This window comes from Pelodiscus sinensis, chromosome 14 (genome assembly GCF_049634645.1).
Source record: "Pelodiscus sinensis isolate JC-2024 chromosome 14, ASM4963464v1, whole genome shotgun sequence".
Taxonomy (NCBI): domain Eukaryota; kingdom Metazoa; phylum Chordata; order Testudines; family Trionychidae; genus Pelodiscus; species Pelodiscus sinensis.
Genome location: NC_134724.1, coordinates 16535086 through 16674115, shown reverse-complemented (window position 1 = coordinate 16674115; position 139030 = coordinate 16535086). Strand labels below are relative to the sequence as shown.

Genomic DNA, 139030 nt, shown 5'->3' with positions numbered 1-139030 from the left:
CAGCAGTCTCTGCAAACCACATTTTCATCTTCAAACCTGGCCTTTCTAACTGGCTGACAAGGTTTGGCTTTTACTGACATTCTTTCTCCGCAGACCCAGAGAGGAAATAATTTGCAGTCATGTCTATGCTGTGGGGGAGTCAGCAATGTCGGTTTAACTCCTTTGGATGGTTTTCAGTGTTCCCACAATTCCATGCTACCTTGTATCAGCTGGCAGCAGAAGTTCCAAGATATCAGGCAAGATGCTGTCCTTGTTGCCTTTCCATCCTGGTCATGGCCAGGGAACATTAGAAATTGCCCAGGAAAGTAGCTTCACCTTATGAAAGATTCAGTCCAGTTCATAAAAAGTTCATAAAAAGTTCTCCATATTGAAGGATTCAGACCATTTGTTCACAAGAACCTCAGAGATTCTCAGGTCCTCTCATTATTAAATGAAATGCCCACAGACCTATAAACTTCATTCCTTTCCACTTCCTCTACCAGTGATTGGAACTGAGTACTATAGTTATTGAAGCTCTGCCTTTTAAACTAAGATTGCAGTATTTTAAACTTTCTGATAATGGTACTAAAATGCTTTTTTAATTAATAGAGGTCGTAATAGCTATGCAAGCATATGGAGCCCGCTTTGACAGGAGAAATTGCTTCTGCAGAAACATAGCAATGAACTTGTGTGCAAATCACAATATTGATAGGAATTATGTACTGCATCTGGAATCAATCTGTAGGTTTGACCTTTAACTGAAAATGAATTTTAATAGGCAATTGACTTAAATAATTGGTATGCTTCCAAATCAATACTAGAACACAATGGCTAAGTGGTTAAAATAATTGAGGTGGGTTTTGTGTTAGACTTTAAAATTCAGGTCATAGCTAGAGTGTATATAGAGATGAGTTCTGTTCCAAATCTGTATTATCACTAAAGCACCACATTTGTATACATAGCTTTGGCAAAACTGTGTTTTGTTTGTGTTTTAATCTCCGGGAGCACTCTTAGCAGTGCATTATAAAGTGAATAATGACTTTGGTTTCATTTTTTAAAGGGCCCCAATTCTCAGTTTCTCTGTTCATGGGCTTGGGATAGAGACGATAGCCCCTTCTGCACTCCCCATGAGCTGGGGCATCCAGGTTCCATTCTGCCTCATTTCCCTGTGTGGGTCTTAGGAAGCTGAGAATAATTGTAGCAGAGTGCACTCTGGCCACATCTGCAGCCTGCCCTGGGGTTCATTTAGGGCCCCCGTCCTTCAAACACTTCAGCCATTTCTATGCTACAAAGTTATGTCACTCTAACTTGTCAGCATATACAATCATTATTAAATTGCTTGTGCATGCTCACACCCTGGGCTCCTTGTGTCGGGAGCATGCAGGCTGAGCAGGAGTGCTTGTTTCGATTGTATTGTCAACGTGAAGCATTGGGGGATGGCTCCTGAACACCAGTATGTTGACTTAAACAATGGAGTGTCTTCACTGACACTACATTGACCTAATGACCCGGACCGTGACTTCATGCCGCTCAGGGAAATGGTGTTGCTAAATCAGTGTAGAGAGAGACTTACTTTAGTGGGAGCCAAATTCCACAGTGAGGTTGATGGTACCTCACAGGATCAAGCCTGATGAAGACAGTTTGATACAACATTGGGTTTGTTTTTAATCATTTCTTATATGTGCTCCCACTCCAACTTGCTCCCCAATGCCCATTTCTCTTCTCCCCTGAGTAGCCATCTGTGCCTCACCTGTTGGGTTCCCATTGCGGGCAGGGCCCTTCAGGAGAAACAAGGACCTGAGGCTTTAGCTCCTGATTCTTACAGGGTGCGGGGCTTCCCATGAGAAGGGTGAGGGGGACATCTCTATTTCTGGCTCCAATCAGATGCTTCAGTTTTCAGTGGCTGGCACTGGCTTCCAGGAGAACAGCTGTTTGAGGTGCTTAGATGTAGGTCACTAGGGCAACTACTCTTGCTTCATTTGTGTTCAGAACAGCTGCTGCACATTGAAACTGAATCTCTAATTGTAGTAGAAGCTGGGTGGCAGGGAGGGGGGGAGATGGACGTGCACTTAGAAATAGCAAACAAGAAAGCTCCAATACTTACTTAACAGCTAACTGCTGGGATCCTTCTGGCATGAATCTGGATTAGGGGACAGATCACTAGTTGATGCAAATAGGTGCAGCTCCAAAGCTTCCATTAGAGCTCTGCCAGTTTTCAGCAGGTCAAGATCTGGCCTGCATGTGTGAGAAGCCTTCTGAGGAAGAAAGGCAGGTGCCTACAGTGCAGCACTGTCTGTACTGCCCTGAGAGCTGTGTATGCAGAGTACATTATTCTGTAGCTTTCTTTTCAGTCGCTTCTTAACCAGGGGGAGAGGAGTCCCAGGTGCTAATACTTAAATGGGTCATGCAGTGGCTTCAGGAGAAGCAGCATATTAAAGGGAACCTGGCCTCTTTGGGGAAGCGGATAGAAACATAGGCGACTGGTGACTGTGGAGGGAGGGGGTGCAGGGAGGGCCACTTAGTGGAACAGAGAGGGGGCATGAGGAGATGCCCTATTTAGTAATTAAGATTTTGGTGTAAGCATGGAGAGGGCGGTGCACCTCCTGAGTACTCCCACGAGTCACCTACAGACAGACACCACATTGCTTTCAAACGGCACTTTCAGCTGGTAGCTGCTCCGTTTCGCCTTTTACATAAAGCATCAGAAGTCAGTTTACAGGTTTCACCCATTTGCCACCAGTTTGCAAAGGGAGTAAACACCACAGTTGTCAAGGTTGTGGCAGAACTGCCTCTCTGTCTCCTTCATCGCCTCCTTGAGGGCATCCCCTCAGATGTCTAGTGGTAGGAACACTCCCTCCAGATCAGAGGTGGAGGCTTCATTTTCCTTCTGGGACTCACGGTGATCCACTTAGTAAGTCTGGGTTTACATAAGCCATTCCTGTCCAGCGATCTCCCACAGACAAGGACAGGGCTTACCAGTAAGCAGCCAGCCTTCCTATAGAAAGGTTTGTTTTCTCTAGTGCTTTTGTTCTAAAACATAGCTTGAAAAAAATACACAACTCTCGTGTTTGCCTGTCTACCATGGGGGAAACCCTGGTCGGTTGCCAAGACATTCAGACCTTTTCAGCAGATTCAAAGTCTCATGTCGCTCTTGGATCCAGCCAGAGGGTTCACCCCTGCTCTATAGTAAGCTGCCCACTCCATGGAATTCTCACTCTTTTGTCTTCATCTCAGCCTGATCACATTCAACAGACTGTTTACCTGATTTGTGGCAATTACTCCCTAGTGCTATGAGTTCATTCATGCCTTCCCTCAGTCTCCGGGTTACTTCTCTAGTTTTAAGAAAAGTTAACCCCTGCATGCCCTATGGACAACAATACCAGGTGGGGGGAAAGTGAATCACACACTTGTTTATAAAATATCAGGAGCTTTTCATTTCTCCACAATAACTCTTCTGGTATATGTATCAGAGAGGTAGCCATGTTAGTTTGCAGCCACAAAAACCAATGAGGAGCCCTGTGGCACCTTAAAGACTAACAGATTTATTTGGGCATAAACTTTAATGGATGAAAAGCCTACTTATGCCCAAATAAATCTATTTGGCCTTGTCTATACTTACGGGAAAATCAATGCTCCAGAGTCAATCTTCCAGGGTTTGATTTAGCAGGTCTAGTAAGGACCCACTAAATTGAACACTGAGGGCACCTCTGTTGACCCTGGTACTCCACAGGGTTGCAAGGAGTAAGGGAAGTCAACAGGAGAAAAGGGTCTCCATAGAAATTTGACTTAAGGGATGACGACTCCAGCTACACTATTCTCATAACTGGAGTTGCGTAGCTTAAATCAAATTTCTCCCATAGTGTAGACCTGACCTTAGTCTTTAAGGTGCCACAGGATGCCTTGTTGTTTCTTCAGGGATATATCTGTCATTTCAACTTTCAGTGTGTAGGAATGCATAAAGAAGCAGCCATCCCAAAAGTACTGCGTGCTCTGCTATCCACTAAGACTATACTAAATGTCCCAGCAACCCTTACAGAAACTAAGTCTTCAAATAAGCCACACTGCCAGATACTTCAGTTTTCAGTGTCCTCCCAGCCATGTCCCAATGCAAGGAGCTGCAAAGGAAGGTGTCAACCATCCTAGGGTTTTAACATTCCTCATGGAGGTGGGAGAGAAATCTAGTCCCCTCTACACAGCAGGAATGGTGTAAAGCTGGAATGCAGCCCAGAATGAGGTTTGAGTCTCCTAGTGATGGCCAGATTATTCTTGTTCTAATTTTGCTTCATTATATGAGCCTGGAATAGCTTTCCTGTGTACAGTCTTTTTTTTAATAGTGGATTATCATGGGATGGGCTGATGGCACTGGAAAGAGGGATTTGAAGGAGGGTCTAAGTCCAGCCTCTCTGATCATTCAGATTTTGATCTCTCAGCTGAGATTGTTGAGGGTGTTAGTTACTGGCAACTGTATTAGTGACTTTTGTAATATAGGTGCCTCACAATTGGGAGCAGAACTGAGTGCTCCACTTGCTTTAGCTAGGCCCAGGGGTGGAAATAGCTGTCATGGCACAGGTTAGTTAAATATCCAAGCAGGAGACTGGGATGTTGCAAAGCTCAGCTAGCTCTGTGTGAGGGAGTGGTGTTTGGGGGCAGTATTGTCTAGTGGTTAGGTGGTGAGTTGTGTACTGTGCAAGGGCTCTGATGCTACTTTGCTATGTGATGTTTGGTACATTACTTCACCCTTCCCAGCTTCATTTCCCTCCTCTTTAAAAGAGAAATAATAATGCACCTGTACTTCCAGGGATGTTGCTGAGGATTAATTTCTATGCACCACTTTGAGATCCATGGGCAGAAAGTGGAAAGCCTTTTGATGTGATAGCAGCCACTAGCAAAATGGAGGCTACTTGAAACAATTTATAAACTAAGATCTGGTCGTTAGAGAAAGAGAAGAGATTCAGCTGAGATGACCCCAATTCAGGGTCTGCTGCAATCCCAGACAGAGCATGGTGGTAATCTTGATCTTAGCAGAAGAATGACTGAAAGCAATTTATGGGGTTATCAAATGATGTATTGTATGCACCATGGGTCCAGGTTTGCAGTCATTTAGCCTACTATTGATTGAGGACTAGGGCGTATTCTACTACCTTTTTAAAATTTCAGTCTGCACAGGCTGCAACTTTGGGTCAGAGGCAGGGTTTAATGAACCAAACAATGCAGATCAACCAGAGGAGCCTCCCAACAGGAGTCAAAATTGCCTGCATTTGAAATAGCTTGCAAAAGATTTTTAAGGGGAGAACACAGAACAAAATGAATCAGTGATCAAAGTCAAGGATCAAGTTTTACCGTAAGTATAAATGGTTCTGTGACAGTTGTAATTGTGCATCACTCAAATGCTTTGGGGAAGGTAGCAAATAATATATGCAGTCTGTTTCTTTGTGTTATTGTGCTAACTTGGAAATGTAGGGCTGGAAAGAACCTCAAGAGGTTATCTGCTCCATCCCCCTGTGCTGAGGCAGGATTAACTTCTAGCCAATCAAGATTGTTATAGATGGCACAATAAAGCCAATGTATACATGGACATTAACAAAGGCTTTTAATCGCGTCATTGCAGCAATGGAGTGAGCTGGTAGAGTTCCAGATCATTAAAACTGTACGTTATCTCTGCATCCACCCTACTGAAAGGGATTGGTTGTAAGCGACGGGCAGAGCTATTGCATGTGCAAATGCACAGAGATTGTTCAGAGACAGTAATGGTCATGCTGAAACAAAAGACAGGACTATGCAGCACTTTAAAGACTAACAAGATGGCCAGACCCACTTCCTCAGATCAAATTGTGGAAGAAAATTGGCACAACCATATATACCAAAGGGATACAATCAAAAACAGTGAACATATATAAAACTGACAAATCAGATTTTAGAACAGAGCGGGGATGAAGGAGGGGGTGAGGGGTAGTGTCTATGAGATAATGATATTAGGGGTGATAATTGAGGAAGCTATCTTTGTAATGGGTAAGGTAGTTAGCATCTTTGTTAAGGGCCCATTCGTAAAGTGTAAAATTTAAGCATGAATGACAGTTCTGAGGCTTCCCTTTGTAGTTTGGTGTTAAAGTCTCTTTGAAGTAAGATACATGTAGTGAGGTCGTTGAGACAATGCCCAGTCTGGTTGAAATGACAAGGAACTTTTTTTTCTTTGTGAAACTGTCTGATGTCTGATTACTAACACAGCTACATCTCTATCAGTAATGGTCATGGCATTTAATCATGGAGTGAGAGATTTAGGTTTGATATTTGAAAAGTTTTCCTAACTATAAAGACAGTCCAGTGCTTAACTAAGCTTCCAAGGGACATTACGGAATCCCTGTCACTGGAAGTTTAAGAACATATTAGACCAAGGCTACTCCACATGTGGCCCATAGTTCCTATGCAGCCCACAACACGTTTGTTTGTGGCCCACAGGTGGGAGCCAAACCAAAAAAGTAGTCAATATGATGGTCTTCTGTTGATATGTGGGTTAGTAGTTAAATTTCTGGACTGTCACTGCGCATTAAAAGTGCTGTCATGTGGGTGGAAATCAGGTAAATATTGCATTTTACTAATATCAGCAGAACTGACTCAAATGGGGCCTGCGTGTTGTGTAGTCTTGCCTTAATCTTTGTATTTATGCCCATCAGTGTGAGAGAAGCTATTTGCATATATTTGCATGTATATGCAACCACACTTAAAGTGTGGCCCTCGGCATGTGCTGTGAGTATCATTGTGGCCCCCGGGGTTTCCAAAGTTGAGTAGCCCCGTGTTAGACAAACACATGATCCTACCCTGGCTTCGGAGGAGCTGGACTAGGTGGTCTCTCAAAGTCCCTTCCAGCGCTGTGATTCTGTGGGGGTATGATTTATATTGACTGTCTTAGGGAGCAGGGATTCTGTCCTCCCATCGATCCCTCTTAAGGGGAGGGGAAGGAGGAATAGCACAGCAGATCATCTCTTGCACTAACTTCCTTGTATGTACGGAGTGGCACTGTCCAACATGGCTCCAGGAGAGGTGCACGCACAGGGAAGGGGGTAAAAATGAATTTAATACACCTTGTGTCACCTCTGTTTCCAGGCTGGCGAGCAGCCAGAATGATTCCTGTGCATACGTTGGGCAGCCCAGGGCACTGTATTAAGTTACAGCAACTTCCCGAGGGCTGCCTCCAGGTGGCTGCCCAAGCCAGAGATTCCCCAAAGTCTCTCTAGCACTTTACCCTAAAGCCCTGTTCCCTTGCACCCTCTACAATGGGGCTTGTAAGGGGCCTGTGTAAGGCAGCCTATGCCTGTCCTGTGCCATGCATCCCCAGGGGAGACTGCCCAGCTAACAAGCTTTGATAGCCCCTCTGTGGCTTAGGACAGTGGTCACCAACCAGTAGATCTTGGAGCCTCTGACAGGTGATCCTGACTGGTTTGACCAAGAGGCTATAAAATGCCAGCACTTCAGCTGCCCGTTCCCTCCCTCCCGGTCCCCCCCCTCACCCCCCCCCCCCCCCCGCTGTTGTGCATCTCCTGCTCTTTGCCTTGAAGCTGCCTCCCCCACCCCCCACCCCGCCCACCGTGAGCCTTCTGCTTGCTGTGCAGGGCAGGGGAGGGAGAAGAGGGGCACTGATGTCAGGGTGCCCCTCTCCCACCCTGTACTCTGTCTCCACAGAATGGAAGGGGGCACAACAGGGCTTGGGATGGAGGGAGTTTGCTTGCTGCTTTAGGGAGTGGGCTAGGGCCAGGGCAGGGGTGAGCCTGCCTTAACCCCACGGCACCACCAACCAAGAGCCACCTGAGGTAAGCAGTGTCCAGCTGGAGCCAGCTCTGATCCCCTGCCCCAGTCATGATCCCCCTCCTGTACCCAAAGCCCTGGCCCTAGCCATGAGTTCTGTGGACCCAAACTCCCTTAGGGTATGTCTACACTACCCTCCTAGTTCGAACTAGCGGGGTAATGTAGGCATACCACACTTGCAAATGAAGCCCGGGATTTGAATTTCCCGGGCTTCATTTGCATAAGCCGTGCGCCGCCATTTTTAAATCCCGGCTAGTTCGAACCCCGTGCCGCGCGGCTACACGCGGCACGGAGTAGCTAGTTCAGATTAGGCTTCCTAATCCAAACTAGCTGTACTCCTCATTCCACGAGGAGTACAGCTAGTTCGGATTAGAAGCCTAATCCGAACTAGCTACTCCGTGCCGCGTGTAGCCGCGCGGCACGGGGTTCGAACTAGCCGGGATTTAAAAATGGCGGCGCATGGCTTATGCAAATGAAGCCCGGGAAATTCAAATCCTGGGCTTCATTTGCAAGTGCGGTATGCCTACATTACCCTCCTAGTTCGAATTAGGAGGGTAGTGTAGACATACCCTTACAGAGTCTGAACCCCATCCTGCACCCCAACTCCTGCCCCAGGCTTAGCTCAGAGCCCCTCTTACACTCTGAATCCCTTAGCCCGAGACCACATCTTATGCCCCAACCCTCTGCCCCTGCCTGGTGAAAAGGAGGGAGAATAGGGGAGGGAGGGAGGACAAGAACATAAGAACGGCCGTACTGGGTCAGACCAAAGGTCCTTCTAGCCCAGTATCCTGTCTACCGACAGTGGCCAGCACCAAATGCCCCAGAGAGGGTGGACCGAAGACAATGATCAAGTGATTTGTCTCCTGCCATCTCTCTCCAGCCTCTGAAAAACAGAGGCCAAGGACGCCATTTTATCCCCTGGCTAATAGCCTTTTATGGACCTAACCTCCATGAATTTATCCAGCTTCTCTTTAAACTCTATTATAGTCCTAGCCTTCACAGCCTCCTCTGGCAAGGAGTTCCACAGGTTGACCACACGCTGTGTGAAGAAGAACTTTCTTTTATTCGTTTTAAACCTGCTACCCATTAATTTCATTTGGTGACAGAGTGAACAGAGGCAGGGCCTCAGAGAAGAGGCATGAAAGAGGCGGGGCAAGGGTGTTTGGGTTTCAGATAGATCCTGGATTGCTTTTAAGTTCAGAAAATGATCTTGTGCTTAAAAAGGGGGGAGACCCCTGGCCTAGGAGGAGGGAGAGTCCTTCCTAGTGGGTCAATTATTAATCTGCAGTGTTACTCCACTGGCATTTCTGATCAGGTTGGAGGTCTCATGTCTGTCTACAAGCTATAGAAGTTCATGCACTAGGGAAGACATCTCTGTGAGCTGATAGTCAGCACTTCCATCCTCATGCTGTGGGAATAGGGAGAGAAAGAGCCCAGCAGCTACTTTTCTTGAAAAGTGGTCCCCCACTTACACCCTCATACCCCTTCATGAGCACAATGGAATGATGTATTATACATGTTCTGCATGAGTCCCAGAATCTCCTCTTCAGAGATACTGCTGTGCTGTACCACAGGTACTTAGACAGGGAGGGGACTACAGCTTGCTGGGTAATGCAGCACTGGGAGGCTGGTTTGTGAAGGCTGTATTCACAGAGAAGCTCTCAGACACCATTCTTTGCTTGCTCTGGCTTTCTTCAGTCCCAGCCGTAGGTGGTGTTAGGATCAGCCCAGTTTGCAGACTCTCCCATACCAATGGAAAGACAGCATTACGTTGTCCCCTAGGCTCACGTGAGTTAGCAACGGTCACTGCTGTGGCGGAGCTCTTTAGTGTGCATGCCCTTTGTAGAGTTGGTAGGGCAGGTGGGAACCTGACAGCTGCAGACACTATGGACCGAGCCCTTTCTATGTGCAAGTCTGTCGTCAGATTCCTGTTAAATGTCTACTCAGGGGGAGAAGTCTGTGCACAGTGACTTGGGACTCAGTCACTCTCAAAACTCCCAGCATGCAGGGGAGGTATGAATTGAGGCCTACTGAAAGGAGCCACCTTTCCAGCCACAGTGAGCCAGCCAGACTGGGGCGGTGTGACTGATCCAAGACCCTGCAGCTCACAAGAGTGAATGACCAAAGTCAGGGCTCAGAGAATGGTGGGGGGTTTTGGCAGCACAGTGCGGTGTGGTCTCTGGGGAGGAAAGCTAATACAGAGTTTCTTGTTTCCTTACGCGACTTGGTTTATTCTTGGGAAGTATAAAGCCGATAGCTTGGACCATTCGATAAGGTGCGCACTGCTCTCCTTTCATAATCTCTACAATAACCCTTCTTGCAAAGTAGGTTGCTTGAGAAGCAGCATGGCACATGAGGCCACCTAGAGCCAAGAACATGAGCAATATTGCACTGACGTGAAAGCCACACTGAATGGCAGCAGCATCCTGAGCTCACCTCCGCAATGTGCTTGTATTGATTGTACAGGTCATTGGCACAAGCAAAAGAAGATTGAGTAGCTTACACCAAGATTCACATATTGGATAAAAATAGATCAGCCCAATCTATTACGACTTTCAAAACCTGGTACCTGTCGTGCGGCTTCATAGTGCATAGGCAGGTGCAGAGGAGGAATCTGAGCAGTTGCGCTAATTAGTGTCTCAAAGCACTTTTCTGTTTGAAATATTTTCTCTAAGTGCATGCTCATTTCAGTCATTCTCTATTGCACCTGTGTGGCTCTTCATAGACCTGAGCAGATCCTATGAAAGAGAAAGATGCAACTGTGTATACTGGTATAATGGGTTGGAGACTTGAAGCTCAGGTCTGTTGACACTCCTGAAGACACCCAAAGGATAAAGCTTTTGGATAATCTGCTTTGTGTGGGATAATATTGATCCACTGAATGGGTCCTCTTGAAGTCCATGTGCTGCTCAGCATGAGCAAGGGTACTCAGACTTGGTCTACAGTGAGTCAGTGTGAAGGGGACAAGTGTTCTTTATGGTCAAAAGGGCCCACTGTACCTGTCTGCCCAGGGAAGATGACACGCAAGACACAGTCTTGCAGAAGGTACAAACCAAACTCCCCCTGGTAACTCCAGAAGGAAGCAGCCTCACCAGTAGCGTGACCCACATCTTCTAATGAAGGGCCTTGGCTTTGCTCTGCAGCCTATTAGCATGCTTGTGTTTACAGGGCTCATCTAGAAATCCCCATGTGGTAGAGATGCTGGGGAGCCCATCTCTATTATCTGATTCCCTACCCCTACTGCTAGTCAGTTATAAAAAAACAAACCAAAAAAACAAGCCACCCGGGTCCTCCTCATTGCTTTGTTTAGCTCAAGATGTCAAAGGCCTGAAAAGCTATTGGCAGTTTTAATTAAAAAACTAGCTCTGAGGGACAGCGAACCATAATAGTGCAATGATCATTCCAGATTATCTTGTAATAACCTGTTTCCCATTAACGATAGCAGCAATATTGTTTAGGACACTAACACAAATCAGCCCAGCTTAGCTTGGACAGGGAGGGCTCTTTGGCCAAGAGGAGGATTCATATGATCATGGGAAAAGTCTTGAACAAAGGCACTTACTTCTGATCAGAGGGTAAACAGCTACCCCACCAGACCCCTCTGGTAGAGGTTCCGTAGGGGGGGACAATCATTCATAACAGCTTTATCTACTAGCCATGGGTCCAAAGCAGGCCCTCCATCCCTCAGCATGGCCTCCCAGCTGACCAGTTATTGCCGTGTCGGGCTAGATTGCCTTACTAAGTGTGAGCATTCAGTCTGCATGGTCCAGTCAGACTGGGCAGCTAAAGATTGTCTATCAGAGCCAGTTGTGACATAGACCTGTCTGTCTGTCTCACACCTTGCAGATGAGTTTGCAGGAGGAGTTGCCTGTGCAGCCAGCCATAATTATGGCAAAATCTTCTAATTTCAGGCCCCACACTCCACTCAGAGTCTGCAGCAAATACTTGGCTCTTCAAGTTTTAACTCTGTCAGCGTGTCCCCTGTGGGGGGGTTGGGGGCACAGTCACTCTGCTTACTCTGATCTGCTTAGGCATTGGAAGTAATTTGACTGTGCTACTAAACAAAGAAACACTTTATTGGCCATCCATTATGTCCTACCTTTTCTAATGAACTCTGTGGCGTTATATGAAGCAATATCTGCCATTATGGCTAAGCTGCTTACCGCACTGACAGACCGCAATGGCTGAAGAATCTTTCAGCAGCTTTATTAGTGACACAACCATCCATAACAGCTGCAAGGGCAGTGCTTTTTTTCAATAAACTTTTATTTTAGCGTACAAGCCCACACTATGGCTGGAGATAACTGAAAGCAGCCCAAGGGGGTTGAATGAGACAATTATCCCTGGTGCCACTACCGTGAAGTCAGTGCAGTTACAAGAATGGTTTCAGCTTAGTATCTTATCTTTGCTCATTTTAACTTGGCCCATCTTTAGTATTCCCTGACACAGTAGGATCTAAATGCCAGTGCTTTCAAAGCTATTTTTGTATTGAGGTTGTGAGAACAAATCAGAATTGCTTTAAATGCACCATAACACACTCTATGTTGTACCTTTGTCAACGAAACACATTCTAAATGTATCTAAATATCCCTAATTTTCTAAATTTTAGTTGCCAAATCTTGGAGGGAGGGGTTAAGTAATTGCCTAAAATAACTGTCTTAAAGAGGACTACTGTTTGCTGTGTAAGAAATGGGACATTTTGAAAAGCCTCTGGCTGAGCTGAGCCATTGTGTATATAGAAGGTCTCTAGTGTGGGAAAAGGCATTCTTCACTTACATTGATTTCAATGGAGCTTTGCCAACATACCAGCTTTGCCCATTAACCAGCTGAGAAGCTGACCCAGAAGATGTACTAATACACACAAACTTCCCTCCAACTGAAGACTTTGGCCAAACTTTTAATGCAGGTGCTGAAAAAATATGTTCACAAACTTTGTAAGCTCACATACTGAAATTTGCAAAGCCACATCTTTGTAGAGGAAGAACATAACTGCATGTAGAGACCTGAAAATTCCTGGATATCCGCTTTATAAACGGTCGGTATCTGTATCCACAGATGTGAATGCAGATACAAATTTTGTACCTAGAAACCCTGAAAATGTGCAGCTATCCACAGGTATTTGTATCCACAGATCATTTTTGCAGACACAGATGCAGATGCCAATTTTATATCTGCACAGGGCTCTAATTGCATGTGCCAATGCCCATGTGTATATGGATATCTGAATGATAGTATTGGACTGCAGGCACATTTTTAGAAGCTGCTTTGAAAAGGTGGCTCCATCTCTCACAATAGGCTGCTGCATTGTTGTCAGTGACCGTGTTTTTTCCCTTTTGTAATGACATAGGAAAGGCCACTCTGTGTTCCCAAGCAGGACTTTGGAACAACCTAAGCCTAAACAGTCCTTAAAGAATCATCTCAGGGCAAATTTAGAGCATTCTGGGCCTAGACTAGGCAGCTGATCCAGCACTCTGATCACTGTAATTTCAATTAGTGATCTGCACACCTGAAAATGAACAGTACCACATTGGAAGACTGATTAAAGCTTGCAATTCTCTCCCCATTAACTCAGAAGATAAAGAGGCATAAGAAGGAAGTGCGAAAGGGGAAAGAGAGAAAGTGAAAAAGCCATAGGTTGGTAGAGTCAAGGTCACAGGAAGTCTCTTACCTGCTGTGCTTAGGCGCTTTAGAGCCCCAACATACTGTTAAAGCTGGTACATGATTAGTAAAGGAATGAACTATGCATATCAATCACTGGGTGTTCTACATGAAGAAAGGCTCTGGGGGTTCGTCTACACTAACCTCCTAGTTCGAACTAGGGAGGCTAATGAGGGTGACTGAAATTGCAAATGAAGTGCGAGATTTAAATATCCCGTGCTTCATTAGCATGTTCCCGGCCGGTCGCCATTTTGGAAATTGACTAGCCCGGAAGAACTGCCCATGTCTATACGCGGCAGAGAAGAGCGATTATAAAATCTCAGTGAGGTTTAACTGGTAATTCAAAGTAAGGGGTTTATTTCGGAATCGCCCTTCTCTGCCACGTGTAGACACGGGCAGTTCTTCCGGGCTAGTCAATTTCCAAAATGGCGACCGGCCGGGAACATGCTAATGAAGCACGGGATATTTAAATCCCGCACTTCATTTGCAATTTCAGTTGCCCTCATTAGCCTCCCTAGTTCGAACTAGGGGGCTAGTGTAGACGTACCCTTGTATCGTTCCTCTGGAAAGAGGCAGGAGTGGAATATGCCCTTGCCACGATGCATTAGAGTGTTGTTTCCAGGCATGTCGCTGTCAAAGATTCATGTACTCAAAGCATTAAAGTCAAGATTTTAGATATCCAGTTTGTAACACCTTGAGGGTTTCTGATTTTAAGAAATTGGGAAGGAAACTCAGCGCTTCCTGCCATCTCAGTCCCTTTCAAGGTGTCTCAGGTTGGTCACAAAAAATCAATAGCTTCTGAAAACCATGACCTCCCCTCAATAAAACCCCTATTTCAAGGGGGGCATTTTAAAAATCTTGCTGAACAGTTTCAGGGAAACTTTCCAGTTTTTAATGAAAGTTCCAAAACTTTGGTCAGGGTATGGGGGAATGTCTTCTCCTAAACTTTCTCCCATTGGAAAAGATGGGGAAGGAAAAATGTGGAGAGGCTTTTTGATAAACTAGGAAGTTAGAAGGAAATTTTAAAAAACTTTCCAAAACGTTATTGAAGAATACTAAGCAATTCCCGTATCCACGTGTATAACTATAGGCTCCTGTTAACTTGAAACTCCAGATATTGCTAGAAACTCTTGTGTGTTAATAAATAAGATGACTTGCTGGAACAATTATTTTAAAGCAGGTGGATGACATAAAAGACACATGCCTGGCTGAGTAATGCTTTGGAAACTTATTCAAGAACCATTCATTCTTAGGCTATGTCTAGACTGCAGGCTTCTTTCGAAAGAGGCTCTTTCGAAAGCTTCTTTCGAAAGAGCCTCTTTCGAAAGCATCTTTCGAAAGAGCCTCTTTCGAAAGATCGCGTCTAGTCTGCAGACGGATCTTTCGAAAGAGAAATCCGCTTTTTCAAAAGAGAGCACCCAGCGAGTCTGGATGCTCTCTTTCGAAGACGGCCTCTTTACATTGAAGAACGCCTTCTTTCGAAAGAGGAACTTTCGAAAGAAGGCGTTCTTCCTCGTAAATTGAGGTTTACCACCATCGAAAGAAAAGCCGCGTTCTTTCGAAATAATTTCGAAAAAACGCGGCTTGAGTCTGGACGCAGGGGAAGTTTTTTCGGGAAAAGGTTACTTTTCCCGAAAAAACCCCTGAGTCTGGACACGGCCTTAGGGAAACAACTGTCTATAGTAAGGATGTTAAGAGGTGGGTAATTGGGTAATCATGTAGTCGATACAATTTGTATTAACTACAAGATGAGTCAATAAGCGAAGGTGCTCAGAAGGAGCCACCTCTGCTGCAGCTCTGCAGTTTAAATGTAGTAAGAGCTGGGCATGCAGGGATAGCTCCTGAACATTGCTTGCTCAATCCTGGCTCACACCAGGTCCAGCAGCCCCTGTTTGTCCAGCAGCTGCTGGAGGAACTGTCAAGGCTCTTCCCCACTCTGGCATTTCAAGGGCAGAAGTTAGGGGTTCACTTTACAAATACCTTGCCTTCAGTGTTCGCAACCAGAAGATCGGGATCTACCGGTAGATATTGGAATCTCTGACAGGTGATCCGGACAGGTTTGGCCAGGAAGCTATCAAGTGCTAGCACTTCAGTTGCCCCTCCCCCCACTGTCCTGCTGCCCCTCCTCCCCCTCCCGGGGAGCCTCCTGCTTGCTGTGCAGGGTGTGGGAGGGAGAAGAGGCAGAGCACCAATGTCAGGGTGTCCCTCCTCCCCCTTTACTCCTGTACCCTGTCTCCACACAGAGAGAAGGGGATGGAGGGAGCTTGGCAATGCAAATCTCTGTCACTCTCACACACTGTGTGTGTCTGTCATTCTCACAAACACTCACTGAGCTTCACTCTCATCTCCCGACCCAACACATAAGTGGGCGGTTGTTGTTACTACTTTTAGTGCTTGCAAAGTGGGTTATTTTTGGTTTTCGATTGGTCTGTGCATTTCATAACTTTCATTTCTCTCTTTATGCAACATTTAATTCTTTGAGTAGTGAGTTCTAAAATGCCTAACCTGTTGTGGCTGGAGTAATTAGCCCTGTGGTATTTGCTGCTCTTAGAACTGTCTGGCATGTCCCTGCAGCCCCTGAGAGAGGCAGAGCAGGGGGTCTCCACATGCTGTCCTTGCCTGCAGACACCACTCCTTCAGCTCTCATTGATCAATAACTGTGGCAAGTAGAAGCTGTGGGCTTAGTGCCTGTAGATGAGGGGCAGCACATGGAGCCGTGGAGCCATTGCTGTACATGCCAGCTGCTTTCAGGAGTGGTGCAGGGCCACGGCAGGAGTATCTTGCCTTAACCCCACTGCTCCACCATCCGGAAGCCATCTCAGTTAAATGGTGCCCAGACAGAGCTTGCTTCCTGAACACCTGTGCCAGCCCTGAACCCCCTCCTGCACCCAATCTCCTGCCCCAGACATGAGTTCCCCTGCACCCAAACTCCTTCCTAGAGCTTGCACCTTGAACCTCCTGCTGGACCCCAATTCCCCGCCCTGGGCTAAGCCCGGTGCTTCTCCCACACTCTGAACTCTTTGACCCAAGACAAGAGCCTGCAACCCAACCCCCCATCCGAGGCTGGTGAAAGTGAGTGAGGATGAGGGAGGAAGGGGGAGGAAGTGAACAGAGTGAGGCCACAGAGAAAGAGTGGCGCAGGAGTGGGGCCTCAGAAGGGGCAGGAAGGAAGTGGTGCAAGGGTATTTGGGTTAGAGGTAGATCTTACTTTGCACTTAAATTGAAAAAAGTGATCTTGTGATTAAAAAGGTTGGAGACCACTGCTCTATAGGGTTCTGCTTAAAAGCTCCCCAAGGTCACAGATTCCCTGGCCTTGGGAAGTAGCTGCCATCACCAAGTAAAAAAACCAAACAAACCCTTTCTTCTTGAACCCAGGAAGAAAGCATGTGGGACTTCTTCTAAGGGTGTACACCAAGCTCTTTGACCACAAGAGGGCTTGAAAAAAACCCAAACTAATCTCTAATAGCTGACCTGTCAGTTTTAAGCGTGCGTGCATACATGGACCTCCTATTACCTTTCAGGACACAAGAATCAAATCATAGCCTTAAAAAGGTGATTTTATTAACAAAACAAAAAGATATAATATACTTGGTAAAGCATATCGGTTGCTAGGTGTTTAAAAACAACTGAGAAAAGAACAAATTAAAACACAGATAATTTCATCCCTTGGATTCAGCTTAAAGTTACAGTGTATGGGGGAGCACACAGACTTAACAGAAAAGTTTAACACAACAACTAAACAGAGAAAATAAACTGATAGTGTCTAAATAGACATTCCCTATCTAGTCATATATCCATGCTCCAAGGTCCAGTCCATTTCCATGCCTAATATTCTTTGTGGCGTGGTAGTCCTGCCTGGTTCAATTCATTTTGTTACCCCAGCTCCTGGCTTAAACTCACACAAAAAAAGAAAAGCAAGGAGGGTTCCTTTCAATTCAAATCTCAACACCTTCTCCCATTGGCTCTCCTGGCTCCCTGCCAACACTTCCTAGCTACCTGAGTTTAACCCTTTAATCACTGAATGCTTGGCTGCCCAGAAAAGGACAGCACTCCTATCCATCACAGGAACATGACTTGTTGGAAGAGTCAACATCGCTTTTGTAAACGGAAAATCATGCCTTACCAATCTATTAAAATTCTTTGAGGGATTCAACAGGAGTATACAGAAAGGGGACCCAGTGGACAGAGTGTACTTGAACTAATAGTAAGCCTTTGACAAGGTTGCTCACCAAAGGCTCTGAAACAAAGTAAGCAATTATTGGATAAGTGGGAAAGTCCTCTCAGTAACTGTGTAAAACACAGGCAATAGGAATAAATGGTCACTTTCTCAGTAGACAAAGGTAAATAGTAGTGACCTGCAGAGAGCCATACTGGCATCACTGCTGTTCAACAGAGTCATAAATGACTTGTAAACAGTGAGGTGGCAAAGTTTGCAGCTGATACAAAATTACTTGAGCTACAAAAGTCCAAAGCAGACTGCAAAGAGTTAAAGGGATTTCTGAAAACTGGGAGACTGGGCAATGAACGGGTAGATGAAATTTAATGTTGATAAATTCAAAGTAATGTATATTTGGAAAACATCCCAACTATAAATACAAAATGATGGGATCCAAATTCGCCATTACCACTCAAGAAAGAAATCTTGGAGTCAGTGTAGGGATGGTTCTCTGAAAACATCCATTCAATATTCAGTGACAGTCAGAAAATCTAACAGAATGATAGGACCCATTAGGAAAATGATAGATAATAAGACTGTAAATATAATCATGCCACAATATAAATCCATGGTATGCCTACACCTTGAATATCACATGTAGTGATAGCTCATCTAAAAAATAAGGTGTATTAGAACTAGGAAAGTTACAAAGAGACACCAAAAATGATTAATGGTATGGAACAGCTTCTGTATGAGGAGAGATTAAAAAGACTAGAACTGGTCAGCTTGGAAAAGAGATGATGGGGAGGCGGTGTGTAATGGGGCAGCACTTACCTCTCCTGAGTGCCCCCCTCTGACCAAGTGCATGTGCTTGCTTTCATTCAGTTCCAAAAGCCTCTTAAGCAACTCAGCCCTCCAGCCAAGTCTCACACTGCCAGCGTGTGAAGTACGAAAACCCTTTCAGTGTATACATCTATAGTATCCCTCGGTCTGTTCCACACACTGGGAGAGAGTGGTGCCAGACAGTGTCCTTATTCCTACATTAGGGCTTTATCTCAAAGACCCAGATTTTCTGGGACAGTTGGATTTCAAATATTCTGTCCCGTTGTCCCTATAAACCATCGAAATGTCCTGGAAATTCCAATATTTCTACAAATATTTTGGTGGGAGTCGGGGGAGAGAAAGCCTCAAGGCTCCCCACTAGATCTGGCTGTGGGGAAGAAGTACAGCTAGAAGCAGCTATGTACTCTGCTACTCCCCCTCCCATGGCTGGGGGAGCAGCAGCACAGAGACATGCTTCCTGGATGCTTTTCCCACTGCTCCAGAATCCGACCAACAGGAAGAGCAGGAGGCAGTGCCTAAGGCATGGTGTTGGGGGCCACATGAAAGCAAGTAAGTGGCCCAACTTCCCCTCATGCCCAGACCCCGCACCCTCAGCCCTCTCATTCACAGTTCTGCCAAAACCCAAGATCCCCAGCCTGCTCACTGACTGCCCTGTGATTTAATTTTCATAGTTTTGTAAGACTTGTCATATAAATAAATTCATACATTTGAAAAAAAAATCCTTTGTCAGATCATGTGTCCCGATTTTTGGTTTGGAAAATATGGTCACCGTAATTATAATCCATTTTCACTACAATCACCACAAAGAGCTATCCATGGTGCTGCCACTCTCCCAATCACACAATCTTCATCCTTGGAGGTCGCCAGAGGAATTGAAATGCCTCTGGTCCTTCAGCTTCCTTTATAAGGCCTTCATGGCCCCTGATTGGCCACTTCTCTTGCAGCTACTCTAGCCTCCTTAGAGAATGTCTCTATTGTCTTTTTCTGGGGCGGGATGTTGCAAGGCCACAAGGCTCCAGCAGAGGGCTTTGGGGCCTGGTCCACCCTGCCATGGAGGGATATGATAGAGGTCTGTAAAATCATGACTGGTGTGGAGATAGTGACTGAGGAAGTGTTATCTACCCCTTTACATAACAGAAGAACCAGGGGTCACCCAATAAAATTAACAGTCAGAAGGTTTAAACAAACAAAAGGAAGTACTTCGCACAATGTACAAACAACTGATGGAACTTGTTTCCAGGGGATGTTGTGAAGGTCTGAATAATAACTGGATTTAAAAAACTTAGATAAGTTCATGAAGGTGGTTCATGAAGGTGAGGTTTATCAATGGCTAGCAGCCAAGATGATCAGCGATGCAACCCCATGATCTTGGTGTCTGTAAGCCTCTGACTTCCAGATGCTCAGACTGGATGACAGAGGAATAACTTGGGGTATGTCTACACTACCACCCTAGTTCGAACTAGGGTGGTAATGTAGGCAACCGGAGTTGCAAATGAAGCCCAGGATTTGAATTTCCCGGGCTTCATTTGCATCTTGCTGGGTGCCGCCATATTTAAATGTCCGCTAGTTCGGACTCCGTGCCCACGGCTACACGCGGCACGAACTAGGTAGTTTGGAATAGGAAGCCTATTCCGAACTATCTGTACTCCTCGTTCCATGAGGAGTACAGATAGTTCAGAGTAGGCTTCCTATTCCGAACTACCTAGTTCATGCTGCATGTAGCCGCGGGCACGGAGTCCGAACTAGCGGACATTTAAAAATGGCGGCGCCTGGCAACATGCAAATGAAGCCCAGGAAATTCAAATCCCGGGCTTCATTTGCAACTCCGGTTGCCTACATTACCACCCTAGTTCGAACTAGGGTGGTAGTGTAGACATACCCTTGATGATTACTCTGGTCTCTTCATTGTCTTTGAAGCACTTGGTACTGGCCACTCTCTGAAGACAAGATACTGGGAGAGATGGACCATTGGTCTGACCCAGTGTGAATGTTCTACATTCTGTGACTTGGGTTAGACAGGAGATCAAAGTAGATGATCATAGTAGTCCCTTCTGGTCTTGGAATCCATGAATATTTCCAGTGGAGAAATACTGTCAGGAATTTCAGGGGCACCATGAGAGGGCCATAGGTGTGGAGGCCACTAGTTGAATTGTTCTGACCTCCTGCTGGCCCCCAGGATCAGAGGAGTGCCATCTCCTCCAGCTGTCTGTCTTAGTTCTCCCTTCTCATCTGTGTTTGCAATACTTGCCACAGAGGTCATTGGGAACCCACTTTTTCCTTGACTGGTAAATACTTAGATGGACCTGCCCCTTCTTGTTCAGATGTGAACATATAATCCAAACTGGATCGATTTCAGACTCTCCCGTAGCTGCAGCAAAGCTGAGTGAGCAAACTGGCAAGATGTGTGTTTGTGTGCTACACCTTCTGAGAGGCCAATTTAGTGATATTAAAGCAGAAAACCATCTCCCATAAAAACAGTCACTCTGTGGAATAAATGATTGTAACAATCTGCTCTCTCCAAATTGTTGCTGCTTGAGCTCCCCCATGTGGACTTCTGTGCCATTGTTAGTTTGCTTGCATTATCTTTTGAGTTCATTACATCTCCTTTTCTTTAGAAGACCATAGATATCTAAAAAGTCTCAGAGGGGTAGCCATGTTAGTCTGTAACTTTAATAACAACAAGTAGTCCTATGGCACTTTAGGCTATGTCTACACTATCAAGTTATTTCAAAATAAGTTATTTCAAAATAACTACTCCCAAAATAGCTATTTCAAAATAAACTTATTTCCCTTCAAAAGCAGGAGTTATTATTTCAAAATAACAAGCCCGTTATTTTGAAATAACAGACTTGGTAGTGTGGATGCTTGACTTGTTAACTCCCCTTCTTTCAAAGTATTTTGAAATAGAGCCCCAGTGTAGACATGCCTTTTAGAGATTAATAAAAATATATAGTATCATATTTTGTGGGTAAAACCCACTTAATGAAATGAATTGGAGTGGAAATAATAGAAACCAAGATATATATAACAACAGAAGAAGTACTTGTCAATTGTAGGACCTGTATTAATTAGGCTAATTAAGTGGGCTGGATGTGTCCCATTAATAGCTTTTGATGTGAAAATGTGGATGCTAAAAGCAGGAGAAATTGGCTTTGTAATGTGTAACCAGTTAATGTTTTTATTCAAGTCCAGGGTGACAGTGTCACATTTGTAGATAAATTCCGGTTCTGCAGTCGCTCTCTGTAATTGGGTGGTGAAATTCCTTTGTAGAAGAATGTCTACTTTTAAATCCAGCTAAGATTCTCACTCAGCTAAACCTAAAAAGTTTTACTTCACTGAGGATAGATTTCAGCCTCTCCAAAAGAGCAATCAAACCCCTGTGGAGTTATATCTCTACTTTATATTAATATTTACAAGGCTTTTCATTAGCTCCCAATAGGGGCAGCAGGATCATGTCCTCAGTTCTCCTTGGCTCAGGAGTGCCCCTCAGTAGTAAAAGAATAGCTGCCTGGGAATCTCTCCAAAAGTACAATGTACCTTTTAAATAGCTGATCATTCCAATCATTCTATAGACCTCAATGGGGAGAGGGAACAAATATCCTGCATTAAAGTCATGACTAAAAGTTGACAGTTCATCAGCATCCTGCATCTGGTTATTCCTTTCCATTCCGCATGGGCTACGTCTAGACTGGCATGATTTTCCGTTAAAAGCATTTTTGGAAAAGAGCATCTAGATTGGCACGGACGCTTTTCCGCAAAAGCACTTTTTGCGGAAAAGCGTCCGTGGCCAATCTAGACGTGGTTTTGCGCAAAAAAAGCCCCGATCGCCATTTTCGCAATCGGGGCTTTTTTGCACAAAACAAATCTCAGCTGTCTACACTGGCCCTTTTGCGCAAAAGCTTTGCACAAAAGGGACTTTTGCCCAAACGGGAGCAGCATAGTATTTCCGCAAAAAGCACTGATTTCTTACAGTAGGAAGTCAGTGCTTTTGCAGAAATTCAAGTGGCCAGTGTAGACAGCTGGCAAGTTTTTCTGGAAAAGCGGCTGATTTTCCGGAAAAACTGGCCAGTCTAGACACAGCCATGGTGTCTCCCTGACCCTAGTTATCATCGTCAGACACATTAATGGGGCTTTATTCATTACAGTTGTGTGTGTTAATAAGCATTTCTGGGAGTAAATACATTCACACTAACTGACTATCCATTGACAAGGTGAATATCATGCCCTCTCTTAAGGGGTTATTGTGGGAGAGCCACAGTTGTTCTTTTGGGGACAGCATCAGGATGCATGAGTTCCCCAGTAGTGTGTATGTGGCAGGAGGGCTGATCTGGTGCTGTTACAGAGACCGCATATTTCTGCAGCACAGGAAGCAAGATGGGGGATGAGGAATCTTGCACAAAGGAAACAATGCTCAGCTGTACAATTAGGCTCTTTATTTCTAACCCCCCTCCTCACTCTACTTTAGTGAAGGATTAAAAAAATAAAGAATTAGAGTGAACTTAAGTTTGATTTGTAAAAAGAGGCCGACTAGGAGGCAGAAGTCTGGCCTTGAAAATGAATTCTCAGGCAAAAGGGGAATGCAGTAGGGAGGATGTCCAGTTTAAAGAATAATAAAATAAGGGGAAGCTTCTAAGAAGGTCCCTGAGTGAGAGGGGTGACTGCAGATGGTTTTCAGTAAGAATTTCTCTTAAAAGGAGCCAGCATAGACCTTCCTACCCCACATACCTGTATTATCTCCATTTTATTTTACCTAAGGTGTAATGAAAAATCTGGTCAGCAGGAAAGAGGGAAAGAGAGGAGGTGGAAATACTATGGGGGGAAAGGAGGTTTTAAATCTTATTTGGATCAAATTTTAAAAGGAGAGTTGTCTCAAATCATTTGTTTGCTAGAGTGGTAACTGGCTATGACACTTGCTTGTGGCAGAGTATAAACGTTATGAATTTGAAGGTGGTTTGTCAGACCCTATACTGTCATTGTTGGAGTATGCCAGGATGAGACTGGCCTTCCTAGGTCTGACCTCTCTGTAAATATACAGATCACATGCTTATGAGTACTTGGTTACTGTATTGAGTGTAGTAAATGTCGTGTAGCAGGTCCTTTTGACCACGGCCTTGCGCGTATTGCCCATACTACCACACTAAAGCCCCTCACAAGAAAAACACAGGCCACTGAGGTGGATCCAGAGACAGACCTTGAAGTCCCTCGGGTGCTCAGCACAGTTCTCAGTAAACGGAACTTAACGAGGCAAGCACCCGGGCCAGGGGCCTTCAAGCCTCAGTAAACGGAACTTAACTTGGCAAGCACCTGGGCCAAAAAGATAAGAGTAGGGACACAAGCTGTTCCATACACTAAGTTAACGAGCACTAAAAAAACAGGACAAGATAGGAATAAGAGAAATGAGCTGTTATATACATCAGTTCACAAGCACCTGGAGCAGGAAAACAAAAAACATAGCTAGTTTTCACATGTGCCAGTCATGTCTGCATCAGGCACTAACCACAATGCCCTGAGGCAGACGTCATGTCACAAGGAAGGAACCCTAATATGGTACCGGATGTCAAAATTATAGTATAAAGCACCCTGAGCCCTAAGCTCGGGGAGGTTCCGTATCAAAATAGAAGGCACGTATCGTCCAGCCTAGCTAAGGGGTTGATCACCCAAGGCTGCCTCCCACCCACCGAATCATGAAAGGGTGTACAAATCCGGAGCATGCTATGCATTGTTTTTTGTCTGTGTATCGTAATTGTCACTGGGTTTGTAAGTATTGCTTAATATATTATTTATCAGCTTAGCAATAGTTAGTTGTATTGTATTAACCATATAGTATAATCAGGGCTCGACAAACTGTGTAATCTACTCACCCGTGGCGAGTAGATTACAACCTGGAAGAGCCGGGTTCGGGCAATCTGTGCATGCGCAGATCGCTGGACAGCGTGGCTGGCGAGCAGGGCTCGCCGCGGTTCGGCGAGCCCTGAGTATAATGGTACAAAACCTAGGTCTAAATAAGAACTAGGAGAAGAATTGAGGGATTGTTAAGTGAATAGGCAAACTAATAACTAACTCTACCGGCTGTTCCAAGATAACCATAGTGGGATTGGCTGTAGGAGGAGTTTTTATTATTGTTGTATTGACTTTTGTATTGACTTTCTTTAATGTATGTTTTATTTGCATGCTATGTTGTCTTAAACAAATCAAAGACAGTAATTTAATATAATCAGAGTGTAGTCAATAATAAAGTTTGAAATTGGTTAAGTACATTTAAGTCTCGGGCTTTCCTCCTTCGCGGCCCCAGTCCCTTGCCACAAAACACCACCCCTAGAGAATCTTTCGAGCCTCTGGTTCATCAGTAAATTGCTTATTGTTTAGAGTTGGTAGCCATGTTTAGAGCCATTTGGAATACCAAGGAATGCAGACCCAGGCTATAGATCAGCTCAGAGCAAAAAAACATTCTCTGAGCTCCCTCTGCTGCTCATCTAACAAACATTGGGCCTGATGCTGCTCTTAACATCTGCTTCTAAGCAACCCACAGGGTAGGTGAGTGTGGTTCTAACTTTCCCTGACCCATGCAGCCTCCAGAAATACTTTGGCCGCCTCTAACATAAGAGTGGCCATACTGGGTCAGACCAAAGGTCCATCTAGTCCAGTATCCTGTCTGCCGACAGTGGCCAGCACCAGGTGCCCCAGAGGGGGTGGACCGAAGACAATGATCAAACAATTTGTCTACTGCCATCCATCTCCAGCCTTTGACAAACAGAGGCCAAGGACACCATTCCTTACCCTCTGGCTAATAGCCTTTTATGGACTTAACCTCCATGAATTTATCTAGCTCTTTTTTAAACACTGTTATAGGCCTAGCCTTCACAGCCTCCTTTGGCAAGGAGTTCCACAGGTTGACTGCAAGCAGGTTGACTCTGGAGTTCATAGTGACCCAATTTTCTTACTGATTCTCCAATGAACAGATGTTGGCTCCAGGCAGAATTGGTAATCAAATGGGAATAAATCTGAAGCACATCCAGGGTTGCCTCGCTCTGGGTATCTAGCAAGACCCAAGGTAGAAGTTACTTGCTCAAGATTATAACAGCAGAAGAATTTTTTGAGGACAATGTCCAACCCCATGTGTCCTACCAGTAACTAGCACCTCCATGGACTGCTAGGAACAGATTCTAGATTTTCTGGCCAAAAATACTTATTTCTCCATCATCTCATGGCACTCGAGTCCAGTGTCTTACTCCTACACCCATTCGGTCTTAGGAATGTCACAAAGGCAGCTCTGTGGGCAGCAGGCACCCTCTTTCCCTTATGTGACAAGTGACAGAGTCCCAGCATAATGACTTTGCTTTATATGGTGCCTAAGTTAGATGGCAGGGTTAGTGTGCCTGCAAACAGGCAAGGCTAGAAATCAACCCAGCCCCCAGCACTGTTCTGCTCCTCCCTCCCATGTCTCTCTGGCCTTCCCCCTCTCTTCTGTCCTGTACTTCCTCATTCCTTCCCTATGGCAGGGACCCACATGCCACAGTGCGAAGAATCTAGATAAATGTGTAGATCTCATTGGGCTAAATGACTGAAAGCAACATTTTCCTTATGTGAGGTTGGGTAAAGAACTGATGTTGGCCAGAAGCAGCTAGAGGCATAGCTAGTGCCAGCATTGGCCTCTAACACTGGGTTGGCTCAACCTTGTTCAATAAAGCTTGTGAGTCAGGGGAACCTCTGGATTTCCTGTTGCTCCTAAAGGCCACCAACAGCATGTGGGACAATGGTGCCTTTGTCCTTCTGCATGCACTGTCCTATTCTCTCCCATCCCAAGCACCAGGCAGCTTCAGATGCCAGGGGATGAGGTAGAAGAGCAATCCCACTTCAGTGCCAAGCCTCTGAAACACCATAGACATACAGTGTGCAAAGGCCTTTATTGAAAGGGAGGGATGTGGAGCTACCTGCATTCATGAAGCTTTTGCTTAGGCTTGGATTTCCACATCCACATGGGACTCAAAGGCTCACCACACATTCTCTAGCTCAATGGGGCTGCTGGGTTCATCTCTGGCATAAGCAGACACGGCTATTGGAATGCTCCCAACATGGTGCAAGTACAACTGGAAGAGGAGCTGATCCCTGCTAGCATGGGCTGATCAGAGGGCTTGGGTAAGATGTGGGGGTGGAGGAAGGATCAGTATGATGAGCTGCCTCGAGGGAGAGATTAGTCAAGATCAGTGAGTTAAAATAAATAGCCTGCTGTTAAAATGCCAATGCTGAGCCAGGTCTGCGGGCCTAGTGCCAGCCCAAGGCTGCAATGTTGATCTTGACTGTAACTCTTCCTGCCCCCATCACTTCTTCCGGCTTTCCCGCTGCAGGGCAACTGCATGCTTCCGCAGCTGGCTCCAGCACTCAGGTATCTGCTGGCTGACTCTTGGCAGGCGCTGCAGCCTAACAAGGAGAAAGCAGGGGCACAGACCTTGTTTTATTCCCCATCCCAGAGCCCTCTGGGCTTTATCAAACCAGTTAAAGAGAAATCCGTGTGAATTAACCACTTTCCTCCAATGCAGATGGAGATACAGAGCAGCCGGACACTCTTCAGATGGGCTGCTCTGGGCTGGAATGCTGGCAGCAAGCAGCCACCTCATGTGTGTTCTTATCTTTTAGCCTTTGGGAGCACAAGCTAGTGTGCTGCATTGGTACTTGCTGTGAACTAAGCTAAGGTCTGCTGCAAACTTGTCCTTCTGTGGGTTGGTGATTTAAGCTCTGATTATTGGGTAATGGGGGTCTCCAATAGTGTTCATGCTAAGATTTTCCAACCGTGAGTGGAATTAGTTTTGGCTTGTGCCCTAGTATCGGTCATGTGCGCTGGTTGGGATGTGTGCCACTGTGGCATCCAATTTATTATCCTGTCCTCTGGAGCAGAAACCTGCCCCCCTCCCCTGCCATGCAGCATTTCCCATTCCTGGCACTAGCCACCAGAATAGACCCTGGGCCCCACTGCCTCAGTGGCTCCCTCACCACTTTGTCTCAGCCAGCCCCCTCTGCCAGAGCAGCTGCCTACCATGTGAGTCCTGCTGTGTGGCTCTCCAGAGGAGGTGGGCAAGGGAAGAATGTGTTGTGTGCAGGTGCACACCTTAGCAGAGACTATGGTCTCCAAGTTTAACAGTAGAAAGCAGACAGGAGAAGCTCTTCTCAGGGCAGAGCTATAGGGAGGGGAGGCACTACTGAGTTGGATGAAAGGCTTTCTGTGCCCTGAGCTAGCCCTCCACTCCATGGCCTCGGGCCTAGAAAAGCACTAGGTAACAGAATCCTGCTAGGCCACTTCATAAGAACGGCCATACTGGATCAGATCAAAGATCCATCTAGTGTTTTCCAATAGTGGCCAATGCCAGATGCCCCAGAAGGAATGAACAGAACAGATAATCATCAAGTGGTCCTTCCCCTATTGCCCATTTCCAATAAACAATTTTGATAAGCAGAGGCTAGGCATAGGCTTTTAAAAGTAACAGTGCATCCAGTAAGTGATGTAACACTGCCATCTAGTGACAATATGAGATAGCAAGGCCTCTGCCTAGTCAATGGTATATTTGCATCAAAGATGCAATACAAGAGTTCCCATTCAAGCAGAGAAACCTGCTGTGCCTCTTAAGTAAGGGAGGAATCTGTCCTGCAATTGTGTTCACAAGGAAACAGAACCATCTGGAGAGATCCCAGAGGCAGAGCTGGATGCTTGAGGAGGAGTGTCTGTCTGCTCTTTTGCATGGACACAGCTACCCTGTATAGCCCAGAGTGTACTCCGTTCTAACCCAAGGAATATAGGAACGAATCAAACCAGTGACCTGGAGTGACGATCCTGCCTCCGGCCGTTTTGGAATTTCACAGGTGCCCTAGGGTGGGACCTGCCCTACCAGGAGTTTGAGCAAAGTCTCAGCTTCCAACATTCCGGACTTCCTGATGGGAAAAACTTACCTTTCATGGAGGAAAATGTCACATCTCTCCTCCCAGGGCAGGTACTGCAGGGAGTCAGGAGGAGGCTCCGGTACTGCTGGGAAAACCTCCAGGGATTGGTAAGAATTAAAATAAAAAAGGAAGATGGAGCTTTGATTGTATTTGGTCTGTGGCGGGAGACCCGCCTGCTGCTGCTCATCTCCTGTGGACCGGAAGAGAAGACATGGCTGTCTCAGTGGGATATGCATTCTGCAGAGCCGTCACTGGAGGCCAAGAGCAACCCAAAGCCACCATGGAGCTGGCTGCACCAACCAGTGTGCACTGTTCCCCAGACTGCTCTGATTTCAACCTACTCAGTGGGAGAGAAGAAAATGGCCTCATTCAGAGCAGGGATCACTACCACTGACCAAACAGTCCTGAGCCACCAGCTGACCACACAGTTCTGGAACTGGTGTGCTAAAAATAAAAACATAAAAATGGCCGCACTGGATCAGACCAAAGGTCCACCTAGCTCAGTATCCTGTCTGCTGACTGCGGCCAATGCCAGATGCCCCAGAGGGAATGCACAGAACAGGTAATAGTCAAGTGATACATTCCCTGGTGCCCTGACAAACAGAGGCTAGGGACACCATTCCTACCCATCCTGGTTAGTAGCCATTGATAGATCTCTCCCCCATGAATTTATCTAGCTCTTTTTGAACCTGTTAAAAACCAGGCCTTCACAACATCCTCTGGCAAGGAGTTCCACAGGTTGACTGCGTGTTGTGTGAAGAAATACTTCCTTTGGTTTGTTTTTAAACCTGCTACTTATTAAAAAGCCTGTTTGAGGCTCCCAGTAGGCCTCAAGAAGCCACCAAGAAGCACAGACTTAACACAGCTGGCGCTGCCACCCCTGGGTGGGCTCAAACCACCTTTTAGCTAACAGCTGAACACACTGACCCACTGCACCACAGAGACGTTCCAGCATGGATATCCTTACGTTGGGGCTTAAACAGCACATGCTGGGGCTGGCAAAAAGCTAGCTGAGCATGTGGAGTTTGGTCCTCCTCCCTCTTCTTCCCAGTTGCTTCATCACCCTGGAGCAGCTACTAATATAGCAATGCTTTCCCAGTGTCACTTGCAGCAGTGGGCTACCTGGACAATTATCAGAAGGGATGTTCTAGAATCACAAATGGGAAGGAGGAGGGGCAGGCCATTGCTAATAGGAAGAGAGGTACAACCAACTGATGGAAAGTAGGACTGGAGATGTGTAGAAAACATTCTCTCACCTAACATGTTGCCCACCCTTTAGAAAGCTGAGGACCCCTGCAGCAGCTGACAGAGAATGATACAAGCACTCAAAGATGACCAGAAATTCAACCCTCAGGTTGCTGTTTAATCCTAGCAGCTGCTATCTCCGGAAGACCAGTTGCAGGGAAAGGAGAGGCAGCCAGTCTACTCAACCTGATACCCTGGTCTAATCCAGCCTGGGCAGTGACTGAAGCATGGGACTGCAATCCCCATGGCTCCAGCAATGATGTTTAAAGATTTCAGTCCCTGCTGCCCCATGCAAGTCCTGTTGCTTCACACTAGCAGGAGGCACTGGAAGGCCAGCGCACGGCCTGTGAGCAGCTTTCAGAGGGGCCAGCATACTGATGGATACCAGTGCATCAATGCTGTACAGTGCTAATCTGCCTGGTGTACAGGGCAGTTTGTACAGATCTTGAAGCCATCAGGGGAGACCCCATCCCCATTTCATATTGTGAGTTGATTCTTCCACCTCCTAGGACTTGCTAGCTTGAAACCCTTGGCAGGAGCTAGAGCTCTGTGACCCTCCTTCCCCTCCCACCTGTGACAGGAGCAGGTTGTTCCCTCCACCTGCTCCCATCTGTATCAGACTCCCTACCTCGGAGGAGCAAGCATTGGCTATTGGTATCCAGGGTAAAGACTGGCTGCCAGGGGGATGCCACTGTGTGAGAAGGTGGGGTGATGAACTGGCAAACAGTCTGTGGCGTGGCCGTGTCTGTGAGGCACACTGTGCCGTCCCAGGAGAACACCAGCACCTGAAATAACAACAGGGCACAGAAGCTGCAAGGAGAGCACTTGCAAGGCTTACGTCCTGGCTCTGAGTGCCCTTCCCATGTCCCTTGGCTGAGACCCTGACAGCCTCAGTCCTTCTGCCCTAACAGGATGCAGAAACCCTGCAGCCCAGAAATGAGATGCATGGGCCAGAGCTGCCCAGAGAGCCCAAGGCAGCAGTAGCAGCTGTGCAAAGGGTCGGGAATGAGGTGCAACAGCAGAGCAGAGCTTGCTCGGTGCTTGCTGTGCTAGGGCTGGCTCCAGCCAGATTCTTTTAAGCGTTTATTTTCCACCAGGCCCTTGTGCCTGTTTTGAAATGGATGTCCATCTCCACTAGTCATGAGGCTCCACATTCCACCCGTAGCTTATAACTGGGTTGGGCTGGACTCTCCATGCCTTAAAGGACTGGGATTTCCTGGGGATGCTTCCCCTCAGCCCTCACCCAGTCCTCCGTGACAGAGACAAGCTGCTAAAGCTCTTCCCCCCAAGGCCCTACACTCTGGCATGCTCTTCAGAGGACACAGTGCCCAGAAAGGATGACTTGCAACACTCACTGCACCCGGTAAGGCTGGAATTGGTGCTACAGCACTGATGGTCTGATCTGGGTCTTCAGGCCTGTAAAATAAACCCATCCTTAGGATGCTGCTTGGGTGCAGACACAGCACTTTGTGGAACCATGACAGCAAGAGCTGCAGTGCATGATGTAGGGGTTGGTATGGAATTTAGGCCAAATGCTACCCTACTGAGATCAGCAAACTGGGACTGGCCCTTCCCCCAAAGCTCTGATTGGCTAGAGCACAAGCAAACAGGAATTGGGCAGGCGCAGGTCAGGGAATTCCACCCCAACCTCTGTTCCACGCTTTTCCTGGGAAGATGACAGAGAAGGCAACAGCAAGACCTCCAGGTGGCTACAACAGGGACAGTGCTGGCTGAGCCATGGCTCCAGGCAGGGCTGGAGGGACAAGCCAAGGGCAGCCTGAGCCTGTGGTCTCATGAGCCCATATCACCATGTGTATCAGCCAGAGCCTAGAGGGAGGAGATGCCCTAATCCATGCCTGTAGGACTGATCATAGCATTGTGATTGTATAATTACTGCTAAACAAAAGGAGTTGCTGTAAACCTGAGTGTTTGCTACTGACAATGGGGCAGGAGAGTTTGCTGGGTGGATCCCTGCCTTCCCCAAGGCAGTGGTGGGGTCTCCCAAGAAGAGGGGAGGTCTTTGCAAATCCCTTCTAGAGGAGGGGGACCCCCACTATGCTACTGAGACAACTGGCCTGTCACCAACCTCTGTGGGACCTAGCAGACCCCACCTCACCTGTCTGCCAGGAGCACAATCCTGGACTCTCTCAGCTTCGACACTGTAACCAGGTGGAGAGACCCATCTGTACACAGAACAAGAAGCTGCACTTTGGGGCTAGGCAGCTGGTCGCTTGGAGCTGTAGGTGTCTGCAGGAAGTGGATAGCACGGCTGAGACATCCCTCTGGAAGGGCAGTCACACTTAGTGGGAACCCTGGGAAAGGCACAAGCACTCAACAGTTAGAAACAAAGCAGCGAAGAGTTCCAGGAGTCAGCACTGAATCTGGCCCCGGTGAGCTGTGTGGAGCTCCACCCCGCGTCTCCATGATGAAGTACTGAAGAGCTTGTAAGTACCATAGCGAGCTAGTGACTTGCATAGGATGGGTGTGGAGCACAACACCATCTTACCAGCATGGCCAGGAACTGGGCCATCTGTTTTGGGCTCATTTTTCCCACTGTCCTCCTGGCTATAGCACAGCGTGGCTCGGCTGCCACCAGTATTCCCGGTAAGCTCTGCACTTGGGCAGCCACCCAGGAGAGATTCAAATGCTGCCCAGATGATTGGCAGAGTACCCACAGTTGGCAGCAGGCGTTTCTACTGGAGGTGAACGTCCACACGTATTGGCGCACATAACAAAATGTATCCTGCACATGGATGGATAAAACTAGAGGGGACATTGGTTGACACCACCTCAGCTTTGGCTTGCGGGACCCAACCTTTACATTGCCTTGTGGTGGTATCACAGTGTGATGACGCTGCACTCTCAGGATATGGAGTTGGGTGGGACTGGTGCTGCTGCAGTGTAGTCACAGTTTCTACCCAAGTGCAGAGTAGGGCAGGCTCTTGGACTTTGCGACAGTCGTTGCAGTACAGCCCAGTGATGCTACGGACCTGTCAGCGTGAATCCTGTCACAATGTGGTGACATGTCAGGCCCAAAGACAGTGTAAGGCTATGTCCTCAAAATGGGGAATGTCCCACAAAGAGTCAGGCAGGGCACTCATAGCCTAGCTGCCACAAACATGACTAGGGCAGGGCAGCCCCAAATGCATTTTGGTGTCACTCTCTTGCAGGATGGGATAGTTCTGTCAGAACTGGAGCTGGCCCCTGAAAACCCAGGCCATGTGGCATGAGAGACTCTGCGACTCAGCTAAAGCCACCGGGGATGTTTGGCCAGGTGTTCCCAGGGAGCAAATGAGCCTGCAGGTTTTTTGGAAAATGTTCTTGAAAGCCCCTCTATGATCCCCAGCGTGCACATCAAGACCCCCAGGCACTAGGGAGATTCCCCTGCCAGCCTCCCTCAGAGACTCCCTCAGTTCCAGCAGTGGAAGAGCACTCACCTTGACATTTGTCCCACACAGTTATCGTCCCATCTTCACATGCCAGAGTCAGGTAAGAGGAGCAGGAACTGACAGCTGAGCAAATGATTGGAGCAGCACATGGCCAGACAATGTCAGGTTTTAGCTCCGCATCTGCGGGGAGAAGCATGGCCTCTGAACAGCTGAGTCTCTTCTTCAGGGAGATGGGGATTCTCCCTCCCCACCACACACACATGAATCCCCAGGATGTGTTAACCTTCTGGGGATGAGTACACTGGGTGAAGGTCAGGAGTCACCCAAAAGAGTGGCCTCACTTGGGACGCTGTCCATCTGGGAACCTGCACCATGCAGCTGCCACCCTTGTGTAGTGGAGACACACGAGCCATAGAGCCAGCTCCTCTCCTCTCCCATAACTCACTTCCCCTAGCTAAGGAGCGCTGGCTCAGCCCCCTCTCTGGGCACTGGCCAACTGGGAGAGAAATGAAGTACCTCCTGCCCCCAGCCATAGGGATAAGGATGCTGCCTTTACAGGGTTCCCGTCCCAGCTTGTCTGGGAGAGCAACTCCCTTCATGGTGTCATTAGACTTTTTGTCCTTAAGCCCCCTGCTAGTACCTGGCTATGGTGGAAGTGTCCTCGGGTTAGACACCAGCTGTGCTCTAGGCTGAGTGCTTGCTGCTCATTGTTGTGAATTACTGAATCACAAACGTCAGTCTGTGGGAGACTGAGCTCAATGGGGAAAAACACACAGGCTACGTCTACACTGCTGGGGGGGGGTTCGGCAGAAGATATGTAAATCGTGCTCTCATATGCATATCTCCCGCAAAAAGGACCTGCAGAAGATATGCAAATGAGAGCATAATTTGCATATCTTCTGCCAGAAAGCCTCCCCAGCTGTGTAGACATAGCCACAGTGTCCTGCCACGGTGAGAGGTATGGAAAGGTAGGCCCATGCCCTCTGAGAACCGTCAGCTCACCAGTGGGGACCCTACTCAGAGAGAGAGAGATCCTAGGGTGACCCTACTGGGAAAAGTCAGATGATCCCCAGCGGCTGCTGAGTTAAATGGAAAAGGTCAGTGCAGAGTTAAAGGGGAAAGCCACTTTCTTTTGAAATACACAGCAGCAGTTTGAAAATAACCATACTCCCCCCCACCAGCTCCATTTCTCTTCTTACCTGTTTTCTCCTTTGGTGGCCGAGTGAGTAAATACAGGCAGAGATTGTGGCTTCCCTTCCAATGCACGCTGATGCCAATGGGTACGTCTGGAAAAGGGAGCAGGAAGAGGGGAGTAAACAGCTCAGAAACCTCGGGTGCTTTCTCTAAAGACAACCCCAGGAATTGAGGGCATCTGAGCTACACAGAGATGTCTCCTGTGCCAGCTGTATCGTTAGCCTAGCAGAAATTTGTCTGGGTTCTGCATCCCTTGGCATTGCTCATTCAGGGTGAGAAACCAAACAAAAATTCTTCTTCGAGGTGATATTTTCCCCCGCCTGGCTGTGTCACACCCTCCTCCACCAGTTTCTCCCCCACACCTGGCAGTCCCCATTACAACAGATGGTCTAGACAGGAGGAAGCCCAATCCACTCAAACCCTCTGAGGACACAGAAGTGATTGGAGAGAGAGAGAGACGCTGTGTTCCTGCCTTCAACAGCCATCCCCCCAGTGCCAGCATATACTGAAAGCAGAAGGCACCTTGCCTATAACAATTTCCTTGGGGCCTCCACCATACTGATTCGAGTGATGAGACACTGGTGCAAAAATGACAGGCTAATGTCCTGGTGCCTGGTACTTGCCTGCCTGAGGACAGGACCTGCTGGTTAAAATGCTGGTGATACCAATTAGTTCAGCCAAAGCAAGGCTGTTTCTTTCACTGTACCCCTGAATTCTACCGCAGCCAAGCTGACACGGTGACTCAGCCAGTCAGGAGCACAGGGCATGCTCAAACGTGTCCAAAGTGGGAACCACATCTTAACAGAGAGATTGACTCAGAGAGACTTCCCCTCCCGTTCCCTATGGCCTAGCCCTGCCTCTCTGATACTTGCAAACCCAGAGCATCCCTCTGACAAAGAACCATTAGGAAAGCATTTGTGTATTTGGGGTTTCTTTAGTGCAATAAGAATCATCTCTTGTAAAGAAAAGTGAATCATGAACCACCAGAAGGCAGAATGCAATGGCATCTGTTGTTCCTAGCCTACGGAAGTGCCCACTTTTGGAGAGAGATTAGAGAGAAATCATGTTGGCTCAGGCCCACTATGGAAGTTCCATGCTTTGATTAGGATCACAGGAAAGTAGCCAAAGATGCATCTAGTCCTGCATCCTACCTCCCAGGGTGACCAATGTCAGATGCTACAGAAGAGACTATACATCTTCTCTTTTGTAGTAACATACCACGGAGCAAGTTCTTATGAAACTAGCTGGCATTTCACATATGCCTAGTGCATGAGGATTGATCGCCCTTATCACTTTCACGGCTTATGTATTTGTAGATGCTATTCTTTCTCATAGCAATGACTGGTCTAGGTTGAAACTCAATATCCTGAAGCAGTGAGTTTCACAGGTTAATTATGTATTCTGTTTATATTACCTGGCTGTGCTTTGATTTCAGGTCCCAGCTGCAGTATCCGGTCGGGCAGCAGAAAATGAAACACGGCATGGCTGAGAAAGGAAGGGACAATAAATACATGCTATGGAAATATCTTGATAAACTCAATAAACAATTCAACACAATTAGGAGTGGCTGTGGCCAGCCCCTCATAGCTTGGGACCAGGGAGCCAGCCTCTTGGGCCACCATTCAGAGTAGCAGTTAAGAAGTGCCCCGAGACAGTGGTGTGTGATGACAACTCTGAATCTCTGGACTGAAATGCCAGCATGCAAGAGATAGAGACACACTTGCATGAGTCTCCCTCTCACCTGGGTTTCTCCTCCTTGCTGTCAGGCTCACTTTCCTTCTCCAGGTGCATTTGGAAGGTGCTACGAAAAATTGCATCCTGCTGTTCCCATTGGTAGTCTTTGATCATGTGATTCTGTCCCAAGCCAATCACACTGCCATCATCAATCTTCATCAAGGCTTCTAAAGGGCTTTTGAATGTGCTTCCTGCTCCAATTGCGAACACCAAGGGGAAGAGAGAGAGCCGCAGAAGGAGCAGAATGCATTGAGATCTAGGAAAGCTCTTGGGGAAGGGATAATCATTTCCCTTTCATTTGCGCTTACGCCATCAGGGAGGTGAGGTACTTGAGTCCATTCTCCTCCTTTGGGTGAATCCACCTCTCCTAGGCCTTTGAGCCCAGCCCCTCTACAAAAGCAATGGTGACTGCTTTCTGCCTCAACTATCTTTGAGGCATAGGGCCTTGCCCCAGGTTGCCTCTCTCTCTGCTCCTCTCTCTGTATAGCTCAGGCAACCAGACTGGGCCTGGCACTGCTTTTGGTAAAAATAAAGCTGGAGGGAGAGGAAAATCTGCTTAGACCAAGCAGTGACGGGAGAAGAGATTCAAAGCTCCATGAGGTAAGAATTATAGATGCATGAGTGTGTGCCATAGCCACTAGCTCAGAGCTTTGGCTACAAGTGGAGCTTTTGGGCACCAGTGTAATATACATACATAATCATTAATAGAGGTGATGCATCAATAATGCAACTGGGGTGCCAACAGCTGAGTAAGCAGCGAATCCCACTCCAGGATCAGAGATGAGCCACAGGGGAAAGGGAAGGGTGGTGGTTTTACTGTGATTGTTGATTTTTATGTTGCTACCCAGCCACTCGGGCAGAGAGAAACACAAACACACAGAGAGGCCCAGCTGTTAGTACTTAATCAGACTTGACTAAATTCCCACTTCACCACCAAAAAGGGGGGGAGGGAGGTTGAAACAAGGCGCCTGACCTGTCAGAGGTTTGGGCGACTTGATCTTCAGCAGCAGCACTGGGAGACTCAACTTACTTTCAACTCTATTTGTAGACATGGGTGATTCCTGCAAGGAAGAGACAGCCACTCTGAGCACTGGCACTTTCAGGAGCTGCTCTGTGGCCTGTGCTGTCCCTTGCCACCACCACCAAAGTTGTCATAGCTGAACCCCTGCAGAATTGCTCGCCTGGGAATCAAACCTTCCCGCCAGAAAGGGTTTGTAGCATTCACTTCCCAAGCCTGCCACTCCAACTGTCACCGTGTCCACTACACAGGCCACGTCCTGCCAGCCTGAAGGAGCACACACAGTCCCATGGGATCCTGCTTGCATGAGTGCTAGACTTGGCTAGGTACCTGCACAGGGATTGTTGAGACTGAGGACTTAGCTGTATGCAAGGGGAAAGGAAGTTCTTAACACAAGTACTTGGAGCAGTAGAGAGGAATTTTAGTTGTTCCCTTGGGTCAGAGCCATTGGGGATGGGGAGCTGGTCTATCACTGTTGAAGAGCAGCGCCTGTTAAAAGGCAAAAGCAACCCCTGCTGATCTGGGGTTTGGAGGGGACTAGCCCAGGTGAACACTGGAATGGATCCACTGGATGCTTGGAACAAAGAGTGTGGCCCAGATTCCTCATGCTCCTCCCTAAGAGCTGGGATGCAGGGGGTTCCAGGTGCAGCCACCAATTTAACATCTATAATCTGCCCGGAGATCATGGTAAGTTCTCACTCAGGTCTTCATTACCATTTCTGCAGAGCCCTCGCCCGAGAGTTCCAAACTTTTCTGCCAAGGAAATGCGAGGACTGTGGTTAATTCACACAAGCTGGCCATGGTAATTCAGAGCATCCCCTTCTCCACCTGAACAAGTAATGCTCTGGCACACAGCCAGGTCTTCTCTTTGGCATGGGACTGAAAAATGAAGCCAAATTAAAGAGGCCCAGACTGGAGGATCAGCTTCTGTGGCTCACACTTGGAGATCCCACACCCAATTCTCAGTTACACTATGGCCCTTTTTGGCCATTCTGCCAGCCTGAAGGGCATTGAAGGGGGATAGAAATGGCTCCTGAGAAACTACTCTGCACTGGACACTTCCCCACGTGGGGGCAACACTGAATTCTGGCCTCTTAGCCAGAGGAACCTTCTTGTAAATTATCTTGCAGGTGACAACAGTGACCCAACAATACAAGGGGCTTGTGAAACGTGGGCTGGGTGACGATGCCTCAGCTCTTTTCCCCATCAACGTGCTGACAATCCTCAGCCTGTTCGACACTGAGGTTGGGAGAACAGCGGCGGGGCTGGGAGAACAAGGCTTCTGGAAAGAGATCTAGGTGAAAGGCCAAGACAGAAGATATCACAGTGGGAAAGAAAAACATTTTGTACCATCGATGTCTGGCTGAACCGCCTCTCCCTCAAAGATGATGCAGCTGCAACTGCCTGGGCATGGTCTGTCTCCTTCAGCCAGGAATCCTTAGGCAATCGGTAGATCTCCAGCCAAGCCTCTGTGCTGCCTGCATTGGGAAATTGCATTGAGCAACTGGAAAGGAGGAGAAAAGGTCTCTCGGGCAAGAGGACTCTGCTGTTATGTATCCTCAAGAATGGGATTAGGGTTCCCTTTCAAATGTAGGATTCCCCAGCTCAGATCCCCACAAAACCCCATGTGGTGGGTGCTGATCAAGGGACTGGAGCTATACCCACTGGTGGTCTCCTAATGGCTGCCTATAGGGTGTCACATGTCCTGTCTTTCTAGCCCTCAAGTTTCCACCCAAGCCTGCTTGTGAGGCACAGAGACCCTGTTGGAGCAGAAGGGGGCATTCACATGAGCTCATGTGGTCCTCACAGCTCTGAGGCTAGGAGATCCCCATACTTTGTTGAGGATTGTTTGCAGCAACAGGTTTGAGGAGAGCATCTCTCTGCAGTTCTCCAGCCTGTCAGGAGAGAGCTTTTCTGCATGCAGGCCTATACGCCCTCAGTGTAAATGTGGGGTCTGGGGACAAGGTTGGTGATTAGAGAAGGAGGAGGGAGTCTGCTTTGCTTTTGATGGCCTGTCTGGCAGCCCAGAGATATCACTGACCAGCCCCAGAGCGAACTGCTTTCCAGGATTAGCTGGCCACTTGGGCTGGGTCCCTGCCAGGCCTTTGGCAGATGAAAGAGAGGAGCAGCGTCCGCTCTCCTCTGCTGGAAGGACACATGAGGGCACTGGGGAACCCCAGAGGATGCTCCCTAGGCTGGTGAGTTGCACCCATTGAAACAGGACAGCCAACATCTGACACCACAAATTCTTCGGACTTGCCTTGCAGCAGGACGCCTGCATAATGGCTCCCGTGGGAGAGCTCTGCCACCACACAGGTGTTTCGCTTGCTGATCTCTTCCTGTCAAAGAAAGGCATGCTGGCATCAGAACAGGCCAGGGCTGCTGAGCAGGGATAGGGCCTCTAATGCACCTGGGGAATTTGACAGGTGCCAGGAGAATGGGTCCATGATGAATGTTCCATGTACAGAGGGTTGGTGTGGGAGCAGGAGGGGGAGGAGATGTACTTGTTCTTGAGGGTTTACTCCTGCACCCCCTAGTGCTCCCAGATTCTCAGGTAGGGCTCATGACCAGAGGTGCCTTTTCCTATGTGCATTGGGCTAAACAGATGTGTCCATTTCCTTCAGCTCCACATCTCAGCAGAGTCATGCCCCCAGTGGCTTAGCACAGCGAGCTTTGCATTGGGCTACCATTGAAAGCCACCCTGGAGCACCAGTAGGTGCAGAATGTAGCTTCTGCAGAGACAGGGAGAGGAGCATGGATGGCAGGTATCCAGGCATGGCCCTGCTCACACTTCACCCCCAGGATCCCACTTCAGCTGTGCCACCCAGCTTCCCAGAGGTGGGGGGGATACTACAGTGGCACGACACATTCTCCCTCCCAGCACTCTGGTATTGGGTAGAGCTGGGGGGCAGAGGGCTGTGGGCACAAGCCAGCTTGGAGCAGGGGCTGGTGGCCATGGGATGGGGCCTCTTGGTTCTGAGGTGTGTGAAAGGGGCAGGGTGTTGGGTAGAAGAGGCAGGGATGGGAGCTAGCTTTCCCCAGCCAGTAATTCACATGCCGCTCAGAGAGGAATGTGGAAGAAAGGTAAGACGGTTGCAGTGACATGAGCAGAGCAAAGGTAATAAAGGCAGAGAGTGCTGAGAGCCTAGACTGAAAGGGGTTAGTTTGGGCAAGGCCTATGGTTTGGGTCCTCAGTGGGGACCCTTCAGCCCCGAGAGGCTCCTCCCTGAGGCTGAGCAAAGGCCCATGGTTCCTTTGGCCATAGGCACCAATGTGTCTATGATTTCTGTAAGGCTGTGTGGGCACTGGTGGGGCCTGTTGGGGTGTTTGCGGAGAGCAGACCTGTAAGGTCCATGGGCCTGGTCCCCAGCCAGAGGGATGCTCTGAAGTCAGAGATGGCAGCAATAGAATGTCCTGCTGCCCTGTGGGGTTTGTCACAAAAAAGATGTGCAGTGTACGGCATGGAAGGGCACCAGCTCCATGAGGACAAGAACCTGTCATGTCACCAGAGTCTTGACATGCAGCTACCCCCTGCAAACAGCTAGGGAGGGCTGAGGAGCATCACTGGCTTTGAACTTGCTAAAGGGGATGTGAAAACAAGTACAAATTATTCCCCAGCCTAGTGTCTCCCCCCCCCCCCCCCAGCTCAGAGTCACACCTCCCCTGTGCCTGAGTCCCAGCACTCCTGTCTCTGTGCCTGAGTCGCTCTGATCCAGCCTGCCAGAGCCAGACTGCACATTACTGGAAGACAGGCTGCTTTAGTGCTGAGCTACTTTGATCCTGAATACTGATGCACCCCTGGAAGGTTGACATCTCAGAGAAGATTCTGGGTATACCCCGGGGTCTGTCGCAGGAAATGGGTTCATGCGCCATTGACCCAGTTAAAAGGATCTGATCTCCAGGCCAGCTGCTGCCCAAAGCAGTGTGTTTCCTAAGTGCTGTTAGTAATCATGATTATTTATTACACAAAGGCTTTTGCCTCAGTGCCCATAGCACAAGTAGAGGACTTACGGCTTCATTCAGGACTTTAATGAGCAGCAGGCTGTCCTTATGAAAATAAAAGAGCCGAGCAAGGCCTGGAGGAGAAAAACAGAGGCAAGACGTGAGTGGGAAGACAGTGAGGGGTGCAGCTTAGCTCCTTGGGAGGCTGCAGTAACAGCACTAAGTGCCTTCTCAAAAAACAGGACTATGTAGCACTTTAAAGACTAACAAGATGTTTCAGCTACACCAGACTAACACGGCTACATTTCTATCACTATTCTAAGTGCCTTCTGTGGTTCTCAGAAGATTCGGCCATGCCTTGCAGTGCTGATGGCCCCAGAGGATATGTCTATGCTGCAATGAGAGTGCATTCCCCCTTCCCCGAGCAGACATACACTAGCTCCACTCAAGCTCACACGCTAAAAATAGTGGTGTGGATGTTATGGTGTTGAGGGCAACTCAGGCTAGCTTCCTAGTCCATCCTCACCTGACACCCTAGCTCTGAGCTCAGGTGGCTAGTCTGAGCTGCTGCTCTCATTGCCCCATCCATGCTGCTATTTTTATAGTGCTAGCTTGACCCTCCCCCACACACCATCACCCCCTGTACTAGCACAAGGTCTGTCTGCTTAATTGGAGGCTCACTGATAGCAGCCCTCCCCCACAAGAGAATGAAGAGGGGGAGGTGGGTGAAAGCCGCAGTCATTTTCATGCACCTCTCAGCTACTGGAGTCAGTGCAGCAATGCTTAGAATTTGGAAAGCATCTCTGCATCTGTCTTACTAGGGGTGTCACAGCAGCACCTAAGACATGGGTTTCAGGGGTCCTCCTCCACCACGCACTCCCTCGGGTGGTCCCAAGTCCAGCATGGAGACAGCCTGTGCTCCACGAGGATTTGCTCAGCTCCAGCTTTCTTCACTTCAAGGGAAAGAGTACTAAAGCCCACTTCATTAGTGTTGGCCTCAACCAGAATCCAATAGACCCTTCTGGGACTGCTGCATGCACTAATATCATGGTGGGACCACTGGACTCTCCTTGTCCTAACCTCTACACTGCAGCATGCGGACCATCCCTGAAGTGGAAGGGCTGGATAAAAGCCTTTCCTTGAAGCCCAGCAACATTATTCTTTGTCTGGCCCAGGATATTGCTACAGAATGTGAGAGAACTGAGTGTGCTACTTTCCCCATGTGACCAACCTCTGCTATACCCCAGAGAGGGAAAACAAACTCCGGTCCCCCTCTAGGGCATTGGCCATGGGGTATCCCCACTCTGAAGTCTGTTGACTAGCCCCATTGTTTGCAGGATACTCTCAGAAATGTTTTAGTCTTGTTTATTTCCTTTCTGCTTTTTAAGTCTTTTGTACTGAATAGATGCCACTTTCCCCCTTGCCTCATGGTACACAAGCGTGTTTTCAAAGTCCTCCTCAGGTGAGACCTGATGAAGATTATGGGGCACCTACCCATCTCATCCACAGTAATGAGAAGGTGTGTCTCATTGCCAAGGTTGGAGGCACGGATGGCACAAATCTCTAGTTTGGCTGATTCCCAAACACAGACCTGCTTACAGGTGGGCATGTTGAAGACTGCAAGCCCAGTGGAGAGCCCAACAAAGACATGCTGTCCAGAGGCTGCAAGGCAGTTGGCTCTTCCCATCACCTGCAGAGATGAAAAACAAAGCAGAAGAGAAAATGACTCTGGCCTGCCATCCCCTGATAAGGGGATTGTGATCAGTCTCATCAACCTCTCCAGATTAAGCAGGGACAAGGGTCAGTCTGGGGCAGAGAAGCAGAGGGCAAGCCTCTCATGATTTAATACCACCTCTCCTCTTACAGGAAGGGGTGATGGACTCTAAAAGGGCCATGTCAAGTACGTCTCAGATGAGCAAGCTTAGAGCTGCAGCTTTGTTCAATGAAAATGAAAGTGAGGGAAATGCTAATGGAGTCTCAGAAATGTGACCGGGCAGAGGGGTGACAATGAAAGAAAAAAGCAAAGGGAACTAAACTGACACTGTCTGGATGAAGTGTTGCCATCACAGGTGATAACAGTGAAGGGTCTCAGTACCTGGAATTCAGCTGTGGGGAGGTACGATGTGGGCTGGACCTTCAGTGTCTGTGCCTCTTGGAGTGCCTCCCTCTTCTCAATGATTTCCCAGGCCTGCTCAAACACTAGGGTCACCAGTTTATTGATCATCCGGAATGGCTGAGGTAATGAATCAAAGGTTTGATCAGGATCCTGCAGGAAAAAATTTTCCTCCTCATCCTTCTTAATCCAGTCCTTTTCAGAGGGTGGAGGGATCTCCAGGGGATTTTTCCGGATATATCCTGACATCTTTCTGCCTTCCTCGGTGTGATTATAACACAGGTGCTCAACACTAAATGAAGAGACCAGGAAATCCTACCGTAAATGAAATCACAGTAGATGAAGAAACCCAGGAAATCCTACAATAAACAGATCTTAGAGATAATAGGAGGAAACAGAACGTAATACTTAGGAACTAGCTATAACAAAAAAGGAAGCTTCCTATTTGTATATGGAGAAATGATTATATCTATTTTGTAGGGCTCACTTCTGCTTTTCCCATTGTCTCACTATGGTCTCCACTAAAGCTAAGTACTGTGCCATGTGAGTACCATCTATGTCGGGGTAAGCAAAAGGGCCTCTGCGGGCCAGATTCGGACTGCCAAGCGGGTGGATCCAGCCCGCGGAGGTCCTGTTGATCCCCTGCCCCTGGGCCAATTAGGACCTGGGGGCAGGGGAGCACCCAAAGCCTTCTCTGCTCTGCCCCCATGCTGCTTGCAGGGCAGGGGCAGAGCGGAGAAGGCTTTGCGCGCTCCCCCGCTCCCAGGCCTTAATTGGCCTGGGGGTGGGGGAGCACGTGAAGCCTCCTCCGGCCCTGTCAGGAGCACATGGTGCATTGAAGCGCCGTACACTGCTCGCAGGGTGGGGGGAGCGCGGACAAGGCTTTCTGCGCTTCCCCGTCCCCAGGCCAATCAGGGCGTGGGAGCTGCGTGAAGCTTCCTTCACCCTGCCCCGGCCCTGCGAGGAGCCCACAGTGCTTCAAAGCGCCACATGCTCCTGGCAGGGAGGGAGGAGACTTTGCGTGCTCTCCTGCCCCCAGGCCCTGATTGGCCTGGGGGTGGGGGAGCGTGCCAAGCCTCTTCCAGGGCATGGGTGCCTAGTGGAAAGGGAGGGCAAAGAGGCTTCCCCCACCCCTAGACCAATCATGGTCTGGGGGTGGTGTAGCCCTGCCCTTCGTGTTTAGGCCCTGCCCCTTCATGTTTAGGCCCTGCCCCTTCTGGGGTGGCCCAGGGCTACTTCCAAAATTTTTGAAGTGGCCCCCCCAGACAAAAATTATTGCCTACCTCTGATCTATGTGGATATATGCAGGTTAAAGTACACAGATGATTAGATATTTAAAATATACAGATAGTTATACAGGTTTTAGGTGTAGTGTTACAGATAGATTAGGATACAGGTAGACAGCTTTTTGCCTGTCTCCCCGCTTATGGAGCCTGGAGAAAGTCAGAGATATGATTTGTTTACATTTTTCAAGCTGCTTAGAACTTTATTTTTTCTAAACTATGTTTCTTCGCATTAGTTAAAGGCCTATGTCATTGTGAACTAAGCTTTTTGTAAGTTAGAAGATCTTAAATTAACTGACAGAGCTTGTAATTTCGTAGATGTTTGTGCAGTCCCTAGAACAAAAAGATTCCTTACCTGATAGGTGGCTTTGGGGCTTTACCACAATGATCAGAGCATATAAATATCATCTAAAACTACTTTAAAAACAAAACATTTCCTATTGACACAAATCAGAAAGAGTCAAATGGAACTGTTCCAAAAATCCCCTTTGAACTGAAAACAAAAACATTTTTCCAGCACAAAAGAGTCATTTTCCTGCAGAGTTACAGCGAGCTGTATACAGATGTTGCAAATTGAAAGGTTTCCTAGCACAGTACTGTGGGATCATAATACATGGACTTTAATCAAATCCTAACACCTTGGGCATACTCACGTTTTCTTTGATGGCCTTGTCTTTACTGCCAAAAGCAGGTGTTTTTCCTTCAGTGTAACCAATGCACATAAACTCAAGATAAAAACGTAGTAAAGACAAGATACTTTAGTTTTAGTACAAGGCAAAATAGATTAAATATAGTGTTGTCCTCAGTGAGTTTACCTCACAGTAAAATTGAAGTGCCTGATCTTCACTATATTTTATCTCAGAACGGCTCTGGGGTTAAAAAAAAAGCCCTTTTTTAACAGTGAAGACAAGGCCCAAGAGTTGTTTGTTTTTAATAAATGAGCACAGACCCAGCTGAGCCAGCAAGGGTGTGTCTAGACTACAGGGTTTTGTCAACAAAAGTGGACTTTTGTCGACAAAACTATACCTGCGTCTACACTGCTGCTGAGTTCTGTCGACATAACGTTTGCAGCTTTGTTGACGGCTGTAAACCTCATTCTACGAGGAATAACGCCTTTTGTCAACAGAGTTCTGTCGACAGAAGGCATTATTGAATGTACACTGTCCTTTTCGTCTACACTGTCATGTCGACAAAGCGGCTTGCTTTGTCGACAGAACTGGATGTAGTCTAGATGCTCTTTGTCGACAGAAGCTTTGTTGACAGTATCTGTCGACAGAACTTCTGTTGACAAAAGCCTGTAGTCTAGACATACCCCAAGGTTGCTGCTACCTTAGGGTACGTCTAGACTACCACGTTTTGTCGACGGAAGTTTTGTCGACAGATACTGTCGACAAAACTTCCGTCGACAAAGAGCGTCCAGACACATTGAGTTCTGTCGACAAAGCAAGTTGCTTTGTCGACAGAACTCCGTAGTCTGGACGCAACGTTACAGGCAATAACACCTTCTGTCGACAGAGTTCTGTCGACAGAAGGCGTTATGCCTCGTAAAATGAGGTTTACCAGCGTCGACAAAACTGCTGAGATCTGTCGACGTTATGTCGACAGAACTCAGCGGTAGTGTAGACGCTAGTATAGTTTTGTCGACAAAAGTCCACTTTTGTCGACAAAACTAGGTAGTCTAGACACACCCTTAGCCAAACACCCACAGGCTGAGAGCTCAAATTATACAAGCTCTTCCCCTAGTCTCTGCCTCAGGCAATGATGACCCTGGAGAAGCTCTGAAATGTCACCCATTAAGCAAGTGTTGTGTAGGGTTCTTTTGCCCAGCCACTCATATAGAGAAAGTGGGGTGAGCCATCGGCGCTTGTGGGCTGGAAGCTGCAGGATTGCCTGGACACCCTGAACAAAACAACCACAACTGCTTGTGTTCGAATCGGGATCCATGCTCCGATCTTCAGGGGACCGAGCGCAGGGGAGATGGATACATGAGGGGCAGGCTTTGATGTGATCCTGAAGGCCAGGTGATTATGGGGTATCTTGCTGCAAGGTCGGCCTCCAAACCTGACTCGCAGGTGGGAGACCCGGTCACTGCATTTCCACGGGGTCTCCTGGAATTAGTTATGTCCATCCTGCGCTGAGGGGATCCCCATTCCCGGGGGGTTGCCGAGGGGATCCCCATTCCCGGCGGCGGGCGCTGAGGGGATTCCCATTTCCGGCGGGTGGAGTTGCCATGGGGACCCCCATTCCCGGCGGGGGGTGCTGAGGGGACCCCCATTTCCGGGTGGTTGTCGAGGGGTCCCCGTTCCCTGTCGAGGGAGGCGGATTATAAAGGACCCCCCGACCCCTCCCCCGCGATTAGCCTCTTCCCTCGCTCACCTGTATCGAAGGTTGATGGGTTGCTATGGTAACTGCTGCGCTAGGTCCAGTCTGAGCTCGGTCCGGGTGGAGACAAGGCCGGAGGTGGAGGGTTCCGGGCCCGGCAGCCCGGGGCGGAGCTTGTCCGTGTGCCCGGGCGGGGTAAAGAAGTGGCCCCGGCGTCCAGAGTCCAGGCACTGCAGGAAGCTGAGGGGCTCCCCCGGCAGCATGGAGGCGTTTATGAACTTCACCAACCAGACCCGGGGCCGGGACCGGCTCTTCCGGTGAGTGGGCTCGGGGGCTCGGGCTGAGCTCTGCCCGACTCGCTTGCCTGCAGCCGGCGCCGGGCGGGAGGTTTACCCGAGCCTCCCTTGGCTCGGTGCTGGTGGGAGCCACTGCCGGGGCCTGTAGTAGTAGTAGTACCACTACCACCCCAGTGCGGTGCCCGGGGCGCTGTGGGGCTCGGTGTGGGGCACGCCCCCCAGGTCAGTGCTGGCCCCAGTGCAGTGTCTGGGGTGCTGTGGGGCTCGGGATGGGGCATACTCCCCCAATCAGAACTGGTCCCAGGGTGCTGTGGGGCTCACTATGGGGGCGTGTAGTAGTAGTAGCAGTGTCCCTGTGCTGTGTCAGGGATGCTGTGCTGCAGGGAGCCACCAGGCTTTGGATGAAAAGTAAGAGTCGGGTCCTTGCTGCCTGTGGCTATTCCTGATCTGTGGCCACTTTCCCCAGATGTATAGGGGACAGGTTCTCCAGTGACCTGCCACCAACCATCTCAAGTTACTTAGTTTATGCAGGAATAATCATGGCATCTCTCCATATTCTACCCATTCCAATGAGTATCTATTGTTGCTTAGTGATTGCTGTGGCCACAATACAAATTGCAGACTCTGGAAAAGAATTTTCTGCTGATCTGCATCTTGTTCCATCAGGAAAACTGGCTTAATCCCTTTGTAGACCCAAAGCCTTGCTGCAAGCTAGCATTTTTGCAATAAGTGCATGTGGATATTTCAGGCAGTGTTCATTTACATTGCCACCAAATGTGCCCAACGACACCCTTTATTGGCTGCCAGGTGCATGGTCCCCCATTGTCATGTTCACATTGCATTTGTATTGTTTTTCACGCTTCATGTCTTAAAGTGTTGAACTTTACAACATTGTGTGATCTTTGTATCTCTTGGTGCTGTAGCATGAATAAGTTCCATGGAGAGTCCCATACTTGGGATGAAATCATTCCTTTCTCTCCCCTGCCTCCCCTGAATGGTCTTTGTGTCTCCTGTGAACCATTTTTCTCATTTTTTTCCTAGAGCCATTCAATACACATGCATGTTGCTTAGCTATTTATTAGCAAGTAAGGCTGACAAAGAGATGGTGATAATGAAGCTCAAGCAGTTGGAATCTAGCATGCGCTCTGGCCGTAAATGTAAGTACCCCATGTCCAGAGGATTGGTCCTACTTCATATTGCTTATTCCATCTAAGCAGAAGTCAGTTGTGCCAGCTCTTAAATAGTTAACTTACCACGTAGTCCAGGATCAGAGGACCTCATTTTGCATACTCATGAAATATAGTAGGTACACTCTTCCTCCCCCATCAGAATTACACTCACTTTATTACTTGCTGTGTTGTATTAGTATTGCTCAGAATACACATGGTGGAGCCAATGTTGTGGAATAAGTGAAAGCAGATTTGTCGTAATTGTTGCTGTGAACTGAAATATATAACACCTTTGGGCAGGGAACTAACTAGCAAAATCATCCTAAAAATGTGCAGCTCAAGAAAGGCATTGTTCTCAGTTGGTCAAACAGTCAATCATTAGCCCTCAAGAATAATTTAGAAAGGTGGTAGCTCAAGGATTCAATGGGATTCGTACATTAGCACCTTCCTTTCAAGGAGCTGAGTTAAATCCTCTTCAGGTTACAGAAGACTGTCTGTCTATATTCTCTGACTTATTAATCATGCTAAGTTCTATGGTGTAATCACTGTTCAGAAGTGACCCCCAAAATGAGACTGGAGTAGTGGAGGGTGTTCTAGGTGACAACAGGCAGGTGGGCTTTGTCAGAGTTGTGTGGAGATTCTAGGACTGGAATGGCAAGGGATACTTCAAGCGAGTACTAAGATGCATCAGTGAAACTATGTGGGGCAACCTTGAACTGTATCTACTGTAGATGGCTCTACTATTGTCAACCTCTTGCTTGTGCTAATACAAAGTTAACCTCAAATGAAAGGACAATATTTCAATATACAAGGCCTGAAAGACCAATTAGTTGTTGAGAAGCAGAACTGGATGGCAGCCTGCAGGATGGCACCTTAGAGGGAGTGAGCCATGCTAACTTCTCTGGGTTCTCTTGCAGTGTTCAGACTGGGCAACATAGTGCATGCTATGGTAGCAGCCAGGCGAACAACCCAGCTACCAGACCTGGTGCCCCGACTCTGCCTGACAGCCTCCAACATCAACCGTGTCTTATATTTCATCTGTGACACAGTCTTGTGGGTGAAAAGTGTTGGACTCATCACTGATATTGACAAGCAGAAGTGGCGTAATTGGGCTACCAAATGCTATTACTATTCACTGCTGATGAATCTGACCAGGGATTTGTATGAGATCTCCTGGAGGATGGAACAGGTGGCTCAAAGGGAGAAGGCAAAGAAGGAGAACTCTTCTCACTGTGATGAAGAAGACCAGGACCTGATCTGCATGGGAACTGGCGGGTTGCAGCCCTTTCTCCTCCTGCTGTACCATGCACTAAGGAAGCATCCTCCTTTATTACTAGACACCGTGAAGAACCTTTGTGATCTTTCTAGTCCCTTGGACCAGCTGGGAATCTACAAAACCAATCCAGGCATTATTGGGCTCTGTGGCCTCCTCTCCTCCGTGGTGGGGATCTTCACAGTAGTAAGTCCACATATGAAGCTGAAACACTGATCTGAGAGCAGCTGCATCACAACAATGAGCTAGCAATTTTGCTTCCCGGGCAGCTTTCAATCCCAGGATGATATTTTTAAAATGAACACGTTTGACAATCATTCTTCATATGTAGTTTGTTCTCTGGAGAAATCAGCTTTACTTCCTCCTTCTTCCTGGTATCCTCTCAGTCAGGGGCTGCTCTGTGCTGTGATGTATTACATTTCAGAGGAGAATAGTGAAGAGGCTAAGCAAGGACTGAGCAAAACCTCCTTAAAGAATATTGTACAACATGGAAATCAAGATGTTACAAATTGCTGCTAGTTAAGGAGATGTTACTGTCTCTGTATTTGAACATAAACATATGGAAGAGCTGCATAGGCAACTAAAACTGTGTATATATACAAAAAGCCATAAGAAGTGGTGCTGATACTGGAAAGGCAACATTCACCAATAGAGATGGGGACCATTCATGCGATCAGTTGTCTCTTTATTTTTTTAACCACATTCGAGCATGTTGGTACCAGGAAGGCTTTAGGAACTGGAATTCACATGGGCTGGATCAAAACATGAGTTCTCTGACAAGATTAGATGATGCCAAAGGCCTAGCAATTGGATTCATGGAACTTTTCATCTGTAGGTCGCTGTTGAAATCCAGCATAAGCTGGTAGTAACTGGAGAGTGCTCCTGTTTGGTGATACAATGGCCATCATTGAATATGTATTTGTGGTATTGGATCTAGCTCCTAGTAAAATAGGTGTCTGTATAATCCAGTAACTACCACCCCATCTGTCTTCCTTATTGATAATGCAAAGCAAGGATTGCTTAGACCATGGAATCTGAATTCCTCTCTAGCAGGGTTCTTCCAGGTCATGATTAGGTGCACTTTTTTTCCCTCGATATGTGTGGCAAGCTTACTTCGGTGCTGCTCATGCTGGGGATAAAGAAAGGATTTCAGTCTCCATGACTGCTGATCTGGCACTATTCTTCAGCACTGGCCTTCTCCCAAATCCACACACAACCCTTGCAATCACACAAGGGTGATGATTTCTGTACTCTCGGAAGCAGCTTTTGCACTGATACTGCTTTAGTTTTGCTGAAAGTTTTCAAATATAATCCATTTTAAATCTTCACGTGTTTGAGAGAGACCAGCCCCAGGGCTGCTGGTGAGTGAGATGGAAAAAGAAAATGTACACTATTGGACTGAGTTTGCTGATGCCAAAATCCTTTGATAGACACGTGCTAAAAGATAATCTTTTTGTCTGACTCTCTCTAGAGTTCCCCCTGTCATGGCCACTTGCTTGGATAAGGACAAGTGGTTTTCTCATGTCACCTTTCTGTGTGGGTTCTACCACTCTGAAGACCCTTTTGTTCTCCAAGCTACCTAGGTTGGAATGTTGCCTTTAATTATTGAGGAAATGCTCTGCCTAATTGTCTGTGTAAGATGTGCATTGTCTGACATCCTTTTGGGTGAAGGAGACTGACATTACAGAAATCCCACTTTCACAAGCATCTGTGGCTCAGCATCTGTAGAATTTACTTGTGAGACGAGAGCCAAAAGGACCCCTTCTCTCAGTCTGAGCCTGGCCTCTGATTTCTGCTCTCCACCAATACAGAGACTTCCCACCCCCAGTCTTTGAGCAAATATGGAAGCTGATTAATATTACCAGAACTCAGTTGTAGGCAGAAATTAAAGAGCATCATTGCCCATTCTGCTTTTCTGAAAAGCAAAGGACCTGGAGTTCTGCAACCAGGTTAATAAAATGCCCCTGTTAATCTCATGTCTTTTCTCTACAAGGGGCCATGTTTGATGTGCCCACTGTTAATATTCCAATGAAGTGTTTTTAAACAGGAGGATGCTGTCCATTAAGTGGCAAAAGCTTGCCCTGGAGACTGAATGTCTGCAAAGTGCTACACTGCTGCCTTTTTTAATGTGGAAGTGCAGCTCATCAAAATTACAGGTCCCAGTGTACTGTGTGTCCTGGCTGCTTAGCCCAAGATGGAGTGTTGCATGCTGGAATCTGTCGTCGCCATGGCCCTCCTCTCCTTTCTGATGAAGTTAGCTGTGCTTAGCTCCATCTGTTAACTAGTAGGCTCCTGGCCATACTCCCCATCAGAGGTGATGGGCAGCAGCTTGCCATCACCCGGTTTTATAATTAAATGAGCTAAAGTAGATAAGAGGAGCTATGTTGATCTACTTTGGGGGAGAGGAAATTAATTTCTCTTTGTTTACAGATTTTTTTTATTTTGTTTACTTGTAGGAAGCTAAATTATGATCTGACATCTTTGTTGGGAAGGGGTCACACATAAAATAGACTTCCACTTGATTTTGTAGCTATTTTCTTAGCATCAATGGGTTAATTGTAGCTTGCAGGTATAAAGGGTAACTTACTAAAATATTGGGGTGATTCCCAGCTAGAAGGGCCCACTGAGTGGTAGGGATGTTAAGTATCAGTTAATTAACTAATCAATAGACTTTCCATCAACTGCTTGATTAGTTGATAGGGGGGGTGCTTCTGCAGCGGCTCTGCACTTCAAATGTAGTAAGAGCCCACTGTGTATTCACCCCAGAAGCGTCCCAGAGATGTAGAGTGAACTGCTGCATATGTTTAATGCATGACCATTTAGAATTGGGCAATTTTGTTCATTCTTATTGAAATGGGGGATAGGGCACAGTATAATGATCAAAACTGGGCCCTAGGGGGGCCTCAGAACTAATACAAAGAGCCACAAGCCAGTTGAAAATGGCCCTTCCAGCAGCATGGTGCCCTTCAACAACATGCAAGGCACTTGCTTTAGCTCTGATTTGAAAAGAGTTTATTCCGCTACTGCATCACCAGCAGTCAAATGCTTCTTGAGTAATTTTACACTATCTATGATCACCACCACCCGCCCCGCTAGATTTCCTGCCCTGGGCTCCGCGCCGGCTTTTTCTGTGGGGAAGATAGGAGCAGCATGCGCGCTTCCCCAGAAGTCGGATGTGGCGCGGAGTCTTGGGGCTTCTCCTCTTCCCCTGCAGGAAGCCAACAATGGCTCATCTTATGGGAGGAGGGGAGGGGATGATGCTGGATCACCAGCACGGGCTGGGGTCAGAGTGGCTTGAGGGAGGGTTCAGGGAAATGGGCAGGGGGGTAACCTGGGGTGTCCAGCCCTGCTGTGGGCAGAGTCCCATGGGAATCCGGTCCATGGTGTCCTCGCCTTCGTGCCAGGGACCTAGCCACCCCAGGGCCAACATAGCTTTGGGGTAGGACCCCCCCCCCTCATTTTCCTCTCTCCTCAGTCACCCCGCTGTTGCCCAGCCGCAGAGCCACAGCCCTGGCAGCACTCCCCCTCTAGCACAGTGGTTCTCAAACATTTTGGTCCATGGACCACCTGGCTCAATGCAAACCTTTCTGCAGATCACCAGTTGCTAATGGAAACTCACTGTTAATTACATAATTATGCCCAAGCCATTTTGCTAGTGCTGCAGCTAAGGGGAATGGTTTAATTTAAATTATTAAACAGATGAAGCATTTTAATTTTCTCTTGTTAGTTTATCAAACTTCATTTTAAATAAAGTAAAATATCAATTTATGTCCGACACAAAAGGTTTCAATATTTTCTTTATTTATGGCAAGGGTGGGGAACTTCTTTTGGGTTGGAGGCCACTGACCCACAGAAAAATCAGTTGGGGGCCACACAAGTGAGAAGCAAAAAAACTACTCCAAAAACCCTCAACCCTCTGAGCCTGACCCCGACACACCCCAATTCCCCCATTACCTCCCCACCCTGGCCCCCACTTCCCTCTCACAGCGCAGGTGAGTCCTGAGTCTGTGCAGTGTCCCCGTGCCACCTGTTGGAAGCAGGCGGAGAGCCGGGGTGGCTCTCAAGGGCACCAGGGGTGGATTCCCCCACCCCATTGCTTCCTTCTCGCTCAGGCCCCCTCCCCCACTGCCTCATAACCTCCTTGGTGGTGGCTGCTTGGGGACAGTACTGGCCAGATCCCGGGGCTGGGCAGCCTTTTCTTCCCGCTCTTCCCCCCCCCCCCCCCCCCCCGCAGGTCCCCACATAGCAGCGGGGCTGGAGTGGGCGGAGCAGCAGCAGTGCATGTGCGGTACCTCAATCCTGCAGCTCTGCGCGGGGTTCCTGTGCCACCCGGTGGAAGTGAACGGGAAGCTGGGGTGGCTCGCGGGGGCAGTGGGAGCGGACTCTCCCACCCCATTGCTTCCTTCTCCTCCAGCTCCCTTGCATGCTGGTGAGGCCGGGGCAGGCGAAGCAGCAGCAGGGTGCATGCAGGAGTGGGGCCTCAATCCTGCAGGGACGGTGAGGGGCTGTCCTGGCTCTGTGCAGCATCTCTGTATTGCCTGGTGGAGCGGAATGGGGAGCCGGGGCTGCTCTCAGGGACACTGGGGGTGGACACGAGTGGGAAGCCAGGTCCAGTCGGGGTTTTCTTCACCTCCCCCACTCCCCTGTGCCCAGAAGCTGGAGCTGGTGCTTTAAGTCTTGAGGTTGTGCAGGCTTCAGAAGTGCATGGACTGCATGTGCCACTCAAAATTGGCTCGTGTGCCGCTTATGGCACCCGTGCTGTACGTTGCCAACCCCTGCTTCAGGACTGGTTGGATACCACAGAGATAGATGAATGGGGGTCTTTTGATGAGGCTTTTGTGCTCTAGAGCAGTGTTTCTCAACCAGTGGTACGAGTATCCTTAGGAGTACTTGGGAGAAATCGGGGGGGGGGGGGGCGAGGAGGGGGAACGTCAACACAACTGAAATTTGGAGAAAACTGAATTTTTATTTGACGTTTTACAGTGTTTTATTATTTTTGTACTTTTTACACCCAAAAATGTCGTCCCCCGCCTGGCAACGATTAGTTTGTTTAAACAAATGTGTTGCAATGGTAGAAAAAAAATTGTGTGTCTGCAAACTGTAGGTACTGGGGGTACTTATAAGTTGTTGTTTTTTAAAGGGGATACTTTATAAAAAAAAGGTTGAGAAACACTGCTCTAAAGGGGCTGAGAAGGACAGAGAGCCAGGACAGTGCTGGGGGGGAGGGACACTTTGCCTAGCAGTAGGGTGGTGACTTTAGCAGGGCAGAGGTTGTGTTGGGTCTGGTCTTAGCTGGAATTAAATCAGGAGGGAGGCTCAGCCACATGCTTCCCTCTCCTGACTGATCATTTGTGCTTTTACTTAAGGATAGCAAAATCCAAGAGAGAACCCACTGCCAAATACATGAGCTACAGCTCTGGAGCGGCTGCTGCCCTTTGCCCTGCTGTCTGGAGAGCAGCGACTCATCACAGGGATGGAACACTTACCCAGTGTTATGCTGCCTTTCCCTTTTCACCTTCATTGGGTGGGGAGCTCAGCCAGGAAGGCACACAATGCCAGACTCCTGCAGCTTGAGATGTATGAGGTGGGGGAGGGGACGTTACTCCTGTGTATGCTACCTTCTTTATTTTGGGGAAGTTGTCTTCCCCATGACTCAGCCTCTCAGTCCCTCTTCCACCTGCCTGGGACTCTTTACTAGGATCCTGCTTTCCACACACCCCAAACCAGGGTAGGTGGGTGGGTGGGTCAGTGGTGGTGGTGGGGAGGGGGAGATTTACACCTCCCTCATTATCTTGTTTGAGGGAATCTGTGAAGCTCTGGGCATTCAAGGACCTGCACTGTCATTCCCCACCTGTGCCCTGTCTGCAGAGCTGGGGGAGCTAGAAGCATGAAGCAGCCAGTCAGCTCGCAGCGCAGGGGGCTTTCAGCTCTGGTGGCAAGGGGCTTCCTCTGCCAATCTGCTGCTGGCTGTTTCAAAACACTCCAGTATCATGTCTGCAAACAACCAGTCTCTTTTTGCCAGCCATTGCTGACTCCTGGATTCCTCTTTCCCACTGCATACCTCTGGGCTTCTCATGTGACTATGACCCTTTGCTTTATTTCTCTGTCTTCTAAGCATTCACCACGCCTTCCAACTCAGTCTCTGAGAATTGTACTGATGTGCCACGTCCAAGTGAAGAAGTGAAATAAATCCAATCCTAATTACACTTGCTGTGCTCCCCACTGAATCCCTCTCCCAATTCAATAAATCCCCCTTTTTCTTTATCCCTTGTAGGTTTTCAATCCACACAGCAGTGTCTTTTTCCAATGCACTAAATCCTCAAGTAAGTGTGAGCTGCACTCTCAGTCCCAAATATGTGCATCATGTTGCGCTCCAACCATCCACTAAAAGTCACTCTGCCAGCAAGAGCCACCAGGGCTGGCAAACCTGACTATCCCCAGACTGCCTTTTGCTCATGGTTCCATTGCTCTCTAGGTGTTAATGTTGAGGGATTTTTCTTTCCCTGTTTGTTGTGTTGCTTTGGTATGGTCGGGTTAGATGCAGGTCTTGTGTCTCAGTTCCTTGGACCCACAATGGCGGGAGGGGGGGGGGTATTTTCCAGACTGGTTATGCAAACATCTTTTGAATTTGATATGGCCCTAGAGAGCCATTTATCATGTTACCACAGCAACATGCAGACACCTTGACCCATGCAGCTGGGAGGTGGGGTTTTGTGGTGATTCTGTGGTAAGACACATCTATGTTTGAGAATCTGCTCCCTGGAACAGCACAACCAGACACACTCGGCTCCTGACATCCTGCTGATGACAGCGTCTGACTGCTGCTCCGTGAGTAACCAACGGCAGGTGTATGCCTAGCGTACAGCCTCCCTAATGCTGGGGAAGGGCAGGGAGCAGCTGGCAAAGTAGTTCTGCTTAATGGTTCTGCATTTAATCTATTGCTGGGAAAGAAGGAATCTGTGCTGGAAATGGCAGTAGGGGATGTCAGAATAGTGGCATTCGGGTTTTGGAGATTGAAAAAGGATCCCTGCCATGGCTTTGGGGATGCATTAGCCACAGTAGCTAGAGCATGCATTGTACTGTTCAAATGCATTAGATTGAATCTGTATCTGAACAAGCACTGGTCTATTCTCCTAAAAGCCTTCTGAGTGCTCCAGAGCTGGCACTGCATGGGTGGGGAGTTTGCTCATTCCTTATTAAGCTCTACCAATGCTCCTATATCCTGCACCACGGCACCAGCTAATCCAGCCCTGACCATTATCCTCAGCTTTGCTAGGACACCTCCATTCTGACCTGCTTCACCCCTTGCTACTCTTATCCTTGGCTCTTTGTTTAGTTTTGGAAATGCCCCTCAGTCCTGGCCTGCAGTCCCCATCCTAGACTTCCACCTTGCACAGTTGTGCTGCTGGACCTCAATCATGACTCAACACCCCCTGCAATTCATATTCTGACTCTCAGGACTGTTACTCCAATTTGCCAATTTGAGAGGTGGTTGATGCCTCCCAACCTCTTCGTTCAGTGCTTTCTTTCGTTGAGGAGACTCATTTGGGACTCTTCCAGGAGTCACCAATTCTGCTGCTTACTTGCATAGATCTAGGTGCTATTAAGCAATACCGGGTCTCATCCACCCAAGGCATGTACTGCCTCAACATAGCTCTCTGCCCCTGCTGGTCTAGACTGCAAGAGATCAGGATGTACCTACAGCTTGAGACTCCACCAGAGTCATCAGTTCGACTAGAGACCAGACCTGAGACCATTCCCAGCATTGTTTTCCCAGAAAGCTCCTTGATTAGACTCTGGACTTTGCTTTGCAGGCTGATATGTCATGATGGCAGCAAACAGAAGCCAGAAAATGCAGAACCAGAACGGAAACACGAAGGTGAGTGTGGGCAAGAGATGGAGAGGCAAAGAAGGCTGCTGTGTACGAGCAACATCAGATGGACCCCTGGCTTGAGAAGTAGGAGGTTGCTAATGCTACCAGGGGAGTATTTGATTCAAATATTATACTGTACTGTCTTCTGTTGCAAAAGTCCGTATCATCTTTGTAACAGATCAGCAACTATAGCAATATACAGTTACTGTTGGAAAAAATAATTATAACATTTAGCAAGATCTGTGTTTTTAAATGCTTTCTCTTAAAATCAAGTTCTTAGACAAAATCTTTGATTCAATCAGAGTTGGAAATATCAGTTAAATTAAGCAGCATTCAAACTGTAGTTATTAAAACCCCCAGTGTATTCATGCCCCCTGCCAAAAAAACTAAAGCAGCTCAAAAAATTAAAGCCTAAAAACTCAGTAGTTCAGATTCCAGAAGCAACCTTAATTCTGACTCTGTCTGTCCGTCAACAATGTTCAGTGACGGTCTTTACCCACTTTCACAGTATGGACCACAAATATGCTACCATGCTGAGAACCCAGTACAAATGTAAAGAACCACAGCCATTGGGATGGCCTTGGTGTAGGAGTTACATAATTGCTAGCCCTGGAAATGCCATCAACTCCCATATTTACTGCACAAGCAGACCTATAACCTACTCTGAACACATATGGCACTGATCTGAATACAAGCTGTTCCCTCTCCCCTCCCAGACACACACACAGCCTCGCAGCTATCATTCACCAGGCATTGATTAGTCCAGTCTACTCCATTCCTCCTGCCACACTCGGGTGACTTGGAGAACCTCTCCTCTTTGTAATGCCCTGATCAGACTCATGTAGTGTAGTGCTGCACTGGCAATGAATGTCTGACATAAAGTGGCAGAGCCTAGGGGTTTTCACTTAACTAGGTATGTCTTGATTTTTACTAGGAATGTGAATGACTAGTTGACTATCCAATAAGCAAATGCTTATCGAATAAACTAGTCGCTTCTATCAGAAAGAGGCAGCAAGGTGGGGGGGGGGAGAAGAGGGTGCTTCAAAGCGGCAGCGCTGTGTGGAGCCCGGGAACAGACCCTGGGCGTCATGCGGCGCTGCCACTTTGAAACACCACATGCAGCCCAGGACCAGCTGGGTACTGGACTTCCAGCTGGCCCCAGGCTGCACGTGTCATTTCAAAGCAGCAGCACCGTGCAGAGCTTGGGTTCAGCTGGGGACTCTCCCACTGACCCCAGGCTCCCACGGTGCTGCTGCTTTGAAATGCCGCAGGGAGCACGGGGCTAGTGGGGGACTGCTTGAGTTCCCCACTGGCCCCATGCTCCTCACAGTGCTTTCACCTTTGAAGTGTAGCAACAATCTGTTGCTACACTTCAAAGGCAAAGTTGCACTTATCGGCTAAGCAGCTTCCGGTCAGCGATGCAGCAGGGTTGCTAAGGCAGTTTCCTGCCTCTCCTGGCACCACAGACCATGATGTGCCTGAGAAGCAGCCAGCGGCCTGTTCCCAGCCAATGGGAGTGCGAAGCTAGTGCTCAGGGTAGGGGCAGTGCACGGAGCCTTGTGCACTCTCCTCCCCCCTTCCGTCCTCTCGCCCCACACCCCAGCCACACACACACCTAGTAGAAAGGCCTGTTGCTGTCCACTCCTGGGACTAGGGTTGCCAGGTGTCTGGTTTTGAACCAGAAAGTCCAGCATTTGAGGCTTCTGTCCAGGAAATAAATTGAGAAAATACCGGACATATAAACTAATTAGATTAGTTTGATTATTACGAGTATCAGTACGTAGCTGCGTACTGCCTGGCTGGTAGACATGCTCACACTGCATGAGTCACACTGTGTGAGTGTGTCTACCAGCCAGGCAATACGCAACTACGCAGTAGGGAGGAGCGAGCGCGGGTGGGACGGGATGGAATCCCTGGGGCCGGACTCACTCGTGCTCCTCCGGGACCATGCGCAGGACAAGCAGCTCCCCGGAATCTGCGTGTGACCGGGCCCAGGCCAGCCCTGCTCCCCACCAGCCAGCCCTGTTCCCCCCAACCCTCTCCCGGCCAGCCCTACTTCCTGCCAGCCGGTTCTGTCCCAGCCAGCCCCACTCCCTGCCGGCCAATTCTTTCCCCCTGCTCTCCTCCCCCTCCGTCTCTCTTCCCCCCCCCCCAGCCTGCCCCACTCCCCCTCACTGCCTCCGAGCCAGCCCCACTGCCCACCGGCCAGTTCTCCCCAGGCCAGCCCCACTCCCCCCACCCCCGTCCTGGCCAGCCCTGCTTCCTGCTGGCCGTTCACCCCCTCCCCCGATCTCCTTTGGCCAGCCCTGCTCCCCCCGCTCCCCTCCCGGCCAGTTCCCCCCCCCCACCCCCCATTTGAGATCAAGTGTGTCCGGTATTTTTTTGTTAAGCCATCTGGTAACCCTACCTGGGGCACGGCGCAGTCTGTAGTGCCAGGAAAGCACCTCTGTTGGTCACTTGATCATCCTGCAACAGTGAGACCCAGGGCCTGACATTCCATGACCCAGTACTGAATCGCGACCCGTAGTTTGAAAACCACTGGTGCAGTTGATGGGGGAGACCTATGTGGCCAATGTTGTCACTAAAATGCTTGTTCCCATATTAGCAAGTGTTTCCTGCAGGGCTCTCTGTCGTGCACAGCTCCCTAACTTGTCCCCTTCTTGCTGCACACAGGAAAATGTGCTGCAGAGGGTCTTGCAGCTGCCAGTGGTGAATACAACCTGTGAAAGCCTTCAGAGGACATACAGCAGCACCAAGGAGGTACACCCACTCGTGGCATCAGTGTGTGAGGCCTATGAGAGAGGAGTGAAGGGGGCCAGCTCGCTGGCTGTATGGAGCATGGAGCCTGTGGTGCGGAGACTGGAGCCTCAGTGTAAGTCTGGATTCTTCCCAGCTCTCAGGGAGGGGCCCGTGGGAGTATGTGGCAACCAGGGACTGTTAGCACATGTGAGCAGTCACAGAGAATCCCCTGCCTGTGGAAGGAAGGCTGCAGTGGAGAGATTCTGGCTAGCAGCCAAAGCACAGGCCTGGGAGCTGAGAATGCCTTGTTCTCTGTCTGGCCCTACCACCTGCTTCTTCCAGGGCAATTTTCTTGACCATCTTGCCTCAGCTGGCAGATGTGACTCTGTCAGCTCTTCCTGTGCTGGGTTAGTGGAGGATGAACGGTGCAATACATGAGCTAAAGATTTCCCATATAAGCTTAGGCAGGCGGTTGGGCTTCAAGCTTTTCCTGGTCTGGTTTAAGCCATTGGAGGCCTGTGTTTATAACATAGCGATGGAGTCAGAGCCCCTCCTCTCTCAAGGACACATCTGGAACATCAGGACCTATCCTGGCCCTCAGAATGTCTGGGCCTGGCAGCTGTGGACTCCCCTGGCAGACCTGCCAGTAGTGCCTGGCCAATCCTGTAGCCCAGCTCCTCTTCCCCCTCAAAGCCCCTGCAGCATCACCAGAAATTAAGTGTGGGAAAATCAGAAAATGGTCAAGTCCAGGTCTGTCAGATTTTCCTGATTCCATCCCATAGCAAGGAAGGGCAGAGTCCAGGGGAAGAAAAAGAAGATGCAAAGTAAGCAGCTCAGCACAAGGCCTGAATGCTCCATCCAGCTGGTTCCTTCCCAGCTCTTTCCCAACACTTACTCCCTGACTGGCTGCAGCCTGTCAAAGCTAGAGCCAGGGAGCAGCAGAGCCTCAGCTGGACCCAGCCTCCAGAAAGAGGTCAGCTGTTCTGCCCAGCGTCTTTCCCATTGCCCCACTTGCGTTCACCCTCGTGGCGCTAAGCAGGGAGCATGACACAGGAACTGTAGTCTGTTGTGGACCTGGAGTGGCCACACCTCTTTGGTCATCCCCTCTGACCCATGTGTGTCCTGCACTTCTTCAGGATACGGCTGGTTAAGTGTGGAGCAGGAGGCTGCTAAAGCACTTGGCCATGCCCCCTGTAACAGGAGGGAGGGTAGACTCCATCAGCACGAACTCTACTCTATTGCCTGCCTGCGCCATGTAAGCACCTCCCAGCACTTTACAAAGAGAATGAACTCCTGCAGCCTGTGTTGGGGAGGAAGGGCTGTGGCACACTTAAATCTTCTGAAGCAGTGCACCTCCCCCTTCCCACTGCTCCCATCCTCAGCACTGCTCTAAGGCAGCAGTTCTCAGACCTGGGTCAGTAAGGTTGTACCAACAGGCCCGTGAGTCATGTCTGGGGCAGCTGGCCTTGCTGATCAGCTCTTTCCCCTTCCTCCCAGTGCCTAGGATTGCCAGATGATTGAAACAAAAATACCGAACACACACCACCCAAAAAAAACACCGGGAAAAAATTCTGTTGAAGGGGGGGGGAAAAAGAGGGGGAGACTAAAGTTTTTGAGGGGGGAGGGGGAAAAAAAGGACTCCAAGGACTGATTAAGCCAAAAAAAATTAAAATAAAACAGTATGTCCCCTTTAAGAGTGAGTGCAGGGATAGGAACATGGGAGAAGTTGAGCACTAAGACCCAGGGGAAGCATTGCTTCCCCTAGGTCTTTTGGCCAGCAGCCATTTTGTGCCAGTAGCCTTGGGGAACCAGGTAAGCATGGGGGCTGGGCCTGGGGGCCCGAGGGGACTTGGGGTGGGGGAGGCCAGGTGCTGAGTGTTTGTAGGGTTGCCAGGTGTCAGGCATTTTTGCCTCCTGGCCAGGGAAAAATTCAGAGAATACTGGACACCTGGCAGCCCTACGTGCCTCCCGCACGCCCTGGAACAGCTGTTCAGTGATGTGCAGGAAGTGATGGGAGGGAGGGGCACAAGGTCGGCCCGTGAGCCTGGGCGAGGTAGGTAATTGCCTAGGGCGCCGGTGGCCCGGGTGCCCTGTGATGACATCACGGCCATTGACGGCTGTTCAGGCAGGGGCGCCAGCTGCTGCAGCCGGCCTCGGGCCACTCCTGGAGGGGCACGAGCAGCCATGGGGCACACCCTGGGGGAAGGAACAGAATGCAGTGGGAAAGAAGAGGGGCAGGGGTGGTGCAGAAGCAGGAGGAATTGGGGTGGGGCCTTATAGGAAGTGGTGGAGTGGAGTCAAGGCTGGGTCTGAGCAGGGTTGGGCACCCCCAGGAAAAATTAGAAGCCAGCTTGGGGGTCCATGAAAAACTTGTAATCAAAATGGGAACCCTGAGGTTTCTAAGGTGTGAGAACCACTGCTCTAGGCCCGGGCATTGGAAGAGCGCCCTCTACTGTGCCACCTGCACCTCTCCCTGCAGCACAGAGCCTGCTAGCTGTGCTGGGCTATCGGGATCTGCACTGACTCAGAAGGGGGCATCCTCTGCTGCGTCCTGCCCCTCCCTCCATGCAGCACAGAGCCCCTGATCACCAGGCTAATACTCAGGCTTTGTCTGGTTCAGTCACAGCTGCCAACATCCTAGCGTGCAGGGGCTTGGATCACCTGGAGCAGAAGATCCCTGCGCTACAGTACCCAGTGGAAAAAGTGAGTAATGGACCCAACCTCTTTCCCCTGTCAGCCTATGGCACCCATCTGCTCTTGGGCATTGCCCACCCCTCTCTTCCTGGGTACTGCCCGCACCCATGTAATGCTGGGCATTGCTGTTTCACGTATGCCTCGGGGGAGCGGTCTCTTTCTGTGGACAGAGGGAGTTGCTTTCATTCTCTGATTCCATGTGGGTGATAGCTGGATGGTGATGGGCTCTTCTGAGACTAATAGGGCAACATGCCAGGAGCTGCTGATCTCTGAGCTCCCAGAGTCCCCCACAGCTAGGAGTGAGTGTACGATGGGGCCTAGGGTAATCCCTAAAGACATGCAGTCCAGTGGGGTCATGTCATACCTGATGAGCTGCACCTGGGAACATCCCCGTCATCTTCCCTCAACCCAGACCATCTAGACCAGGGGTGGGGAACCTAAGGCCCAGGGGCCAAATGCAGCCCCCAGCTTGCCTAGATCTGCCCCTGAGGCTCAGGGCTCCCCCAGCATTACACTGGCACTCCCGCTTCCTGGCCCCCGCCCCTCACCGCCCGCAGAGCTGGAGCACACTAGACTGGGCCCCTCTAGGCTGTGCTGTGCAAGGGGAATGTGGCGAGAGTCTTTCTCCTTCTTAGTTGGAGGCCACGTCAGTGAGGGGTTTGGGGTTTTTTCCTCTCACTTGTGTGGCCCCCGACTGATTTTTCTGTGGGTCTAGGCACTGGTCTAGGCACTGATGCTCCTCCCTGGAGCTACCTTGGAGCTGTCTTTGCACACAGCAATGCTTTGGTTTCCATTGGTCACTGTATCTTTCCACTGTGAGACCTGGGTGACTGGAGCATATTGCAGGACTCTTCTCCATCTCTCCTCCTGCAGATTGCATCTGAACTGAGGGACTCCATCTTCATCCCCATTCAAAGTGCCGGGAGCACCATTGGCAGCTCCATAGCTGGCACCTTGGACTGGATTTTGGGGCTGACTACTGAGGGCTATGAACTGACCAAGAGCACAGCAAGAAGCACGACTGAATACACTCAAAGCAGCCGAGTTAGCCAGATGGCAGCTGCCGGTGTGGACAGTGTCCTGGGACAGCTAGAGAAGCTGGTGGAGTTTCTCCTGCCAAAAGAGGAGCATGAGCCAGGTAACTCTGCCTTCCGTCATCAATGGATAGCATTGGGGATGGGAGGGAGCAGTGCCTGCTAATGCAAAAGTTTTTCCCTTTGGGGAGACCTGGCCTCAAATCTAATTCACACAAACATGGCTTGGGCAGCCATTGGGGGGCACAGGGGTCACAGTACAGTGGAGATTGCCCAGTTCAGAGGATTTGTCAGCTTCTGCTCAGGAGACTGGAGTAGTGTGGGGAGGGACGGGAGTTCCAGGTCTGAAGCCTGGGCAGGTCTGTGTGAGGGCTTCAGCGCCAGGTGAGCAGAGTTTGCTGCCCATCAGAACGGAGGAGCACTGGTCGCTTTTCCAGCTCCTGCCTGCACTACGGCTGGTTCTGGTCAGGGCCAAGAGAGAATGTCCCTTTGTGCTGTCTTCCCCACATGCCTGGTGGACACCTCCGTGGGAACAGTGAGAGGTTTTATGTGCACTGGGGTAGAGCAGAGCCTCTTGTCACCTAGCCCACTAGGGAGATCCCCGGTAGAGTCCGGAGTAGTGATAGGGAGAGCAGGATAGCACTGGAAACTGCCTTCACCGCAGGTTATTGTTCCTCATTATGTCCTAGGACACAGTAAATGGCCTGTTGGATGGGTTCCTAAAACACGGGTACTATTTGCCTCCTGCAACCAACCAGTTTTCAGGGAGCCATCTGCTGTGCTTTCCACAGGGTGGCACTGTCACTCTGGTCACATGCCTCCTGCAGATGAAGCCTGAAAGGCGCAGCACTCCACTAGGCTAGGGGATTGGGGCTGAAGGTTGAAAAGGGACTTCAGAAATGAAAGGCCCTGGATGCCGGGGCCTGTGCAGAGCTGTAAGGGGCTTTGTTGTGCAGCTGGTGTCCCTGCTCCTCCAGAGATCCTGGGGAGCAGTTCCACGCTGAGTCTCCCATGGAAAGAGGGCGCAGAGCAGGGCAGGTGAATCCCAGGCCATGTGCGCTGTTCCCACCCCTCCCATGCTGGTTTCATGCTATTCCCAGTTTGCTCTGCCCTTAGCTCGGGAGCCCACAAGGGTTCATGGATCTGAGGTGACACCCTCCCAGCCACAGCCTGGCACCTTCACCCGGATCAGGGCTTTGGCCAGCACCATCTCCCATCGTGCCTACCAGCAGACAGACAGAACCATCCAGCACACTAGAGCCAGAGGGCAGGAGCTGGCCACATGGATCCCAGTCTTGGTGAGTGCCCCATCTTGCACAGCACAGCCCGGGGGAGCCCGCTGCAGTGTCTCCTGGGGATCCTTGCAGCAGTTTAGTGCTGGGATTGATCTGCCATAACACATGGGCTGATGGCCCCTTGGATCCAGCTGGCTGCTGCATCCCAAGCCACGCAAGTAACAGCCAACGTTTAATGGAGGACATAGACAAACTCAGTGCTATGTGCTCCGCGGGCTGATGGTGTTGCAGCAGTTATTGCAGGCTCCTCATCCCCTCAACCAGGGGTGGGCAAAAGCCAGTCAAGGGCTGGATTCGGCCCGCCTTACGTTTTGATCCGGCCCACGAGGCAATTACAGGCCCTGCCCCCAACGGGCATGGGGGGGGAAGAAAGAAGGAGCTCAGCTCCGCCCCTCCACCTCTGCCCCCAGCCACTGCAGTGGAGGCATCACTGGGGTGGAGGCTCCTCAACAGGGCTGGCCCTGGAGGTGCCGCTACCGTGGCCACATGCTCTGGGTCTGGCTCCAGAAGCTGGAGGTGCTGCTGCCACAGTGCCTCTGGGTCGGCCTGTGGCCGCTGGCCCAGGAGGCAGACCTCATGGCTGCGGCAGTGGCACCTCTGGCCTCCAGGGTGGCCCGTGGCCACGGTGCCTCAGGGTTGGCTCCGGACCGCGAGGCCTTGGCAGCAGTGTCTCTGACCTCTGGGACCGCGTGGCCATGGCAGTGGGGCCTCCCTCCGGGGTGGCCAGGGCAGCATGGCTGCAGCTGTTGCTGCAAGGGAGCACAAAGCCAGGTAAGGTTCCCCCTCGTGCCCAGACCCTCCCACCCCCATGCCAATCCCAGCACCCCCAGCTTGCTCTGACACCCTCCCTTGTTCTTGCATCCTCTCTCTTGGCCACACACTGCACCCTCCTTTGTTCCTGCTCCCTCCACTTGGCCAACACCCTACTCCCAGCTTGCTTCTGCACCCCAGCTCCCTCCCAGATCATGTGCCCCATCCCTATCCTACTTGCTGGCTGCCCTGTCTCGCACACTGTACCTCTCATTTTTGTCCCTACCCCAGAGCCTAAGGAGGTCCATAAAATCCACTAATTCCAGAACCACAGAAAAGTAAATCTGGTCTATGGGAAGGCCTGAACCTCAGTTTCCCCCTTCCCTTCCCCTCACCGCATGAGGCTGGGGCACCAGAGGAGTGAGGTGTCTCAGTTGGAGCCACATCCGTGAGCGTTGGGGGGTTTGGGAGGAGATTTTGCTTCTCACTTGTGTGGTCCCCAACTGATTTTTTTTTTTTGTGGGTCAGTGACCCCAGACCCAAAAAGGGTTCCCCATCCCTCCCATAAATAAAGAAAACATTGAAACCTTTTGTGTTAGACATAATATTTTACTTTATTTAAAATGAAGTTTGATAAACTAACATGAGAAAGTTAACATGCTTTCATAATTTAAATTAAACTGGTCTTACTAGCTATAGCTGGTTCAGAGAATAAAATCACCGTACCCAACAGGGTAGTTCTCACCCCTGCCCCTTCCGCCTAAGGCCCTGAAATTTGTGAAGTGGCCTCCCCTTCCAAAATGATTGCCCACCCCTGCTGTAAACTATACTAAAGGATACAAGTGCAAAGACAGGGAACACAAGTAATAATAATCAATTCTCCTATATGCTGTATCCCTTCTCATCTTTGCACCTGTCTGTTTCTGTCACTGAGGCTCTCCGAGTGCTTTGAACTCACTAATCAGTTTAGCCTCTCAGACTTAGCAGGCTAGCACCAGGTGGTTTATCCTCAGTGCAAGGTGGATAAAGAGACACAAGTGGCCCAAGTCACAAAGGTCACAGCAAGTTAATGTCAGGAACAGAACCCAGGTGTCCCTGCACCCAACATCCTGTTCTGACTACTGAGGCCCATCCACTGCATCCCAGTCTAGGAGCGAGGCCAGTACATTTCAGGGCCTTGCGCTCGGGGGACAGCGGGACACCGGACATTACTGTTACGAATGTATTTCTTCTCAGGAGAAGCCAAGCAACTCTGTGGTTCATGCTTTGCTACCAGCTGCTCTCTCTCCTTCCAAGTCAGGAAGGGGCCTGAGCTCCCGTGGAGACCTGTAATCTCTGTGGCATCAGTGCACACAGGGCCCCCACCAAGCTAAGCTAGTGGTCTGGATTATTTTTAACTGGCTCTATATTTAGAATGGTAATGAATGGCCTTGACATAACATCCTTCCCAAAGCAAAAAGCCCCAGCGGAAGCACAGATAAAATCAGGAGTAAAAAGTCCCCCTCCCAGCCACCATCTTTCCACTTTGCTCCCTGGGGCTGGAAACCACTCCCACTTCCACTCCCACCAGAACCCCCTGCCTCCTTTAGGATTTCTTCCCATGTGTGTTTCTCTGTCCTCTGACCCATGAACATCCTGTCTAAGCTCTGACCCAGAATGGTTCCTAAGAGCCAGCCATTCCAGCAAGGGCTCACAAGCTAAGACAGGGTGGCCTGAGTTTGATAGGGGAACATGGAGTTGCTGCAAGGAATGGGGAGGTGAGTGACTGGTTAGAGGACTCTCTTGATCATGGTCCTATGCAGGGGGCTGTATTACGGGGAGCAGTGTTAGGGGAGAGAATTGGAATTCCAGAGTCTGAGCCACTCAAAGATTAAAGGGCTAAGTCACTTTTGGAAAGAGTTGAGGTTTTGACTCCTGTGTTCTGGCCAAATTCCATCCAGGGTAATTACATCTCCACTCACCAATCCACCCTGTGGTTTTTAATGGCTCTGGAATTCTCCTTTACTTTCTGTCCTCACCCGCTCTGTAGCTTTGTTGTAGATCAGTTAAACAGCTGCTGCTTTGCACACAGAGGAGGCAGCAAAGCCGTGGCAAGTGGATGGTCTGTGTGTCCCTCCACTCTGTTGCAAGGCAGGGACAGGAGGCCAACAGAAGAAATGTAGCATTTTAACATATTTATAGCTAGATTTTTTTTTTTTAGTGTCCATCCCCGCCCTGTAGTACCTAAGCATGCAAAGCTCGAGGGGCCTACCCTCGCAGCCCCATCAGCACTGGGACGGCAGCACCGTCCTGTGTGCAGGTGGGAGGCCTGGATCAGAGGTGGCTTGCCCTTGCATGGAACGACCCTGTGTTACACTGTGTGTTCGTACAGCTGCCCCTCCCTTGATAGTGGTCTGCTGGCTCTCACTGGATACCTAGTTTTGCTGGGGGAATCTGGAGCCCTGGCAAGGGGCAGTGACCTCTGACCCCTCAGCCTTGAGCTGGCCATGGTGGGCTGCAGAAACACCTGGATTCTGGAGCCAGTGACAAGCACAGGAGATGCAGTCGTGAACTATTAAATGCAACCTCAATGCAGAAGCTGCCCCATACCAGGGTGGCTCTAGTGAGGTGCCAGCTGTGAGCAGGGGCTCTGTGCTCTCTTTCTCACTGCAGGGCTCTGTGGCCAGACAGAGCACAGCCAAGGCACAGCAGGTCCTGTGCGAGGTGCAGAATGCGGCAACTGGCTGGCTGAGCAAGGGGCAGAGTAAGGAGCCGGAACAGGAGCAAGAGGAGGAGCTGAAGAAAGAGGAAACCAAAGCAAGTGAGGTACAGAGAGGGGCAGAGCGGTGAGCACACCTGCTGTGATGGGCCGAGGGAGGGGGGAACCTTTACAAAGCCCCTGCAGGCTCGGTCCAGTGGCCAAGACACAGCCATGGTCCTTGGTACCATCAGGGGTCAGTTACAGAGGGAAAGCTGAGGCTTAAGGAGGTAGGGAAGGGCTTGATTCTCCCAAAGCTGGGCGTGATTCTCCCAAAGCTGTAGAGGGAATTGGTAGCAGGAGTCCTGGCTCCAAGCTCCCTGCAATAACTGCTAGACTACACTGCCACGTTAAGGGAAACCGTTCTTTTTAGAAGCCAGTCCGTGCCCATGGGCCATGCTCCCTGTGCCCCTCTGCCACTTAGTCTTTATTCCCAAGAAACCGGCTCAGTGACCTGGGGCAGCTCCCGCACCCTTGTGCTCTCAAGTGAAGCCCCTCTGCTTGTGCCTTCCCAGGTGGAGGTGTGGAGATGGCTGTTGCAAGTGGAGGGTTGGAAGGCAGTGTTCCCTGTGTTCTTATGAGGCCATTGGTGAGCAGTACACCCACAGCTAGTTATTTCCACTGGTGTGGTGCACGTTCAGACATGCCTCGGTGCACATACAATTATTCTGCACATGGATGGAAAATATTAGAGGGAACATTGTTTGGAAGCCCCAGTGGAGGGGAAAGAAGTGTCTTTAGCTCCCTCATCTGGTGGAAGCTCTGGAGAGGCCCCTATCCCTTGAAAAGGGAGTTGGCAGACTCAAGGCCTGTCAGACACAGAGGCCTGGAGTATCTGGCCGGCTGAACTGTGTTTGTTGCAGTGAGGGATGGGGAGTAGGGGAGTCAGCTTAAACTTCCTGTTTTTGGCCCACAGCCCTAGGCAGCAGTTCAGGCAGCCAGGCCCTGCTACACCCCTCTCAGCTCAAGAGTGCCCCTTCACTGGCACAACGTGGTGACATGGAGCCACTACTAGAGCTCTGACACCTAAGAATGTGTTCACTTCGTCAGGGGAATCCTTGGGAGGCTGGACCCACCAGCTTTACCGCGGCTCTGTGCTGCTGGACCAAGACTGAGAACCTGGCCCAGAGATCAGGCAGTGGAGATGGCTGAGTGGAAACTGTCCCTTAGTAAAAGATCTGTTGGGACAAAGAAGGGAAGTGAGAGCCCTGCAGCTTTCCCTCCCACTCTCAGCACAGTTGGAGGAGTGGGACAAGCTTCCACTGGAAATACAGCCTGGAACCTAATAGCTGGGGGAGCGGGGGCAGGCTTGTGTGTCTTGGAGGCCTTGGGGGTTGGGCGAGGGAGGGCAGGAGGAAGCCTCAGTGCAGGCTGCTTAGCCCAAGGCCAATGGCACTGGCTCCAAATCCTCTGCTCCTTCTTTGGACACTCAAAGGCTGTGTCTACACTGGCATGAATTTCCGGAAATGCTTAAAACGGAATACTATTCCGTTTTCAGTTTTTCCGGAAAAGGAGCATCTACATTGGCAGGCTGCTTTTCCGGAAAAACCCTTTTTCCGGAAAAGCGTCTGTGGCCAATGTAGATGCACTTTTCCGGAAAAGAGCCCCGATCGCCATTTTCACGATCGGGGCTTTTTTCCGGAAAAGACTACTGGGCTGTCTACACTGGCCCTTTTCCGGAACAGTGTTCCGGAATAAGGACTTATGACCGAGCGGGAGCAGAATAGTTTTTCCAGAATAGCGGCTGATTTTGTACAGTAGAGCATCGTTGCTTTTCCGGAAATTCAAGGGCCAGTGTAGACAGCTCGCAGCTTATTCCAGAAAAGCGGCTGATTTTCCGGAATAAGTGGCCCAGTGTAGACACAGCCATTGGGCTTCAGAGCAGAGATGGTGCCTGAGGCCTGCAGCTCCCCAGCGAAGGCCTTGCCTGGCTCTCAGTGGAGTAGAGGGGTGTGTTTCTCTTTGCAGATGGCTGAGCGTGCCAAGACTCCAAGCCTGGTGGGCAGCCTTTCTCAGAATCTGCAAACTGCCTATCTCTCCGCCATCTCCAACGTGAAGAGCGTCCCCTCTGCTGTCTGGGGGACAGCTGGGGAGCTGCTCCAGCTCACCCCCCGCAAGGCAGCTTCCATAGCCAGAGAGAAGGTGGACGCTCTAGGGGGTGCCCTACGCAGCATTACTGGGAGCATGGTGGAGACCTTGTCCCTCTATGTGCCGGTGAGTTTATCCCTTCTCCTGAAAGTGCCCTTCCTGCACTGCAGGAGCAATGGAGCTGTCCTGGATGTGTGAGGGCAGGACATTCTTGGTCAGGATCAGCCTCCGCAAGCCTGTTTCTGCCTCTTCCTCTGTCTGGAGCCTCTCCCGAGGACTAAGTGGTACTGGCTCCTTCAGCACCGAGTGGAACAGCCCAGAGGAAGGGGGTGAGAGAAGTGATGGACATTTGACTTTGCTCACACAGGCCCTGGTGCAGAGGAGCGCCCTGCTGATGCAACCTGTCTTGGCCGCCTCATGCCCAGGTGTGCCAGTGCCCGTCAGTCCTGGCCTGCAGCCTCCTTCTAGTCCAGTGCTCTGCCCCTTCCACCTTTGAAACCAAAGTCAGGACTGAGGGTCACTGGGAGCATTGCCCGGAGCCCCAAAGCAGGGCCTGCTGCCAGGTGCCGGGCCACATGCTCAGTCACACCCCTTAGCTCACGTAGCCTCTCAGATTGACTGGCCCAAAAGCCACATATTGCGAATGGGCTCTGCTCTGTCTGCCCTCTCACCAGATAGACGATGCAGCCAGTAGTACTGCTCACGTCCACTGTCCTAGGAGATCCCAGGTGACCAGCAATTCCTGGGGAGGTGAAAGTTCAGGGAGTGACCCACCTCTCCTCCAGCTGATTCCTGCCTGACCCAGGGTTCTCAGCCGGTTAGTCGTGTCATGTGTCCATGGAGACACAGGCTGCCCCTCAATCCACTGCCTGCCCCCAGGGGACCTGTCTGGACTCAAGTTCTCAGCCTCTGGCTTGGGCTCCAGGCTTTTCCGCTTTGTGGGGCAGGAGTAGCTGGGAGCCCTAGCTCCATGGTGGGTGTAAGGTCTGAGTAGTTTCCAGGCTCCAGGGCTGAGAGAGAGATTGGCAGAAGGCAGGGAGTGGGGGGGGGCACTGCGGAGGTTAGATCCTGGCTGGGGATGGAACAGGGCTGGGTCTAGGCAGACCAAGGTCCTGTCTTTGTGAGATTTTACGAGTACTCTCTCTTTGAGCACATGAGCTAGGTAGAGAGACCTCGGTCCCCTTGAGTATCCACACTGAGGCTATGGGGCCTTTGGAAAAGCCTTACAATGAAACCCTTGGAGCAGCTGAGACCAGAACAACCTGAGCTACTGCATCCTTCATCCGGGCAGTGAGAGACAAACCAAGCTAAGGGGTCCTAACACCTCAGGGTCCGGCACCTTCACGGCTGGAAAGACAAGTCAGAATCAACTGTTCAGAGAACCTGGCTCCGCTCTGTAGGCAGCCAGAAGTCCCTACCTGTCACTGCATGTCCCAGCTTCTTGGGCAGGGCTGGAGTGGAGCAGGTCTGGAGCCTTGGGCCAGAGGAAGGGAAGAGTCCCCTGAAGCCGAGGGGCAGGACTAGGGCAGCTGCAGGCTCCCTGGAGCCAGTATAGAGCCTGATGGCAGGTCTGGGCCCAGCAGTGGGCACTGCAGTAGCTCCAGACCTGAGTTGGTCCTGAGGGCCAGCCAGGACCCTTCAGCCAGCACACCTCTCTCCCTGTGGTGCCACAACAAGCCACGTGACCTCCTAGGCTGGGAGCAGTGACTTGTGGGGAGGAGACAGGGAGGCTGGTTCGCTCCAATCTGAAGCAGGAATGTGTGGGATGAGGGGGGGTAACCCCACAGAGTCCCCCCACCGAGCAAAGAATGAGTTTGGTGTGCCTGCTCCTGCTGGCCCATCCCCTGCAGGGGAAGCAGGGAGGATGCTGAAGGCCAGGGAGGGCATCTGCAGGGGCCATGCCTTGCAGTCTTGGCATTCCTTACCCCCCAGGGCCACTGCGCCAGCTCCCTGGCCCCCTCCCAGACCTTTTATTTGTGCTGGGTTGGATTGAACTCTGTGTGTGAGAACTGCGGTGAAGCCTCCTCGTCCCTGCCCAGTGCGAGGGGATTTAGCTAAAGGGATTAATTCCCTCTGGGCAGCATGGACCAGATGGATGCCTCTGGGCAGAAGCTCATGCAGTTTCCTCACACTCCTCAAAAGGATGGGTAGGCTGGGTCTCACAGAGCAGGTCTGGATCAAGGCTGCAAGGTGGGTCCCCCTCCCTGGGCTGAATGGGGGGAGCCAAATGCCAGTGGAAAAGCAGGGCAGGGGAAGGAAGACCAGACATGCCCTTCCTTTGTTTATTTCCATAGCACCTTCCTCCACGTGCTGCACCAGTGAAATGCAGCCACCTCTGGGGTGGGAACAATACAGCAGTGAATTTTGGCCAGATCTGGAGACAAACCCCAATTCTTGATAAGTTTCTAGAGCCCCTTTAGTTATGGTACAGAGCAGCAGGAGCTAAGTGCAGTTTCTTCGGTACTTGAATGCCCCTCTGGCAGTCCCTGGCCGAGAGGCAGGGCAGTGCTTGAGGCTGGGGGAGGAAGTAGCCAGCAGGCAGTGCATCTGCCCACCCTCACCATAGGCTGGCCAGGTGTTAACACCTGTTCTCTTGCTGTCAGTTTCCCAGGCTGGCGGTGAAGAAAGAGGAGACGGCGGGTGAGAATGAGCCCCGCCCTGAGCCGTACCAAAATCAGGAGGACTCCAGGCCTGTGGTTTCCCCAACCCTGGAGGCGTCCCAGCTGCGTGGAGAATGGCGAGCCAGCCGAGGCCACCATCCCCTCTCCTTCCTGGGGCTGGAGGATCCTTTCTTCATGCAGCCAAGCTCCTTCCAGCGCCAGGCTCTGCAGCGGGGCCCAGCTTTGGAGCCCGACTACTCTGTCCCCCACAAATCTGCCTTCTTCCCTTACAGGGAGGTGCCCAGCAGCAGGAGGGTGAACAAAAATTCATACCGCTACAGCCCAGAGCCTGCGTACACCAGGGCTCACTATAGCAACCTCTACACCATGGCCTTCAAGAAGGACTGAGCGGGGTGGGGGAGGAGCTCACTTCCAGCCTGCTCCACATGTGCCGGCCTGCGCCTGCTACGCTTAGCGCCTTGTCAAGCAGCATGTCCAGGGTCTCAGAGCTAGGGTCCGAAGGAGATCATCTCAAAGCACTGCTCCCTCTCAGCCCCAGCACAGACACCGGTTGGAGGGGACAGGGATGGGGACTTGCCTTCCCTCTGGTGGGCCTTTACATTATCCTGGGAACCTTCTCAGCCCTTGGTTGAAGGAACAAAATGCTGAATCCTTAGCAAAGATGCACCCTTCCCCCCACCCCCTCCCGGTTCACTGTTCCTTGTAGTTACATGGCTTGTAGTGTGTGTCACAATGGGCTGATTTTATCCCCTGAACTGCCTTGTGAGGCACATGCAATAAGCAGGCCATAGTGTGTATGCACAGTAAGAGGCAGTTTCTTGAGTGGCAACGTGAAGGCTGGAAACAGGAAAATGAAGGAAGATGTAAGTTCTAAGATGAGGAAGTGGAGAGGGAGCAGAGCAGAGGAGGAAGAGGGAGCAGAGAAGAGGGAAGGGACAGTAGGAAAGGGCAGGAGCTAGGAGGCCATGTTGCCTGAGGCTGGCCCTTGCTCAGCAGGGCTTATTGGACACGTACCCGGAAGGGGAGGCCTGTGTTTGCACTGTAGGCTGGGGGAGCAGGCTTCTGCTGCAGAGCAGCCCCTCTTCTTCTAGGGCCACCAGACAGCAGCTTTATAAATGTCTGAGGGGAAAACATGGTTTCCCATCCTCATTCCTTCCTATCCCATGCAGGCCAACCTTGCCTCAGACCTAGTTTTCCTCTGCAAAACTTCCTTGAGACCCAGGAGCAGCAGTCCCTGCTGAGGGGCAGGATCCACAGGGGGATGGGAGCTTGAGTAACCAGGTGTCCAGTTTTCGACGGGAATGCCTGGTCAAAAAGGGACCCTGGCAGCTTTGGTCAGCACCACTGCCCAGGCCATTAAAAGTCCCGTTGTGGTGCTGCAAAAGGCAGGCTACTGTCTCCACGTTGCACCCCAGAAGCAGTTAGCAGGTCCAGTTCTTAGGCAGTGGGGCCATGGGCTTTGTGCTCTGCCCCTGCCCTGAGCACCAGCCCCACACTCTGGCCAGTGGGAACTGGGAGCCTGTACCTGAGGGGAAGATCAGCACATGGAGCCTCCTTCCCCTCTCCCCGCCTAGTCACCAGACCTGCTGACCACCTCCAGGTGCAGCATGGAGGCTCCAGGACAGGCAGGGGGCCTGCCTTAGCCGCGCTGTGCTGCTGACTGGGAACTGCCCATGGTAAGTCCCTGCCCAGAGCCCTGTCCCACATCCTGAACCCCTCATTCCTAGCCCCACCCCATAGCTCTCACCTCCTCCTGCACCTCAATCCCCTGCCTCTATCCACAGCCCCCTCCGACATTCTGAATCCCTTGGCCTCAGACTGGAGCCCCCACTGGTCCCCTGAACGCTTCATTTCTGGCCCCAGCCCAGAGCCTGCATCTCCAGCCAGAGCCTTCACCCCCTCCTGAGCCCCAGCCCTCTTCCCCAGCCCAGTGAAAGTGAGCGTGGGGGTGAGTGAGTCACCGAGGGACGGGGAATGTAGTGAGCGAGGGCCAGTCCTTGTGAAGGGGGCAGGGATGGGCTTGGGTTTGGTTTTGAGCAATGGGAAAGTTGGCACTCCCCAGAGGCCAGGCCATCTCCTGCACACATACGCACCCCCTGCTGTAGGGGCTTGTGGAGTCAGGAACGAGGCATGTGCTAAGCAATCTAGCTCAGCGGAGCTCTTGGAGGCCCTTTCTTTCTATCCTGTAGGAGCAGCGTAGTATCTGGTGGGTTCCCCTCAGGAAGGTGAGCTGCATCCCCCTCCCAGCTGTGTGTTTCCCATCCCCCAAGCTGGGCAACTGGCTTTTCCATTTACTGCAATAATAAACGTTCCTCACTTAGCTGGTGCATGGTGCGCTTGTTTCCTCTATGCCAGTGAGACTGGCGCTGAGGCCGTTCCCAGTTAAATGGATCCAACTGCGGCTATCTTGGTCCCTGTATCCCTGGGGAGGGGACTACAGGTCCAAAGACCCGATCCCAAGAGCACAGCCACAGACGGGAACAAAGAGCTTGTTCCTGAGCTATGCTTGGCAGAGTAAGCAGCACCTGGGTCTATGGGGCTGGCTGCCTTGCCCAACCGCTAGGGAAGGGCTGCATGTTCTGCAATCTTGTGACTGTTTCCATGCTACCTCTTCCTGCTGATTTGGTGCCAGCTTCCCCCAACCTGCCAGTAGGGTTGCCAAGTGTCCGGTTTTGAACCAGACAGTCCAGTATTTGAGCTTTCTGTCCAGGAGATAAATTGAGAAAATACCAGACATATAAATGTCCGGTATTTTCAAATTAGGTTAGTTTTATTATTATGAGTATCAGTACGTAGTTGCATACTGCCTGGCTGGTAGATACGCTCACACTGCGTGAGTCACACTCTGCGTGAGCGTGTCTACCAGCCAGGCAGTACGCAACTACACAGTAGAGAGGAGGGAGGCGGGGCGGGGCGGGGCGGGACGGAATCCCTGGGGCCAGACTCACTCGTGTTCCTCCGGGACCATGCACAGGACGGGCAGCACCCCAGGATCTGTGTGCACCCAGGCCAGCCCTGCTTCCCGCTGGCTGTTCCCTCCTCCTCCAGCCAGCCCTGCTCCCCCCACCCCCTCCCAGCCAGCCCTGCTTCCCAGAAGCCGGTTCCTTCCCAGCCAGCCCTGCTCCCCCCAATCGCCTCCCGGCCAGCCTTGCTTCCTGCCAGCCAATTCACTTCCCCCCACATCTCCCCCAGCCAGCCCTGCTCCCCCGACCTCCTCCCGGCCAGCCCTGCTCCCCTCCTGGCCTGTCCACCATCTGAGATTAAGTGTGTCTGGTATTTTTTTTAAGCCATCTGGTAACCTTACCTGCCAGTGCTTTGTGCCATGCTGGATAGTGCCCTGCACTTCCTAGCCTTAGGGAAAGCGAAAGGATTTGTATCAGGGTGGCAGTGGAGGGTCAGAACTTGTCAGTGGTCTGGAAGCTGGACCTTTTCATTTATGAGATGGGATGCCTCGGCTCTTGCCCAGCCCATGCACTACATGGTGGAGAGAACCGGCCTAGCTTGGCCTTTAAGGAGGGTGACTATTTTCAGGAGGGCTGGGACTGCCCCGATTGATGTGACTAACCTACTCGGACCTGGAAGAAGCAGACAGTGCCAGACCTAGCTGGCTTCTCTCTTACTCACTGCTGGAAGAGCTGTGGCCACCACAGGCAGGAAACATGCTCCCGCTGTAGCTCTCTGCTGAGCTGCTGTACAGCAGGGACAGAAGATTCCTGCCTTGGCTGCCCAAGCCTGTGCTCCATGATTACACAGCACAACCGCTGGAGTGTTTCTTCCATACCCTGTGTGGAGAAAGGTTCAGGTAGCAACTACTTCTACAGTTGGGCTCTCCAGAGTCCGGGCTGCCAGGGGCTTGGATAGGCCTCAGAGGGGTAATGGGCCATGAGGTTTGGGGATTCTGCAAATGCAGGCAATGGGCCCTGCCCTGTAAGTGTGGGCACAGGGGTAGTCCAACTCATCCCACAGTGCTGCAACAACCAGCCCAAGCCTGGCTCTGCCTTCTGTCAGCGCTCGCACGGGTTTGATTTTTAACGGCCAAGTTAGTGCAATGCAGCAACACAAGGTTGGGGGGCATGGTCTTAAGGGGCCACGCTCTCCCCCTTCTGCTGCAATGCCAGCCCAGCGCTAATCACTCACCACTTATTGTATGCAGACTGCTTCAAACCAAGGGCCTCAGCCAAGGGAGAAAAGATCAGTTTGCCCTGCTACTCAGAGGCAGCTGTCAAATCAGTGGGTTAGCTGGGCAGCCCACAAAAGGCAGCCAGACGTTTTGAGCTGGCTGTGTGCTGGATTAATAGTGAAGGGCCTAGGACTACAGCAAGAGGGAGACTGAGACAAATTACAGCAGGTGCCCAGACGTCCGCCTTTGAACTGTCACACTCCAGGGCAGGCTAGGTCAAAAGACAGTTATCCTTGCCCACCTCCTCTATAGACGAGTGCCCCCTCCCCAGCACAAAAACCACAGCTGTGATGAGCCAGGCACTTCCTATACAAAGGGGGTTTATTGCAGTAGAAATCACTACGTTTACAAACAGCCTCTTATTTAGCTCAAACTTTACAGCCTTGATGCAGGTGAGGAGCTGAGGTAGGAGAGGCAGAGACCTGGCTTCACCCTCAGAGAGGAATTTTACTGGTTTTGGCCCATCGGTGTGGAGAATCTAGCCTTTCCTTCAACTCACAGGTCCTGCCTGGTGACGGTCTAGGGGGCAGACAAATCTTGGCTCCCAGCAGGCACTGGGTTTGCACACACTGGATCCCACGCTGGAGACTGGAGTCCTGGAAAGCAGCCAAGTCTCCAATCTTACACGCATGGCCAACACATTGTTTAAACAACAGAAACGTGCTGTCAGCAAAAGAATGGAGGGGAGGAGCTGGTCGGCAGGACAACTCCAGGCACTGTGACAGCTCAGAAATGAGTCGAGATTGCACAGAAAAGAGGGACAGAACCAGAGGCCGACGTTTCCTGAATCCCAGGGGCTTTGATGTCAGCTGAAGATACAAACATCTGAGATGCTGAGACACCAAGGGACAGCCACAGCCAGCACCCTCCATGGATGGACCCTGCATCCTCTAGCCACTCCGGCGCCAGAGAGACTTACAAGATGCATTACCCAGTACCACCTCCCTACCTAGGAAAAGAAAGGAGGGTCTATGGATCAGGGCGATAGCTTGGGACTCTGGAAACCAGGGTGAATTCCCTTATCTACCAGCATGTGAATGATCTTGGGCAAGTCACTTAATGTGCCTGTGCCTTGGTTCCCCGTCTGTAAAATAGGGTTCATAGCACTGCACCACCTTGCAGCAGTGTTGAGGGGTTCAAATGTTATGGTGACAGAAGCCATAGTAAATTCTAAGTCAGATACAAAAAGTCACATGCCCAAACCATTGCTCCTAGTATCCCAGCTGAGATAGCTGAGGTTGGAATGGAGGGCTAGGAGACAGCTGGTCCTTCCCACTCATCTGTACTGAGAGGAAATGGCAGATCCTCACCAAAGGAACTGGGGGAGGTAAGATACTCCGAGAAGCAGCTGAAAGACCCTCTGGTGTTTTTCAGTAGTAGGGAGGGGAAGGGTTAGGGTTAGGGTTAGGGTTAGTGATTCTCTCTTTTCTGTATGATTTTATGTGTCCCCATATGCATGGAGGGGAGAGTTGCAGCCCCTCTCCCTGCACAGCCAAACCCTTACTTTGCTTTACGTTATGATAAGAGGATGTTATGTACCAAATTTGGTGGTCCTAGCTCTTACGGTTTAGGAGGAGTTTTTGAATAAATAGACAAATAGATGGACTTGTTCTCTCACTCAAAGACAAACTCTCAAATACACAGTAGATATACAAACTACTTGTCTGAGAAATCTTCTCCTCAAGGGAAGGGTGGGGAGCCAAAGGGGGGGTGCATTTATAGCTAGACTGGAAAACACCTTAGGAACTATATAATAAGGCCTAACACCCTGGGGATGGACAATATAGATTCCTAGATGTTGAAATATAAAGGCCCCAGGTTCCACTGGTATATACGATAGCAGGGGCAGACGGAGCCATTTTCCTGAAATGCTCAGGTGTGAGGTTGGGGGAATCAATTAGACTCCTCCAAGTACATGTCTCTCTTCACACTCACTGGGGTTGGAGGGCTTCAGTTAGTGAAGGAGACTGGGCAGCCTGGTATTGGCATCTGGCAGCACAAGGGGAAGTAACATGCAGACGCCAGCTCAGAGCGAGTCCGTCCTTTTCCGAGCAAACACAGCCGACATGCTTTTGACAATGCTGCGGATCCCAGTTCCCTTCTTCAGGGCCAGCTTGGCCTCACAGATGCGCTCTGCCAGCCCCTGGAAGACCATGAGTGCCCCATGATAGGCCTCAGCTGCAGAGACCTCATAGAACAAGCAGTCCATGGAGAGCGCCAGGAGCCGGCCCTCCTCACTGGAGACCGCTCGCCGGTGGTGCAGGTCCCGCTTGTTGCCCACGATGACAATGGGCACTTTCTCCTGACTTAGAGCCTCCTTGGTTGCCTTGATGCTCTGGACTTTGGGGCGCAGCACATTGAAGCTGGCACGGTCGCAGATGCTGTAGACGAGAACAAAGCCATCTGCCCACTGGACTCTCTTTTCCTTGGCAGCGCTCTCTTCCACCTGGTCCTGGCGGAGGAGAAACGGCAGAGGAAGATGGAGTGGAGTTTGATAAATGAGTCTCTGGGGAGGATGTTAGTGCTGACTAAGGTCATACAATCATCTGGCGGTGGGAGGGGGGAACTGAAGTCCCTGCCCTCCCCTTTGAACAACATGCAGGCTGGGTAGTGACCCTGCCAGTCACATCAACCCTGGCCTGGAAATACCAGCTGCAGGAGGAGAGAGACTTTGGTCTGGGTCTAGGTCAGCCCAATGGCCTGCAAAGGTAACATTTTATCACCCAGTCATCTACACTCAAGCCCATCCTCCCTCCAGCTCCCAGGAAGGGAGGAGCCCTTCACCAGTTTGATTCAAGGAAGCTGTGCTTGCATCTAGAAGCAACTAACTGCCTTTCAATGCAAAGCATCAACAGCTGGAGTGTTCTGGAGCAGCTCCCTGTCTTTGGACAGGTGGGCAAGGGAGGAGGGTGACAGTCACATCCTCCCCACGGAAGAACATCTCAAGGGATAAGTTGGAAACAGGGAAGGTGAGGAGGAAAAGAGAAGGGCAACACAAAACTCGGAAGGCTGTGAAGGGATGGGACGATACCTGGCAGAGCCCACCAAGGCTAGGCCAGAACACTTGGGAAGAGACTAGAGTCAGGTATACTGTCCTCATGTACTGTGGAGCAAGGAGGGCTTTTGGCCATGCTTCCTCTGGCTGAAGTTTGGCATTCTTGGCTTAGGACCTTGCTCCGCATTCCCTGCTACATGCACTGAATAAGTACCATGCGAGGAGGGAGCGGGGAGCATTCAGTCGGATCCAGCACTGAGCCAGCTGCTGCTTCATCCGCTTTCTTTCCCCCTGGGCTGTGCCTAGACTGGCCACTTTTTCTGGAAAAGCAGCTGCTTTTCCGGAAAAACTTGCCAGCTGTCTACACTGGCCGCTTGAATTTCCGCAAAAGCACTGATGATCTCATGTAAGATCGTCAGTGTTTTTGCAGAAATACTATGCTGCTCCCATTCGGGCAAAAATCTTTTTCTGAAAAACTTTTGTGCAAAAGGGCCAGTGTAGACAGCACAGATTTATTTTCCGCAAAAAAGCCCCGATCGCGAAAATGGCGATCGGGGCTTTTTTGCGGAAAAGCGCGTCTAGATTGGCCACAGACGCTTTTCTGTGTTTTTGCGCAAAAGCGTCCGTGCCAATCTAGACGCTCTTTTCCAAAAATGCTTTTAACAGAAAACTTTTCCATTAAAAGCATTTCCGGAAAATCATGCCAGTCTAGACGTAGCCCTGGAGATTAGTGGAACAGGGTGCAAGTCCTGCCCAGGTGCTAGCCTTGGGATACTCTTTCCTGTCCCAGGGTCTTTACCCTCCAGCCAGAAGCCCAAGAGAGCAGGCCCCATCCCTGCAAGCTGCCCACGAGCCAACTGGCTGGCCCAAATGTTAGTCCTGGTGCAGAGAGTCTGAAGCAGGGGTTACCGTCTGGCTGGTGCTTCAGGTCCATAGTTTGCCATTGGGTCTTCTTAGCTAGGGCAGTAGTACTCCTGGGAGGGCAAGAATGTGTGACAGTAGCAGCAGAGGCTCCTTACCTGTGAACAGGGGACATCCCATATGTGGAGGAGAATCTCTCTGCCCTCCACTGCCAGGCTGTGGTTGTAGATGGAATCTGCCAAAAGGCACAAAGATCACTGCCTGTATAGACCACAGACAACCAGAGAGCGGTGTTCTCTCCATAGCAACCCTGCCACACTCTGCCTCCCTGCTGCACACGCATCCTCCCCTCCAGCTGGGAGATCAGACTTCAGGCACAAGAGCCATGGCCTTTGTGTTGTATGCAAGATGCCAGCTATACCGAACATTCAGCCAGAGGGTCTGTCACCCAGTAACCCAACCTGGCGGCATAGCCATCTCCTTTTTGTCCTTCAGTCAGTGCACTTGCACCTGCATCCACACTAGCTGCCCCCCGTGGGTCACTCAGAAGCCCCTCACATCTCTACAGCAAACTCTCCTAAATGTACCAAATGGCTCAAATGAGTAGATTTAACCTGTAAGCCTGCAGGCAATAGGCAAGAGCCCTAGAGAGGAAAAAAAGAGGCTCAAGAAACAGCCAAATCCCACAGGCAGACCCAGTCATACTAATCAAAATGTTTCCAAATTGGTCAGTTCACCTTCCTCCCACCCCCAACCCTCAGCTTGGCACTCACCCATGTCTCCATATTCCCCAATGAATCGCCTGGTGAGGAAACGCACCGTCAAGGCTACATGGAAAAGAACAGAAAAAAAAATCTTAAGGATTTTAAACAACCTCCCTGGCAAAACCAAGGGTGGTGATTACTATGCTGAGTCCAGCTCAGTACCAGCCACAGCCTGGCATAGACAGCCTGCTCTGTAAAAGAACCATCTCTCTTGCGATGCTGTGTGCAGATGATCTCTGTATTTTATTTACATGTTGGCCAGCCAGCAGGTTTGCTAAGAGAGGATGGATAGACCAGAAACTGCCCCAGACAAGCATTTCAATGGACTTCAATGGACTAAGAATCATTTTTCACTTTAGCGAATGTACCCATTGTGAAACTCTCTTTCTGGCTCAAGCAGATGTGCTCTAGTTTCCTATTTTAATATCACAGCTGTTGAGATGGAATAGACCTAACAGGTCCCATCTCCATTGTCCTTTGGCTATGGCAGGAGTGCTCCATAAAGCATGTTCTCAAAGCTTTCTCCAGTTCTGTTTTAAAAGTCCCTAAGGTGTGACTCACAGTCATATCCCTTCCCCGGGGGAGCTTCCTCCAGCTCCAGGGGACCCCAATAGGAAGTTCTCCCTGTTCTTCCTTTGGTGATTAAAATTCTCACCTGATTTCCCCACGCTGTCTGCTCCCATAACTAGCACATTCACTTCCATTTTCATTGTGGTGGGACTTGATATCTCCATCAAGGGCTGGTGGTCTGGGGTGAAGCTGGCACTTCTGCGCAGAGGGATTCGGAGAACCATTTGTAGCTTGCTCTCTCAGCAAAGTCTGTCTGTCTGTCTGCCAGTCCTCTCCACTGTTAAGAGGTAGAATGACTCCTGTAGCCCTAACTGAAGGAGTAATCTGCATGGGCCATACCATTCCCAATGATTGCAGGGGGTGACACACCAAGAACAGCAGACTTAACCATTCATTGTAAGATTCCCAAAAGTAAAAAAATCCCAACTTTGATACTAATAAAATCATCCTAAAAGAAAGACCCCAGACTTGACCCTGCAGTAGCAGAGGACTGGGAGGATCCTGATGGGGCTAATTAGTGTCTGAATTCAGCAGCTGTTTTCCAAAGCATATCCTGTAGCGGACCCTCAACTGAGCAGGCAGCCGGCTCCTTTCATAATTAGGCACTTGGAAGAATAGTCCATCCATGGTACCTCACCCAGCAGGCATCACAGGGCTGCATTCTTCCTACTTCACTCTTAAAGGATGAATTATGCGGCTTCTGATGAGAAAGGCAGGTGTGTTTCCCCCATCCACCCCTTTCCACATAACTTCCACTAAGCCACCATGATCTTGAGCTGCAGGACCCCCTGCTATTCTAGTGCTGCCTCCCACAGCCCTGCTGACATCTGTTATGACATGCAGACTCCCCCCCCCCCCCCCGCCGCACTCCTGTTCTAGTGTGCCCCTTCCCCCCCACACCTGTCCACCCTACTTCATTCCTGATCATAACACTCCCAGACCTCCTCTGTGGCATGAGCAGGGACTGCTGACTGTGCCATTACATGCAAAGACTCTGTGAGGTAGACAAACACCCACTAGTTGAGAGCACCAAGCTCTGTTTACTTGTGACAGGAACACAATTAACATGGTTGTCCAGAGCAGTCATTCAGTCTGTGACTCCTGCCCATGACCTCTCACCTAGGTTGAGATCACCCTGTATTTTGAATGAGGGATTCGTACAGGCTGGGCAGATTCCCAGGCCTCTAATGGCATCCAGGAGGGTTTTTTGGACCAATCTCCCTTTGCCACCCCTCCTCAGTCCACAACAATAAGGTTATCTGCCTGGCCAGCACTCTCACCATGGTGCCCACAGGTTCTTGAGTTCCGCCACTGGCTCCTCCTCCCTCTACACACCATCTTCAAGCTCTTTGCCCCAATCCTTCAGGACCTTCACAACTGTGCCTTTCACTGCTGGCACTGCATCATGCCCTGATCCCCCTCCCCAAACCACCAAACATCCCTATACCCCATCTCCAGCCAGGCACACCTCAACCTTAAAGAGGTTCATGCAAAACAACAATCCTGCACTGAGCCACCAAGCAACCAGTGAGTCCTTCCCATTGCTCCTGACAGCCAAAGCATTTAAACAAGATCAGCCAGTGTTCAATTGGCTGGGATAAGGGATGGCTGGGGAAAGAAAGTGGTTGGGTTGGGGGAGATGATTACCGTGCTTGAAACAGGATGGTGGCAGGGCTTGGTGGGAGTGGCAGGGCTGGGGAGCCCTGAAGACCCTAGGGAAAGAATGGCAGGAATAGGTGACTAATGACTCTGGTAGGTGGGTGATAAGATTGGGGAGGGGCTGATGAGCTTGGTTGTGGGGGCAGGGTGGTGGTGATGGTGGGGGACTGATGACGCTGGTGTAGAGTGTCAGGGTTAGATGGGCTGATGATGCTCATGGGAGAGGGAATTGCAGGATTGGGGAGGTTGATGTCCCTGGTTGGGGGTGGTAGGACTGGGGGGCAGTGATCCCTGTAAGCCAAGGCTACTCCACACACAGGTTTGTTTGTGGTCCATGATGCAGTTTGGGTTTATGTGGGGCTCAACACCCCGCCCATGGGAGGGAGGCAAAACAAAAAAGTAGTCAACATAATGGTCTTCTGTTGATATGCATTTTAGTAGTTAAAATTCCTGGACTGTCATTGCTCATTAAAAGTGTAGGCATATGGGTGGAAATCAGGTAAATATTGCATTTTATTAATATCAGCAGAACTGACTTAAGCAGGGCCTGTCTGTTGTGCAATCTTGCCTTAATCTTTGTATTCATGCCTGTCAGTGTGAAAGAAGCTATTTGCATATACTTGCATATATAGTTGCATGTCTATGCAATCACACTTAAGTTGCGCTCTGAGTATCATTGTGGCTCCTGGGACTTCCAAAGTTGAGTTGCCCTGGCATAAGCTATGAGCTAGTGGGGCCACTCCAAAGCCATTCCAGTGCTGCCCAGCCGATTAGCAGAGCACCCACAGCTAAGCTTGTGCTTCACCTGTGGTGATTCCTCATGCATATAACAACATTTATTACACGCATGGATGGAAAAGCTTAGAAGGAACATTGCGGGGGTACTAATAGCTGGGGGGTGTGCACAGGGCTGAGGGGACTAACGTCCCCAGTAGTGGGGTGGCAGTCTTGCTTCCTCCCTAGCTGACCAAACTGGGGCTGATGCAGTGGGGTCGAGGATGATGCTGATGCCCTGGGTGGGGAGGTGACGTCCCGGGACAGGACGGGGGGAGGCAGCAGCAGCAGCAGCAGCAGCAGCCCTGGTGGGGGAGTGGCAGGGCGGGGAGGGGCTGAGAGCGCTGGGGGGGTGGCGCTGACGCCGCAGAGGATCCTGCGATGCCCTGAGCGGCGGGAGGCAGGACGGGGACACGGGCCGGAGTTGACGCCCCTGGTGGGGGCGGGACTGGAGCCCCCTTAGGCCGGGCGGAGCCGCCTGACGCCATCGCGGTGCGCCCAGCGCGGCCGGCTGGAGCGGTGAGTGCGGGGCTGCGTGGGCCCGGGACCCCTCCCCGCTCCGGGGCTCAGCGCGGCCCCTCGCACCCGGGGGTTCGGCGCGTCATGCCAAGCCCGGCCCCGGGCTCAGCGCACTGCTCTGCCATGGGGGCGCTACCCACCGCCCCAGTGCCCCGGCACCCACCCCTGCGATCGGTGTCATGACCCGCTTCTCCCGCCTGGGGAGAGTCTGGGCACCCTGCGGTCTCCAGGGTGCCCCCGTCCACCACAGCCCGAGGGAATGTCAGGGTCAGCGTGGAGGCGGGAGCGCAGAGTTGCGAGAGCCCCTGGTATTTATTGAGCGCGCTGCCCTCTCTCGTTAGTGGTGGTGCCGGAGGCCTTGGTGGGCAGGATGTTAACTATCGACTAATCGAATAGCTGATGCAGTTTTGCATCGACTATTTGATTAGTCGATAAGGGTGCCTCGGCCTTTGAAGTGTAGCAACAGCCAGCTCGAGGGTCCCCAGGCTGCACTTGGCGTTTCAAAGCGGCAGCCCCGATCAGCTGGGGACTCCCCCACTGACTCCAGGCTCCATGTGGCACTTTCGCGTTTGAAGTGTAGCAACAGCCGCTTTGAAACGCCAAGTGCAGCCTGGGGACACTCTAGCTGGCCCTGGGCTGCATGCGGCAGCGCTGCGTGGAGACTGGGGTCTGGCCTCAGGCTTCGAGCGGCGTTGCTGCTTTGAAGTACCCCTCCTCCTGGCCACTGCCTCTTCTGAGGCAGCAAGGCTGGGGAGGGGAGGGGAGTGACTAGTTGACTAACCTGTTGACTAGTCCTTCACATCCCTGCTTGGCAGAGGCACAGATGATCAACTGTGCCCATGCCACCAGCCTATCCTTTTTTTAATAAGATGAGTTGGGAGGGAGTGATCCTCCTGTTTCCAGGGCACTGTCAAAGAGAGATTGGAGACCTTGTTCGGGCTGTGCATGGGGACCTGAAAGAGATTAGTAGAGCCCTGCATGTATATAAAATTTACATCTGCATCTCTGTCTGCAAAAATGAGCTACAGCTGTCTGCATCCACATCCATAGATGCAGATACCCGTGGATATAAAGTGGATATTTGCAGATTTGCAGGGTTCTAGATATAAAATTTGTATCAGCATCTGCGTATATATCCATAAGAATGAGCCACGAGGTGGATACCCATGGGTAAAAAGTGGATATCTGCAGATTTTCAGGGCTCCGGAGATTAGCGATGGAAAAATGCAGATTGACTATGGGGATAAAGTCCTGACTCTGGCATTGAGCTAGTTGGGGAATAGCCCCCCCAAAGTGTGTGGGAGCCCCGAAACTAAGGATACATGAAACAAGACTGGATAATGCTCTAGTAAATGCTCTAGCTAGGTCCTGATCTTTTCCATCTCTGTTCTCTCCAATCTTCAATCAAATGATCAGGAGCCTTTCTCAGTGGTGCTAAGAGGCAGTTGCTGGTCGGAATCCACACTAACCAGCCTCTCTCTTCACAGCACGTGAGCAGAGAAATGGTGTTTGTGCCTGGCCTGTCGCTCACCTGACTTGGCAGCTATTGCTGATCATGGGTCTGAAAGCTGAGCCCCGAGCTGAGGAGACAGCCGTTAGAGTGGCTGTGCGCATTCGACCCCTGCTGCCCAAGGAGCTGTTGCATGGGCATGAGACCTGCCTCCATGGAAACCCAGAGACCAAGGAAGTGACCCTGGGGCGTAACCGCCATTTCCACTTTGATGCTGTCTTTACTGAATCCTCCGATCAAGAGTCAGTGTATGGTGCCTGCGTGCAGCCGCTGGTCGAGGCCTTCTTTGAAGGCTTCAACGTTACTGTGTTTGCTTATGGCCAGACAGGCTCGGGCAAAACCTACACCATTGGGGAAGCAAGTGTCTGTGAGTATCTGAAGAAGTAGCACTTTCCCACCCCCCGATGAATGTATAACAATAGTTCCTTCCTCCATCCACTGCCTGGCTGTCACGAGGGCACCAGGATCCCTTTTAGGTAGAAGCAGAAAGGACTTCTTAAGCTAGTTTAGTAACAGTAGCATGAAAAGCTGGTGATGGTCAACACGCAGGCTGAAAAATGAAGTAGGCAAAAAGTTGAGGAAATTCAAAGGCTCCTCAATTTGACCATCCTGCCTATCATTCACCTGAGTACAAGCAAGAAGATTGTTTTGTGATTTTTCTAAGGGTGCTTTCACCTTTGATTTTCCTTAATTTCCTTAATTTCTCAGGGTTGTTCTACACTAAAAACTTACATCAGCATAGCATTGTCTCTCAAAGTGTAAAAAATCCACACTCCTCAGAGATGCCAACCTAACCTCCTGTATAGTACTAGGACGACAGTAGAATTCTTCCATCAACCCTAGCTACTGCCTCTCAGGGAAGTGGATTAACTGCATAAATGGGAGAACTTGTTCCCATTGCTGCAGGAGTGGGAAACCTATGGCCTGAAGGCTGGATCTGGCCCCTGGCTTCCGTGGATCCGGCCTCCAGCTTGGGGCTTCTCTTCTGCCCCGTAGCAGGCACAAGCGCTCAAGTCTCTCTACCTCGGCATCCCCCAATGCACCACACAGCTGTGGTGTCCCAAGTGTGATACTGTGTCTTTTTTTTCCCCTCGGGGGGCCAAGCCAATGAGATTTCTTTCTTTTTCTTTTTGTTTCTCATGGGCCAGGCCAGTGAGGGTTTTATTGGTTGGTTGGTTTGCTTTTCACAGGTGTGTGATCCCTGAAGGATATTTCTTTGGGTCAGTGGCCCCCAATCCAAAACAGGTTCCCCTCTCTTGGTTTACACTGAAGCTGCAGCAGTACTGCTGTAGTGATTTCAGTATAGACATACCCTAGATCAGCCTTTAACAGAAAGAGTTTTGCATTTATTTTCATTGTAGGTTTCTATTGTACACTTTCCTTTCCCACCTTTTCTTGAGCTACTCTTGTTCACTTCCCATAAAAGCTTTTATGCCTCAAGGCTGGCTGTTTTGATACCTACGGCATCTTAAGATATTTACTGCATATGTGCAGAAAGGTAACATCATAGCTATAAAAATACTGTATTGCTTTTATATCTTTAGACTTGGCTTGACTTTTCTTTTTGCATTTACGGGTACTACCTTCATGCCAGGCTTGAGGCTTATAACGTCAGATGGTTTGGGGCTATTGGAGATTCCCCAAACTTAAATTAATTTTAAAAAATTCTCAGCCCGGTAGAATTTTTTTTTTCCATTAGAGAAAGTTCTGAGCAGTGCTGGATCCAGAGGAAATCACATTTCACCCTCAGCCATAATGTTTGCTAGCTACAGGTATTAGAATTTACTTTTCTCTCTGTAGGAAAACACTTTCCAACTCCATACATGCATTACCTCTAAGAATATGTCTTTACTGCACAGTTAATCTGGGTTCTCTACCATGTTTTAGCCCAACCTTGTGACTTTCCACACAGATCTCTGACCCAGGTTCGGCCTGAGCTAGTTTACCTGACAAGGTAGGAGATTAGAGCCAGACCTTGTTTTTGCGTAGGCTGTAGCCTGTCCATTTTTCAGTGAATATTCAGCACTCAAGTGCTGTTAACCCTCCAGTGCCTTCCCACAATTCCCCTCAAAGGACAGACAGATTTTCCTGCAATTCACACAACTAGGTGGGAAAGAATCCTGGAGCCATCTCAGAACAAAGAACTGTGAGATGTGCCTCCAGACATGAGGGAGAGTTCAGAAACAGTGAGGGCGTGGATGTAGTCTGGCCATGGGAACTCTTAACCTAGCCTGAGTGTAACTTGGGTGCTCAGACCAGGATAGGTTAATTGTGCTGTGATACCTTAAGATGTGCCATCTCTGGATTAAAGAGGAGCAGGAATGCAACGGTAGGTTGAGGAGAATTTGGATAAGGATCCTACAACCTCCTATGACTTGTGCTTCTTGGGCCCTTTAATGTGCCCCCCCCCAGTGCTGAGCACATGTGATAGTGTGAGTCTGGTCCCTGTGGTTTACTGTTCCTATGACATGAGAAGTGCACCCCACGCTGGAATAGGCTTTCTGGACATCCACTGCTTCTGGTGATTGTATGTGTGTCTTTCTCTCTGTCAGCTTCTATTAATGAGGATGAGCAGGGGATCATTCCACGTGCCATGGCTGAGACCTTCAAACTCATTGACGAGAATGACCTGATTGACTACACAGTCAGAGTCTCCTACCTGGAGGTGTACAAGGAGGAGTTCCAGGACCTCCTGCAAGTGGAGACAGCCAGCAAGGACATCCAGATCCGTGAGGATGACAAGGGCAATATTGGTACATGTGACTGTTCTTAGATAGGGATGGTAACTATCGGTTAATTGAATAGTCGAGTAACCTCATGAATTCTTATCGGTTACTTGACTTCTATAGTCCCTGGGGGCGGGGGCGGGCAGCCAGTGCGTTCTGGCCTCAGTCCCGAGAAGACCCCTGCCGGGTGGGAGCTGGTCCGTGAGAGGAGCCGGTTTAAAAAACAGCTCCCCTTATGGACTGGCTGCCTGTTGCCCAGTGCTGCTGCCTCTGATAAAGAGGCAGCGGCGCAGGGTGGCAGCAGCCCCTGTCTAGGGCGTGGTCTGAGCTCCCAGACCTGGCGTGAGCCGGAACTGAGCTGGGCTTCCAACATCTTCAGTAGATCAGTTGTGCAGGTACCCCTGGGGCTGGAAATTCATTTCACAGGGGACCATTTAATGTGGGGGCAAAAGGCAATCTCCTGGTGCCTGAGCTCTTGCTGTCTGCGCATCTGGCTCACCAGCTGTGCTGGGCAGTGCAAGCAGAGCTTTCTTACAGCCCCATCTGCACTGGGCTCTGGAGCAGTACAGTGGCTTCACTTTTGAATCCTTCTGTAATTGTGGCCAAACAAACCCATGCTGACCTCGGGGGGGCTTCCCTGCCTTCTTGAGGCAGCTTTGGATTATGTATTCTCTTAGGTTAGAGCAGTGGTTCCTAGCCTTTTCCAGATGGGGACCCATTTTGACAATTCAGGAAGAGTTGGTGACCCAAGGCAATTCAAAAACGGGGGAGGGAAGAGCCACCTGGGGAGACACTTGGTAACCCTTTGGAAATGTAATGGCGACCCATAGGTTGGGAAGCCCTGGGTTAGAGGGACATTAGAAGGGCATTTGGCATTGGTAGGACAATATTGGATGAGACACAGACCTTAGTTCAGTGCTGCTCTGCAACCTAATGTCTCGGGACCATTTCCTCTGAAATTCCGGAGCTCCAGTGCCACCACCTGATGGTGATAGCAGCAGTTAGCATGGAAAGAGTCCTCAGGGTGCAGGTCTCCATTTTCAGCCACACATGAGTTTTATGGCCCCTGTTGGCTCAGAGGCCCCCAAAGAAAGTGTATGTGATTGAGAGCAAGAGTCCTGGGGCTGTTCCCAAGAGTAGCTATGCGTAACCTCATTTGTCTGCTTTGCCACATGTGAGCTAAGCCCATGCTCTTATTCATATGATAAGGCAGGGGTGGAAGGGTTTGGCTCCCAAACAAATGAACTAGCGCTGGTTGTTTAATGTAGACGCCCGTGGCTGAGTGTGGGGGCATGGCCCGTGGCGAATTACCTGGGTGCTCACAGTCTGGCCCTCTCAAGCAACCCTCCAATAACAAACCCCTGTCCCCTGCTAGCTGGAGGAAAACCTTTTGGCTAGGAAACGGATTTCCCTTCTGGGAGGGTTACTCTTTGTGACTCTCAAATTGCATCTGACGAAGTGGGTCTTTGCCCATGAAAGCTTATGCTCCAACACTTCAGTTAGTCTATAAGGTGCCACAGGACTCCTCGCCACTTTTGCAGAGTCAGACTAACACGGCTACCCCTCTGATACTCAAATTGCCCTTTCACCCCTGCTGGACATGCTGGCTGTCTCTGTGTGTGGCTTTCCCTGGCAGGGTGTAAGTATCCACGCCAGTGTGATCACTGCCTTGTCTGTCTCGTTGCAGTGTTGTATGGGGTGAAGGAAACAGAAGTGGAGGGGCTGGATGAGGTCCTGAGTCTGCTAGAAATGGGCAACACCGTCAAGCACACGGGAGCCACCCACATCAACACACAGTCGAGCCGCTCGCACACTATCTTCACCGTGACCATGGAGCAGCGGCGTGGTGCCGGCCGCCTCACTCACCTCGCCCTCCATGACCGGGCCTCGGTCCCAGCCTCCGGCCAAGTCCTGACTTCCAAATTCCACTTTGTGGACCTTGCAGGCTCCGAGCGGGTGGTGAAGACCGGAAACACAGGGGAGCGCCTGAAGGAGAGTATCCAGATCAACAGTGGCCTGCTGGCCCTGGGCAACGTGATCAGCGCCTTGGGGGACCCTCGCAGGAAATGCAGCCACATTCCCTACAGGGATTCTAAAATCACCAGGTACCGCTTGATGCTTGGGCCATCCACGTCGCTCTGCTCATTTGGCTGGTGCTCTCTTAGCTCGTAGCAGGGATAACCAGGCTTCTTTACCCCTTCCCAGCACGCTGAGGGGTCTGGCTGGGTCATGGCTGCCCCTGTGCAGTCAGAGTTGGCGGCTGCTACAGTTGATTTTGCCAGGCCTCTTGTCCCTGCCACTCTCATTTGGAGGGTCTCTGACTGGTTCTGACCATTTCACCAAAAGGCCACAGGTATCTGGCTCTGTCAGTCCATTGTGTCAGTGTGTTTTACTGGAGGGGGCCCTGAGAAGCAGAGCACCAAGTTTAAGTGTGAAAGTCCAGCTTATTCCCATGCTGCTTCATTTGGCTGGTCTGGGGCAGGGCACTGAGAGTGGGGTATTGAGGCTGTCACCCATTCCTGCCTACCAGTGACTAGCAGATGCGCCCATCAGATGGAAGTTTGGGGCCCTGTGTGCAGTAGGGAAGCCCCTCGCTCCCAATGTGACCACTGCACCAGAGGCGGCTTTGCCAGAGGTCAGTATGAGGGACACTTTTAGTGCTTCAGGCTTTGCTCTCCCTCTCCTGTAGGAACATTCAGGGACTCAGGGCTGTCATCCAGGCCCCTTTTGCCAGCATTGGGGTGATTTTGGACCCCTGGCTTTGCTCTGTCAGAGGGGTGGTGCTGGAAGTACCCTTCCAGCCCCTGGCATGTCTGCCGTGGAAGGGCTGCAGCCCCTTGCTCTGGTTTGATGGCTCTGCTCTTCTCCTTAGGATCCTGAAAGACTCCCTGGGGGGCAATGCCCAGACTGTCATGATTGCCTGCGTCAGCCCTTCCTCCTCTGATTTTGACGAGAGTCTCAACACGCTGAATTATGCCAGCCGCGCTCAGAACATTAAGAACAGGGCCGTGGTGAACTGCCGCCGGGAGACGGAGCATGTAGAGGAGCTGCAGCTTCAAATCAAGAGCCTGCAGAAGGCGCTGGAGCAGCGGCACCGTTCGGAGACCCGTATCATAAACCGCTCCGATGCTGCCAAGCGGTGCCCGCCAGAGCACACGGCCCGCTTGCTGGCAGAGTGCGCTCACTACAGGACGTGCACGGATGCCGCCTACCAGCTCCTGACGGAGCTGCAGAGGGAGGGCAACCTGACCGTGGAGCAGATCCTGCGGGTCAAGGAGTGGCTGTGCGCGGTGGAGAGCGGGAGGAGCGAGCTGACCTCGGCCTCTGGCCAGGACAGTGGCATTGAGAGCGCCTCAGCAGAGGATCAGTGTCCCCAGGCGCAAGGCTCAAAGCCCTCACGGTCTCAGGTATTGGGGGGGGTCAGTGTTGCGGTTTGGGCAGTGCGAAGGGTCAGTGCGGTATCCAGGGGGTGATGGTGATAGAGCAGAGTGCTGAGGAGGAAGAGCAGCTGTATGGGCAGAGCGGAAAGAAGAGAAGGAGACAAAGCTGTCTCTGTATTAGGCCCTCCTCAGAGCCCCTCGGTGGGTGGGTCCAGCCTCCTAGGGATAGAAAAGAGAACTCCCTTTGAGAGAGGAAGGATGGCCCATGGTTAGAGCTAGCCCGGGACATCTAGGTTCAGTTCCCAGCTCTTCAACAGGCTTCCCTGGCCTGTGCACCTGTACAATTAGGACATCAGCACTGCGCTGCCTCAGAGCACTGGGGGGTAGGGACGTAAAAGAGTAGTCGAATTAACTACTCACATTCCCCCCTTGCTGCCTCTATGTCAGGGTGAGGGGTGGGGGGGGGAGGCAGGAGCTGGTGCTGGGGGGGAACCAGCTTAAAAGCCGATTCCCTCCAGCACTGTCTTTGTGGCGTGAGTGGGGGGAAGGGGAGGCAAAGGCACAGTGGAGTAAGAGCCACCCAGCTCTTACTACAATTAAAAGGCAGAGGCACAATGCGGGACCCAGCGTGAGCCGTGACTGAAGCAGTCCTGGCTTGCGCCTGGTCCCGGACCTACTCACTCCTGCTGCCTGCACGCCCGGCTCCTACTACATTTAAACTGCAGAGCCGCAGTGGTCCCTTATTGACTAATCGTGTCCTCGATACAATTTGTATCAAATTCACGATTAGTCATTTACTCGATACTTAACATCCTTCCTGGGGGGTAAATGCAGTAGTGATGGAGAGGCGCTTAGCTACAACAGGAACGTGGGCTGGGTCAGGCCACAGGTAAACGGTATGGGACAGCAAGAGAAAGCCAAAGCTGAGGGCTCTGAGGCCCTGGCCCCACTTGACAGCTGACTCCCAGCCCTGTTAGCTTGCACTAGTTCCCTCTGAGTAACTCAGCAATCCCTGTTCTCCATGGAGGACAAAGTGCATCTCGGACATTGACTAGGAAAGCCTCCCAACCCCTCCTGCCTGCCTGCTCCCCACGGCAAGGCAGCTGCTGTTGGGGTGGAAAGCAGCATCCACACAGTAAGTCAGCCCCAGAGTGTGGCCGGGGAGTGAGGGAGAAGCCGGGATCCTGCTTGCAGAGATAGTAGCGAGGCAGAAAGGTGGCTGGCTACCAGTGGGATTCTTAGAAACATGAAATCGAGCTAGTTCCAAGTGCAGTCTGGAATGTACGTACTCCTGGCCATCAAGCTAGAGAAGTTACTTCAGTGAGTGAGGGGCGGGAGGTGGTGTGGGATGGGGAGCCCCATCGAGCGTATTCTGCAGACAAAATGACTAGCACTGCAACCCTTCCTTCCAGCAGCATCCCCAGTGCAGCTGGCGCCCCACGACAGCCTGACTTAATAACGGTATAAATAACGTCTCTCCTCTCCGGCCTTTCCCCCCAGTCACACAGGAAGGAGAAGGACTACGTACAAATGAGGCAGCTAGTTAAACAGAAATGAAAAGGTACAGGGCCAAAAGTGAAATCCCTGCAAGCTGGGTGGAAACTTTTCAAAGAAACCATAAAAGAGGCTCAACTTAAAGTATCCCCCAAATTAAAAAACATAGGACGAGAACCCAAGAAAGTACTTTGGAAGCAGGAATCCTGCTAAATGCACGGTGGAGCACTGGATGATCAAGATGCTAAAGAAGCACCCAAGGACGATAAGGCCATTGCAGAGAAACAAAGTGAATTCTTTGCTTCGGTCTTCATGGCTGAGGATGAGAGAGAGACCTGAGCCGTTCTTTTTAGGTGACACATCTGAGGAATTTTCCCAGATTGAGGTGCCGTTAGGGGACGTTTTGGAACAAATTGTTAAATTAAACAGTAATGAGTCACCAGAATGAGATGATATTCACCAAGAGTGGTGAAGGAACTCAAACGTGAATTCCAGAACTTATTAATTATGGTTTATTTAAATCTGCTTCTGTACCAGTGACACGGGAGGATAGCTAATGTGATGCCAGTTTTTAAAAAAGGCCCCAGGCGTGATCCTGGCAGATATAAGCCAGTAAGCCTGATTTCAAGAGTGGACAAAATGGTTGAAGCTGTAGTACAGAACAGAATTGTCAGATACATAGATGAACATAATTTGTTGGTGAAGGGTCAACATGGTTTTTGTAAAGGGAAATCATGCCTCATGTATCTAGTTGCATTCTTTGAGGGGTCAATGAGCATGTGGACAAGGCGGATCCAGGGGATACAGCATACTTAGATTTCCAGAAGGCCTTTGACAAGGTTCCTCTCTAAAGACTCTTAAGCAAAGTAAGCTGTCATGGGATGAGACAGAAGGTCCTCTCCTGGATTGGTAACTGGTTAAAAGATGAGAAACGAAGGGTAGGAATAAATGGATAGTTTTCAGAATGGGGAAGGGTAAATAGTGATGTCCCTTGGGTCAGTACTGTTCAACATGTTCATACATGATTTGGAAAAACAGATGAACAGTGAGGTGGAAAAAAACTGCAGATGTTACAGAGCTACTCAAGATAGTTAATTCCAAAATAGACTGAAAAGCCATAAAGGGATCTCTCAAAACTGGGTGACTGAGTAACAAAATATCAGATGAAATTCAGTGTTAATAAATGCAAGGTAATGCACATAGGAAAACATAATTCCAACTTTACATATAAAATAACATTGTTATTACCACTTAAGAGAGCTTGAAGTAATTGTGGTTAGCTCTTTGAAAACATCCATGCAATGTGCAGCAACAGTTAAAAAAGCAAACAGAATGTTGGGAATCATTAAGAAAGGGGTAGATAATAAGACAGAAAATATCATATTGCCTCTATATGAATTCGAAATCCATGGTATGCCCTACATCTTGAATACTGTATGCAAGTAGATGTGGTTGCCCATCTCCAAAAAGATACATTGGACTTGGAGAAGTTTGAGAAAAGGGCAACAAAAATGATATGGGGCATAGGACAGCTTCCGTATGAGGAGAGATTAATAAGATTGGGACTTTTCAGCTTGGGAAAAGAGACAACTAAGGAGGAATATGATAGAGGTCTATACAATCATAACTGCTGTGGAGAAAATATATAAGGAAGAGTTGTTTACTCCTCATAACACCAGGACTAGTGGTCACCCAATGAGCAGCAGATTTGAAACAACAAACAAAAAGAAATATTTCTTCACACAGTGCACAGTCAACCTGTGGAACTCCTTGCCAGAGGATGTTGTGAAATGTCAAGACTTTAACTGGGTTAAAAAAAGAATTAGATAAATTCATGGAGGGTAGGTTTGCCAGGGTGGACAGGGTTGGTGTCCCTAGCCTGTTTTCGAGAAGCTGGGAATGGGTAACAGGGGAGGGATCACTTAATGATTCCCTGTTCTGGTCATTCCCTCTGGGGCACTTGGCATTGGACACTGTTGGAAGACAGTATATTGGGCTAGATTGTACCTCTGGTCTGACCCCTCCCCCCATGTGGCCACTCTTATGTGTATCTGCTGTCTGAGAGACACTGAATGTTCCCAGAGTAGCAGCTCTGCACGCTGCGGCCACGGCTGTGTGCATTCAGGGTGTGGGGTGAGTGGCAGACCATACAGTAGATATACCTGTTTGTGTTGCATATTGGGTGGGGAGGAGCACAATGGCACAGTGAAGTTTTGGGGGTTACTGATTAGGGATGTTACATATCAATGAATCAGCTAATTGAGCAGTCAATGGCTAATTGAGCAGTTAATTTCCATCAGGCGGGCGGCTCTTGCTACATTTCAAAGGCAGAGACACAGCAGGGAACCTGGACAGGGGAGGCAAAGGTGCAGCGGGGAACCTGGTGCAAGTGGTGACTGACGCCCGCATCTCTTGCTCCATTTCAAAAGCAGAAGCGCAGCTTCTAGGAATGCGTGTGAGCTGGGACAGCTGATTTCCGGCTTGCGCCCAGTCCCCTGCTGCGCCTTTGCCTTTTAAATGTAGTAAGAGCTTTGCGGCAATTTCTACATTTAAAAAGCAGAAGTGCAGCATCTGGGATTGGGTGCGAACTGAGACAGCTGAGTCCCGGCCTGCACCCACTCCCCTGCTGCACCTTTGCCTCCCCTGCTCCCCCTCCTGCAGAGAGGGTGCTGGGGGGAACCAACTTTTAAGATGGCTAGTCGCTTACATCCCTATTACTGATGCTGTTTCTCTTCTCTTCCCTGGGGGCAGGTGAGTGCAGAGAAGGCAGGTGAGGCAACCAGAGATGAACAGCTGGCCCAGCTGCAGAGACAAGTGGAGCGTCTGGAGGAGGAGAACCGGGACTTCCTGGCTGCCCTGGAAGATGCCATGGAGCAGTACAAACTGCAGGTACTGCTGCCTCTCTCCTCTCCAGTTCCTGCTGCCTTTCAGTGCCCGCAGCCTGTACCTCTCTGTCCGGTGGGCAGTCCCTCCCTGCACCTCTGGAGTCTTTAGGATCCCTTTCTCCCTTTTCAGTCTTCATTGCCTCACAGAGAATGGGCCCGTCTAGGGGACCTTTAATTTCAAATGCCATTTGGCCCAGCCTGGCCTATGCTGTAGATTCTCCATTATGGGGTGGGGTTTTCCTTTTGGGTTTTTAGTGCCTTCCACATGCTCCCCAAACCCAGCCAGTTGCCTGCCACACTTGTTTCTGCTGTTAATCTGCCCTCCCTTTTCTGGATGGATTAGACAGCGGGGGTGGGCAATCAGGGAAAGTGCAGTATGTCCCATTTGCTACTGTGCTAGCAGCATGTACGTGGGAAACCGCGTCTTCCCTCGTCTTTCAGAGCGACAAGCTGCAGGAGCAGCAGGATGCCATCTCTGAGCTACACGTGCGCTTGGAGATGGCCGTGCCAAACCTGCCGGTGCCGGAGCTGCTGCAAAATGTTCACCTGGTGGAGCTTGCCCAGAGACCTCACACAGCCCCGCCGAATACTGCACAGTCCCATGACCTCAGCATGGGGCAGTCAAGGCCGTCCCTCACCAGCCAGAGCCATTGTGGAAAGGTGGGTGAGGTGGACGTCATTGCCACGGGTGCTTGCTCTTGGAAAAGTGCTGTTCTCTCTTCTGGATGCCCTGACCGCAGGCACTGGCCTTTCCTACACTGGGTCTCTAATCCTGTCAGTGGGTTTGAACAAAGTCCCTTGAGCCATGGTGGAGTTTGGGAGGGAGACCGGCCTCCAGCAAAATGGGCCCAGGCTTGAAACTCAGCCGTAGGCTTGGGTGTCGTGCTCCCTGATGTGAGACTTTGCCTCAGTTTGGGGAAAAACTGCTTTCAGCCAAGTCTGAGTACTTACAGATGGCATCCCGAGCCCAGGCTGCAGGTAAAGCCTTTTGTGCCACATCGCTGGAGCAGCCGGCTGGGTCCAGGAACTCATCAGCTCTGCTCACAACGCCACTGAGCTCCACACGGTCTCCCCTCTGTATAGCTCAGTGGCCCCTGCTGAGCTCTGTTCCCCGTGAAGTGCCCGTCTTTCCATGTGTGACTGCCCCCTCTGCCCCGAGCAGCTCAACAGCCCAGCCCAGCTGGGGGAGGACCCGGCCATGCCTTGCCATACCCATGCACAGGGCGTGGCCTGCAGACGGGAGGCCAGAGATATGCTGCTGATGAGGGAGTGCAGCGAGGACTCCGAGGAAGAGGGGGAGACAAAACAGGTGTTGCACAAGCGGAGGTGAGTGGAGGTTGTGCGGGTGGGAGCATCAGCCAGGGTCACTCAGCAAACACCGTGCCTGCTTCCCCTGATTAAGGACGTGTCCACGTGCCAGCCAGGGTGGCCTGCAGGAACTGGGCCAGCTCTAAATGAGCCATCTCTGTGCCCTCAGCCAGGCAGTGCCGTGTCTCCCCTAAGCACAAGAGGCCCTTGTAGAACTAGAGCAGCCAAACCGGAAGTCAGGCAAAGTGAGCGTGTTTGTAATGGCCGAGTGCGGGTTAGCGTCTAACTGCTCAGTGAGGCTGGTGCTGGCCTGATGGCCCCGGAGCTTGAGCCCACCCTGCACAGCACAGGCAGTGGCAGTTCAGGTGTCGTCCTGCTGTATCTCTGCCCTGATTTGCAGGAGTTGGTTTTAGAGCGGAGAGCTGAGCTCCATCTCCGGGGCCGTTCAGCCCTTGGCGTCTCTGCTGAGGCTGCCAACTGCTGGCGTGGGGGCCGTGGGCATCTGTCTGCAGGGAAGTGGATTGAGTCGGCTGTGTCAGTCCCGGTCCCGCTGCCTTGCCTGATAGGCCACGGGCATCCTCGTCCCTCTCTGTTGGGCTAGTGCCAGCTGGCCGGCTTGGCGCGGGTTCTCTCTTCCCTCAGCTGTAGCTAAACTGATTGGCTGCTGTTCTAGAAACGGGATCCGAAGCTTGTGCCAAGACGTTTCCAGCAAGCTGTGTGAGGAGGGGAGCAGAGGCAGCTCACTGCCCATCCAGGAGGAGTCCCTGGAGCTGCCCAAAGGTAAGTGGAGACTGGGTCCTGGGGGGAGGCTGGTGATGCCCTCAGCTGCGGTTGGTAGCAATGAGGAGCTGGCCACGTGCTCTGCTCTGGAAGAGAAAAGTGCAGGAGCATCCAGACTGCCCAGCCTAGGCCAGATCCTGAGGGCTGCTGCTGCTAGTGCGGAATGGATGCTTTGCTCAAGAGGAAGCATCTCATGCTGGGATCTGCAGTCTCTGAGGGCTGTAGCACTGTGCTAAAGAAGACGGCAACCAGGGCTTTCCACCAGGGCTTGTCCCCTCTGCACTTTGCTGTGGGGACAGCAGCTTCCTGGGCGAGGTCCCGAAGAGACTGGCTCTCTGTGTTGCAGAGGCCTGCAGGAGGAGGGGGCTGGCTGGTCCCAGGGAAAGCCTTTCAGGGAAGGACTCAGAGCGGCGGCTGGTGCAAGCCCAGCAGAAGATCCGGGAGCTTGCAATAAACATTCGTATGAAGGAGGAGCTGATCGCGGAGCTCATCAAGACAGGTGCAGAGCTGCTGGTGGGGTAATGTTCCTTCCAGGCAGGCCTTGGAGCTCTCGGGGCTCACGCCTGTGGCAGGAGGTGCTGGATCTCTGCTTGTCTTCTCTCCTGGTGGGACGCTGTGCCCTCCATTCCCCCAGCTCAGCCTCCCTCCCTGTGCACCTGTCCCTAGTAGGCCAGACTCACAGGGAGCTGAGTGCCCTTTGCCATGCTTGTTACCATGAGCATGGCCCCACTGCCTGGATCTGCTAGCAAAGGAATTGGGCCACATGCCCAGCTGCTTGCCTGGTCTCAGGAAATACCATGCATGCAGTATAAGACAGTCACCCCCCAGTCATCCCTCCCCCCCTGCATCCGTTCTCCCAGCAGGCAGAGCCCAGCGAGTGCTGTGACACCAGCTGCTGGCTGAGATCCTTCCCCTTGGCTTCCCCAGGGTCACACCGGAGGAGCTGAAGGCAGCAAGGATACTGAGTGGCTCACGGGAGGAGGGGGAGGAATCTCAGGAACTAGCTCTCCCCACCAACCGGCTGTTACCAAAGCTAGAGCAGGGATTGCTGGCGATCAGACCAGCTGGGCGGGTCGTGGATGTGGGATGGTGCAGAGGGGCTTCCAGCAAGATGAGCCAAGAGCCAGACAGCACCAGTTCATGCCCTGGAGAGGCTGGTCTAGCACTGCCCAGTGTCCTGGTGCCAAACTGCTCCTGATAGGCTAGCGGATGCCATACAGGCCCTTGTCATTGCTGTCCTCCCGGATAAGCCACCTGGAAGGAGGTAGGGTGGGGGGCAAGGCAGTTGGTGATGGCTTGGATTCCCTGCTGGTTTCAGGCAAGGATGCCCAAGCCATGAACAGACAGTACTGCCAGAAGATCTTTGAGCTGGAGCAGGAGGCGGAGCAGGTGCGAGCAGAGCTGAGCAGTGGCCAGAAGCAGCTGCAGGAACTGGAGGGGAAGGAGCCCCGGGACACTGGAGAGAAATGCAAACTGCAGGAGTATCGCACGCGGGTTGCAGCAGCCCAGGGCAAGGCACGGGTCAGTGTGAGCCTGGGGTTCTCCCGTCTGCCCCAGCTGGGGGGAGAGGAAGCTCTTGCAGGTTGAGGGGCAGTTAAAGAGCCGGGCTGGGGACTGGCTGTCTAACAGCTGGTGTGGGTTCTCTGAAGGGCAGGGTGGTATGCGGTTTCTTGGCCCTCAGCCTAAGGGCAGCCCTCATATGGCAGGTGCTGCGAGAGAAGAAGCAAGTGACGGAGAGGTTGGTGTCGCTCTCGGCCCAGAGTGAGAAGCGGGTGCAGGAGCTGGAAAGAAATGTCCAGCTGATGCGGCGGCAGCAGGGGCAGCTGCAGAGACGCCTGCGCGAGGAGACTGAGCAGAAACGCCGCCTGGAGACGGAGATGCACAAGCGGCAGCATCGCGTCAAGGTCAGAGCTAGAGCCCTGTGTGCCAGCCAAGGGCAGAGGGTAGCTCCGGTGTGTGGCCCTGTGTCCTCAGCAGCAGCAGGACGAGGAGGGAAGCCTGTACTGCATTTTCTGGAGTAACCGCTTAGCCCAGTGAGTTGAGCTGGAGGCTGGGAGGGCTCCAGTCTGAGCTCCGGGGCACTGGATCAACCTGTTCTCCCTCCACTTCACCCCCAAACTAACAGCTGCTCCCCCTGGTGCAGGAGCTGGAGCTGAAGCATGAGAAGCATCAGAAGATCCTGCGCATCAAGACGGAGGAGATTGCAGCTTTCCAGAGGAAACAGAGGAGTGGCAGCAATGGCTCTGTGCTCAGCCTGGAGCAGCAGCAGGTACATAGCAGTGACCCCCTCTGCAAATGGGGTGGGCCTTAGGGAATCCTGCACCAGATTGGTACGGTCAGCAAAGGTGTTCGGTCTCCATGCCCTGACTGGTAGGGCCAAGAAGGCTAACGGCATATTAAGGTGTATTAGGAGGAGCATTGCCAGCAGACCTAGGGAAGTTTGTTATTCCTTTCTATTTGGCACTGGTGAGGCCACAACTGGAGTATTGCATCCAATTCTGGGGCCCCCATTACGCAAAGGATGTGGACGCATTGGAGAGGGTCCAGCGGAGGGCAATGAAAATGATTAGAGGACTGGGGCACATGACTTACAAGGAGGAGCTGAGGGATTTGGGTTTATTTAGACTACAGAAGAGAAGAGCGAGGGGGGAGGATTTGATAGCAGCCTTCAACTACGTGAAGGGGGTTTGCAAAGAAGATGGAAAGATACTGCTCTCAGTAGTGACAGATGGCAGAACAAGGAGCAATGGTCTCAACTTGCAGTGGGGAGGGGGGGGGTCTAGGCTGGAAATTAGGAAAAACTATTTCCCTAGGAGGGTGGTGAAGCACTGGAATGGGGTACCTCGGGAGGTGGTGGAATTTCTCTCCCTAGAGGTTTTTAAGCCCTGGCTGGGTTGATTTAGTTGGAGTAGGTCCTGCTTTGAGCAGGGGGCTGGACTCGATAACCCCGAGGTCTCTTCCAACCCTAGGATTCTCTGATAAATCTATTAAGGGGTGAAGCAGTCAGATCTCCAGCAATGAAACCAGAGAAGTAGCTGGTAGAGGCCTTCGCCTCCCTGACCTAACCTCCCTCCTATTGGTGACCACATCCTTCCCCTCATCCCCTCCCTCTCTTTCCATCAGAAAATCGAGGAGCAGAAGAAGTGGCTGGACCTGGAAATGGACAAAGTCCTTGAGCAGCGCCGTGCCCTGGACGAGCTGGAGGACGAGCTGAGGAAACGGGAAGCCATAGTAGCCAAAAAGGAGGTGCTGCTCCAAGAGAAGAACGGCCTGGAGTCCAAGAGACGCCGCTCCAGCCAGGTGGGCTACCGAGCTGTGGAGATCTCTCGCTCATCTGCTGGCAAGTGGGAGGCAGCTTGCCCTAAGCTTGCCAGAGCGAAGTGTCTTGGCAGGGATGGGGATGGGATCTAAGGTCAGGATTGTGGTCTGGAGGCAGCATCAGCAGGTTGGCATAGGGAATAGTGCCCACCCTGTGTTGCTTCTGCTGGCCATAGCGGCCTCCTGCCTAGGAATCTCCTCACTGTGGCATGGGGGGCAGTTTGGTTTAATTGCGGTCTTATTCCTCCTGCTGCTCCAGGCCTTGACTGATGACATTGTGCGGGTGTCCAGCCGCCTGGAGCTCCTGGAAAAGGAGCTGACGGAGAAAAACGGGCAGCTCCGTCATGGCAGCGCTCACGACCAGCAGCAGATCCGGCAGGAGATCAACAGCTTGCGCCAGGAGAAGGACCAGCTGCTCAAACAAAGGCTGGAGATAGACAACAAGCTGCGCCAGGGCACCCTGCTATCCCCAGAGGTAACCAGCTGCCTGTTAGGTCCCCCCCACAGTCCATGTAGATCATGAGAGAGTGTCTCAGAGCTGGGTGCAGCCTTTCATGCCTAGCCTCAGAGCTGTGTGGCTCACGTGAGAGAAGACCTATCGTGCCTGATTTTTCACATCTGTCATTCCAAACGTAGCACAGTTGTCAGCCTGGGAAGAGGGCTGAGGCTGGGCATATGCACGGAGGGAGACCTATGTCTCGGAAGGTGCACCGCCAAAGCTCTGTGGAGACAAGTGGAGTAAGAGGGGGCTCAAGCGTGTAGCAGATCACCTGCCTGGCTACTTTCGTCTGGTTCCTGTTCCCCCTCCCTCTAACCCAGGCGTAAGTGCAGCTCCCTTCCTCTCCCCCGTGCGGTAGGAAGAGCGGATCCTGTTCCAGCTAGATGAGGCTATTGAGGCTCTGGATGCTGCAATTGAGTACAAGAATGAGTCGATCACATGCAGACAGCGGGTCCTGCGGGAGTCAGCCAGCTTGCTGTCCCAGTGTGAGATGAACCTAATGGCGAAGCTCAGCTACCTCTCCTCCTCTGAGACCCGCGCTCTTCTCTGCAAGTACTTTGATAAGGTAGGGGCCCTGCCTGAGCCCTCCGCTCAGCTCAGAACCATAGGGTCTAATCAGATGGCACTTCCCTCCTGCTCTACCTTTATCCAGGAGTCCTGGTGCTTTGCTAGCTTTCCACTGTGAGGGAGCAGCCCCCATTTATCCCTTCTGCAGCCTGGCTTCCATGGCTGGGTCTAGACTACACAGTTCTTCTGGGAAAAGAGAAGTAAATTGTGAACCACAATTTGCATAGCTTTTTCTGGAAGAGGCTTTTCTGACATTTGGCCTGTCTACACTGGGCCAAATGTCGAGAAAAACCCTTTTTAGAACATCCCTTCTTCCTCGTAAAATGAGGTTTACAGAGATGCTGAAAAAACGCGTCTGCTCTTCTGAAAAAGGTTTCCCAGAAAAACTCTGCAGTCTAGATGTACCCTTCTGACACACAAGCCCCCAGTGGTTCACACACCCTAGCTGCGCTCTGCTCTAGCTGTCCACCTGACATTACTCTCATGCTGCCTGGCTCCCCCTGGTGGCCCTGTTGCAGCATTGAAGCAGCTGCGGTCTTTGGAATTGCTGGGCTCTATTGAAGCTCAAGCCCTTCTTGCTCCTTAGAAGGAGCCTAACTTGATCAGTGGGGAAGAGTGAAGCTCATGGGGCATCTTCTTGAGCCCTGGACAGGTGGTGACCCTGCGAGAGGATCAGCACAGGCAGCACATTAGTTTCTCGGAGCTAGAAATGCAGCTGGAAGAGCAACAGCAGCTGGTGTACTGGCTGGAGGTAGCTGTGGAGCGCCAGCGCCTGGAGATGGACCGCCAGCTCACCCTGCAACAGACGGAGCACGAGCAGAACATCCAGTTCCTGCTCAAGCAAAGCCAAGGTAACGCCTCCATCTCCCTGTGTCTGTGGAAATGGACCCTTCTCGTCTTCCCTCAAGTCATACCCGCTACCTTAGTTAACACTTCCATGATAGAGCTTTTTGAACCCTACTAACTGTTGCTCCTCTGCTTTGCTGGGCAACTACAGCATGGTTTCCAAACCCCATAGCTGTAATAATGCTCGTTCTCCTTGTAGAGCACTTGGGTGAGGAGCTGGCCAGCAGCAAGCTACAGTTTGAGGGAAGAATTCAAGTGCTGGAAAAAGAACTGAGCCGCTACATGTGGGCAAACCAGGTGCTGAACCAGAGGCTGAGTAATCTGAGCTACCCAGGACAGAGTAAAGGTGAGGAAACCCCAGCTCCCTAGGTTCAGAAGTGCAGCTTGCGTTTTACCCTGACATACTTTCATTTGCCTGCATATGACCTGGCAGAAGTTCCCCATTTCTGTAGCAGCAAAAGTCTGAAGTGCAGACAGAGCCTTTGCAGGGACAGTTGCCTTTGGATTATGATCCGTGCTCACTCTTTCAGTAGAGGGGATGGTGCCCTTCAGCCATCTCTTGTTGTAACTGACACACTTGAGTTTCCTCTCATATAAGGATCAGCAGCACCTATCCTGAGAACCACATCACTAACAACCTGTCTTCTCCAGCAGGGGTGGAGAGAAGCATACTTGGAGCTGGGGACAGACCTTCTGCAGTACTTGGGACCTGTGAAGAATTGGGCACTGGTTTTGTGGAACAGCAGATGCAGCTGGCTGTCCCTGAAGGAAGCCATAAGTGCAGGGATGAAAATAGGGACTTGGTGCATGCACCTTTACCATCTACATGGAGGCGCTCTTCCCTGCCCACTGACAACCCCTTGGGCTCAGAGGGGATTCAACAGAGAGAGGCAGAGTACCTGCTGAGACTGGGGCAGCCCCACGAGGGAGCCCTGTCATGGAACCTGACTCCTCTGCCCAAACCTGGCAAGGAGTTGCGTAGAGCCAGCCTCAGTGTTGCTCCAGTGCTTTCCCATCCAGGAATGATTGATGTCAGGAGAAACCCAGTCTAGAGCCAAGCTTTGAACATTAACCATGCACAGCACTGCAAGTGGCAATCGCTACTACATGTAGTCAGTAAATACCTTTCCTGGTGCCCACAAAACATGCTGCATTTCATTGAGGACTGGGGTGGGAGTTCAGATATTTTCACTCCAAGGACAAGTTGCTAAAAAGGCAGCTGATTGGATGCAGTGTCACTTCCTTGCACCGTAGTATTGGCTGGGTAGTCTTCCTGGCCCTCATCCATTGCAGCTTCCCAAGGCAGAGTGAGGGGGACAGCTCTGGTCAGGCCCTCTCACACTATAGATTTTTGTTACTGTTCTGGAACCTGCCTGCTCCCTAGAGGAGCTTATCCTGCTGGTCTCCTCCTGTGTTAGTGCAGGGGGAGCTGTATTAAGTGCTCTAGGGGAATTGTAAATATCTTTGTAGTAACTTTTTTACGTTTCTGCTGTTACTTACTAATAAATCAGTGAGTTTTATTAAATGTGTCACACGGCCTCCTATGCTCATTTAATACAATCATGGAACCTCTCAGTTACAGTAGGGCACTTCACACAGCACAAAGTAGCACTTCAGATTCGTTTATTTACAAAAGAATGCTAAAAAGGTGACCAGTCTCTCCACATAGTCAGACTGAATCTGTGACTCTCAAACCCAGAAAGGGAAACACCCATCAGACAGAACCAGGATTAAAAGAGAGAGACTCATTCTTACCAAATTAAAAAACTTACTAGTGAGCATCTTTCCTGGCTCTATGGAAAGAGGTGTTTACAGGGCTGATTCAAACACGGATTCCTCATTAAACCTCATAGCTGTGGGGATGAAGATTTCCACACACTGACTCCAGTGACAAGTCCCAATAGCAATGAACCACCCATGAGTTCAAGAAAGCCAAGCTCGCACTCAGGGACAGCAGCAAGTACTCCCTGGTGAGCGAGATCGCTTGTGTCTCATTATTAAAGTGCTCTTTTGCTCTGGCTGCAGAGTTCAGCTGAGTAGTTTCTTCCGTGAGTAAGTCCTGCTAAGGGGCCTCCTCCCAGAGCCCGCGTGGAGGAACGGAGATGCTGCTTGGTCTGTAGTGCTGAGAAAAATGTCCGACTCATCTTCTGTAAAGGGCGGAAAGGGTTAGTGAAAATCTACACTTTCAGGTTTACAGTACAGCAACTGCCTCAGGAAACCCACTATCAATAAACCCCATTCTCCTTTAAATCATTTTAGCCCCGAGCTACTTCCCTACCTCTCACGAAAACATAGCTGTTTTGCTTCAGTGTTCCAAGGCCAAACTCCTTGGCAGCAGATTGTTAGGCACAGATGCAGCAAATCCGCCACACCCCTTTCCTGGGTAAAAACAGCAAGTTCCCTACCTCCTTTCTGGTACACAGGCTGTGCTCTTTCTACCCAACTTAATTGCAGAGCACATTGCAAGTGTATAGTCTGTGTGAGTGCAAGGGTTTATGAAATGACAAGTGGTTACCTTTGGCACACTTCTTCCGGGATGGTGTTTGTCCCTGGTAGAGCAGCGGAGACTGGGTCAGCGCTCGAAGACCACTTGCAGAGAGGGAGCCCTTCACTGGCGGAGTTGAACCTGGAGAAGCACAATGAGACATGAAACTGCAGCATTCCCACCAAGTCCTGCCCTCTGGGAAGCAACCAAGGCCCCTGGTTACAACAGCACATGGATGTGGCACAGTGGAAATGTTCAGGTAAGTCAAGAGTCAGCTTTTAATCTGTCCTGTCTCTTCAACAACTGCTGTTCTGAGGTTGTCGGAAAAATGAGAAGTCTAGGAAGGAGGAGATGATTTGGAATATGCTTGTGAATAATATTACAAAGGTGATCAGAGAATATGAGAGTCATAATGGGCCAGACCAATAGTCCATCTAACCTAGTATCTTGTCTTTTGACAGGTTAATGCCAGATGCTTCAGAGGAACAGAACAGGATAATTATCAAGTAGTCAATACCATCATTCAATCCCAGCTTCTGATAAAGGTTTTGGGACATTCAGAACAACCCTGCCAACGAGTTCAATAGGAAATCTGTGCATTGTATAGAAAAAGGTGCTTCCTTATGTTTGCTTTAAAATTGCTTTCTATTCATTTCATGGGGTGACCCCTGGTTCTTTTCTTATGTGAAGGAGTATGCAACACTTCCCTTTTCCCTTGCGCCAATGGTGGGCAACCTGAGGCACAACCAGCTGTTCACAGCTCTTCCAGCTCTGGGAGGGAGAGAGAGGAGCGGGAATGGAGCGTGAATCAGGCACTTTAAGGTTTGGGTAAGGATGTTAAGGACTTGTCAACTATCCGATAAGCAAATGCTTATCAGATTGTCCAGTCAACTAGTTGATTTCCCTCCCACCCCTGCCCCCCACTGCTTCTATCAGAGGCAGCAAAGGGACGGGAAAGAACACTTCGAAGTGGCAGTGCCACAAGGAGCCTGTACCCGGGCTCCATGTGGCACTACCGCTTTGAAACACCGTGGCAGTGTTTCAAAGGAGCAGCGCTGCACAGCTGAGTCCCCAGCTGATCCTGGGCTCTGCATGGCATTTCAAAGTGGCAGCGCAGCATAAAGCCTGGGGTCAGCAGGGGACTCTGAGTACATTTCAAAGCTGGCACACCCGCATGCAGCCCAGAGTTAGTGGGACTTGCTGCACACACAGTTCCACATTCTTCCTTTGAAATGTACGCAAGCCCCAGCGGGGGCTCTTGTACATTTCAAAGGAGGAATGTGGAAGTGCCATCGACTAGTGAATTAACTGAAATTTAACATCCTTAGTTCTGGGAGGGAGGTAGAGGAGCAGATAACTGTGGGGCTCTGGTGCCCCAGTGCACGAGAGGCACATGGGGGAGGACCAGCAAATGAGGGGCTGCAGGTGGAACCCTAGTGGGCCATGTGCTGCTGTGGCCCACTGAGGTGAAGGAAGGCCACTAATGCAACCTACTCATGATTCCTGTTTGCCCATCATTGCCTTAGGCATACAACTAGGTTCAAGTTAATAGAATATCCAGGAAGAATTGTCACTCTAACTTTTAGTGCTTATTGTTTCAGGCTGCCTGCAGATTCAGCAAACACTGCAACAATTACATTAGAATGACAATTAAGGGACTCTTTGAAATCATGAATAGAAACAAATTCTTAAAACACCATCTTAAATTGTAGAAGGGATGGATTTCAAAGACATGAAATCCATGGAGCCTTGCTTTCAATAGTATGACTGCCAATTCCTTTAGTAGTAAAATTAATTGTAATTTCCATGCCTGCTGCTGACTTGGCATTACCGTTGGTAAGAGCAAGTACATGTGTGTATATAATTGTACATCTAAATTTGAGTGTGCAGTTGCCATGATTACATCTACAAATAAGAAACTGCAAGTGCTAAGGGCCAGATGTCTGTACAGCCAGCTGCACAGAGTTGTGGTGACTTCATGTACAATACGCTCTTGCATGAGTCTACTTCAGAAAAAAAACTTCTTAAAATGAGTTTAAAAAGTGAAACGTATAATGCAGAAAAAGAAATAACTGTTGGTACCAGAGCAGGCAAGCCAAGAGGTGAGAAGCGCAAAATCGTACTCCACATGCCATGGACCAATGCAGTATTCTTCCAGGTGTCTATTACTCAGTTTAATTTAAAATGTTCTAAGGCAGAGACTATTACACCCCAGCCTCATATGTATATCAGGGAGATTTCCCAGTCATGTGCAACTTACATTCCACTCTATTCTATTTCTCCTAAATGACAACTCTTCTATATCATGGCTTTTAGTAGACTTCACAATCATTACAGGGAGGAATAAAGGGCTAAAATAAGTGCCTCCAGCTGCCAGTCAGTATATCCCTTTCCCTGATCTCTCTCCAATTTGTCAATTTTCTGTTAATGAGTTTCCCACAACAGCAGCAAATATTCTGATGCTGTAGAGCTATCTACCCAGTCCACGACATGACTCTGCATATACACCCCTATCAGCACAGCAATATGGCATTATGACTCATATGTAATTTGCTATCTATTCTCACCTTCCATCTCACTCCAATGGATCTGCCTTTCAAATTTCATCTGAGATATTAGCTGCAAGGTTCCAGCTGCATCTCACTTAGTTTCCTCCCTGTATTTCTAATGCCCTTTGTATTCTATTCTGACAGCTCCTCCCAATTCAGCATCTCTGAATTTCAGTAGGGGGACAAACCTGACAATTGATTACCTGAAACAGTGAAGACATCATCATCGCCTATGAAACTCAGTTGCCCAGGAGTTCTATTTGAAGACACTGTGGTTCTACTAGGAGGCATTGTGGATATCCTCCTTTTGCTTGTGCTGTTCTCATCTGTGGAAGAACTGACCAGATCCAGGTAGTCTCTATTTGTACAAGATCTCTTAGCCTCCCATTTAGATTCCTCTTCTGGAGACAGGCGATCAAAGGCCCGCTTTCTAGATTTCAAGCCGAAAGTGCCTGTGGAATCACCCTCATCAATTTGGAGCTCAGTGTCACTGGGAGGTGACTGGTCCTGAAGCCTGTAAACCCCTTCCAGCTCAAAGTCCGCCAGCAACGGGGTTTTGCTGCTGCTGCAGTGGTCAGATATTGTTCCTCCCTCTTGACTTGCTAACACATTCCCTGTGCATTCTGCATTCTTCTCACTTCGACCACTGGCATTGCTATTTGCTGCTTTCTTTCTCCGTGGCCAGTCCTTGATGGCATCTGGGGTAACCTTCCCTTTGTGCTTTGGAGAAGGTGTCCACGGAACTCCAGTGTCCATATGACATGGGGAAGTGGTGTTAGAGGCACAGCTAGTTGGTGTGTATGACTGGCAAATGTAGGTCTGCCCCCCACCCTTCCCAGGGGTACTATGAGAAGAGCGAAAGCAGGATGGTGAAACACAGGCAGCTGCTAGTTTTCCTGGATGCCTAGCACACCAGGCCACAGCAAGCTCACTAAAGGGGCTTTGCTCTCCACTAGGTTTGCCAGTCTTCATTTGTGACTGTAATTCCATGGCTGAGCCAGAGCCAACCCTCTTAATGCGAAGCTTAGGCAGGCCAGAAGCTTGCATCTCAAGTTCAACCTCATATGTTGGTGGACTAGCAGAGGCCAACTTATGACTTTTAGGAGTAGAAAGCATTGCTGGAAGTTCAGGATTCCCTAGTCGTGCTGCAGCCTCCCGCTGCATTCTGTCTGGGGTGCAGCGCAGTGCATAGGCAGGAGAGGCAAACTTTAAGGGAGCAGGCAAAGCATTCACAATGTCAGATTTGGAGGGTTTCTTAAGAGTAAACATTTTCAACTCTTTAGGGTCTTCTGATGGCAAAACTCTAGAATCTGAGGCATCACTCTTTCTGCCTGGAAGGGTCTCCTGGATGCTTTTGCTGCCTAAGGAAGAGGAATCTAAGTGTTCATTCTCTCTCACAACATCAGAGATCTGCACATGTCCTTTAGCAGAAAGGTCAGGAGACAGTTGCATTTTCAAATTCAGATCCTTTCTTGGGGAGGAACCCTGAGCATCTGTACCCACTAGTTTATTTCTCTCTAACGTGCAAACATTTTCAGAAGCCATGGGATCATGAACCAGAAAGCCTTGTGCAGGAAACCCAGTATTACCAGTACTATGATGTTTGTGCTTATTTCTAGCAGACTTTGAGAGCGAAAGAGCAGGATTTTCTTCTTCGGGTTTGGTGTGCTCATGTGTGTAGATATGAGACCCTAAGGCTTTCCTTGGGGATGTGCCTGTAATGTTTTGAGATTTCAAAGGAGGTTTTTTAGACTCCCAGTCGAGTTCTCTTGTTTTACCACGAGAAGGAGAATCTATGGACAGAATCTCCAGGGCAGACTCAGAAGGAGAATTAAATGAAGACCGTGTACTCAAAGTAGGTTGGGCCCCTACAGATAAAGCAGCAGCCACTACACCCACTGGACTTGAATTTGTAGCTGCACATCTGACTTTCCTGGGAGTTGCTTCTATTAGCTGAGACACTGACTCTAAATGGAAGTTTGGCTCTGGATTACTTTGAATCTCCACACGGAGAGTCTGCCTCCGACTAGAAGCTGGAGATGCTGTTTTCTGGGAGGACCTGAAAGAGCGTCTTTGAATTTGTGGGTCTGTGATAGATTTTTCCTTGGTCGTATAAAGCAATTGTGCTGCTGTATTATCTGAAGCAGTTGCTGGACTGGAATCTTTTAGAGGTGATTGAAAAACATCATCAAGCACTTCATCTCCTGCCTGCTTTTCTGGATACTTTAACCCCATCTTCTTGTGAGGGGAGGGAGATCTGACTGGAGAACAGTCCTTGTGAGGAGTTACTTGTGCTAAATGATTCCTCTTCTTTTCATTAGGATCAAGTGGTGGCTTTTCCTGTCTGGAAGGAGAGAAGTACCTTCCCAAACATTTAGCTGCAGTCTGCTTAGCAGCTGGACTTTTGCCAGGGATCTTCTCCAGAATTTTTGATGATGTTCTGCGTGGAGTGTGAAGGGATTTCTTTGGCATTCCACTGGCGGAGCTCTGGGGCTTTTGAGCAGCCTTGCAAGGAGTTTTTCTGGGAGACTGCAGAAAGGGTCAGAACAGAACATACTTAATTCTATGTAACGGCATCTTAATACTCATTTCTGGTGATAACGTAGCTGTTTGGCTAGAGCTGCACAATTTAAGTCACATACAAAAATAAGTAGCTATTTAAAGAGGCACAAGGCTGACTAAATATGTGTACACAATGCAGTTAGCCATGTCAGTCCGAGCATATTAGAGAGACAAGGTAATGTCTTATTAGAACAACTTCTGCTGGTGAGTGACAAACTTTCAAGCCACACTGTGTCTTGTGTATCTCACCAACAGAAGCTGGCCCACCTTGTCAAAGTACATATAAGCAAAGGGGGAGAGAGAGTGGGAAGATGTTTTTACCTGATAGGCAGCTGGTTCCTCCAACTCTGAGTTGTTTCTTGTTCTTCTTGTTCCTGTCCCTTTAGGGCTGCTCATCTCAAGAACTGCTCCAAAGAGAAGTCTCTTGGGAGACTGGATGGTTGAGTTATCAGGATACAGCGGAATGCCTTCAAAAAGCATAGTGCAGTTAGATTGGCATCAAGCATTGATGCAACTGGCACAACTGTTCCTGGCACTCAGATGGTCAAAGACAATTAGGCCACGTCAACACTGGCTTTTGCCACAAGAGCCTATGCAAATGAAGTGTGGATTAGCACATTGCCATGCTTCATTTGCATAATTTATTCAAGCTGGTTTTGCACAAAAACAAGCAGTGTGGACTTGTTTTGCACAAACCCCCCCCCCATCCACACTGCTTGTATTTGCGCCAAAACCCCTTTGTGCAAAACCAGCTTGAATAAATTATGCACATGAAGCAGTGATATGCTAATCTGCACTTGATTTGCATAGGCTCTTGCTACAAAAGTCGCAGTATAGACAAAGCTTTAAAGAGCTACTGTGTTGGCACCATGTGTTATTTGCTGGCTACCCAAAGTTTCACATCCTGAGCCAAGTATTACTGTTTTCTGTGCTATCACAGGAAAATGATTAAAACTAAACAGCTGTTACTAATAGCTGAACACATGCATGTGGGAAAAGTCTTCAAGGACAAAGCTGCTAGGATGAATAGCACGACTAAGTCCTGAACTTCTCAGTGGAATCAGTTTATAATCCTTCTGAAGAAGGAAACCAAAATTCCATCAAGCACTCCATTATGCTCCCACAGAGCACACCTGGGTTTGGCAGCAGCTTTAGGACTCCTGCTGTTGATGAGGTTATGTTACCTTTAATGAGTAAGCTGGTTTATTGGTTTTGAGGTCTGACTGTTTCTTGGTTGGCTGATTAACAAGACCTTTTTCTCATAGCAGAATGAAACTACAGTGGTTCCTAGCATGAAGATTCCCAATACAAAAACACTGTGTTCTGCTGGCTATAAAAGATGCCATCTGGGAGTTCTTACCACAACAGCTGCCTCAGAACCCTGAAGAGTGCACTCTGTACTGCCAGGCAGCAAATGCTTCTGCACCAGAATCCGGCAGCTTGATTTCCTAGGTCAGTTAATGCCTGGTAAGTGTGATTACCAACCACAGTACCTGTTAGATCCTGCTTAACGCATGTCACTTCTTGTTGTACCAAGTGTACTCGTTGCATATTTCGTGAGCTGGGCTGTGTGGTAGAGTAGAATGAGCTTGAGTGCGTCCTATTCAGCAACTGCTGTTTGATGCGTGGGCTTCTTCGTAAACCACCTTCTGGAAATCAAGAGTAATACTATCAGCACCTTCTCTTTCAAAGCATATAACATTTTCAAAAGAAAGCTACACCTGGCATACAAGTGCCTCTGGAAGAGAGATCTCTGCATTTATCCAACAACTCACTCCTGTCTCAGGCAGGGAAGGGGCTCATTTATGGAACATTCCCCAAAATAAGAAGATTAAAAGGAAACCCAACTCCAGTGGGGGACTTCTAATACTACAGAATGTGTTTCCTTCAATTCCAAACTTTTTCATAGCCTAGACCCCCCCCCCCAACAAAACAGGAGCTTCATGGCCCTTCTCCCCTCATTTGTAATCATTTCACATCCTACGGCAACTACAACAGTTGTTTATATAGAAAAACAATATTAAGAAAAATCTGTGTTTGAAGTAAACAAGGTTGTGTGTTTTGATTAGTTAATCCCACTGTTGGTTTTTGTTCTTCATTTTCTCTCACCCCAACTAGGGATGTTAAATTTCGATTAATCAGCTAATCAAGTACTCAATGGAATTTCCATCAACTATGCAATTAGTTGATAAGGGGGGCACTCGCTATCCCACTGCGCCTCTCCCTTTGAAGTGCACAAGAGCTGCCCATGGCTCCTGTACATTTCAAAGGGAGAGGAGCAGTAGTCAGACTGGCGTGAGCGAGACTGTTTCAATCCCTGCTGGCGCCATTTCCCTGCTTTGCTCTGTGCAGAGACTGTGTGTGTGGGAGTGGGGGGGGGGGGGGAGAGGGGGGGGAGAACGGCTTTTAGGCCTGCTTCTCCCCCTTGCTGCCTCTCTCTGATAGAGGCAGCAAGAGCGGGGGGGGGAGCAACTAGTAGAGTTCCTACTCGACTATCTGATAAGCATTTGCTTATCAGGTAGTCGACCAGTTGCTTACATCACTACCCCAAACTCACCTTGCTGGTTTGTTCCTTAACTGGGGGCAAGGCTAAGCAGCCAACACCCCATGAGCACCTAACTCTCTGTGGAACCTCAACACTAAGCTGTATTATAGTAGGGAAGAGAAAAGAAATGATGTCGTCCTAGCACAAAGCTTGGAAGTATTGTCTTAAATGTAGCTTTAGAGGTCCAACAGTCTTGGCAAAAACTAGAGATGTTCATAGTAGGGTAGGGATGTGAATGATGAGTCTGGGCTTTTCGCAGGGAGAACGCATGCCAGCTCATGTGAAGCCACCTGTTCCCCCCCATGCTGCTGCCTCCGACAGAGGCAACAGCGTGGAAGGGGGGAGAGGGAGGCAGGCTCCCTGTCAGCACCGGCTCCCGCTTGCCTCGCCTCGCCCCCCCATGTAAACGTGTAACCACTAAAAATTTTCAGTGGTACACATTAACAAAAATAAACTCAATTACGCATAGCTGTAATCAGGGCTCGCCAAGCAACGGCGAGCCCTGCTCGCCAGCTGCGCGGTTCAGCATGCTGCGCATGCGTAGACCCCGCTGCACATGCACTGACTGCACTGCGCAGCTGTGCCAGCTTGTAATCTACTCGCCATGGGCGAGTAGATTACAGTAATTGTCGAGCCCTGGCTGTAATATGGTTAGTTGGGAAGTTATGATTTGCCACCCTAAAGTTATTGTTCTTTCTTAAAAGAACACTAAGGGTGGCTGCAATGTTCTCTATAAATTGTGGTCTAGAGTCCTTGGGGATCCTCCAGACTGAAAGTTAGTCTGTGCTATCTTAGTATGAACTGCAGCAATGTGGGGGGAAAAAAGGAAAGGGACTGGTCTGTATTAAAATTAAACACCTACCACTCATGGCTTTTTCTGGAGATTCTTCCACAACACTGATGTCAAAGCCAGGATCAGAACACCTTGGAGAAACAGAGAAAATGTTTTCGACGCCTCATAACACCTTACCTGGTTTGTGAGTATATTTGTTTTAAGAGCCGCAGAGAGCATCATTTGCTAACAAGACCACATCAAGTTGCAAAATGGTCTCAGCATATGACTAATAGGTATTGCCTCCCATCAAAAGATCAATCTAGCCACAGAATGTCCTTCTAGTTGTGGCACAGACAAGTGACAAACAGAACAGGAACAACTTCAGTCCAGATTTCCTGCTTTGCATCATGCCAACCCAGCCCTTGGTTAAAAACATTTCAAAACTACCCAGCAACATTCACTCACCGGCCTTTGATCTGTTTATGAAGCAGCCTCCTGGAGATCTGTTTGTGCAACGGTGTCTCTGAGACTCTTTTGGTCAATAGCTTGCGATGATCTAAAACTGATGAAGCCACAGTCAGACATTTTTTTAAAAGTGTGTGAGGTCTTGGATACAATTGAGGGAGCAATGTGAAGATTCTAGAGACCTGAATATCACATCTAAATATTATTTAGTTTCTATCCATGGCAGATAGCCAATTGTACACTTCATTTTGAACCATCAAAATAACAGCCATCCTGCTCTCATGGTGCACTCCACATACCTTTAACCGTAAAACGTATATCGTGAGTTTTGTATATAACTAGCAGGACACAGATGTTCATTCACATAAAATGTGTTACATCCCTTTGCTCCCTCATTTATTAGGCCTCATATCTTGCAAGTAGACCTGAGAACTACTTAAATTGTTAGTTCATTAGAGCAGGCACCTTGTCTTCCCTTAGATCTATCACATACTGATGATGCTATTGAAATAATAGGTAGCATTAATGTAAAAAGAGTCTGATTTTTGCTTAACTTCAGTTATCTAATCATGGGACTTAATAGTATAAAAACACAGACACATACAGCTTCATGGGGTAGCCTTGCTATCTATTGAGTTTAGTGGCAGATATACTTGCAGACATCCACCATCTCTCATTTTTCTTGTGCTACAGCAGCCAGATACATGGAAAAAAGATTAAAGATCAAATCTGCCTTTAAAACAGAACTGTCAGTTATTTGCAGACTCTATCATCCTTTTTATAGAGGCAAAGTCAGTAAACATTTAATGTGATGCCTGAGTGTTGAAATATGTTAAAGGATCTCTTACATGCATGTTTCTTTTAAAGATTTGTGTGGGTAGGTGTACACTTCAAGCAATCTTAACAAGTGCTTTTCTTTGTAAGAAATAGTTCGCTTACAGATGAAAACAGGTTAGGATTTAAATATTACCCTGCACTGTTTGCAACCCAGACACTGCAGGACTGAGCTAAAAAATTATCTTCATAGTATGAGGCAAATTCACTTTACTAGTAACAAGAGCTACTTGAATTTTTTGTTAGGGGGTCAGGAAGTAGTAAACACATGTTTCTCCTGCAGATCCCAGATATAAGCAATTGTTTAGCTCATATCCCACCTTTACTATTGTCAGAGCAGCTTCGTTTGTGCTTTAGGCCTTCCACAGCCGATACTGACTGGCTTCGAGGCATCTTCTTCAAGGACCTTTTTGATGAAGAAAGCAGCTCTTCATTGAAGAGGTTCCGTCGCACCTTTGTCACCTCTCAAAGCACCAGAAAGGAAAAAAAGTAAGCCGATATACCACAAAGGCAAATCTCTCATGGGGCACAGGAGGTAGAAGGATTGTAGAGACCCAACACTGATGAAAGTGAGCAACTTTTCAAAGGGGTGAAAAAGCCAAATAACTAAAAAGGTAATTTGTACCTGGTGAAAACAATCAGTCATTCTCAATGCCCCTTCCCATCCCCAACCCTGAGAGTTCTCTTATAAAAGGGTTCCTTTTTATTACACACGTCAACTACTTAGGGTTCCCTGATAGTAACCTACAGAAAGTAGCTTAAGGGACAGAAGCGAGGTCAAGTTCAAAGCACCAAAAGGATCACAATAGGGCCATGGGAAATATCCACCATCGAGAATCTGAGCTGCAGCCCAGGTGGCCGCGGGGCTTTGTAACATTATAGAATACTTGAATTTTGAAATTGACCTTAAGTTTCTAACTGCAAAGCTATCCTCCTGAATATGATACTTGAGAGAGCTTGGAGAAGAGTGAAGTGTGAACTGCCCTCTTCATCTTAATGGGTAGGGCTGGACAAACGACGGTGAAACCTACTCGCCAGCCCCACACTGCGCATGCGCGCACTGCCGGTGAACGGCGCGACCGGCTGAAATCTACTTGCCACAGGCGAGTAAATTCAGTGATTTGTCAAGCCCTGTAAATGAGTGATGACTGACGTTCCAATCGCTGTATATCAAATATCTTGTGGTCTTCTGTGCGGGAGTCAGAAGCAGAAAGACAGAAGATCTAAGGAAATTGGCAGATCAAGGGATGATCTGCCAATTTCCTTAGATCTTCTGTCTTTCTGCTTCTGACTCCCGCACAGAAGACCACAAGATATTTGATATACAGCGATTGGAACGTCAGTCATCACTCATGAACACTGATCTTTTCCCAAAGTTTCTACACCCTGCGGGAACATTTCCTGCTTCTATATTTTTGGAACACTCCTGACTCTCTACAATCAAGTCAGCTGTATGTGGAACCATTCAGCTTTAAGCTAGTTGTCATACCTTGCACTGCCTCCTTCTGCAGGGGAAGCAGCTGTTGGTCTCTCTCAGTGGCAAAATAACAGTGAGAGGTTTCCTGAAATTAAGATACAATAGGTGTTGAACTGCTAGCTTATGCTCAAAATCGTAAGTGACACATATTTAAGCAAGAGTTTCAGTTCTTAAGTTCTGCCTCACGGTGATTTTGCCTTTGTGCAGCTGATACAGGGCACTCAACAGGCAAAGAACACATGTATCCCATGCATATAGGAACACCCAATCCCTTAGGAAAGCTTTACCTTTCTGATGAGATTCCTAGGCATTTGGGGAATTTCAATCTGGCGTAAATTCTGTGATGCTTCTGTCATGCTCCTGTGTCTGGCTAAAGCACTATTCCTTTAGAAAGGATACAAGGAAAAAAATACAATAAAGACAGATGTAAACATCAACTCTACTGACGTCAGTTCCTATATGGAACGTAACTTGAGTTTGTTTCTAGTGAGTCAGGCAAATCGTATTATGGACTTCATCTGTATTAGGATTGCAAGCTCTTTGGGACAGGGACCTTATTTATACAGCAAGGAGCCTTTGGGTACTTTAATACAGCTCTAACTATAAGCCAAAGGCAAGGCTGAAAATCAGTCCTTAATTCATTCAAAGGCATATCACTTAAGCTCGGCCACTGCCACGAGTAATCCAGAGTCATCTTTAACCCCACAGGTGAAAACATATTGCACAGTATGACTCCTACATAGAGAGGACTTATGGACTTAGTATCTGAAGAGGTCAGTGATATTATTAAGACTGCAGGATCTATCGGAGTGTGAAGAACATTCAGCACACATGGAGTTAGACTGCAAATTATCTGCATGTGGGGGTTTCATTTAACTGTTGTAGTCTAAGAAATGTGATTTGTGCAGTTTGATTTGTTTTCTGAACACACACACACACACACACACACACACACACACACACACACACACACACACACACACACCACCCACCCACCCACCCACCACGGAATACAGAACCCCTCCCAGAAGAGAGACAGGACACCAGATCAGAAAAGTAGGATTCCAACCCTATAATCAATTTATACACCAGGCCATAATTGTTCCCATGAGTGTGATTAAGTTGTCTATATCTGGATTAATAACTAATGCTAGTTTTAAAGAAAAGAGTTTGATTTTTTTTTTTTTAACTAATGGTGTCTTCTGAGTTTAATTTATATCAAAGGCATAAGCCACAATTCTCCCTTACAAGCCTATCACCACACCGTTCCATTTCCATGGACAAAATAACCATATTCCTAGAAGCACGGCACACCTTTTAATGCCATTTAATGGACTGAGGTCCTGAATCGTATGATCTAATCTTTTAGATACCAAAACAGGGCTGATCTTAGTGAGTATCCAGCAATTGAGCTCCCCATGATGGGGACTATAAGTTAGATAACTACTCAGTCACAGGGCTGTGAACAAAAAAATCTTTGCCCTTTGGAAATACCACCTCCTCTTTTTGGCAGATCTGGTGCGCAGCTCCTCCAACTGATCAGTCTCAGTGCTTAGAGAAGCTGTGCTGCGGGCTGGGACTGATGTCACAGATGAAGGAAGAGTTGGAGATCTGCTATCCAGAGTCATAGAGTCATCACTGAAGAAGTCTGCAGGCAGAATGGATGCCAGCTTTGGAGGAATCTGCGTCCCCAGACTGTAGTAAAGACCCCCAAGGGTCTTTGGTATGAAGTCCATGTATCTAGAAGGTACCAGCATATATACGCAATATAGATAAGCTTGACACAATTACATTTTAATTTTACTTTTGACAGACATTTTTATGTTTAAGTTTTTTATTTTTTCAATTTACATTTTCATAATGGGGAAAATGATGGGAGGGTCAGACAATTATTTACCAACCAACACCGGGATTCAAAAAGTTAAAGCTTTAAAACCATTGAGCCACAGTTTGTCAAAATAGCCTTAAAATCAAATTCTAGTAAGTCCTTAAGGAGACTTTTTCTTGCTTTGCCTATCTGTAAATTTTAGATAGCATTAATGTAAATATTTCTCAATGTGCCTGTATGAGTATAGTGAAGACAATATTTACTGGAAAAAAATCTAACCCTTCCAAACCTAAATATGTGTCAAACACATAACAGGTAACAAAAGCCACCCATGAGATTTCACTTCCAAGATTTTACCTTGACTTAAAATTCTACTCACCCTAGGAAAGTAACCCATTTTGATGGGCAAGAAAGATATCATGTGTCTTTTCTTTAACAATAAGATAAAGTATGGCGAGTAGATTGCATCTGGGCTAGTACATTTTCATGATAGTTTTACAAAGCTACTTGAAATCAGTACTCAAAGTTTGCTCATGACATATCTAACCAAGCTTATATTCCATTGATAACATTTAATCATCCCTATGAAGAACTTACAATGCTAGGACTTCCTCCAGAAACTTGGTAAGATACCCTGGGTCCTCAGTCAGACACAAAATACGCAGCATATCTGTCATCTATAAAAAAAAATATTAGATGGGGAGAAGTGTCACAGATGAATCTCTCCAAGACCAGCCTTATGGTTTGAGCAAACAAGATTGGGCTCGGCAAGCTACGTGTTCCAGGTCAACATTCCCATTTAGAAACACAACCCTGTCCTATTTACTTGCCTCCTCCACCAGTTGCTCCATTTCATCTGTGCTGTTCTGGAGAGAGGGACATTGCAGACACATCTCAAGGCGTAGAAATACCTGAAGCTGACACCTATATTGAAACAGTAAGTCATTTACTTTCACTTTTTCTAGTCAGGGAGGTGGCTGTGTTAGTCTGTTGCAGCAAAAACAATGCATCTGAAAACTTTATGCCCAAATACATTTGTTTGTCTTTAAGGTGCCACAGGACTCATTGTTATTCTTTCTAGTCAAACAGTCACATTCACATTACTGCTCCCTGACTAGTTTTCAAAGGTTGGGGGGTTATTAATTAAAAAAAAAAAGTCACTCCTTCCAAGGAAAGAAAACTAATGACATGTTCTCTTGAACACCACAGCATCTCATTGTAGTAAAGCTTTCCTTAAATGGATATTCACTCGCTTTGATACAGAATTTATCCCAGAAGGATTTGCCCATGGAAATACATCTCTAGTTGTACTGCAAAGAGATCTCTAAAATAGACCATCAAAAATGAAGGGGTTTTTAAGTTGAAGTTAATAGAATATTGTGCCACATACTCTCTGACTTTGGTTTCCTTATCAGGATTGACATCATACTGCTGTCGGAGGGTTCTGCTGGTCTTCAGGAGATGACTTCGGACTCTGTCTAGCCATGCCATCTGGAAATACACAAACACAGCATAATGGTTCCAAGGTAACCTCTCTCATCATGCAGCAATTTCTCATTCTAACTTGCTCAGTACAATAGAAAACAGCTCAATAAAAAAAAAATCCAGATTTTGAAGCTATGAAAGTAGTACAAGAATGTACAATAGTAATGGGATGCAAATAAGCAGCGGAAAATTTAGACTGTCAGGAAAAACTGCCAGAGATGCAAATCAGTTAGACGAGTGGTTCTCAACCAATTTACCAAGAGACACACATGCAGCTCTCTATGTGTTATTGTGGGCCTTGCCCACATTATAGATAACCTGTATTGTCCTAAAGATAAACACCCACAAGAATTTAAGAACCTGGAGACACACTTACATAGATCTTTATCCCCATATGGAATTAGCTGGAAATACCAGTACTCTAAAAACACTGCATATGCTTCAGCATATGCATTTCTCAACATATTTGCCTACCTCTCTTTCTTTGGCATCTTTTGGGTTCAAAAACCTTTTAATTGCTGTAACCATATTCTGTGCACACACACACATCAGAAATTCTCCATTAACAACAGCTTCCTGGTAATTTGCAGTTAAATGGGAAAGCATCTCCTCCTCAGTTTTGAAATCTGCAAGGTAAGCAGAGCAAATTAACTTATAAGCAAGGAGGTACTGAATGAGCAAATATAGTTGTCCTTTGCAATAACCTGACCCATGTAACAGAGTGGAGATGCAAAAAGCTGTTCTCCTGCAACGTGACTGCCAGGCCAACAGAAGATTTACAAAAGAAATCCCCCAGGAATCCTAAACTCAGACCCAAGGCAGGTCTTGATGCCTGTCTACACTGGACGCGAGTATTTGCGCAAGAACACTGACTTTGTACTGTACAAAATCTGTGGTTCTTGCGCAAATACTCCGACACTCCTGCTCAGGGATAAGCTCTCTTGCGCAAGTATTCTTGCACAAGAGGGCCAGTGTAGACAGTCAAGTTAATTTCTTGCGCAAGAAAGCCCGATGGCTAAAATTGCCATTGGAGCTTTCTTGCACAAGAGAGTGTCTACACTGGCACTGATGCTTTTGCGCAAAGGCACATGCCAGTATAGATGCTCTCTTGCGCAAATACTTTTAACGGAAAAACTTTTCCATTAAAAGTATTTGTGCAAAATCATGCCAGTCTAGACGCAGCCTTGCTGTCTGTATGGCAGGCGCAATACATGCCTCCCAACATGCACACAGGACTATTCCTATACAGAGCATCAATAATAAGCTGTGGTTCTATAAGCCAGCACAGCCTTTACTTCCAAATTATGAAAACAAAAACCAACATATCCGATTAAAATGAAATCCTACTTGGGCTCCTGGGGCTTTAGCCTCAGTGCCATCCATTTGCATCCTTCCTCAAAATCCCAAGAAGACAGAAATATACCAACCCCACAGGGCTCTTTACTTGCCTTAGGCTTTTATACTATGATAGGAAAGCCCTCCATAGCATGCACATAATTAAGGAATATGGGTACATTTCCACTTATAGCTAGATGCGTGGACACCTTTATTTCCTCCTGTATACAGTCTCACATTGCTTTCAATTATTTTGCAAGTGAAGGGTAACCACATTCCATGCTACAATTATGCAGTCTGGTCAGTCAGTATAAAGGTCTAGAAAGTAAGCCTCACAGGGAAAAGTTCACTCCCCATTGATGTGAAGAGATGGAATCTCAAGAACGTGTCCCAAACCTAAGTCTGCTGCTAGCAGCACACTTAACTTAACTGCTCTGCCACAAAAACCAGAGCTGATAAACTTGTCTGACACATACCTATGGAAATTTTCAGCACTCTTCGATTTTCTTCCAGCTTATCATCTGATTTCCGTAACAGCTTCTGGGATACCTTCTCTCCAGCCACTGATGGCATTGCATCTGGCTGAAACTTTTGAGCTTTTACATTCAGCCTTGCTACATTCAACATTTGCAGTGAGCGGGACATGGTCTTCATCTTCTGCCTCACTGGAGTGCGGGGTACCCCCTCTGCAGGATCACAAACGGTTAAATTCTCATTGGGGCAGAGTAGTTGGAATTCTGACATAATGATCACAGGACACCATCTAGCAGAACACTGGCACCACAAGAAAGACCAGTTACCGCATTGATAAAATACATTTTTGGTTGTTTAAAGTGTAAATTTCCATACAGCAACGTTAACTTCCCTTAGCACAGTAATGAGGCAATAAGAATTCTGCCTGTTCCACTAGGATCCACCTACTTTTTGAAGAGTGGATCTCCAGCTAACCTAGAATGGAATAGAGGCCACTGTTTAGCTTGCCACATTCTCTCTCTCTCACTCACTCACTCTCACACAATATAGTCGTGACATAGAGGGCATGTCTAGACTACATGGCTCCGTCGACGGAGCCATGTAGATTAGGGTTGTAGGCAAAAGGAAATGAAGCGGCTATTTAAATAATCGCTGCTTAATTTAAATTAAAATGGCTGCCGCGCTGTGCCAATCAGCTGTTTGGCGGCACAGCGCTGTAGTCTGGACGCTCCGCGGTCGACATTAAAGGCATTTGTTGACCTCCCTGGTAAACCTCATCCCACGAGGCATATCGAGGAGGTCGACAAATGCCTTTGATGTCGACTGCGGAGCATCCAGACTACAGCGCTGTGCCGCCAAACAGCTGATTGGCACAGCGCGGCAGCCATTTTAATTTAAATTAAGCAGCGATTATTTAAATTGCCGCTTCATTTCCCTTTGCCGAGTAAACAAATCTACATGGCTCTGTCGATGGAGCCATGTAGTCTAGATGTACCCAGAGGTACACTGCTCTCAAACAGCTATTTGGGTACCTGACTTTGGACTGTGCACAGTGCTTTCTACAAGAGCAATGGTACTAGAAGGGCCCCCCCACTAATGATTCAAAAAGGAGCGAAGGGTAAGTTGCTTCTTTTTAAAGTAAAGATGAGATTACCATGTTACACAAGGGGGGGAATGTTACAGCAAGCTTAGCTTCCAGTTTTCAAGACAAGTTTTAGCCTGGGACTAAAAAGCGGGCTGAAAGCCAAACAGTTTCTAGCTCTGAACATGATTGTTACCAGTTTAACAAAAGGTTTCCACAAACGGTTGTTTCAAAATAAACTCTCAATGTGAGAGTGGTAAATGGCTTAAAATTACACATTCTTTAAAGATTCTTTCATTCCTGCATCCCTCTCCTCGGCCTCTTTCTCCTCAAGAGTCAGATTCATGTCTTTTGAATAATCTCAATATATTTTTGTTTACCAGTGAAGGATGCACAATATATATCCAGATATCAGTTATGGTAAGGACAAGTGCTCAGTTGATTTGTAAACAGGAAGTTTTTAATTTTAAAAAGCAAACCTCACTTTTCAGTCCTCTTTGGGCATTTCCTCCCAATTCTAAGTGTACACTTCAGAGATTTTCTGCTTCAGTGGAGAGAATGAAAATCCTGAGTACTGAGTCCAATTAGAGCAGGAAGGTTTAAAATACAGAGTATAGAAATCTGCATGTTAGCTGAAGTGTCACTGAGAAATTGCTATACTGGGATTGTATTATTCAGGTGTTCCTAGAGTGAAGTTGTTTAACTGGGTAAAAAACCCATAGTTCTGCATTAGATAAAATATCCTGCCCTTAGTCTGAGAGAATTCTATTTCTGTAATATGAGACTGCTTCTTATTTATCCAATTCCACCACTGTATCCCAGCTAGGTAAACTCCAAGGCTGAAAATATAGGGGATTAGCAGCCCAAGGCATTCACAAAATATCTCTGAATTATTATACTGGCATGTCTAATGATTAAATATCAGAAGAAAGTTGGTTAAAATGTCGTCTTAATCATTTAAAACTAGAACAGAGCAGATGTAATGTCATGCTAGTTGTGGGCATAAAGATGAAAAGTCTAGCAGGCAACTCAAATGCAGAGCGCTGCATAACGCATAATAATTGAAAATAGTTGATTCAATAAGTGTACAGTTTCACTTGGCTCCAGCTGGAGCTCAGGGTTCATTTTATGCATTAATAATACTGCCTTTTATTTAAAAAGCTACACTGCCATCATCTCAGGCAGCTCAGAACTTTGCCTTTGCTCAGGAAAGGTCAGATGTTCAGATTTCATGTTACCAATAATGTTGCTGCAAATGCAGACCATACAGCGATGGGAGGGCCGAGCATTCCCCCAGTCCTGATCTAGACTTACTTCTTTTTTTGTGGTCCTGTGGCTCAGCTACGGCAGAAGCTTCACTAGATTTCCTTTGGTAGAACTCAGATAGACTATGTGACAGCTCCATTTCAGGCTGAGAGACCTCTTCCATCTCAATATCAGAAACAGCCTGCAGTAGTCTGTACAAAAGTCAAAACAATTAAAAATAGATGTTAGCAGAGGCAGAGAAAGAGAGGAATTCCTAACTCACACTGCAGATTGGCCACCCAACCCTGCACAATACTTGTTAGTGTCTCCCCTCTTTCCCTAATCCTCTTACGCTCCATGAAAGGTGTTGAGAGCATGTGCTGGCACAGAAAAAAAATGAAAACATTTTTAGTTTATGCTAAGGTGGTGGCCCTCAGAAAAAAATGCCTCTTGTATAACAGACTAACGGATTTATCACCATTGCTTGGAATTTTCACTCAGTTTTTTAAAATAAAAAACAGAACATACATGCTTTATTGAAATAACTGTATTTTTCAAAAATAGTGTTTGAGAAGTTAATTTTAGTATTTTTTTTTAAATGGGAATTTCATCAAGTGTATTTTTTCCTTCATCTATATAGACTCTTATCATTTGCTGCCTTAACAAAAAAGGGCTGTAGTCATTTTGGTTTCCAATAACATTGTCTTCTAGTTTTCAAACTTTAAGCACTGATTTAGCTGTGCCAAAACAGAGCTCTATTCCAAATTTCTTCATATTATCTCTTTTTCTGTAAGGTTTATTGAGAAGCAATCCTAATTTCAGGTCCATCTTGGTTTAGTCTCTTTCAACATTCCCTCAATTGTCAATTTTGAGGACTGTACTTGATTTGGTGATTTTGTCTCTGTTTGGTTTTATGAGAAACATTCCCATTCCAGACACATCCTGTTTTCTTGGCACAATCAAATCCTAACGTTGCTTTAAGTTATAAAGGAAGCTGTATATCAAATTTGGTGGTCCTGGTTCTTACCGTTAAGGAGGAATTCTTGATTAAACAGACAAAACTCTCTAAAATATATAGCAGATATGTCACTGACTAAAGTCAAGAATAGTTTCAAGATAATCTAATCACATCATTTAAGTATTTTTGCATGTTTCACACTGTAAGCCCTTTAGTAGGATTTCCACTTTAATCAGTCAGCATTCATGGGGCACCAGTAAACATAAATAGGAACAAAATTCCTTCTTAATGAGCCAATAAGCTTCCATGTTTTGCACTGGATTGTACTAAATCTTAAAGGATGAAGTCTGTGGTATCTGTCCCACTTTGATGTCCTAGAAATACTTATCACAGCATCAAAGGACATAGATCTAGCTCTAGTTCTTACTCCTCTGCAAAGCAAGTACAGTAACAACTACCTATTAACAAATATTACAAGTATTAGATAATTATGTAGAGCTTTAGAAACTCGTTAGAGAAATGTAAGTGACTTTCCCTTAAGTGACAATGTCTGAATGATATTCAGGGATAGGTAAAAGAGAATTACCTGAATGACTCCATTAAATCTGAACTTGCTCCACAGTTGTTCGACAGAGTGTACCATCCTTCAACTGCTGCAGGATTCCAGCCATCTGTGCGGGACAGTTCTTGCTGAACCCATTCTGGAACGGAAGTTTCTTCTGGACAGAAAGGCAAAAGTTAGAATGAGACTAAGGAAATTTCAAGTGGCTTCAGCACTTCCAAAGGCTTCTGCTACCTGGCACATGTCACCAAGCCTTACCAATGAGCTTTGTAAAGCAAATACTGTTAACACTATCACCACCATCACAGTGGCCTGAAGTCTAGCAAACCTGGACCCTAGCAGATAGCCAGGTAGATCAAATTCCAAAGCCAGAGAAATGTCACTAAGAACACCCAGCTTTCAATCACTAAGAATTTAGATCTGGGAACTATCAAAAGAAGATGCATTTTGCATTTTACACACTTACCAGAACTAGCTAGGTCATTTCTGATAGAAGTATCAATTTGACTCAATACACTGCTCACAACTTCTGGGAGATGAAAGGTATAGTCTTGGGAAGAGTTCTCTGTCACAGCTCCTTGGAGGAGACATCTCTGGACTTCAGCAGCCTTTTCAGTGCAGAATAGGGTAAGGACTGCAACAGTATCAGAGAGAGGGGACAAAATCCCAGTGCAAGGGGACCAAACTTCAGATGGAGACACTTCAGCAATCTATATGAAGGGAAAAAACATCTAGGTTATCTAGAAATAAACAGACTAAATAGCCTTAGATAGGCAGAAGAGGCAGCTCACAACTAGGTTGGAGACTGATTTTTTTTTTTTTTTAAATAAAAGGTTCTAAATTTAGAACAAAAATGACTTTAGGAATAATATTTATCAAATCACTAAGATAGCCCTCATCACTGTAATATAAGCACCTACTATTTTTTTGCAGTTTCTACAAAGGGTAGCAAAGGACAGGAAGAAACATTTACCAAATGTAGTTCTTTAGAAAGTAGCCTTCTTAAAAGCTGTTGAAACAATGGGTCTTGTTCCGATCGTCCTGCCTGGGAGTTCTGCAGTATCCAGCTCTCAGTGAGGAAGCTGTCAGCTTTCACCACATTCCAGTCTGTTATGGTGCCTTTCAGGAAGATGCTGACTGGACTCTGGAAGTGTCTCTGGTTCATGGCTATGGGCTCCAAAGTCACCGCAACACTCCATTGCTTCTCCCTTCCATTACCATTCATGCTGAGGAATAACGTTCCTTCCTGCTGTGGGAATGATGCTTGGAACACAGAAGGCTTAGAGAGCAGGCAGTTCAAGGTTGAATCAAAAGGCAGGAACGTGGTCCATCGTGCAAACTGTGGCTTAGAAGAGTTGGACTTTCCACAAAAAAGTGGAGATGCCTCTGTTCTGTGGTGACTCAAACCCTGAATTAAGGTCTCTGATGGCAAAATGGTGCCTCCCACCAGACGAATCAGTTCAAGCATTGTCCAGTATCCAACATGATCTGGATATTCTAGCACCTGAAATGAAAAAAGTTAATGATCATTTTATTGCCACTACTATCAGGAAAGGTAAACATTTGTTATGTTTCTAAAGCAATGGTTCTCAAAGTGTGATTCATGACTGTCTTGCGGGTGGGGTCACGAGCTCAGGGGTCGCCACCTCTCTCCCCACAGTGGGGAGCCCACATTGGGACTCCATCACTGTGCTCCCTCAACCACAAGGCTGGAGCACCAGCGCCACCTTCCCATCAATGGCTATTAGCCAGGATGGCTAGGAATGGTGTCCCTAGCCTCTTTTTGTCATAGGCTGGAAATGGATGACAGGAGAGGGATCACTTGATGATTCTCTGTTCTGTTCACTCCCTCTGGGGCATCTGACATTGGTTATTGTTGGAAGACAGGATACTGAACCAGATGGACTTTTGATCTGACACAGTATGGGTACGTCTACACTACAGCGCTAATTCGAACTAACTTAATTCGAACTAAGCTAATTCGAACTAGCATGTCCACATTAAGTGGACCCTGAACCGGGCTTAAGGATGGCCGGAAGCAGTGCAGGCAGGGCATCAGAGGAGGACTTAGCGCGTGGAGATGCTGTCTCGGGCTAGCCGAGGGCTGTGCTTAAAAGGACCCAACCCCCACCCCGGACAGACAGTTCTCAGGGTGCCCCGCTTGCAAAGCAGTCCTGGCTTGGAGTGCCCGGAGTACCCACACTGGGCACATCACACCACTCGGCCATCAGCCCGGCTGCACTTGCCGCAGGCTGCCATCTGGGGAGAGGGGGCAATTGGGAGGCTGCAGGAGAGCTTCCACCCCCAGAAGCCCGCAGAGCCAGCCCAATCTTCCCCATCGGGGGCTCGTACCCCATTCCTCCCTCACCTCCTTCCACTTACCCTTCCCTAGCCCCTTTTCTTGATGTACAAAATAAAGGACAATTGTGTTCAAAAATGGAATCTGTCTTTATTGAACAAAACTGGGGGAGACTGGGAAAAGGAGGTGGGAGAGGGGAAGAGAGAGGCTGGGAGAGGGGAGGGCAACTAAAATGATTAGGGGTTGGGAACAGGTCCCATATGAAGAGAGGCTAAAGAGACTGGGACTTCTCAGCTTAGAAAAGAGGAGACGGAGGGGGGACAGGATAGAGGTCTCTAAAAACAGGAGTTGGGTGGAGAGGGTGCATACAGAAAAGTTCTTTTTTTAGTTCCCATAAAGAAGGACTAGAGGACACCAAAGGAAAGGAATGGGTAGCAGGCTTCAAACTAGTAACAGAAAGTTGTTCTTCACAAAGCAAAGAGTCAACCTGTGGAACTTCTTGCTGCAGGAGGCTGTGAAGGCTAGAACTAGAACAGAGTTTAAAGGGACGTGAGATCAAGTCATGGAGGTTGGGTCCATGGAGTGGTATTAGCCAGGGGGTAGGAGTGGTGTCCCTGCCCAAGGTTTGTGGAAGGCTGGAGAGGGATGGCACGAGACAAATGGCTTGGTCACTGTCTTCGATCCATCCCCTCCAGGGTCCCTAGGGTTGGCCGCTGTCGGCAGACAGGCTACTGGGCTAGATGGACCTTTGGTCTGACCCAGGATGGCCATTGTAAGCTCAGGGCTCAGGGTCGGGGGTCTCAGTGGACCCCCTTGATTTTCATGCACACCTGCTCCTGGGTGGCCAGGCTGGCAGCTCTCCTGCCCTAGCTGGCCACTTTCCTGTGCCTAGTGCGGAGATCGTGGACGAGGTCCACGATGTCCACACTAGCCCAGGCGGGTGCCCGCCTCTTGCGGTCCCGGGCAAGCTCCCGGGAGCCGCCAGCCTGGTCCCGGGAAGAGGGGGAGTGCTGGGGGGCATCGGGTGGGTGGCTCGATCCATGCCAGGTGCAGGGTCTGCTGGCTGGGTGCTGGCAGGCTTGCACCTGGCACGGGCACAATAGCCAGCCCGTGCCCCTTTAAGGGGTCCGGGGCCGGAAGGGGGTCAGTAGAGTTTCCCTGGTGTTGGCCAGAGTGGCCACCAGGGAAACCTGGGGAGGGCTAGCCTCCCACTAGTTCGAATTAAGGGTCTACACAGCCCTTAATTCGAACTAGTAAGTTCGAACTAGGCTTAATCCTCGTGGAATGAGGATTACCTAGTTCGAACTAAGTGCTCCGTTAGTTCGAATTAAGTTCGAACTAACGGAGCGCTAGTGTAGCGCCTATGAAAGTTAGTTCGAACTAACGTCTGTTCGAACTAACTTTGTAGTGTAGACATACCCTATGGTCATTCTTATGTTCTGGGGAGCAGGGGAGAGTGAACCTCACTGGCTGGATCTGGCTTGTGGGGGAAGGAAGCAGCTTCATGAGCTGATACTACCCCTCCCCCCGGCTGCAGGAATGGCAGCACATTAAACCACTCGCCTGGAGGGTTTCCCCACTGCTTTTGTTGGCTAGAATCATGGCCAATGGGAGCAGCGGGGGCCAGTACCTGGGAGCAGCAGGAGGCATGAAGCCAAGTAAGCCCTCCCCATCCCCTTCATGCCCAGATCCTGCACACCTATCCCCTCACATGCACACACCCCCCAGCAAGACCCTGCACCCCACCTCCCAGCCAGACCCCATCCCCTCCTGCACCCATTTTGTCATCATGGGTAGTGGGTTGGTGGTCCGTGGAAAGATGTGCTTTGATTGGGGTGGGCCATGAGTCAAAAAAATTGAGAACAACTGTGCTAGAGAAAATGGTGCAAGAAAATGTCTAAGAAGGTATGGGGGTGGGAAATGTCCTATTTGTCTATTTTATTCTTAAATATAGCTTCCAGAATCCTTAATTTTTATGCATAACTATATATATCGCTTCAATGCAGCAGAATTCTTTGAGTGGTTTACAGTCATTATCTAGCAGACCCTCACAGCCATCCTGCAAGAAAGGTGTTATCCCCATTTAACAAGGTACAGCCAGTTTTCAAAATTGGATGCCTGAATTTAGGCACACTCTTATTTAACTGTAGGCTGTTTATTAAAGCACTGGCACTCCCACATAAATCAATGGATGAGACATCCCACAAATAAGCACTTGGGAAGATGTGAATCTTGCCACTGTACCTAAATCTCAACAAAGGTATTTGCCATTCTACTCACAGGCCTCAGCTGAGCAAGGATGCCCATTAAGCAGGTAACACTACTCATTTTGTTTGTACCTAATTAAAGTCACCTTCCACCAAAAGGTTACACTATAGACTACCTGACTGCATCCTGTGCAGCTAGATAATTGGTAGCAGGAGGAACACTATCATAGGGGCTTAAATACTCTGCTGCATTCTCTCCTTACCTTGGCCCAGTCAGTGGTGTCCACCCAATACAGAGTGATTTTCTGGCCCACGATCAGCTCCTGGACTCTCTTGGGTAAGAGTTTCTCTGCCATCTCTTGCAAAGAGGGTAAATCACAGCAGGAATGGACATCATTTCCTGATACAAACTGCCGTAGCTCCCTCTGAGAATGAGGGCACGGAGAGAAAAGAAAGATGGCATTCACAAAGCCTTCAGAGGGCATGTGGCTCTCGAGTGGCTCATCTGGGCCCACGATCAACTTGCTCTTCTGGCTTCTCAAGAATGGTTTGGTGGGTGAGGTGATCTCAGGTCGATCCCACTGATAATCCAGTAGTGTTTCCTTCAGCACATTCTGGGTGAGGGTGGATCTGGGCGCTGGACCAGGTAAGTGAGATTTGTGGCGCTGAGCCCCAAACCTGGACTCCAATTCCTCCTCAAAGTCTTCCCAGCTGCGGGGTCCAAGCTCACAGAAATCCCCCACCCGCGAGGCTCTGCGTCGGGCGCCCAGTGAATCAAAGAACTTGAAACCCCAGCGGACCTTGGCCAGACCAAACCTGCAGCCCAGGTAGTTCAGGATCCTCAGGCAGCCCCGCTGGAGCGGGCTCTTCGGCAGGGAGCCGGCCAGGTCCAGCAGAAAAACCACATTGTGGGAGCTGGTCATGTTGCTACGGAAGGAGCTGCCCGGTCACGAGCACCTCAGGAAGCTCCCCCCGCGCGCACCCAACCGCCCCCCCTCCCCGTACAGCCAGAGGGACCCCCTCTCCTCACAGCCAACGACCTCCCCGGGCATCTGCTCGCCCCCGCCCCATGGGCCTCTTGTCGCCACGCGCACTCGCTGCCACCTGCCCCTCCCCGGCCCCCCTCAAGGAGCTGCCGCCGCCATTGCCCCCCCCCTTTTTTTTTTTTTCCTCAAAGCAACTGCTCGCGCGCTCATCTGCCCGTGCTCCCATTGGCTCCCGGCTGCCCCCATCCCGTTTCTCCATTGGGTCGGGTCCGTTCTAGCCCCGCCCTCTCGCGATGTTTGTGTGACATTCCTCCCTTCCGTCTTCACCTCGCAAGTTTCTGATTGGCTCCTGCTGACAGGATCCGGGCGGAAGTACCCGGGCGGCGCAGGCTCCTCAGGGGTCCCTAGGCCACTCCTCATTGATAGGTCCGGCCGGAAGGGATTCTGGCTGCGATTGGCGGTCATGCGTGACGTTTAAGGTCAGCCCGCAGCAGGGGACTCACTGATTGGCTGCAGCCCCGAGTTTAAAATTTAAAGGCTGGAAGTGGAGGAAACGGGAGGCTGGTAAATACAGAAGTGATGACGTCATCACGGGGGAGTGTCAGAGTCTTCTAACTATGGTATCTCGGGGCTTCACTGCCTCCTGGCTCGGCCAGAGCGGGATGACCACGTGGTATCCGCCCTCTCCCTGCCTGGCCTAGCTGTCATAGCAGGGATGCTGCCATGCGCTCATTGGCCCCTGAAGCTCGTTGTGATGTCACTGATGACATCTGTCACTAGAGTATCCAGCCTTGCTTGCTCTCCACAGAAACAGCTCATTGGGCCAGGGCTCCTGCTGCCCAGTCCCCTTCCGGGGGAGGGGGGGGTTAGTGATGTCACAATTGGGGATCAGCCCCCGAGCTGGTTGTAGGGTTCCCAGCCAGTGTTCCCTGTAAGACGAGTGCTTGGGCAGCCACCCACGAGAGAGTCAAATGCTGCCCAGCTGATTAGCAGAGCACCCAGGGCTCTCAGCATGTGCTTGTGCTGGTGGTGCACATCCATGCATGACCTGATTCACATAACAACATGTATCTTGTACATGGATAGAAAAAAATAGAGGAAGCATTGTTGCCAGTCTTCTAGGATTGTCCTGTAATCTGCAGCAATTAAATATGAATGTGATGAAAACCCCAAGAATACAAACAGCCAAAATTGGCAATCCTGCCTGGTCGCTCTTTAGCTCCTTAGCCAATTGGTTTGGGTTTCTTTGAAAACACAGACTTATCAATTCTAAAGCCGGAAGAGGCCATTGGGATCATCTAGTCTGATTGCCTCTAACTTCTCTCAAATAATTCCTGATTTGAATTAGGACACAGGTTCCCAAAGTGTGTTTCCAGGGCTGCTGAAACCATTGGTATAGTAGGGTTGCTAAGAGCTATTGAACCAAATGGTAAACCCTATATATGATGGAAACCAATTCAAGCCAGGGATGCAGCAGTATACCCAGTACCCTCAGTTTCAGCATCTATGAATGGGTCCCAAATAGGGTTGTGCCATCAGCAAATGAATTCACAGGTCAACTTTGCACTTACATGTTGGCTAGGAGACCTACTGTATTGCCATAACTGGAAGACGCCAGTTGTGAAAAAGACCCTTTGGCATATGGCCACTGGTGCTGTCACTATAATGAAAGGGTGACACAGGAACAAAAATAATTGCCAGATCTTTATTTCTTAGTCCCAGCAGTATTACAAATAATCAAGATTGGCATCTCAAATCTTGCCATATTTGGTGGAGAAAAACTTGAAAATGTGACACCTAAAGGCTCAGACTTGAACAGGCAAATTAAAATAATCCTGCATTTAATATTTTTTGAAATCTTATGATTTTAAAAAATAATCTCATGATTTTTGGGCCCAACTCCTAATTTTTGAACATGGTGATGCAGGTCATTTGACAGGCACAGAGGTGTCATGATTTGAGCATATCAAAAGCAAACAAAACATAACAGCCAGAAACAACACAGACTAACATAAGAACATAAGAATGGCCATACTGGGTCAGACCAAAGGTCCATCTAGCCCAAAAGCCTGTCTGCCGACAGTGGCCAGCACCAGGTACCCCAGAGGGGGTGGACTGAAGACAATGATCAAGTGATTTGTCTCGTGCTATCCTTGTCCCTGACCTCAGTTTGTCAGAGGCTGGAGACCATTTCTGTCCCCTGGCTAATAGCCTTTTATAGACCTAACCTACATGAAATTATCTAGCTTCTCTTTAAACTCTGTTATAGTCCTAACCTTCTCAGCCTCCTCTGGCCAGGAGTTCCACAGGTTGACTACACGCTGTGTGAAGAAGTACTTTCTTTTATTAGTTTTAAACCTGCTACGCATTAATTTCATTTGGTGTCCTCTAGTTCTTCTATTATGGGAACTAATAAATAACTTTTCTTTATTCACCATCTCCACATCACTCATGATTTTATATACCTTTATCATATCCCCCCTCAGTCTCCTCTTTTCTAAACTGAAAAGTCCCAGTTGCTTTAACCTCTCTTCATATGGAACCTGTTCCAAACCCCTAATCATTTTAGTTGCCCTTTTCTGAACCCTTTCTAAGGTCCAAATATCTTTTCATCTCACATAGTGAGATGAAAAATTGAAATAACCTGAACTCCCAGTGCGGGGAGTTGGGGGAGAGGGTTATGGTGCTTCTCAGTGGACATCTGTCAGTAGCCACTAATTCTTACTCTCAATGGCTTTGTGATCTCAGTCATTTTCCCCCAGAATAATTCCTTCATCAGGGCCCTGCTTGGCTGCTGAGGTGAATCCACCCTCTGGAATGTGTTTGCTGTGAAATATATTATTTCTGGTCAGTGACTGGGGTGGGTGTATGTTTCTTCTCTCAGCAGGATTCTGGATTTCTTCAACAGAGAACTAGTGGTTTTGTTTAGATTTTGTGGCCTTCTATGGGCAATACTCTCCAGGTAACTATGATGAATGACCTTGGTTTGGTTTGGATGTGTAGCTGTTACTTTGGCAGAAAATTGCTAGCACAGTTTCCTGTTTAGAATCTAAGCTTCTCCCCCATGAGGGATGGAGGCTTGGTATTCTTGTCATGATGTTTTTGCTACTGTAACGTCTTGGTTTATAGCTTCTTTTTTTTTAAACTACTTCTGGATTAATTGTCTTTGGCTCAAGAAGCTTCTTAGATATTGGCACTTTTTTTGTCCGTCTGCCCATAACTATCTGAGGGTACGTCTACACTACAGCGCTAGTTCGAACTAACTTAGTTCGAATTAGTTAATTCGAACTAAGCTAGTTCGAACTAACGCATCTAGAACTAAAAACTAGTTCGAACTAGCGTTTTGCTAGTTCGAACTAGTAAGTCCACATTGAGTGGACTCTGAACAGGGCTTAAGGATGGCCGGAAGCAGTGCCGGCAGGGCATAAAAGGAGGACTTAGAGCGTGGAGATACTGTCTCAGGCTAGCCGAGGGCTGCGCTTAAAGGGTCCCGACCCCCACCCCGGACACACAGTTCTAAGGGGTGCCCCGGTAGCAAAGAAGTTCTGGCTTGGAGTGCCCTGAGTGCCCACACTGGGCACATCACACCACTCGGCCATCAGCCCGGCTGCACTTGCCGCAGGCTGCCATCTGGGGAGAGGGAGTAATTGGGGGGCTGCAGGAGAGCTTCCACCCCCAGAAGCCCGCAGAGCCAGCCCAGTCCTCCCCATCGGGGGCTCGTGCCCCATTCCTCCCTCACCTCCTTCCACTTACCCTTCCCTAGCCCCCCTTCTTATTGATGTACAAAATAAAGATAACGTTTCTTCCAACATTGACTCTGTCTTTATTGAACAAAACTGGGGGAGACTGGGAAAAGGAGGTGGGAGAGGGGAAGAGAAAGGCTGGGAGAGGGGAGGGCAACTAACATGATCAGGGGTTGGGAACAGGTCCCATATGAAGAGAGGCTACAGAGACTGGGACTGTTCAGCTTAGAAAAGAGGAGACGGAGGGGGGACAGGATAGAGGTCTCTAAAAGCAGGGGTTGGGTGGAGAGGGTGCATTCAGAAAAGTTCTTCCTGAGTTCCCATAAAGAAGGACTAGAGGACACCAAAGGAAAGGAATGGGTAGCAGGCTTGAAACTAGTAAGAGAAAGTTGTTGTTCTTGACAAAGCAAATAGTTAACCTGTGGAACTCCTTGCTGCAGGAGGCTGTGAAGGCTAGAACTAGAACAGAGTTGAAAGGGAAGTGAGATAAAGTGATGGAGGTTGGGTCCATGGAGTCCTATTAGCCAGAGGGTAGGAGTGGTATCCCTGCCCAAAGTTTGTGGAAGGCTGGAGAGGGATGGCACGAGACAAATGGCTTGGTCATTGTCTTCGGTCCATCCCCTCCAGGGTCCCTAGGGTTGGCCGCTGTTGGCAGACAGGCTACTGGGCTAGATGGACCTTTGGTCTGACCCAGTACGGCCATTGTAAGCTCAGGGCTCAGTGTCGGGGGTCTCAGTGGACCCCCTTGATTTTCATGCACACCTGGTCCTGGGTGGCCAGGCTGGCAGCTCTCCTGCCCTAGACGGCCACTTTCCTGTGCCTAGTGCGGAGATCGTGGACGAGGTCCACGATGTCCGCACTAGCCCAGGAAGGTGCCCGCCTCTTGCTGTCCTGGGCAAGCTCCCGGGAGCCGCCAGCCTGGTCCCGGCAAGAGGGGGTGGGCTGGGGGGCATCGGGTGGGTGGCTCTGTGCCGTGCCAGGTGCAGGGTCTGCTAGCTGGGTGCTGGCAGGCTTGCACCTGGCACGGGCACCGTAGCCAGCCCGTGCCCCTTTAAGGGGTCCGGGGCCGGGAGGGGGGCATAGAGTTTCCCTGGTGTTGGCCAGAGTGGCCACCAGGGAAACCTGGGGAGGGCTAGCCTCCCACTAGTTCGAACTAAAGGGCTACACAGCCCTTAGTTCGAACTAGCTAGTTCGAACTAGGCGTTAGTCCTCGTAAAATGAGGTTTACCTAGTTCGAACTAAGCGCTCCGCTAGTTCGATTCAAATTCGAACTAGCGGAGCGCTAGTGTAGCGCATAGGAAAGTTAGTTCGAACTAACGTCCGTTAGTTCGAACTAACTTTCTAGTGTAGACATACCCTGAATGATCAAGCCTTGTGAGGTGTACTGAGCTTTTCTAGCAATGCTACAGGTGTAGTCCTTGAATCTGCTGGTCTGCTTGAATCAAGTTCTTTGGAATTTGTACCAGGGATGTTAAAAAGTGGGTAATTGAGTAACCATGTGACCTCTGAAAATCTCAGCGGTTACATGATTACACACATCTGCAGCGCGGTAGCTGGTTCCCCGAGTCCGTACATGCCAGAAGCCAGCTTTTAAGCCGACTCCTGGTGCCTACCACCTCCTGTCTGCCACCTTGCTCTCAGGGAGCCAGCTGCCGCCCCACGCTGCTGCCTCTGATACAGATATCAGTGATATCTGATACAGATATCATGCAGCATGGCATGTACCAGCTCCCACCTCCAGCCCCGCTCCCCAGGAGCCGGTGCATGCTAAGAGCCGGCTTTTCTTCTCACTATTGCACCCTATTGCTGCTTTGGCATTTTCACTCCTTATACTACTCCCTTTGCCTTTTACCTTTTGTGGCTACTTTAAACATACACATGTTCCCCACTAGAGGTCACCACATACCCAAAATCAGACCTTTCTTCCTATGCATGGAGATGGCTTTCTCCATCACTGCTGTTACAGCTTCATGTGGCCACATGGCTCATGTGTTATTAATGAACAAGGCTGGGAAATAATCACCTACTCCATTAACAGACATTGAGGAGGGAAAAGGGCTGGGAGTAAAGGAGGGATGTTTGAGTGTAAACAACTAACCATTTAACCAATAAGCAGATGGTTAACTTTGTCCGTTATACTCAGCGAAGCCTCTTCCCCAGGAGTCGGGTGCGTAAGGGCTGCCGGCTCCACCCAGGGAGAGGAGGCTTCACTGCTGACTGCTTCTGGGGAGGAGGCTTCACTGCGGCAGCGAAGCTCCCTCCCTGGGACCCAGGCTGGCTGGGACTGGTGACCTTGTTCTTGGGGAGGCTTTGCTGCAGGCTCTT

General features: G+C 49.4%; 6 protein-coding genes across 17 annotated transcripts; 3 read left to right on the top strand and 3 right to left on the bottom strand.

The window, feature by feature from the left end:
- Positions 1-22361: 22361 nt before the first annotated feature.
- WDR93 (WD repeat domain 93) lies at positions 22362-46799 on the bottom strand. Of its 6 annotated transcripts, XM_075897094.1 has the most exons (17): positions 46661-46785; positions 42984-43360; positions 42383-42578; positions 40958-41022; positions 39203-39285; positions 38297-38420; positions 37661-37699; positions 36902-36989; positions 35936-36119; positions 35609-35679; positions 34200-34286; positions 33049-33180; positions 31728-31923; positions 30967-31027; positions 30240-30396; positions 28376-28556; positions 22362-26854 (listed from the first exon to the last, which is right to left on the bottom strand). In XM_075897094.1, the coding sequence occupies exons 2-17, from the start codon at positions 43248-43250 to the stop codon at positions 26755-26757; spliced, it is 2031 nt and encodes a 676-aa protein (XP_075753209.1). In that variant the 5' UTR covers positions 43251-43360; positions 46661-46785; the 3' UTR covers positions 22362-26754. The 6 variants fall into 6 exon arrangements, 5 of the variants coding, with proteins under 5 accessions (XP_075753209.1, XP_075753205.1, XP_075753204.1 ...); XM_075897090.1 differs by lacking the exon at positions 37661-37699 and having other exon boundaries at positions 42984-43293; positions 46661-46799; XM_075897089.1 differs by lacking the exon at positions 37661-37699.
- Positions 46669-53531, top strand: PEX11A (peroxisomal biogenesis factor 11 alpha). Its single transcript, XM_006139281.4, has 3 exons — positions 46669-46923; positions 47944-48059; positions 48989-53531. The coding sequence occupies exons 1-3, from the start codon at positions 46676-46678 to the stop codon at positions 49558-49560; spliced, it is 936 nt and encodes a 311-aa protein (XP_006139343.2). The 5' UTR covers positions 46669-46675; the 3' UTR covers positions 49561-53531.
- Positions 53532-55937: 2406 nt separating this feature from the next.
- On the top strand, positions 55938-75554 carry PLIN1 (perilipin 1). Its single transcript, XM_075897095.1, has 9 exons — positions 55938-56172; positions 57159-57223; positions 59891-60089; positions 62577-62659; positions 63524-63788; positions 64801-64982; positions 68382-68534; positions 70435-70680; positions 73158-75554. Exons 2-9 carry the CDS (start codon positions 57170-57172, stop codon positions 73560-73562), a joined length of 1587 nt encoding a protein of 528 aa, XP_075753210.1. The 5' UTR covers positions 55938-56172; positions 57159-57169; the 3' UTR covers positions 73563-75554.
- A 2685-nt stretch (positions 75555-78239) lies between these two features.
- On the bottom strand, positions 78240-82805 carry LOC102456025 (ras-related and estrogen-regulated growth inhibitor-like protein). The gene is made up of 4 exons (XM_006139283.4): positions 82631-82805; positions 81985-82038; positions 81370-81446; positions 78240-79807 (listed from the first exon to the last, which is right to left on the bottom strand). Exons 1-4 carry the CDS (start codon positions 82767-82769, stop codon positions 79382-79384), a joined length of 696 nt encoding a protein of 231 aa, XP_006139345.2. The 5' UTR covers positions 82770-82805; the 3' UTR covers positions 78240-79381.
- Positions 82806-85345: 2540 nt separating this feature from the next.
- KIF7 (kinesin family member 7) lies at positions 85346-106339 on the top strand. 5 transcript variants are annotated; one of them, XM_075897087.1, is made up of 19 exons: positions 85346-85497; positions 86985-87374; positions 89560-89760; positions 91421-91838; positions 92606-93140; positions 97359-97496; positions 97934-98152; positions 98655-98818; positions 99474-99580; positions 99927-100079; positions 100899-101101; positions 101287-101484; positions 101724-101849; positions 102704-102880; positions 103158-103373; positions 103756-103962; positions 104617-104815; positions 105010-105156; positions 105462-106339. In XM_075897087.1, exons 2-19 carry the CDS (start codon positions 87053-87055, stop codon positions 105860-105862), a joined length of 4131 nt encoding a protein of 1376 aa, XP_075753202.1. In that variant the 5' UTR covers positions 85346-85497; positions 86985-87052; the 3' UTR covers positions 105863-106339. The 5 variants fall into 5 exon arrangements, with proteins under 5 accessions (XP_075753202.1, XP_075753201.1, XP_075753203.1 ...); XM_075897086.1 differs by lacking the exon at positions 85346-85497 and adding an exon at positions 85522-85805 and having other exon boundaries at positions 89560-89736; XM_075897088.1 differs by lacking the exon at positions 85346-85497 and adding an exon at positions 85522-85805 and having other exon boundaries at positions 91679-91838.
- Positions 106340-106416: 77 nt separating this feature from the next.
- TICRR (TOPBP1 interacting checkpoint and replication regulator) lies at positions 106417-133095 on the bottom strand. 3 transcript variants are annotated; one of them, XM_014581645.3, is made up of 21 exons: positions 132240-133095; positions 128444-128974; positions 127937-128180; positions 127495-127627; positions 126020-126162; positions 123627-123836; positions 122290-122441; positions 121721-121821; positions 121161-121254; positions 120928-121007; positions 120000-120242; positions 118790-118886; positions 118515-118587; positions 117346-117489; positions 116192-116288; positions 115814-115875; positions 113900-114055; positions 112728-112873; positions 110048-112373; positions 107326-107436; positions 106417-106957 (listed from the first exon to the last, which is right to left on the bottom strand). In XM_014581645.3, exons 1-21 carry the CDS (start codon positions 132897-132899, stop codon positions 106839-106841), a joined length of 5922 nt encoding a protein of 1973 aa, XP_014437131.3. In that variant the 5' UTR covers positions 132900-133095; the 3' UTR covers positions 106417-106838. The 3 variants fall into 3 exon arrangements, with proteins under 3 accessions (XP_014437131.3, XP_075753197.1, XP_075753196.1); XM_075897082.1 differs by having other exon boundaries at positions 116192-116282; XM_075897081.1 differs by having other exon boundaries at positions 127495-127624.
- Between the last annotated feature and the right edge of the window lie 5935 nt (positions 133096-139030).

Bases quoted from the DNA above. Each gene is read 5' to 3' on its own strand.
- WDR93 (XM_075897094.1), bottom strand. From the start codon at position 43,250: ATGTCAGGATATATCCGGAAAAATCCCCTGGAGATCCCTCCACCCTCT. The intron at 42,579-42,983 runs GTACTGAGACCC...TCATCTCTGCAG, and splicing joins TCCCCACAGCTGAATTCCAG to GTGATGGGAAGAGCCAACTG. The intron at 37,700-38,296 runs GTACAAAATGTT...TTTCCTTGGCAG, and splicing joins GGTTCAGCCAGACATCGATG to AAAAGTTTGGAACTCTCGGG.
- PEX11A (XM_006139281.4), top strand. From the start codon at position 46,676: ATGGGTTGCTATGGTAACTGCTGCGCTAGGTCCAGTCTGAGCTCGGTC. The intron at 46,924-47,943 runs GTGAGTGGGCTC...TTTTTTTCCTAG, and splicing joins GGCCGGGACCGGCTCTTCCG to AGCCATTCAATACACATGCA. The intron at 48,060-48,988 runs GTAAGTACCCCA...GTTCTCTTGCAG, and splicing joins CATGCGCTCTGGCCGTAAAT to TGTTCAGACTGGGCAACATA.
- LOC102456025 (XM_006139283.4), bottom strand. From the start codon at position 82,769: ATGGTTCTCCGAATCCCTCTGCGCAGAAGTGCCAGCTTCACCCCAGAC. The intron at 81,447-81,984 runs GTGAGTGCCAAG...GCCTTTTGGCAG, and splicing joins TGGGGAATATGGAGACATGG to ATTCCATCTACAACCACAGC. The intron at 79,808-81,369 runs GTAAGGAGCCTC...CTCCTCCGCCAG, and splicing joins GGGATGTCCCCTGTTCACAG to GACCAGGTGGAAGAGAGCGC.
- PLIN1 (XM_075897095.1), top strand. From the start codon at position 57,170: ATGATGGCAGCAAACAGAAGCCAGAAAATGCAGAACCAGAACGGAAAC. The intron at 68,535-70,434 runs GTACAGAGAGGG...TTCTCTTTGCAG, and splicing joins AGGAAACCAAAGCAAGTGAG to ATGGCTGAGCGTGCCAAGAC. The intron at 70,681-73,157 runs GTGAGTTTATCC...TCTTGCTGTCAG, and splicing joins CCTTGTCCCTCTATGTGCCG to TTTCCCAGGCTGGCGGTGAA.
- KIF7 (XM_075897083.1), top strand. From the start codon at position 85,757: ATGTCAGGGTCAGCGTGGAGGCGGGAGCGCAGAGTTGCGAGAGCCCCT. The intron at 101,850-102,703 runs GTACATAGCAGT...TCTTTCCATCAG, and splicing joins TCAGCCTGGAGCAGCAGCAG to AAAATCGAGGAGCAGAAGAA. The intron at 105,157-105,461 runs GTGAGGAAACCC...TGTCTTCTCCAG, and splicing joins CTACCCAGGACAGAGTAAAG to CAGGGGTGGAGAGAAGCATA.
- TICRR (XM_014581645.3), bottom strand. From the start codon at position 132,899: ATGACCAGCTCCCACAATGTGGTTTTTCTGCTGGACCTGGCCGGCTCC. The intron at 114,056-115,813 runs GTAGGTGTTTAA...CTTGATTTCCAG, and splicing joins TCCAGAAAAAGCCATGAGTG to AAGGTGGTTTACGAAGAAGC. The intron at 112,874-113,899 runs GTACTGTGGTTG...TGCTTTTTGAAG, and splicing joins CGTTAAGCAGGATCTAACAG to GCATTCCGCTGTATCCTGAT.